Source organism: Pantherophis guttatus, chromosome 4 (genome assembly GCF_059756535.1).
Source record: "Pantherophis guttatus breed Tessera chromosome 4, ASM5975653v1, whole genome shotgun sequence".
Lineage (NCBI taxonomy): Eukaryota > Metazoa > Chordata > Lepidosauria > Squamata > Colubridae > Pantherophis > Pantherophis guttatus.
This window is the reverse complement of record NC_142066.1, coordinates 69,342,306-69,486,484: the sequence shown is the minus strand read 5'-3', so window position 1 is coordinate 69,486,484 and position 144,179 is coordinate 69,342,306. Positions and strand designations below refer to the sequence as shown.

The window sequence follows — 144,179 nt, the reverse complement described above, 5'->3', positions numbered from 1 at the left end:
TGACAAAGATTGGAGCTGTCGCCATAGGAGTGGTTTGCATCGCCAGGAGTTTCGTTTTCTGTTGAAACGACTCGGTTGCGGGCAAGAACGGTATGCGCCTTTTCATTCCCTTTCCGATTGGGACAGGGGAACTCAAGGGGATTCCTTCCGTGCTGGTCGGAAAGGGGGATCGCTTCGCTGACGAAACCGGGATTCCACGAGAGTTAACAGTCGCAGTGTTCTGTGGAGCCGTTCTTAAATTGCCTTTGTGTAATACCTTTACCCATTCTTTTCTTTTCTTTTCTTCTCTGAGGTTAGCACAGCACGGTGAATGTACGCTAAATACATAAATGATCGGGCTTGCCCAACGTTCTAGAATCTAGTCTGAAATATAGCTTGGCTTTCGTGTTCCAATTTTATCATAGGCGTGTACTCCAGAGGCCTGCCTTAATTTGGGTAACCCTGTCTGAATGAGCCACATTGAATAGAGTGCTTCTACAGCTTCATTTTAGTTCATAGGTGTATGATTTTCAGCAGAAGACAGAAGAGTTATTCATTGTATTCCAGCTATTCCTGCAATCCATATCATACTTGCAGATATGACTGTACAAGTAGTCCTCGAATTATCATCGCAATTGAGACCAGCATTTCTGTTGCTAAGTGAGACATTTGTTAAGTGAATTTTGGCCCATTTTAGGATCTTTCTTGCCACAGTTGTTAAGTGAATCATTGTGGTTGATAATTTAGTAACATGGTTGATAAGTGAGTCTGGATTCCCCATTGATTTTGCTTGTCCAAAGGTTTCAAAAGGTGATCACATGACCTGGGACAGAGCAAATGTCATAAGAATGAACCAATTGCCAAGCATCTGAATTTTGATCATGAGACCGTGGGTATGCTGCAATGGTTTTAAGTGTGAAAAACAGTCACTAGTCAACTTTTTTCAGTGCCGTTGTTAACTTCAAACAATCACTGAATGAACTGTTGTAACTCGAGAACTACCTGTACTTGATTGTGTAATTATGTGTAGGATTGCATTATAAAATGTTATTCCTTTCAAAATGATAATTCCTATAGTGAAACACTTCTTGTCTTAATGTGTGCATTTTTCTGCATCTAGGAATTTCCTTTTCAAAGTGAATGGTGTTTACGTGGACTAATGATTAACTAATATGGCCTGTAGAAGCGAAGGAACTCAAGAACAGCTTCTGTCTTCCATCATTTCAGCTATGAATTCTCATAAGTCTCCAGCATGTGCCAGTCAAGTTCATAGAATATGTATGGTGTCTGACTTTTTTTACCCAAACATGGGTGGAGTGGAAAGCCATATTTACCAGTTGTCGCAGTGCCTAATTGAAAGAGGACACAAAGTTATTGTAGTCACTCATGCTTATTATGATCGAAAAGGCATTCGATACCTCACCAATGGACTAAAAGTCTACTATTTACCGTTAAGAGTAATGTACAACCAATCTACAGCCACTACTCTTTTTCACAGTCTGCCTCTGCTCAGGTACATATTTATTCGAGAAAGAATCACAATTGTCCATGCACATAGTTCATTTTCTTCTATGGCTCATGATGCACTGTTTCATGCTAAGACAATGCAGCTACGGACAATTTTTACAGATCATTCACTTTTTGGATTTGCTGATGTCAGTTCGGTGCTTACAAATAAACTCTTGACTGTATCACTATGTGATACAAACCACATAATATGTGTTTCTTACACAAGCAAAGAGAATACTGTATTAAGAGCAGCACTTAATCCAGAAATAGTTTCTGTCATCCCTAATGCTGTTGATCCTACTGACTTCACTCCAGATGCATCTAAACGTGACAACAATACAATAACTATTGTTGTGGTTAGCAGACTTGTATATAGAAAAGGTAATAAGGTTTGAAGGGTAAGATGTATTTAAATGTTTTTTTTAAATGTGTATGGATCAGAAATTACTGGTTTTGCATATATAATTAAATCTTTTGCATGACATAAGGAGTAATATTTTAAAGCCCTAAGAAGTTTCTGTCTTATCTGAACTTGATTTTAGACCCATGACAGATGTAATTTAATTCTGGATTAATATGTAGTGTGACATGGATTGAATCTATAAATTGGATGGACTGTAACCAACTTGAGGGAGAGGGAGGGAGGAAAGAGATGGTGTTACTTTGCATGGTCTTTAAATTTTAAGCAAAGGTCTTAAATGTACCGTAATTTAAATGTAAGAAATTCTGGCAGCCTCTTGCTGAATTGTAAATTTGCAGTAATAGCTGTAAATTTCTGGATGTGGGCATTCTTGTACCAAAACGACAATAAGAAATAGATGTTTAATGATTTTTTTTTCTTAAAAAAGATTGTTTCAGTCAAAAATTTCTACAGGCATGTTTTTCAAGATTGGTATAACCAGGTTTTGAATGAATATCCTATTCTTTTGGAGATTTTAGTTTAGGACCAAGAAAATAGACCAAGTAATAAAATTCACTAGATAATCTTGTACCAATACCTTTGTCAAGCTAATGATTGAAAATTACAAGTTTGTGATTGAAAATTACAAGCTTGTGATTGAAAATAAATTGGTAGATGTATATGGCTGAATGTTCTTCAAGAATATACTCTTTTTTGATGTGCCAGTGTTACTTTCCAAAAATGGCTAGTGCTAGGTCAGAATATAATTGAATATAATAAAAATTAAGAGTAAATTAAATTAATTAAAAATGATGAAGAATTATTCCTTGTATAATATATTTTCCTTGTTATTGCATTAAAATTACAGTTTAGTGACAATGTTCAGGGGAGCTCTGGACACTGCATATAACAGTGATTACCTATGGTCCGTGAAGACTTGAAGAAATGTTATTTAAATCTTGAGTCAGAATGTTATTTAAAGGGAGTCTGTGGTAAAGAAAAGGTTGAGAACCACTGGCACATAATGTTTCACAATGTGCTGGACTGGGATTGGCAACATGACATCCCAAATAATTAAAAGGTAACCACTGACTTCCAAAATTAAAATGATCTCTTGCATGACATTCTTTTTTTATTTTTTTATAAAGGTATCAAATCAAGGCATGAACAGTGTGGCACCAGGGTGTCATACAGTCTAATACAAATAAAACTAATCAGATTAATCATAATCATTATATTCAATCCACTAATATATTTCTAATAATAATACACACTTGTATTAAGTCATAGTCTATCATTGTTCAATTATTTCACATGCTTTCATTTTATGATATAAAAATGTATACACTAATATTCCCCTTCTCTTATTTCTATCACTTATTCTAGCTTTTAATCATATCACCCTTTATTAAGAGACTTTTTCTTTCTTTCCTATCTAACTTCTAATCATGTTACCCATCTAAAAAAAAAAGAAAAAAAAGGAAAAGAGAGAGAAAGGGAAAAGCAATTCAGAACAACAAAAAAGAGAAATCATCCATCCATCATCTCTTGCCCACTTCAATACTTCAATTGCTATGCTTTAAAAGAAAGATAGGAAAAAGGAAAAGCATATCAAAACAACAACAAAAATCATCTATCCATCATCTCTTGCCTGCTTCAATATTTTGCTATGCTTTTTTTTTTTACTTGCCTCCCAAATTCCTCTCTTAAATCTCTGTCTCTGTCTCTGTCTGCTTCTTGGATGTTCAATATAGGTATTCCTCCTACCTCTACCCTCATCCACTGCCTAATTTCTAACATTTCTACCCATGCCTCTATCTTCCTTTCAGACATATCTTCCTACTCTCTTAATATATTTCCCCCCCTGGTTTAATTCACCAATCACTATTATTTTCATTGTTTCCTCTTTGTCTTCTTCCTTCTTCATTTCTTCTGTTGACTCCTCCCTTTCCTGGGGGTCTTGGTCCTTGCTCATCATCCCTTGTATGGTATTTTCCATTTTTTCCATAATCTCCTTTAATCCTTTCTATATGATGTCTTTTGTATTTTGAAAAAGTAAGTCCATCTCCTTCACAATTTCACTCATTTCTTCCTTCTTAAGTATCTTGTTTTATTTTTAAAAATTCAATTTGTATCCAGCAGTCCAAGAACTATTTATTCAGTCTTTAAGTTACCCTTCAAGGAGTGCACTACTCCCCATTCTTTATGTCCCATAGGTTAACAATCAGTTCCATTTAAGTAGTCCCAGAGATTATCAAAAGCCCTTTTATGTCTCCTTTACACATTCAATATTCTAGTATAACATTCAAGTATCTCTTCAATTGAATAGCTTCCTCATTTTCACATTTGGGTTTCAGTAGTCATAGGGTAGCTAAAGTAATCCAATGGGCATTTTCACTGTTCTTCATATAAGTATTCCCAGATTTGTAAATTTTTCCTTTCGTCAGCAGGTGGCACTCTCCACTTAAATTTCAATTTACTAATCCATTGTCCACCATCATTTTGGTTATAAAACAGTTATAAAAGTAGAATAAATTTTTTAAGTAAATTATTCCAGCATTTAAAATGCCTTCCCAGTACCACGTCTTCCAAATTTAGGAGTCCAATTTTCTATTTATTTCAAAATCTATTATTTTACTCTCCTGCACCTTCATTTCCGGTCATACCCAAAATGCTTAAATGCCGCTTTAACACATAGTTCTGAGCAAGTAGCTCTAGATTGTTTCTTGGGGTTAAATTTAGATCAAAAGAAAAATTCTCTCCCCCAGTTCCAATACCGTTCACCTACTTCTCTCCAGCACCAGTCTTAGTTATTCTTCAGTTGTCCCAGCTTCATGGCAACCATCTGTAGCTGCTGCTTCTTCTTGCCATGGCTGAGAGGGAAAAAGAACCCCGGGCCAGACAGGAAAGGTGCGACTGTCTTTGACCTCGCAGGATGCCCCTCTTTGCTTCACCCCCCCCCCACAAGGTGGCTTTAGCTCCCTCCAGAACCCACAAACAGGAAGAGACCTGCTCCCAGTGGTGGGATTCAACTACTTCACACCACTTCGGGAGAACCAGTTGTTAACTTTCTGAGCAGTTTGGCAAATTGGTTGTTGGAAGAAATCATTAGGGAGAGAACCGGTTGTTAAATTACTTGAATCCCACCATAGCCCGCACCATATGTCCAATCCCATCGCAATGTCAATCGGAAACCCCTCTTGCATGACATTCTTGATATTATGGTCATTTTAAGTGTTTAAATGGTAAATGCTTTCTTTCTTTTTAAATATAAAGTAGTACTTTTTACCTTAAAGATTGCCAGCCATTAATCTGGAGCTTTAGGGTTTTTATTTAATTCTAAATGAAATGAAGAGTATTATTGAAAATAATAGTTTTTTTTATAAAAAGAGTAGGTTGTATACCCTTGAGCTCAGAATTTTGCTCATACCTTGTTACAGTTCAGCGGGTCACTATGTTATGTGACTCAATTTTATGACTTTTTTTTACAATAGTTATAGAACAAACCATCTCGGTCATTAAGCAAATCATGTGGTCATTGAGCAAAATCAGCATATCTGATTAGCATTTTATGCCAGAAAACAAAGTTGCCATACTACACTTTCATGACACCAGGATATTGCAACTGGTCATAATTGCAAGTTGGTTGCCAAGCACTGAAAATGCAATCATAACTGCAAGGGGTGGTGGTGGTATGAGAATCAATTTTCAGAAAGGGTTGTAAGTAGCTTTTTCAAAAACCATGCAATATTATTATAATATGGGTTTAGTAAATTATTAAAGTGTCTAAAACTTGAAAAATTGTACTTTGGTTTTGAAATTCTGAAAACTAAGCAGTGGTGAAATGATTCATAAAAAGATTACTGCTTAATAAATCATTATATATAAAACTAAATAAATATTTTTCCTTTAGGTATTGATTTACTTAGTGGTATAATTCCTGAGCTATGTCAGAAGTATCCAGATTTACATTTCTTAGTTGGAGGAGAAGGACCAAAAAGAATTGTATTAGAAGAAGTGCGGGAAAGATATCAACTACATGAGAGGTATGTTTTCTGCATTGCATTTAATATAGCTAAATTAATTGAAGATTTAGCAGGGAAATGAAGAAAGGAATAGGATGATGATTTTACACAATGGATAATATTGTTTTGTTTACACATGCATACCTATCATCTTATTTAATCCATTTGAAAAGTGTAAAAAAGGTATAAGAACTAGTAAGTAAAAAAACTTAAAACATGGGACAGAAAAGAAATTATGGCTAAATCCAATTTATATCAGTTGCATTTACTGTATGCTTTTCTGTTATTTCATACTTAGCTTGGAAATATGTTTTAGTTTTCTGCAAAAATGCTGCTCTGAGATTATAACCTTGATTGTGGAAATTTTAAATAAGCTAGTAAAGAGTTTGATTATTTTATAAATTTATATTTCTTTGGAGATGTTGCAGTGTTTTCTGTGCATGAACCTTTGCTCGTTGGTGGCAGTATACATCAAGTCTTATTGGAAAAAGTAGAGAAATGAACTGTATCACCTGGCTTTGGTTATTCATAAGCTACTTTTTAATTGTTTTCTTATGATTATTTGGAACAGTTTATCATGCCATGTTTCTTTTTTTTAGATCATTATAAATTATCTTCGTGTTCAGGAGGATATCTTCTAAATACAGGTAGTCCTCGACTTACAACTGCCAAAACTTCTGTTGTTAAGTGAGACATTTGTTAAGTGAGTTTTGCCCCATTTTATTACCTTTCTTGCCACAATTAAGTGAATCACTGCAGTTGATAAGTTAGTAACCCAAATGTTACCAGTGAATCTTGCTCCGCCATTGTCTTTGATTGTCAGAAGATCACAAAAAGTGTTCACATGATCTTGGATACAGCATTGGTCATAAGTATGAACCAGTTGCCAACCGTCTGAATTTTGATCACATAATCATGGGGATGCTGCACAAGTCGTAGCTGTGAAAAACAGCCATAAGTCACATTTTCAGTGCTGTTGTAACTTTGAACCGTCACTAAATGAACTGTTGTAAGTCAAGGACTACTTGTATTTTCAGTGTGAAAATGCAGAGGGATATAGATCTAATACTGAAATAACTTCATAAATAACTCAGAAATAAAAATCATGAAGCATCAATAGAAATTATTTTAAATGAGAAAATTTGAAGGCTGTTTCTCCTGATCGTTTTTTATAATATTTATTACTTAGAAAATAAATCAAATATTATTGGTAAAAATATTAAGAACTGCAGTGACATAAGAGATAATGTTTGGATGAACTTAGAACTCACTATTTTGTTTCTCTGTAGACTATTGAATAGTTGCAATATAGCTAAATCAATATTTAGCATTTTAGCGTTCTTTGAAGTCAAGAGTTGAGAAAATTGAGAATTGATTTAGCTACATTCCTTATGAAATTAAAGAATTTGAAAATTCTTTGATACTAATAGCATTAGTAGTTTATTCATAATCCAATTCTATTGGTTTCAGGTTTAGTTGCAAGTATTGAATTTAGACTGTGATTTTCTCCATTGATAAGAATACTTCTATCAATATTTTCTTTACCTGTTTCCCAAAACTTTATAGAGTTCGTCTTCTAGGAGCTTTAGAACACCAGGAAGTTAGAAATGTCTTGGTTCAAGGTCATATTTTTCTTAACACCTCTCTCACAGAAGCATTTTGTATGGCAATTGTGGAAGCTGCCAGTTGTGGTTTACAGGTAAGCTTATTGTTATTCAAAGGAATAAAATGGACATTTTCTTAAGAATTTAATAAAACTGCAGTAATAAGAACAGAATCCACATAACACCTCTATGCTAAGAGCTGCATTATTTGCCGGTTAGCTTCTGGGCACAATTCAGAGTGCTGATTATCACCTTTAAAGACTTATCACTTTCTCCTAGTAACATCTGTTTGCTTGATATAAACCATATCAAAGTATGGCAGGCTTTTTACTTGTATCTTTGATTAGAAATTGCTATCTTTAGGGGCCAAAGAAGCATGCTTTCTTAGTTAACTCCTACTCCCCTCAACATGGCAGTTCTCTGTCATTTTCCTTCTGAAGAGGAAAATTGCTGTTGAGTGTTCCTTTCTCCATGTTAGCATTTATATTATTATTATAGTACATAATTTGTTTTAAAGTTAATATGTATTTTACATCTTTATTATGTGTTATGAAATTGTATACTTCTCAGTGTTAGCTGATTAGAGTGCCTGCAAATAGGTAAGCAAAATAAATTTAGCCCTCCATCAGTGGCGAAGTTTCCATCTACCATAGTTTGAAATAAAATAGTATATATTAAAAACGATTCTTAAGTAAAAAATGGCGAAGAGTAATATTTATAGTGTTTTCTATAGCATATATCTCTAAAATATAATAGTGAGATCTAATAACAAATTAAACATCCCTGAAGGAGTAGGAGATTGGTGGCCAGACATTGAATTCTAGCCAGTGGAGTTTTCTCTAGACAAGGAGAGATTCTGAGATTACTCACTTGCACTCCAGACAGCTGCTACTCATGAGGATACCGCAAGAATTGTGAGGTTGATTGACTGGAAGTCAAGGGATTTCAGCCATGCTCACAACTGCAATGCAGCCTTTAATGAACATTAGAGTTGCAAAAGCCTCATTCTCTTAACCACTATCAGATACAATCAATTTAAAGTTAAAGAGAGATCTTCCAAATGTCAGGATAAGGGAAAATCATTTGGTGAGTTTCTGATAAAAGTGAAAAAAGTAATGTAAAAGTAAAGCTTGTAAGAAGGTGTAAGAAAGTTTAAATGGATAAAAAGGACAGTAGTTTTGAAAGATTAATTTTGGCAAAAGTGCTTTTAAAACTATTGGAGCTAACTCAACATGCAGATTAGACTTTTGTAGAATGTTGTTTCTTTAATATTAAAGAAACAGTGAGTGGATTTGACAAAACGAAGATGAATATGAGACAGATTGTATGACTAATTATGGAGAGTCAATGAGACTTAAGTAGTAAGGATAAAGAAAGGCAAAACAAAAAGCAAATGGGAGAAGCCTGTAATTCAGATTAATTTAGTATGCTAGCAGGTTTTAAGATTAAGAATTCGCAGACAGAAATGCTTACAAAAATAAAGGATCAAACAGAAATCATGAAGAAAACTGGTTTTAAGATTGAGAAAAAAATAAAATATTTGTGTATCACTATTACAAATATTTATATATTATTGCAAAATAAGTATGTAGGACATGGAATGAAATTAAAAGGACATGAGAATATGGGAGAAAATAAATTTGTCATGATTGGGAAGAATCTCTATGATAAAAAGAAATGTTCTGCCTGGAATGTTAGTTTTATTTCAGATACTATTTGTTTTGACAACTGATAGACCATTTAAATAAGACCTAAAAGTTATCTCTAAATTTGCATGACAGGGAAAAAGCTAAGAGTTAAATATGTTATGAAAAGCAAAGAAAAGAAGAGGATTAGGTTTACCTAATCTGAAACTGTATTTTGCAGTTCATTGTTTTGCTTGGGTATTGTTGAAAATTAAAAACTAAATAAAAAAGTTAGAAGGACATGACCTGATATTTGGCTATATGGATATTTGTGCCAAAGTCAATGTAGATTTCAAAGATCATTATGTTAGATCCGCTTATAGAGAATGTGGAATAGGTACAAATCCAGGTTTTTCCTGAAAACAGCTTTATGGCTGTCAATATAAATATTTTATACAGAAGGAAAAATAGGCATTTATAACTGCTGTGAAGAAAATTGGAAGCAAAATCTTTACATTCTTCTTTATCTTTTTTCTACTTTTCTTCTACTAAAATATAAAAATTGTATTTAAAAAAATGAAATGGGAACACATGACAATTGTATTCTTTTCCATTTCTCTCTCTCTCTCTCTCTCTCTCTCTCTCTCTCTCTCTCTCTCTCTCTCTCTGTGTGTGTGTGTGTGTGTGTGTGTGTGTGTGTGTGTTTGTGTGTGTGTGCGCCTTCAAGTCAGGGTTGACTCCCGGCAACTGCCTGGACTAATCCTTGCACTTTACTTGGCTTTCCTCCCCCCCACCCCCAAATGGTTTACAGAGGAAGAGTGGATAAACAGATTAAGAATAAATATGATGCAGTCAAAACAATAAATAACAATACTACTAGGCAGAATTATTGAAATAAAGATTACTACAAACAAAATATTAAAATAGTGCTAGCTATAGTTAGGAAATAGTTCAAAAATGAGATAATGGTTTTATGAGTATATTAAAAAACTTGTATAGTATTCAGAAAAACAACAGACCTCTTTTATGAAACATAAACGGTTATATATTATATGTATAGTGTTTGTATTTTGGGGACACAAATTGCTTAGCAAGAGTATAATTTATCTGTTGTTTCAGGTGGTCAGTACAAGAGTTGGTGGGATTCCTGAAGTACTTCCAGATGATTTTATAATTTTGTGTGAACCTTCAGTGAAATCCCTCTGTAGTGGATTGGAAAAGGCTATTAGCCAACTGAAGTCAGGATCATTATTGTCTCCAGAAATTATGCATGACAAAGTTAGAACATTCTACACTTGGAGAAATGTTGCAAAAAGAACTGAAAAAGTGGGTGTTCTTTCTTGTTTGGAAACTCTACATTCATTTTTTTTTTTTTAATTTGATTTATATGCCGCCCTTCTCCGGAGACTCAGGGCGGCTTACAATGCGTTAAGCAATAGCCTTCATACTTTTGTATATTTATACAAAGTCAGCTTATTGCCCCCACAAACTGGGTCCTCATTTAACCTACCTTAGAAAGGATGGAAGGCTGAGTCAACCTTGAGCCTGGTAAGATTCGAACCTGCAGAAATTGCAGGCAGCTGTGTTAATAACAGGGTGCATTAAACCACTGTACTACCAAGGCTCTTGGTAGTAAAAACATCTTCATGTTTTCTAATAGTTTATCTCATTGTGGAAATTTAATTATATTGTTTCTTTATGCACTTAACTTGTGGCCAGCTAGGATCTTACATATAGGGAATTCGGTGTGCCAGAATAAGTATAGACAAGGGATTTACCTATTAATGGTGTATTAGCTCACATGGGAAATTTCTGCCAACAGCAGTTTGCAGATCCCTTCATATCCATCTGATACTTCAGTCTCATTTCTGTGGGTTACCTGTCCAGTATATCTTATTTATTTTAAAAGCTACTTGCTGTCCTATTAAGATTGGAGTTACTGCATATGAGTAGGAGAAATTTCTTCCACAATTCTTTGCTTTGGAAAAATAATCTTTGGAAGCCAATAATGTGGCACAAAACCATAACCAGTTGATGCTGCTGTGGTGAAAGTTATTTTTTATGGATTGTTCCTAACATCTGGTTTTATTTCCAGAGATTTGAGGAGACAGTTATGATGGTCTGATTAATTCATTATCCATATTCATTTGTAAATGTAATTATATTCTATAATTATATTTAATAATCATACATTTGTAATCATAATCCAGTTTGGATTACATGCCAAATCTTACCATATTATGGATAGGAAATATATAAAATTACTTGAATGACAAATTTTAGGAATCCGTAGATTATTCTAGGAAAACACCTGAAAAATTAGGGAAATAAAGAGTTCTTCTAGCTGACTCCTTTGGATATATCAAAGGATATTCCCTAGAGCATTCTAGTGTTACATTTATAATATATTTATGATTAAGAATGAGTGTCTTTAAGTTAATACAGTTTACATATTGCAAACAAACCCAATAACCTAATTTATGTATTTGTCTTCCTTCAGGTATACAACAGAGTGGCAAAGGAAACTGTATTGCCAATGGGCAAACGACTTGAGAGACTTATCACTCATTGTGGCCCAGTGACTGGTTGCATTTTTGCTCTTTTTGCTATGCTCAGCTTTCTTTTACTGATGTTTCTGAAATGGCTGATACCAGATGATTTTATTGATACTGCAATAGATGCCACGGGCCTAAATGGAGCATGGACTAGAAAATATTTCCACAATAAAAATAAAAAAGAAAACATTATAAACTCCTAAAGGTGCTAAAAGTGAAAAAAGTTTATTCCCTTACTTTTTTTTTCAGTACTATGCATTTTGCTGTTAAATTTACATTTATCAAGCAAAACTGCTTATGTCATTGGACAGCTTTCAGTAATGAATGGAAAGAAACTAAAACGAAGTTCTACCTCAGCATAAATCTGAATTGGTTTAGGAAAGACATTTTCCAAAGATATGCTGTGAAATCTGTTTACATTTATTTCAGCTTGAAATATCTTAATATTAATGAAAGAGATCATCTGAGGAAATAAAGGGAAAATAGGTGAGTAGGTAGATATTTTGTCTATTTTAGAGTTTTTTTCTGTTTTTCTCTTGCACCATCATAATATGCTTAAAAATTATATGGAAAAATAACTGTATATGTTCTGATCCAGTATAATACAACAAAAACCCTGACCTTTTAAGTATAGATCCCTGCTTGTTGAGATGTGTGATCAATTCAGTATGTTGATATGATCAACTAAAATTGAGAAATGCACAATTTGTGAAATTGGAAGAATATTCTTTTTGTTTAGGCATCTACGGGTAATCATCAAGTTATGACAGTTCACTTAGAGACCTTTTGAAGTGTCTTCATAATCCCCCCAAGTACTTATGAAACAGTCCTGAAGTTACAAATGTTGCAGCACCTTTACAAATGACTGCAGAGGCATTGTAATATTCGCCCTGTCTATCCCCCACCCCACCCCCCGGACCGGGTCTCCACAGTTACTGGACCTGTGGATACTCACCTTGCAAAGATCTAGTAAGCCTTTGGTTTCTTGGCTTGCTTTGGTGCTTCAGGCCTTCAGTGCATTCACAGAGAATGGAAGCCTAAAGTACCGAAGCCTTCCTTCCGTTTACAAAGCCTTTTGCCTTTGCAAAAAACATTTGCCACCAAAAACAGTCCAGGAGGGGCACACACATCCCTCCAGGCCTCCATTTACAACTGCAAAGGCCTTTCTTCAAGGCCTTTGCCACCGAGAATGGAGCCCCTCCCAGCCTTTGTTCTCAGCAGCAAAGGCTTTTTGCAAAGATGATGGAGCCTACAGGGACACAATCTCTCATCCCTGCAGGCTTTGGCAAGCCTTTGCTCAAGGCAAAACCGCAATGGAGAGGCTAGAGAGGAGATAGCTTCCTTGATCATCGAGATATAGGTAAGGTAAATGACCCGGTTGGGCAGGAAGTATGAGATATCTCCGTGGGTCAGGGCAGGCGTTGTGTGGTCAGAAACACTAGGCCCCCCCATGGCCTTCCCACCCAAGATACCTCGTTCCCCACCAACATAGGTTCCATTACATTTGTAACCCGATTAAACATTTTAATAGTTTGAAAACAAGTATAATTGACATATTCTGAATTCTTCTCTGCCAATACTTTTGAAGCTTTCAGAAGGTTCCAAGGTCTTCCAAGACCCAAGAGTAGGTCTTTTGAATCTACTTTTATAACTCATTTGAGACAATGAAAAAACTCTTTTTACATTTATAAGGCTCAGCATTGTGTTCATTTTTCTTTTCTTCTACTTCTATTTTTAAATAAAATTAAAATACCTTTAAAATAAAAATTCTCTTATAGGTATTAAAACTCATTCCAATCAATACTTCCATGACAAGATTGCCATATTTAAAGTAAAAACAGGTGCTTCAGTCTTTTCTTATGTGTGACGTTTGTCTGAACAATTCTGTTTATACTATTATATTTCTACTATTTCAAGCACCAGAAAACATGAAAATTACCCTATCGTAATTATTTTGAGAAGGAAAAATCACCCACACTGTATTAAAGCACTGATGAAGTATGTATAACTAAGATTTCTTTTTTTATTTTCGTTATTGTAAAAAAAAAGAGAAGTTAAACACTCCCATTTTGTAAATGAGAGAGTAATCTTTTTAGTTGAAATTTATAAAGATCTAAAAATATTTTGAGGAAGAAAATCTAGGAAAAATACAGTTTTCCAACACAAACTTGCCAATGCCAGTAGAGTATGCAGATAACATAAATACGATAGACATGCAGTAGAATTTGTGTCAATATTCTTGGACTTCCAACTAAACTACTGCAAGTAAACTTAACTGACACCATCTTTGGAAGAATATTAATCATAAACCTGAACTATTTGACAATTTATTTGGCATAATGTTAGTTTTAAAAAGAAGACTAACTTAGACAAGTAATTTGGATTGTTACTTCATAAATTGGCAAATGCAATGTCAGCCCTTTGCCATTTACCTAGGATTTATATTTCAATATTTTTCAGAAAATTTCTAAGCACTCTTCTATAAGTTCAATGTTACTATGGTCTCTATATCAGTCTTCTGTGTCTTCAGTTAATTTCTTTTCTTAAGAGAACAATATCTGTAGAGTAGGAATTTTTACAGCTTCTTATACCTATTCTTCCATTGGCTTAGCCCCAATATTATAGAAATAGATTTATTCTTGTGCAATATGACTTTACTCTGCAGATTTATTTAACCCTGTGGAATAATCTATATAAAGGGCTGCAAGAGAAGGACCAATTAGATTTGTTAAAGGTGCGTGTTCTTTTGGAAGAAGAATACTACTTCAAAGTCTATCCTATAAATTGTATATTTGATGATACTTTGGAACTTTTCTTGAAGGTTTAAATATCATAGCCTTACTCTGTTAAGTGATTTGCATTTCTCTACTTATGATATATCTCTTGCATCATACATAAATAATTTTTTTGGTCTGCCACTGCATATGAGCAACTCCTAATCCTGTAGATGATAGAACTAACTAAAATTATGTTATATTTGATAGTAAGAAAAACATTTATATGTTAAAAATAATGTTGACTGTATGCTTTGATTTGGTACGTGTTTCACAATAAATAGTAGTTCTTAATGTTCTATATTTGTTTCCATTTGTTATGGCTACATTCTGTATTTATGATTTTTTGAGCTGAAGCTATTGTAATCCAATGAGTGTGAAGCCATGGCTCCTTGGCTATTAAAAAAAACCTTCCATGAATATTTATAAAAATATTCATAAATTGAATAGTCAGTTCCTCAATCATGGCTAGTCAATTAAAATGTATCGCAGTAAAATTAATGCAACTTTTTCTATTACATATATTGTTACTTTAGAAAATTAGGTAATTTAAAAATCTTTGCAAGATAGAACTTCAATTCATTAATAGACTTTAAAACAATTATGGAATGTAGCAGTATTCTTGCTTACACCAAAGACTGCATTCTATGATGAGGAAAGGTAGTTTTACAATATAAAGTCAAAGATTCATATTTCTGTATTTATTTACAAATAAAACTGTTTTAATACTTGATATGATTGTAAATGGTTATTTTCAGATAATTTATCATGAAAAAGTAGGAAATTAGTTAGGCAATGCCCTTAAAGAACATTTTGAGTACTATTTCACTTTACAGGAAGTATTTAAGTATAAAAAAAACATTTTGAAATTGTGTACTAAGTGATGATATACAGATAGGAACTCTACCAATACAGACATTGCTCTACTTACAAATTTTTGAGTTGCAAACTTTCAGTGATATGAACAAATTGGTTCACAAGTCCATCCTAGAAGGTTCCAGAAGTCAGGAGAAGGTGAGAAAGAGTTAGTGTCTATCACACCGCATGCATATGCGGCCCACTGAAAATTAATATTTTCTCAGATTCCTTTCCTGCTTTCTCTCAATTTCTCCAATCTTCCTTTCATGTACTGTTCTCAGATCCACTCGGACACAGTTCAGTACTGTTACTGCTTAGTTGTATGTGGTGTTTGGCAACTGAATATCTGCAATGAAGCACCGGGGGTGGGGGTGGTGCACATAGTGCACAAAGAAACACCATTCTATCAAGATGGAAATGAATGTGGCTATGTGGGGGAGGTAAGAAATGATGAACATATCATGTTCCTTTTGTGTGAACCATTGCATAATTGGAGCAATCATTAAGAACAAAAACAAAATTATAGAACATGTGAAAAGTTCAGAGCCTATATTATCCATGATAACAGGCAAGAGAAAAGAAAAAGTGATTGTCAAAACCAGATCATGCCAAACAAATCTTATTTCATTCTTCAACAAAGTGACCAGATTAGTAGATCTGTGAAATGTTGTGGACATAGTACACTTAGATTTCAGTAAAGCATTTGATGAGATAGACCGCAACCTACTTCCTGGCAAGCTAATAAAACGTGGGATAGACAGCATCATCACCTTTAACTGGCTGGTAAGTCATACTTAATAGTCCTCAATGGAACTATATCCACATGGAGGGAAGTAAGCAGTGGGGTACCCCAAGGAGGTCTTGTTTTACGTCAAGTACTCTTCAATATCTTCATAAATGATCTAGACAAGGGAGTTGAAGGGGAACCCCTCAAATTTGCAGACGATACTAAGATGGGAGGAATAGCCAACACCCCAGAAGACGAGCTCAAGATCTAAAAAGATCTTGACAGACTTGAACACTAGGCCTAATCTAACAAAATGAAATTCAATGTAGATAAAAATAAGGTTTTACACTTAGGCAAGAAAAAGCAAATGTATAGGTGTAGACTAGATGAAACTTGACTTAATGCCAGTAACTGCAAGAGGGATTTTGGAGTCCTAGTGGACAATAATTTAAATATGGCCTAATAATATGTCGCGGCAGCCAAAAAAGTCAATGCAATCCTAGGCTACATTAGCAAGGGATAGAATCAAGATCATGTGAAGTTCTAGTACTGGTTTACAAAGCCTTAGTAAGACCACACTTTGAATGCTGTATCCAGTTTTGGTCATCACAATACAAAAAAGATGTTGAGACTTTGGAATGAGTGCAGCGAGCAGCAACAAAAATGATTAGGAGACCGAGGGCTAAAATATATGAAGAATGGTTACAGGAGTTGGGTATGTCTAGTTTAATGAACTTCTTTTCATTAAACTAGGGGAGACATGATAGCAGTGTTCCAATATTTGAGGGGCTCCTAAAAGGATGAAGATGTCAAACTATTTTCCAAAACACCAAAAGGCAGACAATAAACAATGGTTGAAAACTAACAGCGAGAGAACTAGAACTAAGGAGAAATTTCCTAATGGTAAGAGCACTCAACTAATGGAATAGCTTGCCTTGAGAAGTTGTGGGGGCTCCATCATTGGAAGCTTTCAAAGACACTGGACAATCATTTGTCTGAAATGGTATAGGGTCTCGTGCTTGAGCAGTGGGTTGAGCTAGAAGACCTCCAAGTCCCTTCCAGCTATTATTTTATGTTCTATTTTCTATGATAGAAAAGTTAGAGATGTTACTCAGCATGTCAATTGAATATCAACATCAGTGATATGCACAGTTTATCCTAATACTAATTCAGGAGAAGGCAAGGGCTTGCTTCATGACTTGCAACAGAAGGTTAGTGAAAGTACTGTTGAAGAGTAAATAATGAGTGGTTCCTAGGTTTTAAGGCTCATAAGAACCTTCCTAATGTGAAAATGAATGGAGAAATGAAAAGTGAGACCAGGATGCAGTTGAGTTCCAAAAACCTTCAAAGAGATCAAGGAAGGTGGTTATTTGCTCTAGTAAATATTCAGTATGGATGAAATGGGGCTAATTGGAAGAAAATGCCAGAAAGAATCTACAACAGCAAAAAGAGAAGACAACACCAGTCTTCAAAGCTGCAGAGGATAGGCTAACTGTGATGCTACCTGGCAATGCTTGTGGTGATGAACCTAAAACTACTAGTAATCAATGACTTCAAGAATCCACAAGCTCTTAGCATCTAAAAGAACTTACTTCCAATTATGTGGAAGGCTAACAAGAAAGCTTGGGTAACCCTTCTCACCTTTGAGGACTTGTTCTTCTAACATTTTGTCTTGGAAGTGGGAAGGTATTGTCCCAAGAAAAACGTTGTGTTCCAGATTTTGCTAATTTTGGATAGTGCCTCATGTCATCCACTTTACCTGAATGATTTCTTCCCAAATGTGAAGGTTGTGTATCTATCTATGTAACCACCTCCCTCCTACAGCTTATGGACCAGGAAATGATAGCAACCTTCAAAAAATATTTTCTTCACTGCACATTGAGGTAAACAACCAAAACAGATTCCCAAAGATCTTGTACCAGTTTTGGAAGTCCTACATCTAGTGACTGTCAAGAACAAGGATTCAGCCTGGTGCAAGGTTATCTCTGCCAACTTGAATGGGGTGTGAAAATATCTGTGAGGTCAATTATGATCTTTGAAGGTTTGAAATGGCAGAAGGTAGTTGCAGAGCATAGTTAGCAACTTGGTTGCCCTCAGCAGGGAGATTCAATTCGACCTGGAGATGAGCAATTAGTTGCACACATGGAGGAATTCTCCTATAAAGATCTCATGGAATTTGAGAGCTAGTAAAAACAAGAGGAAAAATTGCATCACCAAAGCAGTTCCAGGCTAAGCTGATAGCAGAGAGGGTTCAGCATGATAGACAAAGTGTTGTCATTGTCCAAAACACAAGACTCTATTGTCAAGCGCTTCACTAAAATGTCTGCAGCTGTCCATGATACAATCCACTTCTATAATCTCATCTATGAGGAAAAGAAGGATATTATCCAAAATTCACTGGATTGCTTTTTCTGAAAGATGGAGAAAAGAGCCATCTCATTTCTGGCGGGATAAGCCAATACCACCATCATCAGTTTTTACTGCAAGCTTGCAACTTATGTAAGGTAAGAATTCTACATGTTTGTGTTTTTACACTAGTTTGAATTTGTGAAAAAAATTGTGAACAGCTGCTCAGAATGTAACCTGTCCATAAGTATGGTAATGCCTATAGGTTTAATTTTGATTATCATAAATGACAATTCCAGGAACCAGGCTGTTCCATTGACCAAATGTTCTTAGTGTCAGGAAATTTCTCCTTAGTTTCAGGTTGGAGCTCCTGATGAGCAATATCATCCATTGTGTCTTGTCCAGCCATCAGTTGCTTTGGAGAATAAATCAACTCCCTCTTCTCCGTGACAGCCTTTCAAGTATTGGAAAATGGCTATCATGATACCCAAGCCTTCTCTTTAATAAACTTAACATAGCTAGTTCCATTAGCCCTCTACCATATGATTTAGCCTCCAGGCTCCTTATATACTTTCTTGCTCTTTGCATTCTTTCATTGAGCCACTGGGAGGGTGAAAACGGGCTCCCACAGGCTCCGGAGGCCGAAAACGGGCCTGTTTTTGGATTTCCGATAGGCCTGTTTTTTGCTCTCCCCAGGCTCTTAAGTGCCAATCTATCCATCTCAACACTTTCTAATTTTTTTTTTAAATTACATTTTCATCTGTCGGGACCTCATCATTTTTCCATTGTTGTGCAAACACTATTCTTGCTGCTGTTACTACAGCTCCCCCAGTACCTGGATGAAACGTCATATCTAGATCCGTTACAGTCGGGCTTCAGGCCTGGGTACAGCACGGAAATGGCATTGGTCGCGTTGGTGGATGATCTCTGGAGGGCTCGGGACAGGGGGTGCTCCTCTGTCCTGGTCCTGTTAGATCTCTCAGCGGCTTTTGATACCATCGACCATGGTATCATGCTGCACCGGTTGGAAGAGTTGGGGGTGGGAGGCACTGTACTACGGTGGTTCTCCTCCTTTCTCTCCGACCGGTCGCAGTCTGTGTTGACGGGGGCAGAGGTTGACCCTGAGGCCCCTTATATGTGGGGTGCCACAAGGATCAGTCCTCTCGCCCCTTTTGTTCAACATTTATGTAAAGCCGTTGGGCGAGATCATCCGTGGTTTTGGGGTGGAGTACCATTAGTATGTCCCTTTTTAGATCGGGACTCCTTACGCACGGTCACTCACGCCCTCGTCACTTCCCGTCTGGACTACTGTAACGCTCTCTACATGGGGCTCCCCTTGAGGAGCACTCGGAGGCTCCAATTCGCACAGAGTGCGGCTGCGCGGGTGGTGATGGGAGCGACGTGGCTCTCCCATGTAACACCTCTCCTGCGCGAGCTGCACTGGCTCCCAGTGGTCTTCTGAGTGCGCTTCAAGGTTTTGGTTATCACCTTTAGAGCGCTCCATGGCTTAGGACCTGGCTATTTATGGGACCGCCTGCTACCACCAATAGCCTCCCACCGACCAGTACGCTCCCATAGAGAGGGACTCCTCCGGGTGCCGTCGGCCAAACAATGTCGACTGGCGGCCCCCAGGGGGAGAGCCTTCTCTGTGGGGGCACCTACTATCTGGAACGAGCTCCCCCCGGAGATACGGAGGATCCCGGATCTGAGTACCTTCCGTCGCGTGCTCAAGACTTTCTTGTTTCAACAGGCTGGCCTGACCTAAGTCTTTCCCCTTTTTAAATGGAAATTTTAAATTTGGTTTTAAAGTATTGGGGTTTTAAATTTAGCCAAATTATTTAATTCGTTTTATTCTATTTTAAATTTTGTATTTATATTGTTTTATTTTATGGCTGTTCACCGCCCTGAGTCCTTCGGGAGTAGGGCGGTATACAAATTCAATAAAACTAAACTAAGCTAAACTATGTATTCCCTTTATTATACTGTTCTGGTAGTATCCCTAGCACAAATATTTTTGGTTTCAAATCTATGTGTTGTTTTATCATTTTTTCTAACCAAGTATATATTTTAGTCCAGTATTTTTTGCCTTTGGGCATGTCCACCATATATGATAATATGAACCTGGTGTCTGATTACACTTCCAACATTTATCTGATGAGTTTTAAAGCATCTTTGCTAACCAAATATTAATTTAATATTAAATTAAGATAAAACCATAATAAAATCACCAACAAGGACCTCATAGGCCGGATGGTAGTAGATGTGTGGGCACCAGTTGGGCAACGGATCAGGTCCCAATGTGGCCTGCGGGAATGTGCCCCAATAGGTGCCATGGGGCCCACTCCTATACAGGCCACCTTTGATGGGAATTCTGAAAGGGTAGCCCTATTTATGAGCCAAATTATCAGTTACATGGACCTCTACAGCAGGTTCTACCCATCCCAGTGGATGATGGTTGTAGCCATTACGGCCGTGCTGATGGGCGAGGCAGAGGACTGGGTGGCCAACTTCCACAGTGATCATGCCATGAACTGGCGAACCTCGACCTTTTTCTGGAGGCCCTCAGTATGTGGTTTGAGGACGAAGCCAGGACACAGGTAGCTGAAGGAGAGCTAAGCAACAAGGGAGACCGGCAAAAGACTATGTGAAAGAATTTCGCAAGATTGCAAAGAGGCTGAGAGCGTGGCCCGAATGCCTGCTAATACACCAATTTTATATGGAGAGCTCAGACAGTTCAGACAGGCGTGTATATATAGAGGCCTAGCTCCTTGCTTAGCTGATTGATTCAAAGCATCTGTGGACCTGGATGTTGGCTTGAGGCAGTGGTGAAATGTAAAATTTGTTATTAGTGGTTCTGTGGGCGTGGCTTGGTGGTGGGGGTAATATGACTGAGTGTGCATGGCCAACTTTTTTTTTTAACTTTTAAAACCATTTTTAAAAAAAATGCTTTTAAAGCCTCTGATGATCCCAGCTGACTTGCCTGATCGGCAGAGGCTTTTTTTTTTAAAGCCTCTGACAATCCCAGCTGACTTGCCTGCGGACAGTCTAGTGCAACCTGGAAATGGAAGGAGGTTACGCAATCCTGGGCACAGGTGATGGTGGTGGGGATAGTAGAGGAGGCTCACAGGTTTGGGTAGTGGGATTAGGATGGCCCTTGGGTGATAGAAAACAGGGCAGAACAGTGGCGCCAGTAGGACAAAGCTGCTGGAAGATCCCAGCTGGATCGACTCAGATTGAGGACATCAGCAGTACACGCTGGTAAATTGCGTGGTGGATTTGAATCGACCGCCGAACAGCTGGGAGACTACGAGAAGACACCCACCCACCAGGGGAGTAAGGCGGGGCTATAAGAGGGTGCTGAGAGGCAGAAGCTCTCAGCGCTGACTTTAAACCATTTGCGATCCGGCATCGACTAACAGCTACTGCCTAGCGGGCAATAAATCGGGTTTGATTCAAAGCTCAGCGTCTGGAAAATTTATTTTGCCTGGCGACCGCACAGGCAGCTTAGCGAGGCTATTAAATAATTTGTATGTAAAGTTGAAACTTGAAACTTAAAAACCGAAAAATATTTTGATTAACAGCTTTTCATGGCAATAATTATATTTGACTGAGGATTATCTTTTACAAAACAATTGCAATTGATTTTTCTCAGAATTGATGAATATAAAGCAAAAAAACTAAACAAAAGATCTGTGCATATATTGCTGTGGTGTTTACAGTCAATTTCCCAAATATTGAAAAATCTACCATATAAATACATATTGAGAGGGGGAACGATACATTTCCTGTCTTATTTCTGAAGAGTTTACAAAATAATGGCAACAAACAATAAATCAATAATTAAAACATGTCCTGTATAAAAAAACAAAATTTAAAAGCACAATTAAATGTATTTATGAATTATTCTTTCCCAAAAAGAAATGTTTTTGAAAATCCAACACATATTAATAAAGAAATGATTCAGGTTTCTTCCCTTCTTTTCTAGGGAGTTCCAAAATCTATGCAAAACTATCAACCTTCTTTGGGCTTAGCTCAGTTAGATATTTCTCAGGGATAGTTGAAGAAAGCAGATTGGCAAGAAGTATCTTGATAAGCATACAAATTGATATGAGATGAAAAAGTTGTTCAGTGTTTGACCATATCCTCAATGTGCAGAGTCCTAACAAAAAATTCTATGTAGTAAAATTTGTAGTATATTTCTCCTTCTAACCTAGAATTTGTGGACTACATTTGTTACTAAAATTCTTATTCTATACAAGCACCCTGGTGACATAGTGGAGCAAATATACTTCAAGTACAAATCGGCCTCCATGGATTCCAGATGGATTCGTGTAATTTTTACAGCTCTTGCAGCTTTCCAAGTTTGAAGCGCTAATATGTGGTGCCAAAATGACACATTTCATAATGTGTTCTGTTTTAATAAAACAATTTCCAATATTGGATTAACAAAAATGAATGTATTGTGAAAAACTATATAAGCTTTCCCACAAGAAATGAGCTGTATGAATGAATCTTTCCTCCTTCAACAATATTACCAATTATCATGATATACCATTTCAGGAAACAAACATTGCAAGAAATACTAGAACATTATTGATACAGGCTATAACAGGGGTGTAGAAGTCAATTTCATTGTGGGCCGCATCAGGGTTGTGCTTGACCTCGGGGGGGCTGGGATTGGCATGGCCAGCGTGGACATGGCCAGCTCGATGTCATTCATGTCAGGGGCACCTATGGTGGCCAAAGCGCTCTGCCAGCAAAAACGGGCTCTCGAGCTCAGTTTTCCGCTGCAACTATGTCCTGTAACCCTCTGCCAGCGGCCATTATGAGCTCCATTTTCACTGGTAAAGGCACCACAGGCCAGTCCTTTGGTGTTTCCAGGGCAGCCTCATGGGCCAGATCTAAACACTCTGCAGGCCAGATCCAGCCTTCGGACCTTGAGTTTGATATCCCTGGTCTATAATAACTGAACTGTGGCAGCCTGACAGTATTTTCTCTGTCTGAGGGACAGGGCAAATCTTTCCCATGTTTTCCTGTTTTCCCAGGCTAAGATCTTATTTAGTAATAGTTGCCATGTATTTTCTTCAAGACATCTTTATGCAGCTCTAAATCATAAGAGAAAGATCTCTGGTTATCTTTTCCAATTTGCAATTAACCATGCTACAAACATTGCCCAGCAGTATCTTTTTTGTAGAGAAGTTTGGAACAGTTTGTACCAGCATCCAAGGCCAGGCACCCTGAGAAAAAATGTGGATTATCCAAACATCTTCGCATTTTCAAAACATCTCAATGAGTTCAAATTGGCTGAAGATGGACTGGTCATGGGGGAAGACTGCAATAAGGGGAAACTTTTCTGTATCTTTTGGATGTGGGAAACCTAGATCTAGCCTGATTTTACTGCAGCCAACATCTTTTAGTAAAAGAACCTTTCACTTCAACCAAACAGAATCAAGGGTCCCTTTCTTTCCTAAGAGATCAGATTGGGGCAGGTTTGACAGCTTCCTTCTTTGTCATCCTTATCTGCAACTGTTTGTTGTTCGTAAATATCAGAATTTGAAATATTGAAAAACCCTACTTGTTATAGCTTGAAATAGACTGGATAACCTAACATCCATTTGTCTCATGAGCAGATCATATAGAAACATGGAACCTGTGATTTGTTATCTTTGTAAGGAAAGGATAAGTGAAACAAATCCTAAGTAAAATTCTAATTGTGGTTCACCTTACCTTGTGATTCAAAACTGTTTTTAAAAACTATATGACAGAGTCAAACTAAGAAGGGAGCCTACCGTCTTGTGCCAGCTATGCCATGTCTGCTGCAGTGCTGTGATTGACAGATGTTTTCCTGCTTGCTGGTAATATGCTGGAGAAGGAGGATAGCAAAACTGAAGGAATAGCCAGTCTCTTTGCTTATCACATGCTGCACATGTCGGAGATTTGAATTCAGCAGAAGGCCTTGCCAGAGAATATGCTCCTGAATATAAGCAGTGTACTAAAAAAAAAAAATAGAGTAATAAAGTAGTAGGACACTCTATTAGAAAATACTAACAATCAAAAGAATTACTGTAGTCCTGGATGCAGAGTATAGACTTACCTTAGCATCAGCAAATACTAATAGATATTAATTGTATTTCAAGTAAAAGCACTTTTTAAAAAGAAAAACATAAAGATACTTCCATCTTAAAGAAAGAGAAAACTGTGATATAATTGTAGAGAAGGAAAGAGAAAAACAGAAAATTTCTTCATAATTTACAGAATACAGAATAGCAGAGTTGGAAGGGACTTTGAGGTCTTCTAGTCCAACCGTCTGCTCAAGCAAGAGAACCTATACTATTCTGGACAAAAAGCTGTCCAATCTCTTCTTTAAATATAGAGACCCATTTAGCTAACAATAAACCAGTGAAAAATGGCTCATCTTATCAAAAGAGCTTTAAATTAAAATTGAGGGGGGGCAATCTTCAAAACCTTAAGAATCTAATTCTAAGCAAAAACAACTAGATAATCAATCACAAAAGAAAGGAGGGAGTAAAGAGAAAGAAAAAATAAAAAAGAAAAACATAATGAAGTAGAGAGTGATGGGAAGGATGGGAATCCCAGTTACAAAGTAGGAGATATAAGAAACAATACCCAAGACCCATAAAGGACACAAATGCCTATACACCAATGCTCAGTTTAGTGTAAGTTTAGGGAACAAACAGGGTGAACTTGAAGTATTAATACATGAAGGCAGATAAGACATAGTTACCATTACTAAAATTTGATGGGCTGAAATTCATGACTGAAATGTACATAAACTATTCAAAAGAAACAGACATAACAAAAGAGGAGGTGGAATTGCATTATATTTAAAACATCACTACATCTCTACAGAAATGCACAAAACCAAGGATGAAAATCTCCTAGAATCCATATGGGTCAACATAAAAGGAAAAAAGAATGACATTGCTATAGGCATATACTACAACAAAGCAGAAGAAATAAATGATCTCTTTGCTAATTAACTAACAAATGTATGTAGGAATCATACCACTGTAGTAATGGGAGATTTTAACTACCCTGATATTAACTGGGAGACAAACTATGCAGCAAGTGGGAGATTGAACAGATTCCTAACCAACCTAACTGATAACTTTGTCATCTAAAAGGTAGAGGAGAGAACTATAGGAAAAGCTTCACCCAATATACTTCACCTAATTTTTACTAATAGATAAGAAGTCATAGAGGGAGTTCAAGTCACTGGAACTTTGGGTGAGAGTGACCACATCATATTGGAATTCAGTATAATGCTAATTGTGTTAATAGAATATAATCCAAATCTTAAACTTTAAAAGAGCTGATTTTAACAAACTCAGAAAGAGCCTAAGAAAAATTCCATGGATGAAAATCCTAAAAGAAGCATAGGAAACACTGAAAAATATTATCATAAAAGTTCAATCCAACACCCCACCACTGAAAAAGAAAAACAAGAAATCCAAAAAGAAAACAGTATGACTACAAAGATCTCTCTGATCAACTGAAAGACAAAAAGAGTAAGCACAAAAATGGAAATAGAGACACATAACTAAGGCAGAATATCAACAGATAGCCCAAATCTGCAAATATGAAATCAAGAAAGCAAAGGCTCAGAATAAACAAAGACTTGCAATAAAAGTCAAATATAATAATAAAAAGTTTCTTTCAACATGTAAATAACAAGGAAACAGATTCCAATTCACTAAACAGAGAAGATGGCAAAGAAGTAACAGACAGTAGAGAGAAAGCAGAGCTGCTTAGCTCATTCTTTGCATCAGTCTTCACACATAAAGAAAATATAGCCATACTCAACAAGAAGTCCTTAATGGTACTACATCTATATGGCCACAGGGTTCTGCCTTAGGCCCATTACCAAGATATTGATCTTCACAAATGACTTAGATGAATGAGTAGGAGATCTCATGAAATTTGCAAATGACACTTAGCTGGCAGGAATAGCCAACACCCCAGAAGACAAGCTCAGGATCCAAAAAGATTTTGACAAACTTGAACAACATGATCCAACAACATGAAATATTATGTGGAGAAAAGTAAGGTTTTATATCTAGGCAAGAAAAAACCAAAGGTACAAATACAGATTAGGCGAAATTCAGTTCAAAAACAATAACTGTGAGAAAGACCTTGGAGTTCCAGTGGGTGATTACTTAAACATGAGCCAGCAGTATGCAACAGCAGTCAGGAAAACTAATACAATGCTTGGTTGTATAACAGAGGTATAGAATCAAAATCATGTGAAGTATTAGTATTACTTTATAAAGTCTTAGTAAGACCATACCTGGAATACTGCATCCTGTTTTGGTCACATTAGAAAATAGTTGTTGAAACTTTAGAAAAAGTGCAAAGAAGAGCAACTAAGATGATTAAAGGCCTGGAGATTAAAACATATGAAGAACAATTGCAGGATTTGGGTTTGGCTAGTCTAGAGAAAAGAAGGATTAGGGGTGACATGATAGCAGGATTCCAGTATTTGTGGGGCTGCCAGAAAGAAGAAGGGATCAATTTATTTTTGAAAGCAGCCAGACAGCAAGATAAGAAACAATGGATGGAAACTAATCAAGGTGAGAAGCAACCTGGAACTAAGGAGAAACTTCCTAACTGTGAGAACAATTAATCAATGTAACAGCTTGCCTTCAGAAGTTGTAGATGCTTCATCACTGGAGATTTTTAAGAAAAGACTGGACAACCACCTTCTGAAATGGTATGGGGTCTCTTGCTTGAACAGGGGACTGGACTAAAAGCAGGAGTGAAATCTAAATTTTTTTGCTACTGGTTCTGTGGGCGTGGCTTAATTAGTGGGTGGGGCTTGGTGGTAGGGTGATTGGGTGGGCATGGCCAAGTCAATGTCACTTCTTTGCCCTTTTTTAATCTACAAAACACAACACAACACAACTGGTTCACCCGCAATGTAAAAGCAGCTATGCTAGACCCAAAATGGCCCCTGCAACAAGCAGGAACCTCACACAGCCACAAAAAGCCCAAAAAACCAACTTTCACACTTTACACACGCAAAATTCCACATACAGCTTTGTGAGATTTTGTGTGTTTGTGTAGTTAGAGTGAAACACTACAGAAACACACTAAATCTCAGAAAGCTGCACAAATATTATTTTATTTTATTTTATTTTTATATAAAGCCAGCTAAATTTAAAACTTCCTAAACTTTAAATGACTAGGTCTAAAAAAAGAACAACTAAAAAAACCCCAATTAACTATTTTTTTAAAGCTCCCAAAGAGGAAAAAAACTTACCAATAGAACAGGGGTCTCCAACCTTGGCAACTTTAAGACTTGTGGACTTCAACTCCCAGAATTCCTCAGCCAGCTTTGCTGGGAGTTGAAGTCCACAAGTCTTAAAGTTGCCAAGACAGGCAGGCAGATAGAACTGCTCACCGATGAGCTTGATTGCAGGCAGGGAGATTCAGTTGCTTGGTGATGCAATGGATTGCAGGTATTACAGCAAGCGAAGCAAGGCAGGCGTTGCGACCAGCAGCTAAGGTAAGCAAGCTGGAGGCTGTGGGGGTGGGGGGGGGAGAGGGTTTTTTCTAGTTAGCAGGCAACTCAGCTGGGATCGTCAGAGCTTGGATCGTCAGAGCCATTTAAAGAGGAAAAAAAGGCTCTGATGATCACGCAGCTCAGCTGGGCATGGGGGGCGGGGACAGGGATTTTTGCTACCAGTTCTCTAAACTGCCTGCCGCCATCGCTACCTACTTGCCCGAGCAGGTCCGAACTGGGAGCATTTCACCCCTGACTAAAAGACCTCCAAGGTCCCCTCCAGCTTTATTCTGATTGATTGATTGAAGACCTTTTCCCATCTTCTGTCTAAAGCCATTTGCTCTATGTCTTTAGGTTTCAGTAACAAATGAAAAGAGATGCCCTAGTCCAGTCTCATCTACAGTCGACTTTGCCATCCTGTAAGTCTTGATGGTCAGCAGCTGCCTCATATAGGATCAAACCAGGCATATATAGTCAGCAGCAGTAGCAAGAAAATAATGAAGGCCGGCTAGTAGGGATGGGTTGAGGCATGCACAGGGCCCAAGATCTATATGGAGAGAGATAGGTGGATAGGAAAGTTAGCCCCTCTGGTTTTAAGTTTTGGTGTGTTGCCAAAGTTTCCAAATTTTAACCACATGTCCATGGGGGCACTGTAATAGTTGTAACTTCAGTGATTGGTTGTAAGCCATAACTCTTCAATGATCGTAAGTCCCTTTGTTTAACATCACCATAATTTTGAATGGGTGCTGATGCTGGTCATGACTTTATACACGCTCCCACTAGACTTTTAACTTTGGACATAACTAAATTAAAGGAAATTTGTATTTAACAAAATAAAAGTACTAGAAATCACTTTTTTAAAGATTGCATTGTGTCTGAGTTTGAAGAGCAAATCTCAATGCTAAAAGAAAAGTTTGAATCAATGGAACCCTGTTTACAATCACAAATTAGACAAAAGAAGATGAAAGTTATTTACAATAACTAGAGGTCTTCTCATTTTTTTCTTTAATGAAGAGGATTTTTATAAAGAGTGACTGAATAAGAAAAGTTTGAAGATCCTAATATCTACAGGTAATGCTTGCTTAACAATCTTTCACTCAGTGACCATTCGAAATTACGACAGTGCTGAACAAAGGGATTTATTACCAGAGGCCTCTCTGTCAAGCAGCACATTTGTGTCAAGGAGACTGTGTGAAAATAATCCCTCATGAAAGAATGTTTTCACCTAGCCTCTTTGAGAGCAAAAGTTCCACTAAATGGATTAATATCATTCTCCCACTCCCCACAAGGTGGAGTTTGTTGGTCAAACTGGTATTTTCTCAAGGAAGCTAACTGAAAATGTCCATCCCGAAATCCAAGCAAGATTTTGGCACAGCTGGCCACGAGAAATGAGAGGACTTCCTCTAATTTCTGGAGGCTGGCTCTAAATGTCCAATGCTGCAAATGCTCTATGAAATTCCTTTCTGTCCATAGAGCGGAGGGGAACACCAGCTCAGCACTGCAGTTTCCTTTTGCACATGAAAGGGAAGCTGACTGACTTCTTTGCAACACAACTCTTTCTTTTCATTCATTTAATGCTCTGCTCAGTTGCTTGATGACTGAGCTGGAATTGTTATTGTTGAATGTAGCGTTCATATGGGCATCTAACTTAATGACTATAATGCTTTACAACCTAAATCCCCTGGTCCCTTATAGTCATAAATTGAAGACTACCTCTAAATCAAACCCGTGGTTCCTTGAAAAAAAGAAACTTACATGCTATTTATACAAATGGGAAAAATCAAGCTTAGGTATTGTAGAACAAAACAGAAAGGATTAGAAAACTGGTTACTTACGATTCTAAAACTGAATATGAAACGGATAAGATAGATAGATAGATAGATAGATAGATAGATAGATAGATAGATAGATAGATAGATAGATATAGATGACAGAGATAATATGATATATAGATTAGACAGTGGTGGGATTCAAGTAATTTAACAACCAGTTCTCTGCCCTAATGATTTCTTCCAACAACCAGTTCACCAAACTACTCAGAAAGTTAATAACCAGTTCTCCCGAAGTGGTGCGAACTGGTGACTCCCACCACTGAGATTAGATACATAGATTATGATATAGATCATGTAACATAGTCAAGTCTGTAGCCAAATTACTTATAAATAAGTTTAGTGTCCAGAAATTAAAAGAGAGAGAAAAAAATTGAACATTGACTGCTTTTAAATGGATATAAAGAAAAATTGAAGGGCTCAATACTGCCAGCTTGACCATACCAGTTCTTATAGGATTAAGATCCCATACAAAGAACTGTTTAGGTTCTTTAACAATCTAATACCTACCAGTGGTTTTTCACAGTAACTCTGGGAGTTTCTCATAGCAATCTGTGTCTTTAAACCTCTCTCTATTTGAGGCTCTTAAGTTTACATACTCAGTTAACAAAGGAATAATGTAAGAATGCCACTCCAAAAAATGAAAAAGAGAGAGAGGAGACAGGGAGAAAAAGTAAATCTTCAAAAGCAAGAACTGAGACAATCCATGACCAATGACCAACATGTATTTTCAGAAACAATCAGGTATCATCAGAATGATACCAAAGACGGTGAAGTGAAAGCATCTAGCTACTAGAATTCTCTGGCAAAATTTTATTTTAACCTCTATATTGCCAAATTAATGTTTTATTAATTACTGATTTTTGTGCACAACTGTATATAATTAATTCCCAAACAAGCTGGGTGAGCTGTTTTTACTTTATTATCAAGAGAAGATTATAGCATGAGAAGGATGAAGAAATGACAATGAATGAACTTTAGCAGGGAAACATCATTTAAATCATCCGAGCAACAAAACATGGAATTTAAAAAGGCAGCTGAAGAAGATAATGTAATTACGACAGTACCATCATTAGCATTATTAATAAACCAAGACCTAGGTACAGTCCAAATAAATGTACTGTATTGAATTAGAACTCACAAAATTAAAGCATAGTGAGATACCCCACTTACCATAGCAGGCAACCAAATTCCCTGAGATCCTTAGACCCTTTCTTCTTCTGAAGCAGCTGTAGCATGCTCAGGTATAGTAATCATTATAAAAATCTGTCAAGAAAAAAAAAATCTAAAAAAATAAACTACAGATTTTGTACTAATGGTGCGGACTGTTTTATAAATTACAATTTTTTAATTACTTAACAGAAATGAGAGTGAAAGTAGATTCATTGAAAGAATCCCTTGACATCTTTAAACAGTCCTTTTTATAATAGATTAACTCAGGTTGCTAAATAAGAAAGCAAGAAGAAAAAAGTTTTTGGGTCCAAAAGCAATCAAGGCTCTGTAATTCAAAATAAAGTCTATAGTTGAATTTACTGAGAAAGGGAAACAATATCCAAAAACCCTGTCCTTCAACATTTGAGATGCAGAAAACTTGAAAATCAAAATCAGAACAATAGCATGTTGCAAACTAATCAGATTTACCTACAAATCACTCTTAACAGACTCAATAGTAGACAGTGGGATTCAAAGAAAGCAGTCTGTTATTCTCTAAGACAATTACTTCAGTGTCATCACTATGCAATTGACTTACACTAAGTGGAGTGGCTTCCTAGTAAGATGGACTGTAAGCAAATCCTACTGATATTCAGGCAGTCTATAATTCCAAGTATGCTTTTTAACTTGTATTTTTTATAATATTTCCATAGTTTTTATTTTGTGAGACACAGATCTCACATTTTGAATCACTACATCAAGATGCTGCCAAAAGGACAATCAAGGAATGGACTAGTGCTGCTGCCACTAGTTATAAAGATAATAAACCAACCCTATCCTTGGGAGAAGCTTATTCCGATACACAATTTCAGATAGAGAGAAGACAGATTACAGCTGAACCTCTGTAGGCAGAATTAACAGGCATCTTTGGAAACTTGTCAAGCTATGAACAGGAAAATTTACTGAAAAAGTTAGATGATCTTATTCAACTTTAATCACCATACGTAAGACAACTGCCTCACAAATTGACCTGATCTTTGTGCTCTGTACAGACTACAAAAGCAATACTAATATGGATTCCTCTTTAACACCCCTCAAAGATAGGCAACTAGAAAGACAATTAGTTTGTGTCACTGAAGATTTGAATACACCACCAGGGAACGCAAATTAAGTCACACAAATTTCAGAGATTGCAGATAAAAATTTATTGGATTCCATCTTCACTTAGAGGGCATTTGGATATCTACAGTAGGCTGTTCTACTGCAGCAGTGGGCAATCCAGGAGTGCCTGATATAAACCCTAATATTTCCCAAAAATGCCTACATCAAGACTTTTGTCTACCCAAACTGAATGATATTCAACTAATACTACTTCACTACCCTTAATTTCTCAGGACATAGTATGGTGGAAATCCAGAAGTGGAGATCCTTCATTTTTTGCGTATATCTGCAGCATAGGTTCCCCCCCCGCCCCCCCCAGGAAACATGATGGTTTTTACCTTTTTGTTACATTGCCACAGTATCTGATTAGTTTTGCTCCATTCATGCTAAATGGAAATATCAGCAACCAGCAATAATCACCAACTGTTAGAGGGGGACCGGCCAAGTCTCTTTATTCAGTAATAATGAATGAAAGAGAAGAATAAGGGCATTTGTATAATAAATTCCTAGGCTAGAAGCAGTTATCTGAAAGCTCAAACTGAAATTGTACTTGTTTTTTGTATTAGTGAGATTACCCTGATATTTAATAAAAATCTAGGTCCTATACATAGTATGAGATAGCATTCTGGTATTTCTCATCAAATTTAATCCTAAATATGATTCCCACCATGTTGAGTTTTATGACTAACAGCTGTGATGGTTTTATTCCCATGTAAAGGTTTTTTACCACCTAAATTGCATGTGGTTCTGCTGTAATTTAAATTGATACTCAATTTAATTTCTGCTGTGAAAATCTGTTCTGGTAGAACATAAAAGCCTCAATCTGGTCAAGAACATATGAACACAGTTGTATAAAATAGCTATGGATATAGCTATTCTATACTACTATGTTCTTATGTTCTTGGTCAAGAACATATGAACACAGTTGTATAAAATAGCTATGGATATAGCTATTCTATACTACTATGTTCTTATGTTCTTGACCAGCTTGAGGCTTTCTCAAATTGAAAAAGTTGAAGTTAGCAATTCTCCAATTTTCATCTTTCAATTTCTCTCAGCTATAATTATTAGTAATAATATGTTCACTCACATCAATCAATCTTAATTACAGTTATAGAACAGCATAAGAAAGATGGGATACAAACAATTTAAAAAACTTAAAAACATTAAAACAAAATTACACAAAATTAAAAACATAAAAAATACAAAGACTATTTTAGTATTTAATAGTAGAGAGTAGATACAAGCTACTTCATTCTAGTTTAATGTATTTCCATATGCACATGTGTGCATTTAAAATAAATATATAAAGGAATCATATGTTACTTTATCTTTACTGAGAAGTATGGAATAATAAAATACTGAAATTAAAAAAGAACAAACCCAATATTTTCCCAATATTTTAACCCCAGGATGCTTGCAAACAAACAAACAAATAAATAGTAGAGTCCTAGATTGTACAAATTTAGAGTCATTTAGGATACATTAATGTAAAATAACAAGACTAAACACATCCTGTCCATTAAAGGTTCAAAAATTAATGCAGGGTGTTCTCAGGTTAAGAACAAGATCTGTTCCTAAGTTTGTCTTTACATTGAATTTGTATGTGTCAGCCTTCCCAGATATACCAGACAAGAAACAGATCAGATGAGCAAATTCTACTTTATTGTAAGCCTATAGTTACAGAATCCTGCAACTACAGATTTCCTCTCCCTTTTACTGTTAATATTAGAGAGACTCCTTTCTGAGTTACTTCTCTGCTCATGCAGCTAGGTGCTATGCCCTCTCTTATCTGAAATTTCCTAAGCAGCATCTCTTCCTCCAGTCTCCCCACATAATTTCCAAATACCATTATATCACGTAAGTTAAAACTTGTAATTTTGAATGGATTGCCTACTATTAAAAATGGTGGTTGGCATTCTCTGTCCTTTCATGAACTGCTGAAAACAGGCTATATATTAACAATGAGTGGCTTTAGCAGTTCATGAAAATATTACATGACTTCAGCAGTTTGTTAGCTCGAAGAAGGAGAATGCTGTTTGCCATTTTTAGTAACATGCAGCCCATTCGTAAATATTTTTTGTAAATCAGATGTTCGTATCATGATTGCCTCTGTTTAATGACAACTCAACAAATCAATACAGATGACATTCAAGTCTTAAATTATTATCTACCTTTAATTTTTAATTGTACATAAAAGCATTCATAGTACATTTAGAATGATTATCCAAAGTATATACCAATGCAGACAATAATTCAGAAGCTTTATATGCTGCTCACGTATCTGGAACAAATTGCTAAATCAAAAAGTGTTTTAATAAAATATACTGCCATTTTGCAGTTGTAAATAATCTGTAATGAGCTGTGGGAATAATTTTGGAAGAACAAAACAGAAAAGCAGAGTTGGAAGGGATCTTGGAGGTCTTCTAGTCCAATCTCCTTCACAAGCAGAAGACTCTATACTTGTGATGGCGAATCTATGGCATGCATGCCACACGTAGCCATATCAGTGGGCACGCAAGCTCTGTTTTGGCATGCCTGCTAATTTTTGGGCCCACCAGAAGTAGGGAAACAGACTGTTTCCTGCCTCCAGAGGGCCTGGGTGGTGGTGGGGAAGGCCCGTTTTTCTCTCACACCTGGCTCCAGAGCCTCTCTATGAGTCCAGGAAGGGAGAAAATAGCCTTCCCCATCCCCCCCGGAGGCCCTCGGGAGGCCAGAAATGGCCCATTTCCCAACTTCAGTTGGGAAACGGGCCATTCTAACTTCTGGAGGGCCTCCGGGAGGGGTGGCTGTTTTCGCCCTCCCCAGAATCATAGAGAGGCTCTAGAGCCAGGTGAGAGAGAAAAACGGGCCTACTGGGCCATCATGTGTCAGGAGAGGGAGGGTCGCGCACACATGTGCGGGGCGCATAGAATTATGGGTATGCGCATGTGTGACCCCCCACACCCCCTTCCTGGCACCTGATGGCAAAAAAATAGCCATCACTACTTTATACAATTCTAGACAAATGGCTGTCCAGTCTCTTCTTAAAAGGTTCCAGTGATGGAGCACCCACAAATTCTGAAGTAAGCCATTCCATTGGTTAATAATTACCGTATTTTCCGGCGTATAAGATGACTTTTTAACACATGAAAATCTTCTCAAAAGTCGGGGGTCGTCTTATACGCTGGGTGTCGTTCTCCTGTAACCAGGCAGACCAGCCCGAAAGGCTCTGACGAGCCTTAAATGGCTCTGGCGATCCCAGCTCTGACAATCCCAGCTGAGTTCCCTGGAACTCAGCTGGGATCACCAGAAACCATGTAAAAGGAAAAAAGTTTTTTCCCTTTTACTCTGATGATCCAAGCTCTGACGATCCCAGCTGAGTTCCCTGCAACTCAGCTGGGATCGCCAGAACCATAGCTCTGACGATCCCAGCTCTGATGATCCCAGCTGAGTTCCCTGCAACTCAGCTGGGATCGCCAGAAACCATGTAAAAGGAAAAAAGTTTTTTCCCTTTTACTCTGATGATCCCAGCTCTGACGATCCCAGCTGAGTTCCCTGCAACTCAGCTGGGATCACCAGAAACCATGTAAAAGGAAAAAAGTTTTTTTCCCTTTTACTCTGACGATCCAAGCTCTAACGATCCCAGCTGAGTTCCCTGCAACTCAGCTGGGATGGCCAGAGCCATGTAAAAGGGAAAAAGTCCAGCTTGCTTACCTCAGCTGCTAGTCGCAATGCTTGCCTTGCTTCGCTTGCCTGAATCTATTCCATCAGCAACTCCCTGCCTGCAATCAAGCAAGCAGGGAGTTGTGGACTTCAACTCCCAGAATTCCTCAGCCAGCAAAGCAAAGCTGGCTGAGGAATTCTGGGAGTTGAAGTCTACAAGTCTTAAAGTTGCCAAGGTTGGAGACCCCTGTTCTATTGGATAAGTTTTTTCCCCCTTTGGGAGCTTTAAAAAAAATAGTCAATTGGGTTTTTTTTAGTTGTTCTTTTTTAGACCTAGCCATTTAAAGTTCAGGAAGTTTTAAATTTAGCTTTCATATAAAAATAAAAATAAAATAAAATAAAATAATATTTGTGCAGCTTTCTGAGATTTAGTGTGTTTCTGTAGTGATTCACTCTAACTACACAAACACACAAAATCTCACAAAGCTGTATGTGGAATTTTGTGTGTGTAAAGTGTGAAAGTTGGTTTTTTGGACTTTTTGTGGCTGTGTGAGGTTCCTGCTTGTTGCAGGGGCCATTTTGGGTCCAGCACAGCTGCTTTTACATTGTGGGTGAGCCAGTTGTGTTGTGTTGTGTGTGTTTAGAGTGTGAAAGTTTTTTGGGGGGGCTTTTTGTGGCTGTGTGAGGTTCCTGCTTGTTGCAGGGGCCATTTTGGGTCTAGCACAGCTGCTTTTACATTGTGAGTGAGCCAGTTGTGTTGTGTGTGTGTAGAGTGTGAAAGTTTTTTGGGGGGCTTTTTGTGGCTGTGGGAGGTTCTTGCTTGTTGCAGGGGCCATTTTGGGACTAGCACAGCTGCTTTTACATTGTAGGTGAGCCAGTTGATGTTTTTTAATTTTTATTTGGTGTGCATTGGAAGAGGGGTAGTCTTATATGGCGATTATAGCCCAAACCCTATATTTTAACAGGAAAAGTTGGGGGTCGTCTTATACGCCCAGTCGTCTTATACGCCGGAAAATACGGTATCACTATTAAGAAATTTCTGCTTAATCCCCAAATCCTGGACCGAAACCATTATTACACTCATCCCCAAAGAAGATTTGGACCCCACACAAGTTAAAAATTATAGGCCGATTTCATTGCTCAATGTGGACTATAAACTTTTTATGCTGGTTATAATGCAAAGACTGAAAATAATTATTCACAAATATATACATACAGATCAAAATGGTTTTGTCCCAAGAAGACAGATCAAAAATAACATAAGAACAATTATCAACGTCCTGGAATATTATGAGAAAAGAGTTGACAAACAAGTAGCCTTAATCTTCTTAGATGCACAAAAGGCATTTGATAATTTAAATTGGAATTTCCTCATATTACAACTAGAGGCCATTGATTTCGGTGACAAATTTCTATATATGATCAGAAAAGTATACTCTTTCCAAACGGCCAAAATTATGATTAATGGGGACATGACTGATAATCTGGATATACAAAAAGGTGTGAGACAGGGTTGCCCTTTATCTCCACTATTGTTTATAATCTCAAGACACTCGGGAAAAGGGAGGTTTAGGCCTACCAGACTGGGAGTTATACTACAAAGCAGCATCGCTAAATTGGATAAGAGATTGGATAGACCTCAAGAATAAAAGAATGCTACTACTGGAGGGCTTTGAATTACAACGCAGATGGCACGCCTTCCTGTGGGAGGGAAAGGACAAGCATCACGGATACTTCCAGCAACATATCATCAGAGAATCACTGTACAAACCATGGCAAGAGATTAGAAAGCACTACACTAAAATCCCATGATGGTTATCGACAATGGAAGCACTAATATATCCCAACGCCATGAATATAGAGAAAATGAGGAGTTATAAAGAATTATTGAACAGTGAAGAAGATCTACAACAAGACAAGAATTAAAAAATCAGGATATAGACATTAATTGGTGGCCATACATGCAAATAGAATCAAGATATAAAACAGATCGGGCACAATTCGGATTCCAAAATGAACCAAATGAATTGGATAAAATATTACAAAGTACAGATGAGAAAATGATTACCAAAATTTATAAGTATCTAATAAAATACAAACTAGAAGAGGAGGTGGTCAAAGAGAACATGATAACTTGGGCCAAAAATATAGGATATAATATTGAACTGGACAATTGGGAAAAATTGTGGAAGATAAATTATAAGATGACATTGTCTATACCCTATAAGGAAAACCTTTACAAAATGTTCTACCGATGGCACCTCCCACCGGCGTGCCTGGCCAAGATGTTCCCAAATACGTCTCCAATGTGCTGGAAATGTAAATCACAGAAAGGGACATATTATCATCTCTGGTGGTCATGACGAAAGGCAAAACAATACTGGCAAGAAATTAAGATAATGATCGAAGAAATCACAAAACAAAAACTGGAAATGAGGCCGGAAATCTTTTTATTGGAAATAATCACAGCACAATACACCAAAGAAATAAAATATCTGATCATCCATATCCTCACAGCAGCATACTTTTTGCCTAACACTGGAAATCTAGTGAGCAGTTACCTACAGAGGACAAAATAATCGCTAAAATTACAGAATGTGCAGAAATGGATAAGCTCACAAAAGAACTGCAAGAGAAAGACGATACTGATTACTATTTAGTATGGCAAAGATGGTACAGCTGGCTGGAGGCAAAAATAGGAATATAAAGATAATTTTTGACTATTCAATAGAAATGTATAGAATTAAACAGTCAACTATATATATATATATATATACAATCATGTAAACATGTGAATGTAGATATAGATGCGAATAGAGAAAAATAAGAGATATACGAAAATAACCCACCGATGTAGTAACTTCTAAGGGTCAGTCACGGGACTGAATTGATGTTTGTTTGTTTTGTATGTTGTCTTAATGTATTTATGTTTGTTTGTATTTTTTTTATTATTAATAAAAATCTATTAAAAAAAAGAAATTTCTGCTTAATTGTAGGTTGCTTCTCTCCTTGATTAATTTCCCTCCATTGTTTCTTGTCTTGCCTTCTAGTGCTTTGGAAAATTGGTTGACAGCCTTCTAATATCACAAAACTGCTATCATGCTACTCCTAGTCCTTCTTTTCACTAGAATAGACAAACTCAATTCTTACAACTGTTCTTCATATGTTTTAGCCTCCAGCCCCCTAATCATCTTTGCTAGTCTTTTCTGTAGTCTTTCCAGAGTCTTTTTTTATAATATGGTGACCAATACTAGATATAGTGTTCTAAGTGTGGTCTTACTAAGGCTTTACAAAGTGGTACTAATACTTCATGTGATCTTGATTCTATCCCTCAGTTAATGCAACCTAGGATTGTGTTGGCTTTTTTCGGGTGCTGCCACATACTGCTGATTTATATTTAGATAATCTGTATCTGTACATTTGTTTTTTCTTGCCTAAGTGTAAAACTTTACTTTTCTAAACACCGAATTTCATTTTGTTACATAGGACCCAATGTTCAAGAACAGGCTCACAGTCTAGGCTCATAGCCTAGACAACGATCTAAGAAATCTCTGAATCCTGAACAGGGATGGGTTCTACTTACCTTTGCTACTGGTTCGCAATGGGAGCACGTGTGCACTTGCTTTGCTCACGGCGCTTCTGTGCATGTGTAGAGCATCCGTGATGATGTCCAGGTGAGCGGGCGGAGCCTCCAGCCGCCATTACTACCGATTCGCAAGATCCAGACCGAACTGGTAGCAACCCACCACTGATCCAGAGAAGAGGTAAGGGTGGAGGAAGCATCTCAGAAAGGACATAGTACACCAGAAAATAAAGGTAGAGGGTGGGGGAAGTGCTTTCAGACTTGCGAAGTTTCTAGAGTAAACTTGTAATAAAAATGGTTCAAACTCTTCTTACAGTAATTCAGATGGTTTAAAAACATAATTGGCAATAAGCTGATCCAAAAGTATTAATACCTCGTGACTTCCAAAAAAGGGATTTATATGTACTCTTCCAGTTTGTAAATCTGTAATTTTAGCTCAGTGTCAAAATTCTGCTTTTTTTCCAAGAGCCTTGGTAGTACAGTGGTTTAAAGCACCCTGTTATTAACACAGCTGCCTGCAATTACTGCAGGTTCGAATCTTACCAGGCTCAAGGTTGACTCAGCCTTCCATCCTTTCTAAGGTAGGTTAAATGAAAACCCAGTTTGTGGGGGCAATAAGCTGACTTTGTATAAATATACAAAAGTATGAAGGCTATTGCTTAACGCATTGTAAGCCACCCTGAGTCTCTGGAGAAGGGCGGCATATAAATCAAAATTAAATATATATATATATATCTTTTGGTTATGTTATACAATCATTAATAACAGAATAGAACTATTGCTAAACCTGGAAACAAGCCACTGCCATGGTATGAGAGAGCTCACAACAAACCAATCATGCCTCCCATTTTAACATGGTTATTTGGATTTTTTCTTTTTTTCTATCTATCTATCTATCTATCTATCTATCTATCTATCTATCTATCATCTATCTATCTATCTATCTATCTATCTATCATCTATACATACGCACACACACAGAATAACAGTGAAAATCAGAAAATTAAAACTCTCATAATTGCAATTTAGTTGAAAAAAATTATGGGTTGATTCTTCCCATTTTTTAAAAATATCTATCTGCTTAAAATATCATAAACTGATTACAATTATAGGTTGTATGTATGTACAGGTTGTCCTTTGTTAATAACCATTTGTTCAGGGACTATTCAAAGTTATAACTACTGAACAAGGACATTTACAACTAATCCTCGAAATTGCGGCTATATTGTATTGTCCCTAAAGTCATGCGAACTGAATGTGGATGCTGGGTAAACAGTTCACATGATAATCACAATGTCCCATGATCACATGATCAATATATGTGACCTTCACTGCCAGGTTCCGACAAGCAATATCGATGACAAAATTGGCAGAAGGCTGCAAAGGACTGTCATGTGACATTGCTCTAACAATTGTGCAAGCTTAATGAAAAAACTAGAGTTAAAACTGCTGGAACTACTGTTGTCACATGACAGCACACTTTACAATTATGTTGCTTAACAATAGAGTTTCTGGTCCCTATTACTATTATTATTATAGTAATATAACCCTATTACTATTATTAACTTAGAACTAACTGTACAGCATTTTTTATTTACACACAGCATAAAGTATGATGAGGCAGGCAGCAAAGATTGAAGACCTGGCATGTAAACACGAATAGATATTCCAATTTTTAAGGCAAAGGAATGAGGTCCTTTATGTACGGTAAGAAATAGGCTGGGGGCTATTATCCAAATATTTATTGTTTAAGCCATTATTAAAATTTTCTCCCTTAAATCTAGTTATTGAAATGTTAAATAGTAAGGCACTTTGTATTTGCTTTACTAATCCTACAATATGTAGAATTTAATAAAGTGTTAGGCACAAAAAAATCAGGAACCAAGGTTATTCAAACAACTACATGTTTATTCCATGGTGATGACATGGTTGATCCCTCCCTCAGGCTCAGCCTGGTTATCTCCTACATAAGGTATAATTAAATAGCTTAAATATTCAGGGATAGCTTAACACCCATGCAATTGTAACTAGAGTAGTTCTGTGTCCTATTTTCCAAAGCACAAGACCTTCATTTGAAGAGTTCTTCAGTCTAAGTGTAGTTTAAAAATAAAGGAACAATTAAAGAAAAGGAGAGTGTGGTTATCATTGGCTATCAAAGCTCTGTGACAGTAAATTGTGTAGACACAAAGTACTTGATTACTCATTTCTGCTCTGCTGAGATGTATTTGGTCTTGAAATAATTATAGTAATTAATTTTAAAATTATGTCAACATATTAGCATATGTTGATATAATTAACATATACAAATCGAAATGAAATTATATTTGTTTTTTGAGATAGAGTGCTGTGATGTATTTCTCCTTTTCTCAGAAAAAAGAAAATAGAAAAAAACCACTTTAAGACTTGGCACAACAGAAAGGATATATTAATTTATGAATCCCACAAGATACCATATGTTACAAGATATTTTTGGGAAAGTGTCTCAAGGGAAGGATTGAAAGAAAGAGGAAAATGGAGATTACAAATCAATTTATTCCTCAACTAGTAATATTTGGGCTGCTTGAATTTTAGATTACATGCAGAATTCCTTTTTAAAAAGACACAAAACAATATGACATACTATCTGGACTCTTGATTTGAGCAATTCTCAAGAGATTGAACATAAATTTTTAATGAGATTCTGAAGTCAGTAAAATCTTATCTATTTATACAGATATTTTCACCTGAGGTTAGAAAAGCTGATGTAAGTAAGCTATATAACTAAGCCAGAATTATTTAGAGGTTATTTCAACCTCTGTAATGATTCTAAGCTGTTTACAACAAAATGTTATAATCCAAAAGAGTAGAGATATGCTTTTTTTTGTTTAAAAAAAACTGTCTCAAAATAAAGTTCTCTAGAATTTGTGAAAATGCAAACTCTAATAAGGCATTCATAATGTAAAACAGCCACACTGACAAAAGTCATATAAGCTCATATGATAACCAATTCAAGTTACTTAAAAAGCAAGCAAGGTGTAGCGATAAAGACACTGAAGTCAATGTAGAAAGATACTATGAGAACCATGTTCAGGTCTGTTCTCAGCTATGGAGACTCACTGCCAACCCGATCAACAGGCCTCATAGCCACTAGCTCCAGTACTTTGTTAGCTACCAATCAGTGTGCCAGGTATTTCTTTATTGCCTGCTATTATTTTTAATAAATTCTTAATTTATTATCAGTGTTGCTCTTTATTCTCTACAAGTTGTGCAGGGTTGCTCTATCCTTACACTTATTTATTATATCTCCATGGACATCATGCATGGATTGTTGGCAATTCAGTAGCCTGTTATATGTCAAAAGCTAGTAAGACTCGCCCTTTTGTCTCTTTCCATACATAATCATTAACTACATAATTTATTGACTGAGTAGTCCGGAGATAATACATTTTCTCTCTTCTAGCAAATAGCCTACTTCCTCTATTGAATACATCCTAGGAGGCCCAAATCAAACTCATCCAGAATAAAGGCTACATACATCATGCAATAAATGATAATGAAAAAGCACCATCCTGTTGATAAATGCTTTTCAGTGAAGCAAGTTCTGCAGCAATCTTGCCTCATCGCAGGATTCAAAATAAACTTCTGAAGTAAGCAATCATTTTAGCCAACCTTCCTTTGTGCATTAAATAATAAAAAAAACCTTCAATTTTATTAGAATTAAATTTCTTAAGATTCACCCTGCTCCATATTTTTCCTTTTCCCTTGGTTTTGAGGTTAACACAGAGAAGGAATGATGAATACCAGTGAGTAGCACAATAGTGGGGAGGCTTGCCCAGTTCTTAAATGTATTTTAGCAGTGTGAAACTGTAAAATAATATTGATTTGTGTAAGTATGCTGGGCTGCTCTTACTTACTCTGAGTTACTGCTGCTATGGAATAAGGATATAGCCCTGCAAGCATAGCTTAGATTTTTTACTTTATTTCTTAGTTCTTTATTTAAGAAATAGATGATTTCTCCTCAAAATCCTAAATTAATGTATTATCTCCACTATGTCTCATAGTGGCTTTTCTTAGGAAAAAAGTAAAGCTTGGAAATAAAGTATTGAATATGCTTTCACATGTGATTGAACTATGTCTCTGTCTCTCTCTCACACACAAAGACACACAAGCAGACACTGAGGTTGAGCCAAGAATAGTTGGGCTTCTGTTTTCAGGCCTGATAATTCATGATCTAAAATGATGAAAAGTTAACAAGAATAATAAAATCCCCCTCCTATTTCCTTTTATATGCTACAGCATTTTGTTATGATTAATTGGTGCTGTCAACTTGTACTCAGCCAGCTGTTATAAAATTGTCTGTGGGTGCTCTGTGCCAGCTCATTTACCCTGTGCACTGAAAGGCACCCGTTATGATAAATTGTGATGCTATCAGGAGTGTCTTGGCCACCTGCTTCATCTTAGCTACCCTGGCAAAAGTTTATCTTACCTGAGCTCCTGGAATTACTTAATAGCTAGGTAGACAGCAGTTTGTTCAAGACAGATAATGTTAAAGTGAATAAAATAAAACAGAGTTCCGTTGATCAAGAGGTGTTCTAAAAATATAGAGGAATGAAAAAAGCGGACAGAACGCAAAAAGGAAGAGAAGAGTGGCGGGTTTGGCCAGAGGGCGGGGAAAAGAAAGGCAAGAAAGGGGCATTTCACCGGCTACCCCCCTCGGAGGGCTGAGCTCTGGGAGGCCACCCTGGCCCCGTCCTTGCCGGTAGCATCAGGCTGCACTATCTTTTCCCTGGAGCGCCCGGGGATATCTCCTCCTCCTCCTCCTCCTCCTCCTCGAACCAGGCTGGGGAGGAGGGACGCAGGAAGCAATGGCACTCGAGCTGAGTTGGTGGTGGCGGCTGCTGCTGCTGCTGCTGCTGCTTATATGTCGGCGGAGGAAGGGGGAGGAGCAGGAGGGTTGGATTGTGCGAGGGAGATGCTTGGCAGCCCAAGTTCCCGCTCAGGACTTCATACGGTAGAGTGAAGGTCGGTTCTCTACTAGCGAGAGTGCCGAATAAAAGATCTGACCGAGGCTGCTCGAAAAGGGCCTCATGCGCTCTGCCTTTGGCTCAGACTGCCGGCTGTATTGCCTCGTGCTGCCGAAATATTCGGGATGGAGCGTCGTGCCTTGCGGTTGGCCCAACTTTTCCTCTTTGTGCTATGGGGTAAGTACCTATCGCTACGGTTCCCGGGTTATATCTATCGCATTGTCAAGGAGACGCTTGAAAGGGACATTTGGCTACGCTCGTGAATAGTATGCTCAAGGTATGCTTGAACGGCATGGTTTGCTTTGCAGTAAGTCCTTTAGGATGAAAAAAGAAAACAAAAAACCAAGCCGGAGTTTGTCAGATAACTCATTTTGCTTCTCCATAGACTGATTATATCTGAAATAGCAAATCAATAATATAGCTAAAAGTTTGATATGATTCAACAGCAGAGGAAAAAAAAGATTTTGAGGGAGAGAGAACCACTCTCCTAGCATCTTGCTTGAAGCCCCCTATTGGCAGTGTTTATACAGGGCCACAAGCCCAATTCTCAAAATGCTAGATTTATAGGTTGATAAACTCAGTATGGTTTTGCTCAGCCTGAAGATCTACTTTTTGGGTGTCCTTCATACTATGATTGATGTTGGGTTCCGGTCAAGAACAATCAGTAGATCTCATGAGTTTTCCAAAACCAGAGGTGTAAATTACTTTTGATGAGTAAGGACCCCATTCTAAATTCTTTCAGGACCTGAGAGCTGCAAAATGAATTTGGCCTCATTATACATGTTTCTGTGCTCAGATTATTTTGGTTTTCGTGGCTCCTTTTAAACATAATTTGTTTATTTTATGATTTGCAGTCTATTGAATGTGTTTTACTTAAAATGGCACTAAATGCTGCATTCGGTGTTTAACATTTGTGGTTGCAGCTGCTCCAAAGGCTGCAAAAGAGAAAAAAGGGGACATATGCAGCTCTAGGACCACAGATTTCCCACCCTTGCCCAAAGAGATCCAGCAGGATCACTTCAAAGGTTGTGGAAAGAAAGGATAAACTTCGTTTTGCCCCACTATATGCACTCTGCAGCAATTTTCTTAGCACGTAAAATTTCAATCCATTTCATCACATGAAAGGTATAAGTAGCATATTATTTTTAAGTATAATTGATTTACATACATGTTACAGTGAAGCTGTATATGTTATACATTGTTACATACTGTAATGACTGGCTCAATGAGATGAGTGTAAATCCAGCTGTTACCTGACCCCAGTAGTATATCTGCATTGGAACACTGTATGTGTGTGTGTGAGAGAGAGATGATTAACATTTCATTTCATAATAGCTGATGGAAACTAGTAAAATATTTTGTTCAACAAGAAATATTTCAAGTTTGAAAGAAGGGATTTTTAAAAACCGTCCATTCCCCCTTTTCTTGTGAGAGCAAACATCTGTTGCAAAAGCAATAATAATTTCCTGGCAAAGGAGACTTTGCTTAGTCCAGGTTTTCCCCTCTCCTTATCTTCTCCCTTACCCATTATTAGTTTGTTCCAGTGGGAGATTTTTGTTTTCACCTAAAAACTTGGTAATGTTGTAACTATTATGGAATGGGCTTCTCTGTCATATAGCAGATGTTGAAAAAAGCAAACCTGAAACATAATAAAATGAAAGATGAATTTAAATAAACTTGCAGATACTAGGATACATCTATAATAGGTTTAAGTACGTACTGAAGAACATAATCAACATTCTTTTTTAAAAAAAGATTATGTGTGATATGGAAATGACAGTTAAAATATCTAAACACAGGAAACTGCCCACAATATGGTAATTAAGACTAAAAGGTCACAAAGCAGAGTTTGGGTAATTGTTGGCTGAAATGTGAGCCATTTGAATGAATGAGTGAGTGAGTGAATGAATGAGTGAATGAATGAATGAATGAGTGAATGAAATATTGAGTGGGATAAGCATTGTTGTGCTTACAGCCATTGCTATATGAACATTTCCTCTCTGGAATCAGTTGCTGATAATCTTTATTTATAAATTTCATTTTATTTATTTAGAACAGGTAGCTTTAGTGGAAACATTTAAAATGAAGAGCTGGTCTTCAGCTCTTTATACTGCAGAAAAATTCTTCGAAGATAAAAATAGTAGGTAGGCAAAAAACAATGTTTTGTTATGAAATACAGCTACCAAAAAAGAAAAGCTCAAAGAAGGAATAGATGCTGCTGCCAGTCAGTGTGACATAGGAAGATTTTCATATAGTAGTCAGGCAAGCAGGGAGGACCCTGGATGACATGAAACAGTAAATATGAAGTGGTACCAAGGAAACAGGAATTTTGATGGGGAAGTCTGGGAGGCGATCTAGGATAAAGGAGGAGGATGCAGGTTTTAGAAAAACAATAAAATAATTCAGTGGAAGTATTAGAGAACATGGAGAAATGTGCATGAATGAGACAAGAGTTTTAATACTGGTTCCTGAATGTAATAATAGATAAAATGAACTGAGTGAGAGAGACTGAATTTGGGGAAGAGGAAAAAGGTGAAGGTCATATCTATAGATTCAATTTTTTTGTAATATTCATATGCTACCTTTCCTATATATTGAGTCATTTGGAGATTAGGTGACCTTACAAAGCCAATAAACAAATATATATTCAGGGATTTAGGTAAATTTGTTTTTTGTCTCCCTCCAACCTTTCATTTGGATTCCATTAAATTTTTTTGCAGTAGCTGAAGAAGTGTTGATGATTCTTCAGAAAATTATTTGACTTCAACCACACCATTATGCCTTTTTCTATGAAATTTGTGCTTTCTGACTAGATTTTACAGCTAGTCTAACAAATGTTTTATTGGTGATGTTATGTTACTTTCAAAAAGATAGATATTCCCAAACATTTTAGAAAATGCATCAATTAAGGAAATGAATTTAGAAACATGTAGAATGTATTGATCAGCTAATGGAGATCTAGAATTAACAATACTCCATTTGCACATTTTGCTCTGTTTTTTCAGTCCTTAATTTTGACCTGTTAATAGTCTATGTGCAGGGTGCAGTTACTTCCAGAGATATTCTGAACAAATAGGACTATAGGGTGGCTTCTGCCCTTTACTTTTTGTGTTGACATGCAGACAACAACACTTATGTATACCTGTCTTTTGTGTCCTGATCAGTGCACACTTGAGGCTTCATAGTAACATGACAGAATGGAATTAATGTTGCTAGTTGGACAAGATCTCTCTAGCTTGTACATGTTTTAATCTTGTATTTTATATTTTAAATTTTATGTCATATGACATAATATAATTCATATGCCTTTTTATTTTATTTTATTTTTATTTTTATTGTGATACTTCTGACACGAATAAACAAAAAAAAAAGAAAACCTTTTAAGTACAGACAGATCACGTATCATTATAAAATAATGAGACTTAACTAAAAAAACCTTACCTTCTCAGGAAAGTTATTGGCTAAGTTGGAAGTGATTTAGGACATTTAGCCACTGACAATAGCTGCCCCTACTTCGATTCCAGTCACCCACTTCAGCCGATGCACAGCAGCTTTTCTCCTCCACTGGACCTCCTGTGGTGGTTCTCAAAGGACAATGGCCCCCTGGCCCTCCAGCCCCAGCCCTTCATCCCAAGGGGCAGACAGGACTCTGGGCAAAAAGGGGACCAGGAGCCTAATGGGGACATCGCTGAGGAGATGGAGCCAATACTGCTGCATCAGATCACAGTGGATCCTGACTGCAATCTAAAGGTTGCTTCCATGCTGCCCCTCTCTTGGTTTTGTTGCTGTGGCTGCTATAGACAGTTTACAGAGCTGGGCTGGTGCCTTTCTCCTGTGGTGTAGTGACAGGAAATGGCAAAGGAAGGAGGGAACTGGTTGGCACCACCAATTTTTGATCCAGGAAGGCCTGGAGGCCCATTCTTCTCTAGAATGGTATGCAAGCGGCTAGCTGCACCATTGACTCTTTCCAGCAGGTGCATGGAGCTTGAGAAGGGGAAGGGGAGCCCCAAGTTGATTGCAGACAAAGATGCTTTGACAGATCCTGTGAAGCAGTAGTGAGGTAATTTTTAAGTGCAGGTGCCTCCTTCTTTTTCTTCTCCTCCATACTGGGTTTATAACTAGGTCTTGTTTTCAATGGCCTCCAAAGTCCTTCCTGACAATTTGCTTTGAAGAAAAACCAAACAAAACAGGGAGCAATCCAGTATTCTGGATGTATCCGGGATTGGAAGGAAACCTTGCTTTAGGACTAGATCAGGGATGCAAAACCCTGGAGCACTGCTAGAGCACACACAGCAGAGACTTCCTTCCATAGTGCATTGCTGAGATTTAGAGAGCCTCTGAATTGTTTCTGGGTAGAAAATTAGGCTGAAGCCGACCCTGCCTGCCTCAGGCTTTGCTCTCCCTCAGTAGCACAGGTGCCATATGGATCCCCAAATGCAGCAACAATGGCCCATTTTAAAGGTAGGAAAGCTCTCCTAACTGAGGCACCACCACCCCATGGCCCTTGCGATCACTTCTGCATGTCACTGCAACTGCTGCTAGTTGCCTGGTGCTCTCCCCACTATCCCCATGATCACTTCTGCATGCTGTCTCCACTGCCACCAGTTGCCCAGCCCCCCTCATGTCCCGTAATTGCTTCCACATGCCACTGCTGCCAATTGCCACTGCCCCCCACTATGGTGTATTGTTCCCCCACCACAGCCTATTGCTGATCACTTGCTGCCACCTGCAGCAGATTGACTGATGGCTTCTTGTCCCTTGCAGTGAAAGATCTGGATCAAACAATGCCTGCAGGAATAGGCTGGACTGAAGGATTGAAGGTAGAGGGTCATTGGTCGTGGAGAATCACCAGGGGAGGGCCAATGGAAGAGGAAAGCAGGCTGTGAATCAGCTGAGGTGGGTGGCTGGGGGTGAAGTGGTGTGGCCAATGATCAGAGCATAAATGTCCCATTCTGATTGGAAGTGGTGAGGATAATAATTGCTTCTTAATAGCAATTGTACTTAGTGTTATATACCACTTTACAGTGCTTTATAGCCCTCTCTAAGCAGTTTATAGAATCAGCAAACAATCTGGGTTCTCATTTTACTGACCTTAGAAGGATGAAATGCCTGTATTTGTCTGAACCCAGGTGAAGTGCACATTATAGAATATATAAGAGAAGCCAGTTATAGGAAAAAATTTTCCTTATTTGTAAGAATTCTCTCACTTTTCTTTAAAACCCGTACTCGCATTAGTTTAGAATGTAATCTGTCATGGTTTGTTCTTTTAATTTAATTACAAACTTTAAATATGATATAATTCATCAGATTTACCAGAAATCATTTCTGGGACCAGAATAGATGAAAGTGTTTTTTGGCAGCCATGGAGCAGTTTTCTTCACCACTTGAGTAATTACATAGTTTGCATACTAATTAAGCTTTACACTGAAAAACTATCATATCATAGGTTATTTCCATCTACATTTCAATCTTTTTCTCCCTAGTCATTTCTCCCTAATCATTAGAATAGGAACTCCCATATTAAAAGGACATATGTGATATGATTTGGTAGTTCATGCAAGCAAAGATTTCTTACAGAAAATACAATATAATTTGTTATACAAATAATCAAACTTGTTTTCTTTACTATAAGAAAGGTGAAAAGGTCTGTAAATGAACAGAATAATGTAATCCCTTAAATTTCCAGAAATGGTTAGAAATAGTGACAATTCTTTTTAAGTACTTACTAAGCAAGTTTATAAATACAGTATAACAAGTGATCAGTGATATGAATTTGAAGAATCAGTTCCAAATTTAGCATTTTTTATTATTTTAGTGAAATATGGAAATTTTCATTATAACTTCTTGAATGGAAAGGTCTGTAAGCATATATTAATAGATACATACTGATATTGATATAAATATTTGTTTTTACATATGATTATTGGAGAAAAATACAGCAAAATAATCTAAAATATCAAAATGATGTGGCTAATGACAAATGTAGGGAAAAATGACCTTCAAACTTGCAGAAATTTAAGAATAGAAGCTCAAGTATTACATTTTTATGGGCATGAAATATATATATATATATTAATTTTTGTCGGATTTTCTTAATCTTTTCTAAATATTTAGCACTTCAATATTTTCATTGTTATCATCGGCTTAAATGCAATTATGCGTTATGTATAGTTCTAGTTTTATCTAGCTGGTGCTTTAAAAATGAAAATATCTTCAAAAGGTATTTGCATATGCTTAGTCAAACCTAGATGTGTGCATGAAATGGAACATGTATTTTGTTTCAAACTTACAAACAAAAGTTACATTCCAAAATTTTGTCTGCTTATTTATAATAATTTATTTTATCAAAGTTCTATCAAAGCTTAAATCTAATAAGACTAAACCCATTTGGTAACAAATCTCCTAGAAGTTTATATATATAAAAAAACTATTGAAAAAGGATAGTTTTTACTTCCTTACCAAATGTTGACATGTTCTGTCTGTTTCAGGCTACCTTTGCTTTGATAAACACATAATGTTTTGGCTGTTTTGAAAAAGAGAAATAAGAGAATTTAGATAGCAAGAAGAAGATGCAGAAAACTAAGTCTTGTATAATTTAATGGTTAGCTGGATTTTGTAGTTCATGACTGATAATCTCAATTTAGCCTTCCTTGGACTAGCAGTCATTTGCCCTATTGACTGAACCAGCTAAACAATCTTCCTTCTCCTGGACAAAGCACCAAACATTGGCCCCAATTGAGGCTGATGCGCTTGAGACTGCCAGAAAAGTCCTGTATCAAGTTAGGGCCCTGGCTATTGCTGGATGAGCGCATATTAACAGGCTCAGTTTCGACTTCCTGGCTGTGGTGTTATCTTCTGGCCTCCATGTAGATCATCAGTATGTACAATCATCCCTTAACTTTGGATCATATAGACTGGCAAATAGAAATGCTTTCCTGCTCAGGAGTTTCAGCTGTTGCATGATTCCCGTGTGAAGTTGGGTGGCCAACGTTTTCCCATCTTCAGAGTCCAGTCTTTTCTGGAGTTCACCCAAGCTTTTCTTTTTCAATATAAGAAAAGAACTAACAGCAGGAGCTGGGTCAGTATCTCTCTCTCTCTCTCTCTCTCTGTATTTGAGAATTTAATTGCAAAAAGAATGACAAGTTTGCATTCCAGGGAGAGGGTAGGAGATAGTAGTAGTGAGGAGAAGTATGGCTAAGTGGCTTCACATGTTATGCTCAATATGTGTTATTCCAGAAGTTATTTAAACAATGTCATTTAAACAAGATGCAGTTTTACAGTTGGGGACATCCTGAAAAATCAGGTTTTAGATTAATTGGTACTTCATTTGTTGCTGATTCATTCATTTCATTTGGTGCTTCATTTGGTATTGATCTAGTCTTTCACATTCTGGTAGAAATAATCATATCTTATGACATTTCTCTGTGAAAGCTCTGGTAGCAATTTGCAGTTTGTTCAACTGAAATTTGTGCTGACCATCTCAAGGGCAAGATTATTGTACTCAGTCACATATGTTTTTTTTATAGCTGATGCCAATAAACTACACCTGAATGGGTACCATTCAATTATCAAGTCCACTTAGTTGTCCAGACATCTAGTCCTCAGTTACACAGTTGATAACAGCACTCCTGGCTTCAGTTGCATGAGTCATGTCAAGCTGGTATATCCAGGCCACCATATGGCCATATGCTGTGAACTCAGATTTAGAAGCAGCTAGCTACTTCTTCACTTCCTGAACACTATCTTAGCCCCTGGGTTGTTGGAACAAAGAAGACTGAATGCCTAAAGCATCCTCAGCTCTACATCTCTATATTTTGCCAGAGTGAAGATTTCCCCTCTAAATGCTGCACCCTTCCTCAACCCTCAGCCACCATGATGCCAGCTGATAGCCTTATTGATGATTCAGAAAGCAGGCAAGGCCTACCTCCCTTAAACAGTAAACTTTGACAATGCCTTCCTTTGATAAACTGGTCTTATTCTCACAATCATGACTTGCTCAGATGTGTGGGGATATGGTTTAAAGACTGTGCCTAGTTAGACACAACTGGAAGGAGAAGGAGAGTGGCCTGAAATTAAAAAGAAAAAGAATGCTTGCCTGTGTATCTATGAACAGGAAAATTGTTACTCCCAATATTTCAAAACTTGCTCTAGAAGAGGCCTTTCTTAAAGATTGCATCAGATTCAATGACAGGTATTTTTCAGGTTGAAAAATAGTTTTATTTTCAGCCAACCAATTTAGGATATGTTTTTAGCCAATATCTGTTTGAGCACTAGTGTCTGGGATTTTCTGTTTAAAAATTTCCTTTGCTTGGGAAGCCATTGAGAGTAGATGTGGGGAGAAAACCCTATGTTGTGAAATAACTTTGATTCCACTATGTGGGAATACATAATCTAAAAATTAGTGTCTAGGTTCATATACTGCACCAACCTAAATATGATTTGTTTGGTCTTAGTTTATAATAATACATGATTCCAACCACTTAGTTTGTAATTCATGATTTAACAAATGTGAACTGACACAATTATAATTTATTAAGAAACTTTGGTTACAGACACCAAAGTTTAATGCAATAGGTAAACCTGTCCAGATGACCTATTCAAGTTAATATGCTTTGGATAAGGTTATATATTTATAATCTCATAAGTAGCACGGCTTCCCTAGATAATTTATGTTTGATTTGTTACTTCCATAATGTGAGTGCGATATTAGCCATGGTTTTGATTCAAAATTTGATTTCAAAGTTAATTCATTAATTAAAAATTGAGGATCAAACAATATGTAAAACTGAATTTCATTTAGCTTTTCCAAGGTTTTTATATTCAGAACATGACCAAGAAGCTACCATCTGTGAATCAGATTCTTGTGTTGCAAGTTATTTCTTAACCTCTCCTTCATCTGCTTTTCATCTGGTAGAAAGCATGGGTAGTTTTTAATACATAAACTGAAGAACAAAAGGATGATGAAGTTTCGCTCTTTATGAATAATGGTTAACCTTCTCAGATGGCATTTTCTACAAATGGAGAGATTCTATTAACAGTGGCTAATTACTATCAATAGACCGATCTTCCATAAATGTCTGTAGTACGTATAACATAGCTCACTTGGCTTTTACAGAACTTGAATGCATTTCTGTTTCTGGCATTTCCAGTTGGGTTTTGTCTGAAACTTTTAGAGTCACTAGCAAACAGTGATAAGAATCCTGAGTGGACCAATGAAATAGGGCATCTTTCTATATACTGAGTGCTCCAGTATCTTGTCCTAATGGCACAACCTTGGAGTTTTTATGTTCTCCTTACTGCTAGCTATTGTTGGGAGACATTTTTGCTCAACCTAAACATTTCAGTGGGATTGTTTGGAAAAGAATTATATTCTTTTTTTTCATATCCTATAATTTTTATCAAATTATTTAATGTTTTCCTTTCTCTTCTACAGTTCCTCATGTGAACAGACTCTCTATAATTATTTTTTGTTAGTGCTAGCATTTCAGAGATTCTCTATATACCCTTTTCTGCTGCCTTAATAAAAATTAAAGGACTCATATAAAAAGTTGAGGTGAAAATAAAACTGACTATGGCAGAGAAAACCACAATCAAAGATGAAAGGTAGAGTGCCTGTACCAAAATAGCTTTTCAGTATTAAAATATTTTCTATGGACTACCTAAGTAAATTATGTTGTGTTTATTTTCCTTTTCCAATATCTTTAAAAGAGGTCTGAAGTGAATTTTTGGATCCTGGAGATAAAAGATAATGCAGAGTAGAAAGACTAACACTACCTTCCATAATTCTATTCTTATCTGTCCCACACCTATTTCACTGCGTCATTGAGTCAGATAATAGTCAGAGAATATTTGGCCAAACAAAGATGGAAAAATAGAAAACCAGTGGAGTTAATAATATAAGAACAATTTTCCAACAATTTCCAGCAGAGTTTAAGATTTAAAAAAATAGTATATGAAAAAACTGAATCACGTTGACATACAGTATATGCACTGCATGCATTCACCCCATCGTACGTACCCAATATAAATAATCCTCCTTATTGACTGCCCTGTTTAGTGACCAATGTTACTAAAAGGACAGCTTTATGATCGATCCTCACATTTATAACTATTACAGCCCCCTTCAATCAAGAATTGAACACTTCATGAATGCCCATGAATACATGGGCATTCATGACAACCTCAGCATCCCACGGTTGCATGACTACCATTTGCATGCTTCCTAGCTGGTTTCTGACAAGCAGAGTCAATAGAGAAACTAGCAGTAAAATTACAAGTTATAATCATATGATGTCTTGCTTAATGCCATATCTCTTAGTGATGGAATTGCTGATTCTAACTGAAGACTACCTGTACGTGCACCCCCAGATTCAAGGGCTAGATATAGCCCGTGATTTATATTTATACATTTAATATCAAGCCAAGTAAGTATGATGTATTGAATCAACTAGTGAATTTTTTGTGTGTGTTAGTTAATAAGTTATAATTTCATTACTGGAGATACTAAAAGTCTTTGTCAGATCTATTACTTACAGTAAATGAAAAGAACGGGCACATTTAACTGCAAAAATAAATCTTCATTAACTTGAACTCATGCCTCACTCTCATCTAAGGAATTTTAGCAATTTCTTTAATCTTACTCATCTATTCATTTTACTAATCAATATGTTTTCATAGCAGTCTATCCTATTCCTATCAGCCACTCTTAAGTGTAAAATAAACAGTTTAGTGGTATAATGCAAAGAAATATATTTCTTTGAAAGTGAGAAAAAGTGAGATGAATAGTACAGGTAGTCGTCAACTTAGAACAATTCATTTAGTGACCATTTGAAGTTACAACGACACTGAAAAAAGTGACCTATGACCATTTTTCACACTTATGACTGTTGTAGCATCCTCATGATCACATGATTTACATTTGGATGCTTGACAACTGCTTTATTTATTTATTTATTTATTTATTTATTTATTTATTTATTAAATTTATATACCGCCCTATTCCTAAGGGACTCAGGGCGGTGAACAGCGAACGATAAAAATACATTTAATACAAACGTTAATAAAAAACCAATTAAAATATACTAAACACTCTGGTCCTAGATAATTCAAGACATCCCAGTTTAAAATGAAATCAAAAAGCAATATAAAGGGAAAGTTAGGCCAGGCCGGCCTGCTGAAACAGGAATGTTTTGAGGGCACGGCGGAAAGTGTGCAGATCCGGAATCTTCTGTATCTCTGGGGGGAGCTCCTTCCAGATGGTGGGTGCCCTCACAGAGAAGGCTCTCCCCCTGGGGGCCGCCAGTCGACATTGTTTGGCTGACGGCACCCTGAGAAGCCCCTCTCTATGGGAGCGTACTGGGCGGTGAGAGGCTATTGGTAGCAGAAGGCGGTCTCGTAAGTACCCCGGTCCTAAGCCATGGAGCGCTCTAAAGGTGGTAACTAAGACCTTGAAGTGCACCCGGAAGACCACAGGGAGCCAGTGCAGCTCGCGCAGGAGGGGAGCCACATGGGAGCGCCATGCTGCTCCCATAACTACCCGCGCGGCCGCATTCTGGACCAGCTGGAGCCTCCGGGTGCTCCTCAAGGGGAGCCCCATGTAGAGAGCATTACAGTAGTCCAGGCGTGAAGTGACGAGGGCATGAGTGACCGTATTTAACGAGTCCCGATCCAGAAAGGGACGCAACTGGCGAATCAGGCGAACCTGATAAAAAGACCTCCCGGCCACAGCCATCAAGTGTTCTTCTAAAGACAGCCGTGAGTCCAAGAGGACGCCTAAGTTGCGAACCCTCTCCATGGGGGGCAATGACTCATCCCCAATAGTCAGTGATGGCACCAATTGACTATATCGGGACGTCGGAAACCACAGCCACTCGGTCTTGGATGGGTTGAGCCTGAGTCTGTTCCTCCCCATCCAGATCCGTACAGCCTCCAGGCACTGGGACATCACTTTAAGGGCATCATTGGGGTGGTCCGGGGTGGAGATGTATAGCTGAGTATCATCAGCATACTGATGATACTTCGCCCCAAAACCACGGATGATCTCACCCAGCGGCTTCACATAAATGTTGAACAGAAGGGGTGAGAGAACCGACCCCTGTGGCACCCCACATACAAGGAGCCTCGGGGTCGACCTCTGCCCCCCTGTCAACACAGACTGCGACCGATCAGAGAGAAAGGAGGAGAACCATCGCAACACGGTGCCCCCCACCCCTAACTCTTCCAACCGGTGCAGCATGATACCATGGTCGATGGTATCAAAAGCTGCTGAGAGGTCTAATAGGACCAGGATAGAGGAGCAACCCCTGTCCCGGGCCCTCCAGAGATCATCTACCAATGCGACCAATGCCGTTTCCGTGCTGTATCCAGGCCTGAAGCCCGACTGGAACGGATCTAGATAAGCCGATTCATCCAAGTACTGAGGAAGCTGTCGCGCTACCACATTCTCAACAACCTTCGCAACAAAGCGAAGGTTGGAGACTGGACGGTAATTAGCCAACACTGCTGGGTCCAGGGAAGGCTTCTTGAGGAGAGGCCTCACCACCGCCTCCTTCAAGGCGGCAGGGAAGACACCTTATAATGTGTACAGTGTCCGGAAGTCATGTGATCCCCTTTGCAACCTTCTGGCAAGCACAGTCAATGCAGAAGCCAGATTCACTTAACAACTGTATTACTAATTTAACAATTGCAATGATTTATCTAACAAATATGGCAAGAAAAGTTGTAAAATGGGATGAAACTCACTTAGCAACATAAGCTCATTTATCATGTAGCAACATAAATTCTGAGTTCCATTGTGGTCGTAAATCGAGGATTACCTGCATAAGATTATAATAAAAATAATATAATAAATAGTATAGTTTGTATCTGGATCTTTCTTAAATCAGTGACTGAAGTTTCATCCAAATAGGAAGACAAAAGGAAATGATGAGTTAGTCATAGAATCCTATACACAGATCTGTAATCAAGAGAGAGATATATGAAATGCTCAGTAATAGCTAATAGTTATGGCTTATTTGCAAGCAGTACTGAAAGAGATTAGGATATATAGACATAAATATTCAAAACAAGACATTTGTTTCCATTGTTGCCTAATAGTGCTGCTTGTGAAGTTCTGAAGTTGCCCTATTCTCCTGGACCTAGAGGAGGAGTAGATTCCAGCAAATCACTATCCTCATCATCTTTAGGAGAAATGGTCACCACCAGTGGTGGGTTGCTACCGGATCGCCCTGGATCGGGTGAACCAATAGTGGCGGCAGCAGAAGGCTCCACCCACCTGCCCGGATGCTTCTGCGCATTTGCAGAAGTGTGCACGTGCGTGAGAGCATGTGCGCCCATGAGTGAAATGGTAGCAACAGGTTTTGAAACTCGCCCCTGATCACCACACATTTCTAGATTGTTGGCTAGCTAACTGGTCTCTAAATTCTTTTTTTATTTTTATTTTATTTTTTTATTGAACATTTTTCTTCATTTTATATCACATTATCAATCCTTACAGTGCTCCAGTACCCATATCACTCATAAGTTCATATCAGTTATTTTCATTGTTTTTCCTTGATCTTTAAATAGATATCTGTTCTATATATTGTATCATTATTCGTAACTATATATTTTACCTTTTAACTTAACAATACTTCTTAAATTATCTTTATGTTCTTATTCTTTACTTCTATTCTCTAACTAATTATACCATATGTCCCAAATCAAATAATAATCCATTTATGGTCTCTAAATTCTTAAAAAATTTCAAATAACTTTAAAGGTCTCTTCCAGCTCTATTCTGATTGATTGATTGATTGAATTATTGTCATTAAGGATTCATGAAAGACAATCATGATACAGTTTCCTCTCATCCCAAATAATAGCAATAAAGATCTCTTTAGTTGTTCTAAAACTGGTGGTGGTCAGTATTATTGTGGTCATCAATTACTGAATCGAGGAAAAATATAATTTTGGCTGATTATGAATTGCTCAGGTTATCTTAGGCTGGAAGGTTCACAAATGCTTATTTAAATAAGAAAAATCATGCAGAGTTTTTATTGATCTTTATTCACCCTACTCCAAAGTGGGTTGTGGGTTGAAGTGAATTAGATGAAATCAGTTGTTTTTATTATTTTCTTCCAATATTTCTATCATAATCAAATAATGATTTTATAGAAGGATTTTGGATCTGATTAGGGACTATTTATGTGAAGCAAATGAAAATAAATGTTGATGCTACTCAGAGCATACAGCTCTATGATCAAGCTCTATTGCTTAAACCTTGGCAAAAGAATGAATATATTTTAATTTAGCCTACCTCAGCATTTTGATCAAGCACACACACACATACACAAGATTACAGTTGCAATTAAAAGCTGCATCTTCGATACAGCATTAATGTTTTTAATAACAGTGAAAAGACTTTCAGAAGAAAATTGCTCTAATGTTAGCCTCAGAACGGTATTTATCAGTAGTACATGTGTTGGCATCCTTAACTGAAACTGATCCAAAGCATGTCCCTTATCTGTTAAGAAATAAAATAAGCTTTTCAAATAAGATAAAGACAAACACACATTTTTAAAGTAAGCTAGATGGACTTTTTAAAATTTTGAGTGTGGTTATAATAGTTACTGCTACAGTGAACTGTTGTAAACATCACAGAAAATATTAATTAAATCACACACTTTCATTGTTTTTTTAAAAAATATTCTTCCTTGTGCACAATCAAAATAATCATTGTCAAATAGTGATTGGTTTGCATATGAGTAGACACTATTTATATTGAAGCAATTGAAAAAAAAAGTTGTTCATATTGTGGTACCTTGGTACTCAACTGCTTTAAAACTGATCAAATTTAGTGCTCCACATATGACACATATGACACATTTTTTCCTTGTATTCCTTGTTTGTTTGATACTCAATGCACAAACTAAAATTTGTTGGTGTCAGCTGCTTTGTGATTCACTACATTATTTCTTATGGGAAAAATTTGTTTGGTACTCATAATTTTTGGTACTCATTGTGCCTCCTGGAACCAATTAACGAAGAGTACCAAGGTAGTACAAGATAAGGAACAGTTACAGTTAATTTTATTTTTGACTATGAAGAACTAGAAGAAATTTGCAGCTGCAGAAAATATTTTGAGTTCAGTACTACTTTTTGATACTCGAGGTTACATTTCGATACTTGAGGTACATTTATGTTGAGGAACTCTTATTCATATTTAAGTGTAATCATTCTGGAAAGGAATGGCCTTGTTATAGCCATGCACATTATAGTAACATCCAGGTGGAAATTTATAATATAAATTATAAAGAAACCTCTTTCAATAGCTTTTGGAAATTTCACAATTATTGTTCAGAAAAGAGCAACCAAGTTATTGAGTATATTATACATCTACAAATATTTTTACTGACTCCAAGTTTGTTTCTGTATGTAATCCAAAAAGGCTGATGCTGATCTTCAAAGATATAAACAATTCAAATAATTGTAAATATAAAATTACTGACAGCATTCTTTAAGTTGTTTTCAGATCTCCTATCTTGTAGAGGATGGTTTTGGAAAAGGCTTTTAATTGCATACTGATTATGCAATTCCTTCCTAAAGGAGATCTGGTTAGAGTTTGTTATTTTTTAGAGCAGAGTTAGTTTAAAGGATTACACCTGGAGGGTCAGGTTAGCCTGTTCTTCTTGACTCATAGCCTAAGGAACAATATGAGCAGTATAGGAATTAGCACTTCTTCTCAATCTCTTTGCCAAAGTCTTATCCAGTACAGGTAGTCTGCAATTTATGGCCGCAGTTGAGCCCAAATTTATATTGCTAAGTGAGAAATTTGTTAAGTGAGTTTTTGCCCAAATTTATGACTTTTATCGCCATATTTCTTAAGTGAATTGCTGCAGTTGTTAAATTAGTAACACTGTTGTTAAGTGAATCTGGTTTCCCTTTGCTTGCCAGGAAGTTGCAAAAGGGGGCATGTGACACTGCCATTGTCATAAATATGAATGAATAGCCAAGCATCTGAATTTTGATCACGTATCCATGGGGATACTGCAACAGTCATAAGTGTGAAAAACGGTCATAAGTCATTTTTCTTCAGTGCCGTTGTAACTTTAAATGGTCACTAAGTGAACTGTTGTAAATCAAGGACTACCTGTAATGTAATGTGGCTTCTCAGCAGCCATCACTTTCCCAACTATTTATCTTGGGTTGGCCATCACTTTCCCAACTATTTATCTTGGGTTGGCATTGCCAATTGTTGATGTCATCTTATTTTTTTTAAAAAAAATATAATTATTGCTCTTGCAATAATTGCACTGTGTTTTTTCTCTTCAGCAAACTATCCCTTAAGTCTTCCTTGCAAAGTGGATTTGATTTAAATCAAGTCGATTTAAATCACGATTTAAATCACCAGTAAAAAGGCTTGATTTAAATCAACTCGATTTAAATCATAATTTTTAAAGAGCAACTGTCATCTCTGTCCTCCTCTGACCTGCTATTGACTCACTTTCAGTCCCATTCACTTTAATGGGATGGCTGGTGATACGGCAGTGACACAACAAGGTGAGGGATGTGGCAGGTAGCAGTGAATGGATGCCTGCTAACAGGCACTGCCATGAAGGATCTGAAATGACAGGTGCTCTTTAAATGTCAGGACTCATTCTTGCTGATAGTTAGAATCTTTAATATTATTATTTGCAAACAAAACGAAGGTTTCCTATTTAGCTTGCGGAGCTTGGATTCATTGAATGAGTTGTAAATTTTGCAGAATATACAGCATCATGCTATATAACTAAGCTCCATTTGATGCTGAATAAACTAAATTATTAATGTATCTTAAATAGAAAACTATTTTTAAATAGATTTTTACTCCAAAAGCATTTTATTAAAATAAATTTGATAAAAATAAAAAAAATCTGATTTAAATCAAAAATCCTTTTTGTTTTTTTTTAAATGTTGATTTTTATCCACTCTGTGTTCTGTTCTAACAATAACAACCTTGTCATACAAGTTCTTCAATAGGCATATGATGTGATATGCTTATTCTTTTGAGGTTATGTTCATCAATTTGCATTTATCTGCTCAATCAAAACTCTTTGTATAATTCACAAATTATAAAATCAACATGTTTTTAAAAAAAAAATCAAAAAGATGAACACTAGTCCTTCTCTTCATCAAACTAGCATACCCAGTTCCTGCAACCGTTCTTCATATGTTTTAGCCTCCAGTCCCCTAATCATCTTTGCTGCTCTTCTCTGCACTCTTTCTAGAGTCTCAACATCTTTTTTACATTGTGGCGACCAAAACTGAATACAATATTCCAAGTGTGGCCTTACCATTCTGTTAATGTAGCTTTACAATAAAGTTAAATTAAATTAAGTCTGCTCTACCTGGTAAGTTTGATATCAATCTTGGCACAGCATTCCTCTTCTCCCAGATATACTGTATTTTTCATACTATAAGACGCTCCGAATTATAGGATAGTTTTTGGGTAGGAAAACAAGAATTTTTTTTTGCCTCCTTGCAGCAAACAGCAAACAGCCTGGTTAGCTGCAGCACAGCCTGATTTAGCACCAGCAGCTAATTGGCGTTTGGATCTGCCTCCTGGAATACCACCTATTAGCTGTTCCAGGCTGTGAGGATCACCACTGCCCATCGCCACCATCGCTGCCCATTGCTGCCACTGCCAATCGCCGACTCCGCATGCCCTGTTTTTGGTCTCAGTGTGTCCTGTTTTTGGCCTCCGCATGCCCCATTTTTGGCCTCCATGCCAGAGGTGGGTTTCATCAGATTCTGACCAGTTCTGGAGAACCATTAGCAGAAGTTTTGAGTAGTTCGGAGAACCGGTAGTAAAAATTCTGAATGGCCCTGCCCCTATCTATTCTCTACCTCCCAAGTCCCAGCTGATCAGGAGGAAATAGAGTGGGGTGGGAATGGAGATTTTACAGTATCCTTCCCCTGCCATGCCCACCAAGCCATGCCACGCCCACCAAGCCACACCCACAGAACCGGTAGTAAAAAAAATTGAAACCCACCACTGCTCCACGCATCCCATTTTTGGTCTGTTCCAGGCACTGGGGATAGGTGATGACAGTGGCAATCCCCGCCATCTGGAATGTGCCGAAAATGGGGCATGCGGATGCTGAAAATGGGGTACACAGAGGTGGCGATAGGTGGCAGCGGCATAGACGGCAGCGTCGGTGGGTGGTGGTGATTCACGCAGCCTGGAACAGCTGATAGGCAGTATTCCGGGAGGCAGATCCAACCGCCAATCAGCTGCTTGTGCTAAATGAGGCTGTGCTGAAGCTGACCACGCTGTTTGCTATTTGCTGCAAAGAGGCAAATTGCTGGGAGGCAGAGGCCAAAGGATGGGGGCCGGCAGTAGTGCTTTGGCAACATTCATTGTATAAGACGCACAGACATTTCCACCCACTTGGGGGGGGAGTGCATCTTATACACTGAAAAATGGTCTTTATGGAGTATATATGGTAGTTATATAATTTTTTTATCCCTTTTAAATAAACAGTAATAAGGGTATATCTGATATCTTTTAATCCAGATTGATTTAATCCACTTTGAGTTATACTTTATTTATTCATTTATTAGATTTTAACCTGCCATTAACATGTTCATGCAGTTTTTTGGTGTCTTCATCTTACCTCATCTCACATTCAAAGCCCAATCCTCCTTAGCTTCCAAGACTAAATATAGTCAGTTAAGTGCTTGCTAGGTGCCCATAGACCAGTGACGGCTAACCTTTTCCGAACAAAGTGCCCAGAGTGCATGTGTGCACGTGCACTCCTAAACCAGCAAAGTGCAATGTATGCCCCTGTGCAAGCGCGCATGCCCCCACACGTGCCCTGTCCCCTCACACATACTCGCGCCCCCACGCACCCCGTCCCATACACATGCGCATGTACCCCCACATGCATGAGCACCCCTGCGCATATGCATGCAGACCCCCGCACGCCCCCCCCGCGCATTTACAGCAGAGACCCAATGTCCAGTTGGCCGGCAAGAGGCATGTGCGCATGTGTAGCAGAGCTGAACTAGGGTGATGGCTTGAGTGCCCACAGAGACAGCGCCACATGTGGCACACGTGCCATAAGTTCGCCATCACAGCCATAGACTCATAAAATGAGACAAGCTAACCCAGGATGAAAAGAATTGTTGTGAGAAGTTGTGATATTTGCACCCCTCCCATTTCTAGCAAAACAGTTATTTGAATTGCTTGATGAATCAGCAGATTCTGGCATCAAAACTCATTTGAATAGTTAATTAAGCTTTCAAAATAGCATAGCTTATGTGACAAATTTCTAATTATTTTCACATTTGTGAAAATTAGAATAGAGCAGTCTGTAAACTTATTCATTATGCTAATTAAATGAAAATAAGTTAGCTGCTTTCTTGAATATAACAAACCTGACTTAATTTCCTTTAGGCAACGTAAAACAATTTGTACGAATATTTTAATACTGTTGTATGTTGGACAAATAGGAAGGCAATTGAACATTGATTAGCAGCTAAAAAACCCTGATCTCGAGCCACATTGACAATGAACAACATGTTAGATTGGGGAAGGAACAAAAATTATTGGCCATACCAACAGTTGCCACACAGGTGAATTTATTGAAGCCTTGTATTCTACTAATGGAGCAATTAACAAGCATATTGATTTAGATCCAACATATGAATATGTAAGAATCCAGATCATTTGAATGACCAATCAACAAGAGAACCAATCAGCTGCTGAGAATTTAAATATAGCGCCAAACAAACAACCCTCACATAACCAATTGACCTCGCTGGCACACAAGATATATATAAGCTAAAGAGGAATAGAACAAGAAAATCCTGTTGATGATATTACTTAATCTGGTAACAAAATGTTCAGAAACTAATTGAAACAAGCTCGGAGAGCAAACTACTGTCAAAATGTAAAGCCTGAGCTACAAGACGGGGGGCTGGGGAAAGTGGTAAAAACCTGTGCTGACCAATTAACAGGGGTCCTGACAAGGATTTTTAACATCTCCCTGCAACTGGCTAGAGTCCCATCATGCTTGAAAGCAGCCACAATTATCCCAGTTCTGAAGGAAGCAGCCATAAATAGCCTGAATGACTATAGACCCATTGCACTGACGTCTATAGTGAAGAAGTGCTTTGAGACAGTGGGTTTCAAAAATTTTCACTACTGGTTAAGTGGGTGTGGCTAGGTAGGGGGGCATGTGACTGAGTGGGCATGGCCAACTTGATGTCACTTACATCCATGCCCACTCAGTCACATGACCCCCCCCACACACACGTAGCCATGTCCACAGGAAAAGATAGGAAATTTTTTGGAATTTCCACCTGTCTACCCCGCCCTCCCTCCGCCAGTCGCCCCCATTTCCTCTCCTTTAGAGGCCTCGGCCCTAGCCCTGCTTCCTCCCCCAGCATCGCCTCTTTGTTTGGGCTGCCCACTTTCCACGGCAGCTGGTCCAGAGTCCAGAAGGCAAGCTGACCGGAGTTTTCAGCGGCCCCCAGCCAGCTGCCACTGCTGAAAAGAGCCTTGGTACTACAGGGGTTTAAGGCACCCTGTTATTAAGCTTATTAAGACCAGCTGCCTGCAATTACTGCAGGGTTCAAATCTCGCCAAGGCTCAAGGTTGACTCAGCCTTCCATCCTTTCTAAGGTAGGTGAAATGAGGACCCAGTTTGTGGGGGCAATAAGCTGACTTTGTATAAATATACAAAAGGATGAAGGCTATTGCTGAGCACATTGTAAGCCGCCCTGAGTCTTCGGAGAAGGGCGGCATATAAATCAAATTAAAAAAAAAAAAAAAAAGCAGCTGGCAAAGAAGCCTCCCAGATTTTTCATGGGAGACTTCTTGAGAGCTGTTTTGCTGCTGAGGCGGCTGGCCACAGACCACCAAAAAGTACCAGAGGTCATGGAAAAAGCTGCTACTATCACTGCCATGTTCTTCATGCATGTGCATCCCAGTGGACTTGCAAGGCAATGGGATGTGCATGTGCGAAGAACATGGTGGCGACAAACACGGCAGGCGGGGCAAGCAAACAGTGACCGGGGGATCAATTTGGGGGCGTGGGCAGCCGGCCATCACTACCGGTTCGGCAACCTTGGCCAAATTTCATGTGAACTGGTGCAAATCGGCTGAATACCACCTCTGCTTTGAGAGACTGGTCCTTCAACACCTCAGGTCCTGTCTTCCACCAAATTTCGATCAATACCAGTTTGCTTTATAGAAGCAACAGATTGACAGGGGAAACCATTGCCACTGCTCTACATATTGCACTGAGGCATCTTGAGAAATCTGGGATTTATCTCAGAATGCTTTTTATAGACTATAGCACGGCCTTTAATACCATCTTACAAAGCATTCTCACTGAAAAGCTGACTAACCTAAATTTCCCTCCCCTCACTTGTGACTGGATCAAAGACTTCCTAACAGATCATCTACAAACAGTAAAGGCTGGGTCATTTACATCTTCCAACCTGAAACTCAGCAAAGGCTCCCCTCAGGGCTGTGTGCTCAGCCCCTACCTGTACTCACTGTATACACATAACTGCATATCCTCTGATCCATCTCATATCATAATAAAGTTTGCAGATGACAGAACGGTGCTGGGTCTTATAACTGGAGGGGATGGATCAGCATATAGGGAAGAAGTCCAGAAGGTATCCACATGGTGTTCAAAAAGCAATCTACTTCTAAATACTAGCAAGACAAAGGAGATGGTGCTGGATTTCCAGAAGCAAAGAGAGGAACCTGCACCTCTGTATATCAAGGGGAGCTGTGTGGAGAGGGTTTTCTCTTTTAAATTCTTGGGAGTACTCATTAGTCAAGACCTCACCTGATAAAACAACATGTCTCAGGTAGTTAGTAAGGCTCAACATAGACTTCATTTCCTTAAAATCCTATGAAAAAATCAGGTAGAACAGCTAATGACTTCTTTATATCGCTCCACGATAGAAAATGTCCTCACATGCTGTATAACAGTATGGTACTCTGGTTTAATAGTCATGGACAGGAAGACACTACAGAGAGTGATTAATTCAGCACAAGTAATCATTGGTTGCCTCCTAACACCACTGGATGATATCACCAGGTCTTGCTGTTTCAGCAGAGTAAAGAAGATACTTAGGGATGATTCACACCCTGGCTAGTGTCTCTTTTCACTTTTACCATCGAGCAGAAGACACAGAAGTATAGCCAGCCAGACAAATAGGTTTAAAAACAGCTTCTACCCATGGGCTGTCGGACTCCTAAACACAATATAGCACCAAAAAAAAATTAATATGACGAATTTCACTGGTGCCAGTGTAGTGTGTAAAATGTATATACCATGATATAAGATCATATACCAGAGTAATATACATGTTGCACAGAATGTGACATACATATTCAAAGTATGACTAGTTTTTCTCCCTAACTACTTGTATAAAGATTATTCTTTATATTATTCATGCTGTCTTATATTCTTGTATGGACTGCACTAGTAGAGGCCAATTTTGTGGTATACATGATGTACAATGACAATAAAGGTTTTGAAGTTTGAAAAGTATTTTCTATTATTTATTTTTAAATACCGTATAATATACAATGTACTGTATTTTTACTCACTTATCTCTTATATTTATTTTAGAAACCCTTTAGAACCAGAAAATAATTGTGAAAACTACTGCTCTGAAAATTAAGCATGGATGATTATGCTTGAGGTGAAAAGAATGTGTTTGAAGATTCTAGGATATAATAAACAGAATTCAAATTTCAGGTTCACTTAGTTAATGGCAAAATCATAGATAACATTTATTTTCCCCTACAAAAATGGAAAAAAAAACCTCTCTTCAATATCTTCCCCTCCTTCTTCAAATTTGAAAATCTTGCTAGAGTGCCAAATCCTTGCCTCTGCAGTCATGTTCTATGCTTGAAGCCAAAGAAAATGACAGCCTATTATAGCAAAACATTTAAATCTCCATCTGCAGTATTTTTGGAAAAACAGCTATTGTCTGTGGTACTTCTGTCAAACAGACAATATGGCACATTTAGTTATAGTTGTAATACAATAGAAATAGAAGCTGTTTTGTATTGGTCCAGATACAGTAACCTGTGAATATTTGATGCTTTGTTTATTCTCATTCTAAATGTTTAGTGGAAATTCTATATTAAACAACTTTAGCATAAACCAGACTACCAAATTTGAAACAACTACTATTCAGTTAAATACTACTAATTGTTTTCAGTAGAAATATTTCATTATTGTTAGTTTCAATCAAAACAGTTAAGAACATGCATTGTGAGTTTTTATATGTATAGTAATATGCCCTGTCTAGTTAATTTGACTTAAATATAATTTATAACCAGATTCTTCTGTTGTACAGTATTCATAAATAGTAGGTAGAAATATCTTCATCTTGTATCCCCTGTTAAATGGTTTTTGGAGATATGCTATATCCAACCAGAGCTGAGTCTTAAAACTAATATCCTTGCTATATCTTTTGTTAGAAAAAATATCCTGTCCTTTAAAGCTGTTCAAGTTAGAAGCTATTGCCCCTTAGTCCCAGAGTTTTGAGAAAATAGGGGAAACCTCAGTAAGTGTAAGACTCCCAGCAATACATACCGTTTTTACCACCACAAGGATTAAAAATGAAATGCTAAGATCCGTAGATGTATGTGCTTTCCAGATACTTCACTTTCTATCCTGTAATGAACTGAGGTATATACAGTTGCCTTGTATGTGGATTATTGGTTTACATCATCAGATTTATTTTCTTTACTGTTCCATTTCATTTTGCCTCATTGTTTCTTGCATGACTTACTTCCTATTACGCATATATTTGTGCAAATTACATTGTTCATTACAATATATTAAAAATGGCTTTTGTTTATACCAGCATCCTTGTTTTATCACATGTTAGTTATTCTACTTTGTGAATTTCATTTGTTTTGTTTCTTTTGCCTTATCATACTACATTAGGATTGTTCTCCCGACTGTTTTCACAACAAGCTGATTTGCTTTCAAAAGTCAAATAATATCAGAGTATTAGTTAATGAACAAAACAAGCCTTTTAAACAGAACAGAATTATTTTTATTTTTAAATAAATGAGTGCATTGTTTTATTATATTGAAATAATTACCTTTGTATATTTTTAAAAATAAATGGAAGTTGTTTGTTTTCTTTTTATTACTGGAACATGAGTGAACAATTTACAATTAAGATACACAGTTTATGAAGTATGAAGCAATAGTTGCTTCCCAGGCAATTTTTCAAAGATCAGGAATGTATGGATGCATAAATCATTATTGGCACTTTCTTCTGCCTTATGTCTAAAATTATTTGGTGAATCTAGCTTTTCTTCATGTATCTCTGACAACTGTGAGAGCAAATCCAGCACCAAAGGGCTAAACAATGTGACACATAAAATACATATTGAACATTTTGCCTTTAGAGTTTTTATTTTTTACTGTAAAAAGTGAGCATGTTAATTTTGATCTGAAAAAGACCTTCCTTTGTCAGGAGAAACAAACTTAATTTCTTCTGTCCTAACCTGTTCGATTGCTCATATTTATCTTCTTTGCAGGAATATATTTAAAGAAATAATTTCATACACATTTGATCAGAAAATAATATCTTACATATTAAAACATGTTTAATTTGATTGCTGAATTAACTAATTTTTCCAGGATTGCAAAATGCAGCAGTTGCAAAAAAATAATAATCAATGCATAAAGTGGCTTTGGATGACACAACATATTAAGCTACAGAAAATGAATAAAATTTAACTTTAATGAAGGTACATTCATGCAGTCCTTTGGAGACTGCTCCTTCAAATTCCATGAACCTTGAAGAAAGGTGCTTCCAAACTTCATGAGCTGGCTCTGTTCTTGTAGTCCTTAGGATTCAAATTGCACGAGTAATTTATTTAATATATAAATTGATTTCTTTCCATGCTTTTTCTTATTTGTTAGATATATATCAATGGTGGGTTCCTCGCGGTTCGGTCCGGTTCGGCTGAGCCGGTAGCGGTGACGATACGACGTCACCGAACTGGTTCGCCCCCCCTGCCCCCCCACGTTATTCTTACCTTTTATTTGGTCCCACCCCCAATCTATTGCTGCCTCCTGAGTCCCAGCTGATGACTAGAGGGAAAAAAACTGTTTAAACTCTTGCCATGGGGCTTCAAAGGGCCGTCCTACAGCTGATCAGTGTTAAAAGCAAACAAATGAGTCGGGTCGTAAGTGTGAGGACTGGTCGTAAGTGCGAGGACCTTCCAGAAATGATTCTGACCAGCTAGCCATGCCCACCTAGTCACATGACCTCCAAGTCACACCCACAAAATAAGCCATGCCCACAGAACCGGTAGTAAAAAAATTTAGAAACCACTCCTGATATATATTTCTAGTTATGAAGTTGCTTAATACAGGATTATTGGCCTTCTGTGCCAATATTGCTCTTTTGACTAGCAAAGGCTTTTGTTTTTTCCCCTCAAAACCTGCTGTCATTTTCTGTTTCAAGCATATCTAAATAAATCCTTAGCTAGAAAAATTGTTACCTTATAATTCTAAAATCCTAATGAACAGTTAATTTTTTGCTGATTTCCTATTTAAATGTGGTTTTGCTGTCTTATCTATTCTGTCATGTCATCCATTATGTTTTGAAGAATGTCATTTAATGCAGGAAGAAAATGGCATAAAATATTGTTTAACATGAAGTGATATGTGGTTCCTTTGTATTTAGTAAATGTTAAGATTTTTCCTCTGAATTATAAATGTAGCCATCTGATAGAAAATAGGTTTAAAGGAAGCTTGATAAATTGTGCCGGTTTCCAAAGGTGTCAAGGGACTTTTGTCAGCTCTGACTCAAAAGGCTAATATGCATCTCAATCGCAGTTCCACCCTCTGATGTATAACCAGTAGCATTCTTATACTGTCCTCTACACATGATGCATACCCATTAAGGTAATGTTAATAGGAATCCTGCTAGCTTAAAGTTCTTATCTCTGTAGAGGGTACTCTTGTTTATTTGTGGTTATACTAATTTCATTTTTGTTAGGTTATTTGGCATTGGGCTAGATATCATATTCTTCCAACCCATTTCACTAGTTTGATGCCATAGATATTTTTTGGGTTGGAACCAGCTGGTTGCACATAGTTCTCCTTAAAATCTGTATGATTTAGACTTAAGATGATGTCATCAGGTTATTATTAGTTTAATGGATTTTAGAATAATAGCACTCTAATAGATACTTCCTTTATTTTTTTCAGCTAATAGCTTAATAACAATTGGATTAGCAGGTAAGAAGCTTGGTATTTTCTATCTGTATTCTTTTTCATTGTTTCTCTTTAAAAAAAGGCAGCCCTTCAAAGATTGATTTCTGATAACCTTTATTCAAAGTATATATCTTACACACAACTAGAATGAAATATAGAAAACATGTTGCTTCTGGAAACTAAATTTCAATATTTAAAAGGACTGCCTCATATATAACTATTTGGAGAAAGCAAGACTCTGAGAAAAATCAACACAATTATACAAGTTGGAGTCACTGTTTCATTTTTCTTCGAATATTTAGCTTAAGAAATTGGTACTGTATTTCCATAAGGAAAATATATTCAGCAGCAATATTTTAAATGAATAGTGGTCCATTTTCTTCATGCAGATCTTATATTTCCTTGACTGAAGTGTAAATAAATAAATAAATAAAAGTCTGAAGTGATAGAAGTAGCCTTGTCGAAGATCTATCTCAGACTGGCCAAGAAGATGCTTTTGTTATAGGCACGCAGCAAGTATTTCTCAGCAAATCCCATCTCAGGTCCTGGTATCTGCTGTTCCTATGAGAAAATAGAAAGCTGCTGTACTTTAGCAAAAAGGAGAAGAAAAAAAGCAGCACTGGATGCTACCATGTTTTCTCAAAAATAAGACCTAACCAGAAAATAAAAAGTCAGTAAGTGTGCAATTAAACTTAGTTTCTTTATATTTATACATATACTTGTCTAAGTTCAAAGTTATCTTACTACAATAAGAATAGAATACAATAGAATACAATAGAATATGATAGAATTTTATTGGCCAAGTGTGATTGGACACACAAAGAATTTGTCTTGGTGCAAATGCTCTCAGGGTACATAAAAGAAATGTTCGTCAAGAATCATACGGTACAACACTTAATGATAGTCATAGGGTACAAATAAGGAATTTGTATGGCCATAGTCATGTTTCTTTGGGCCATAGTCATGTTTCTTTGCTGACTTGATCAGAACTTTTATGTTTTCTAGGTGCACAACAGCAGATCATCTGCAATGAATCCTTTATGCTACAGAACTTGCCAGTGTGTGGAAAATCCTTCGAAGAGATGATGCACAAAGTGGATTCTACAAAATGGTGCAATCTGACAGAATTTATACTGTAAGCTTCTGACTAAATTTATACAGTAAGCTTTATAAATGATTATTATACAGCATTAATTGCACAAAGCATAAGCTATTAAAATGTGTGGAACTTCTTGTTACAGTAGCAATAGCAATAGCTCTTAGATTTATATAAGTGCAGATTACAGAGTCAGCATATTTCCACCAACAATCTTGGTCCTCATTTTACTGACCTCGGAAGGATGGAAGACTGAGTCAACCTTGAGCCGGTCAGGATCAAACTCCAGGCTATGGGCAGAATTAGCCTGCAATATTGCATTCTAATTACTGTACTACCACAGCTCTATAGAATAGAATAGAATTCTTTATTGGCCAAGTGTGATTGGACACACAAGGAATAAATAAAATATATTTGTCAAGAATCATAAGATACATCACTTAGTGATAGTCATAGGATACTAATAAGCAATCAAATCATACTAGGAAACAATAAAAAAAAAGAAGTTGTAAAATATCCAAGCAACTTGGGTATAGCAATAAGTGCATGTCTGCTCAGAGATAAGCCCCTTTTATTGTAGCTGTAGGAACTATTGTAGGAACTATAGCATTAGCTCTGGCATATCTGCTAAACAGTATTCTATTCAGCTGTTCCCCTTTTTCTGATTTATGAACTTACAGCAAAACCTCTCCATTATGTACAACCATTCTATATTATATTTTGGGTTTTGGTTAAACTTAACAAGAAGTGGTATCTGCCAATACTTTAAGGAACAATAGCAAATACCAGAATTTTCAGAATAAAGAATAGCCTGAATAAATAGTTGGAAACTATCTTACCATTGCATATGGATCTGATTTATCCAAGTTTATCCTGACTTCAGCTACAATCAGAGGGACTTACCTCTGAATAGACATATGGTAGATCAGAGTTCCCCAATCTTTCTGGCTCTGCAGACTGGCAGGGGGACAGGGGGGAGGCAGATAGTTCCATGCAAATGGTGGGCAAGTGTGCCTGTGTGCGCAGCTACATTTGTGTGAGCGACAGACACGCTCATCCACTGCTTACACAAGTGGAGTGTGTGTGCATGCACTTGTCCACTGCTAGTGCAAGTGAGGATACGCACATGCATGCTCATCCACTGCTTCCGCGGCCCAGTTCCAAATAGCTCATGGCCTAGTAGTGGAATGCAGCCCGGGTGTTGGGGACTCCTGCAGTTGATAGAGGCATGTCCAAGACTGATTTTTTCCCCCTTGTATGCTTGTGTACAGAGGATTAGAACTTGGACATAGTTTTTTTGTGCTATTTATAAGGAACAAATCCAAAACCTTTAATGACAATAGTGATCAAGAAGAACTTCATTAGGCTTCTAGAGATCTTCAATGGATTAATTGTAAGTAGGAAGCAAAAAGATTCCAACTGACCAACTTTTGGTACTGATAAGAATTGGAAAAATGAGATTGAACACCAAGCACAATAAAAGGGACAGTAAAGCAAAATATGTGCTACAGCCTCAACAGCAGTCTACTAAAAGAATATTATTAAATCAATGTCAAGGTGGGGAACTAAATCTTACACTATGTATGGCAGAATATCATTTATAAAGGTTCTTGAAATAGTAGTGGGAAATTTATTATCCTGTATATCCAAATCAAGGACTCTTGTTTAATTTTTTGAAGCATTCTATGAAAGTTGAGTAGTATTTGAAAACAGATTAAGGCAGAGGTGGGCAACTATGGCCCTTTTATGACTTGTGGACTTCAATTCCCAGAATTCCTGAGCTAACGTGGCTGGCTCAGGAATTCTTGGAGTTGAAGTCCACAAGTCATAAAAGGGCCATAGTTGCCCACCCCTGGATTAAGGTCATAGAAAAAAGATGTTTTTCCAAGAGGAAATGATTTATATGTTAAAGAGAGTTGAGCCAGGGACTTTCCTCCAGGTTTTCTCTCAACAAAAATTTATATAGCCAATTATAAACTGAGTACAAAGGGGTACTAGCCAAAATAGCAACCAAGAAAATGCATTCAGGATAGAGCCGTGATGACAAACCTATGGCACACATGGCCAAAGTGGCATGCAAAGCCATGTCTCCCGGCACGCAGCCTTCCCTGTTTGCCTTCTGGATTTCTGGCATGCATGCATGTGTGACGATCAGCTGTCCTTTGCACACATGGCAGTGCCAAAAACTGGTGAGTGCATGTGCACTAGCCAGCTGATTGTTGGGTGTGCATGCATGCTACAACCCGGAAGTTTGGTTTTTCTGGAGCGCGGCCCCGATGAACGTGGGCTTGCATGTGAGACATTTCTGCGCAGCCTCACTGGTCTAGATGAAATGCTGCTGAATAAATCTTTTCACGTTTTCAGCAAACATAACTGGCTTTTAATAAGGTGCCTTATGAACCAATAGAGATGGTTCATAGAAATCTAGGGTACACTGGGAATCTGCACAACACTGTTATAGTATGTGTCATGTTGACATCATAGAGTAATACAGACACCTGTGACAGGATTGCATTTAAGGATAAAATAGAAATTAATATTTAATTTTGGAGATAGAGCACATTTTTTCAAATGTAACAAAACCATATCAGAGCAAATACTTGAAGAAAATGGTAATACAAAGAATTCAATATTTAAATTTCATGGAGTCAATCTATCAGTATGGTTGCTAGAATTAATAATTTGATGGCACATAATAATCAACTATTTTTAAGCATCTTCCTGAGTCCAAATAGTCACATATATTAAGTCAATGATGCCTAACCTTTTCCGGACCGAGTGCCCAAAGTGCTGAGTGCCCGAACTTCCAAAATGGAATCTGTGTGCAGCCCCTGCATACCCTCATGTATGTGTGCGAGGCATCCCTGTATGCATCTTGCCCCCCCGCGTGCATGGCAGAGACCTGAAGACCAGCGGCGGAAGGTGCGAGTGCATGTGTGGCGGAGCTAAACTGGGGTGATGGCTCGCGTGCCCATAGAGAGGATGCTGCATGCCACCTCTGGTACGCGTGCCATAGGTTTGCCATCATGGATCTAGACATTTCTCCTCCAGCTCTTTCTGTTCACTAATCTTTAATAATTTTAGACGATAGCTTTTTTAGGTCTGCTCTGCTATAATAGAACTGAGTCTTATGAGGCTTACAGTGGGTAATAGTGCACAAAAGCAGATCTTCCGGTTGATGTCGTAGCGAGATCGGACATGGTCTCTGTGTATCTATGCCGAATTCTCCGTGTTGGAGGGGCAGTGAATCAAAGAGGGACACCCTGTGGGTCTCGGAGAATCGTAGCTCTCCTGCCTGACCTGGGGCTTATTTTTCCTCTCAGCCACAATGAGGAGAAGAGGCAGCCTAAATTGGCTGCCACGAAGCTGGGACAGCTGATGACCATCTAAGCTTTAAGCTGGAGTGGATTTTGGTGAATAGTGTGGAACTGGGTGAGAAGATTTTTTTTTAACCTGAAAGTTAACCCCGAAAAAGAAATTTAGGATTTACTCAGAATTATCTGTTAAAGTGGTGATCAAACACTTTGAGAAAACTACCAGACTGGAAGGAAAGTATTAAAGAGAGAGAGAAAAAATCTTCAAAAACGTAGGAAATTGGACTGTTAAATTGGGAAGATGTGATATTGGGAAGGCAATTTAAAATGCTGGAATTACGGATTTAAAAAATTAACACTGCTTCTATAATTGAATTACAATTTAAAATAATTAAAACCAGATTTTTTTAGTAATAATATTGAAAATTAACCTGACCACAACAGCCAGCAGTGTGCAGCAACAGCCAAAAAAGCTAATAGAATCCTTGATTATAACAGAGGCATAGAATCAAAATCACATGAAATATTAGGACCATTTTATAAAGTCTTAGACCATACCTAGAATACTGTATTTAGTTTTGGTCACCACATTACAAAAAAGATGTTGACATTTTGGAAAAAGAGCAAAGAAGAGCAACTAAGATGATTAAAGGCCTGAAGACCAAAACATACGAAGAATAGTTGCAGGATTTGGGTTTGGCTAGGGGTGACATGATAGCAATATTCCAGTATTTGAAAGGTTGCCACAAAGAGGAGGGAGGTCAACTTATTTTCCAAAGCACCAGAGGGTAGGACAAGAAACAATAGATAGAAACTAATTAAGGAGAGAAGAAAACCTGGAGTTAAGGAAAAACTTCCTAACAGTGAGAATAATTAACCATAGCAACAGCTTGCCTTCAGAACTTGTGATGCTTCATCACTGGAGGTTTTTAAGAAGAGACTGGATAGTTACTTGTCTGAAATGATATAGGGTGTCCTGCTGCAGCAGGGGGTTGGACTAAAAAACCTTGAAGGTCCCTTCCAGCTCTATTGTAATTGGTTGATTGACTGAAAATTCAAATTTGATAATTTTATCTGATAAATCATGTTTATTTAGTCACAGATATCACTTGTTGCAGCTGAATTTAGTGTACTGTTTGCAACCAAACTAGAGGCCACAGCTGGGTAATTGCTTAAACTATTGTCCCACTGCTGAGCCTTATTTTACCACATAAACAAAGCCTTCCTTTTATCCTTAGAATCATTTGTTTGTATCCCATTTTTATTATTTTTAAAAATAACTCAAGTCAGCAAACAAATCCAACACACCTTCCTCCTATTTTCCCCACAAGTTGGACTGGGAGTAACTGGCCTAAGGTGACCAGCTGGCTTTTATGGCTAAGGCAGAACTAGAACTCACAATCTCCAGCTTTTTAGCCTGGTGTCTTAATTGGCTCTTTAATTTAATTTGGAAAAGGTTAAGAAAAGTGATTAGTGGATTTCCCCAGTTTTGTTATCCTCCTACTGGTGGAAAAACAATCACCAATTTTGCTCATATGTGCTACGTTTGGGGCAGGTGTCTGGAAAACTGCGTGTCTTGGAAGACTGCTGCAAGTTATCCAACTACAAGGATGCCCAGAGTCCTTCCTTGCAGTGCCTAGCGTCTCTCCTTGAGGGAAATGGGTATATAGAAACCCAAAATATAAACAAACAAGCAAACAAATAAATAATGTAGGCATATAAGTGAAAAACAACTAATAACTGAGTTCCATTTTGAAGGGCTGCAACGAGTGACTCCAGTTGTATCTCAACAGACAGAAACACCCAGAATGATAACCATAGAGCAAGAATACAGTAGACAAAATAAAGTTATCCTCCCCCCAGTATTAAAACTAATAAAAATACAAATACATGCAAAAAGCTTGTTAGCAGCAGCAGTAAAAAAATTATAATATACTCAGTGGTGACAGAAACTAACATGCACACAGCTGGCAATACCTGGCTCTCTTCTCCAATTTAAATCAAGCATTTTATGCTCCAGAATAATTGCTCTCAAGATAGGATTAGTCCTGCTGTGTAAACACAAATTTAATGATTTTTCAAAATGGCACTAAACCTATTTTTATGACAAATCATGGAGGCCAGTTCCCAGTAACCGGAAAGAAAAGGGCATTCTTCTAGTGGCACAAAGTGGCTAATTGCTGTTGAGTGAAGTTGTAAGTATATTGTTAATAAAGCCTGCTAGATTGTATCTATTGCCAGATTGTATTAAACATACTTTAGGTTGATATAGGCTAGGGGTGAACCAGTGGCAATATCATGAGAACCTAGTGCAAAGAAAATGTTACCAGATTATGTTTGTTGCATTGAGAAAATATAAGATGAGCCCTATACTAGTAAGCATTGCTTTAAAAATTCATTAGCCAAACACTTCTTAAATGAATAAAATGCTAATGCCCCCCTCCCTCTAGCGGTTAAACATTTCTGCAGAAAGATACAGCATTTTGGCATATTCATATTATTGCCCCTCAATAGTCTAGATTACATTTGGAATCCATTAATGTTATTTTATACTTTCATTACTTTATAATTATGAAAAATATGTGATATATTTTTATTTATATGTATAAATAATTATTTCTTTATCAGAGAAATATAAATTTGATATACAAATGATATACATTTGATATACAAATATAAATGTGTGTGTGTGTGTGTGTGTGTGTATGTTATATATGCATGGGCAAAAGATAAGTCTTTTAGATACCAAAGAATTATTCAGCTGAATGGCTGCTTTTTTTCTGATCATTTGATATTATCTAAGAAAACAAGGAAATGATAAGTATTTTCCAGGTGGCTGTTCTCAATCTTTAGAAGTACTGAAAGGCCATTCAATCAAGGAAAATGACAAATTTGCTGAAGTGAAATAGAGTGGTTTTACAGGCCATCCCAACGATGCCCTTGAAGTGATGTCCTGGTGCCTGGAGGCCGTGCGGATCTTGATGGGGAGTAACAGGCTTCAACTCAACCCTTCCAAGACCAAGTGTCTGTGGCTTCCAGCATCCCGATATAGCCAGCTGGTGCCATTGCTGGCTATTGGGGGCGAGTTATTGGCCCCCACGGATAGGGCTCGCAACTTGGGCGTCCTCCTGGATGCACGGCTGTCTTTAGAAGAGCATATGACGGCCGTGGCCAGGGGGGCTTTTTATCAGGTCTGCCTGATTCACCAGTTGCGTCCCTTTCGGGATCGAAACTCCTTACGCACAGTCACTCAGGCACTCGTCACTTCCCGCCTGGACTACTGCAATGCTCTCTACATGGGGCTTCCCTTGAGGAGCACCCGGAGGCTCCAACTGGCGCAGAGTGCGGCCGCGCGGGTGGTAATGGGAGCGTCATGGCGCTCCCATGTGACACCTCTCCTGCGCGAGCTGCACTGGCTCCCGGTGGTCTTCCGGGTGCGCTTCAAGGTTTTGGTTACCACCTTTAAAGCGCTCCATGGCATAGGACCTGGGTATTTGCAGGACTTCTGCCGCTGATAGCTTCCCACCGACCAGTACGCGTCCACAGAGAGGGACTCCTCAGGGTGCCGTTAGCCAGGCAATGTCGGCTGGCGACCCCCAGGGGGAGGGCCTTCTCTGTGGCAGCTCCTGCCCTTTGGAACGATTTGTCCCCAGAGGTACGAAGGATATCGGATCTCCGGGTCTTTCGCCGTGCCCTGAAAACTTTTCTTTTCCATCAAGCAGGGCTGGCGTGAACCCCCTCCCCCTTTTTTAGTCTTTTTAGTTTTTTAGTTTTAAATTGTCATTGGGTTTTAAATTGAATTGTTTTAAATTGAGCCAGTTATGTAATTCTTTTAACAATTTTAAATTTTGTATTGGCATGTGTTTTAGTTCTGGCTGTTCATCGCCCTGAGTCCACTAGGAGAAGGGCGGTATACAAATTGAAATAAATAAATAAATAAATAAATAAATAAATAAAATATAGGAACTTTGAGTGGGGTCATATTTTTGGACATTTCAGTTCAATTCTCTTTGCACTAAAGGGAAAAAATAGCCAAAGTTTCAAACCATTTTCCTAACAAAATTGGAATAAACTGCTATTTTTATTATTTGCCAGATACTTTATTTTGTACAGGGGTGAAATGATATATTAACTTTTGTTTTATTATGTTTTAGAAGAATATATTTGTACCATACATTAAGAAAATTTAGCACCAGATAAGGGGAAATCAGAGTTTGGAGTGTTCCTTTAGGGACATACCTTTCCTTTAACAGTTTTAATTGGTGTTTGCTTTAACTTTTAACTTCCACTGTAAGTATATTTAAAGTTCTTTAAATTGAAAGAAATTTATTGAAAGAATTCAATGAAAATCAAACTATGTAATATCTTTTAGAAAATAAACAATGGCATTTTACTGATGTCTAAGAATAAATTCTGCCCAGAGGAACCTATTGCCAAATAAATATAATTGTGAAATGTTGGTGAAATTCATTCTGTAAGTAATCTGTTAAATACTGCATTTTCTTACCATGCTGTATAGTTAACATTAAAAATTGTTTGTAGTATGTGTGGATTAAGAGCTATATGGAAATTGAGCTATGTTATTGAATTAATATTATTCTATATGAAATTTTGTTAGTTTTGGTATTCAAATTTTCAGGAATAATTTGGTTTTTATTAATGGAGTATTATTCTCTATTAATTATTAATTGAGTATTATTAATGGAGAAGTTGCTCATGTCTTTTGTCTTATATGAATCCTAAGTATACTAGATTAATTTAATCCATATCACAAAAGGAGGAAAGAAATATAATTTGAATTACTTAAGGACAGAATGATTGGGAATTAATGTTTTAAATAAAAATATAAAAGTTTTTTTAAATAAAAAGATTTGTAAAATAATTTCATGGTCTTAAACTTCTGGGTAGTTTAAAAATGATTGGGTTTCATTTTCAAAATGTAGGACTCTTATTTCTAGAACACTGAAAATAAAAATATTTAGTTATATTATGTTGATTTGCAGGATGTTATATTTTATTCCATGAAAAAAGAAATCAGCCAAACATTGTATATTAAATTCCATTTTGTCGCAGTTGGTAAAATTCTTCCGTAATGTGGAAAATTATCTAGGATGTTGATTGACTGTAATGATAAGTACTGCAAGCTGGAAACTAGAATAAATATTTGAGTCTAATTAGACAATTGTGAATTGTAAAGTACAATTATAAATAGATAAGAAACTATCATTCTTCTTCTTAGGTCTAAAATTGCAGCTGTTTTTGGCTTTTCTCCTGAGTAATTTTGAATGTCTAAGCATTTCTCTAAGCACAAGAAACAGTGTATTTTCCACACCCATTGCACCTTCATTAAGTGCTTTAAAATTCTTTACATTCTCTTGGTTAAAACATTATATTTCTTTCTACCTGATTTGCATAGCTAATATATGGCAATATAGCACATACGGTATATATGATAATACCTACGAATGTTCTTTAAAACCCACCCTTTTAAAAAAATATTATTTTCCCTTCTAGACTTAGAAACTGGAAGCCAAATTCATTTATTCCCATTTTTTAAAGAAGTTTATGCATTTTCTCAGTAGCAATGGTTTCTACTGCTTCTGGGAATTTAGTGCCCTTTATCATTATGGACCTTTCTCTATTCTCTGGCTAACAGCCAGCTGCCATATCCTGTTAATTTTTTTCTGCCTTTCTTTAGGAAGTGCCTACTCTTGAGAAAACACATCACATAGGAAAGCACATTGCTCTTTTAATGTCCTTTTTCACATCATGGTTAGGAATTGTGAGACTTAAAAATATAGTCAGACTGTCTCAGTCCAATTCCAAAGGGGATAATCATAGGCATGAATTGGAAGAAACTAAAATAGCTTATATACTTGATAATGTTCCCTTTGGATTTTCAGTTGTAATAGATTTTTTATCAATTCATCTTTAAAGTGAAGTGGATAATGAGACATGCTCATGCTTGAATAAAGCTAGTAAGCTTGCCCTACTTTTGGAATTATTTTTAGGTGCTACAATTAATAATGATACTTCTTTCTTAAAAGATGTAACTGATTGAATTAAACATTGATTTGTTATAGCACAAATAAGCCAATTGTTGTTTTATTTAGGACTGTTATAGTGCTGAATATATAAATAAAGAGCTCCAAGTTACCTGGATAAGAGGTGGCTTGTTTGTGATGGAGAGTAAATATTCAGATACAAGACAGAATTCTTTCAGTCCTTATTGGAATAATTTGCCTATTTTTCTATCTTCGAAATATCACATTACAAATAGTTTTTAAACCTTTCTTATATCCTGCTGGTTTTAACATATTAGAACATATGTTGAGCAGTCAAACATTAGCCTTCAATATCTGTGTATTTGGCTTATTTTAACATAATTTAAAATATATTCCCTCTATGAGACTTGTAAGAAAAAACTTACTTTGATTTCATTTTATATATCTCCACAAATATTCCAAATTAGCAAATATATAAAAAGTGGAGTCACACCACTAGTTCCCTTTTTAATTTTCCAGATATTTTACTTCGTCTATCTTTTTTTTTTGTCTGCCTGCCTGCTTATCTGTCTGTCTAATATCCATTATTTTGTTCTCACACACACACACACACACACACACACACACACACACTCGCACACTGAGAGAGGGAGAAAGAATTACAACAATTCAACAATAATTTTATATTTTTAAAATATAAAATAATTAGCTTATAATTTTATTTATTTATTTATTTATTTTCAATTTATATACCGCCCTTCTCCCTGAGGACTCAGGGCGGTGCACAGCCAGAATTAAAAACATGAAATACAAATATTAAAAACAATTAAAATCTATATAAATTTGGCCCAAAATTTAAAAAAACCACAAACCAATTAAACATTTAAAAAATTTTTAAAAAATTCTTCCTAAGCCAGCCCGGCTTGCTGGAAAAAGTGGGTTTTAAGGGCACGGCGGAAGGCACTGAGGTCTTGGATTCTCCTTATCTCTGGGGGCAGCTGATTCCAGAGGGTAGGTGCCCCCACAGAGAAGGCTCTCCCCCTGGGGGTCACCAGCCTACATTGTTTGGCTGATGGCACCCTGAGGAGGCCCTCTCTGTGGGAGCGCACGGGTCGCTGGGAGGTCGTCGGTAGCAGCAGGCGGTCTCGAAGATAGCTAGGCCCTATGCCATGGAGCGCTTTAAAGGTGATAACCAACACCTTGAAGCGCACCCGGAAGACCACCGGGAGCCAGTGCAGCTCGCGCAGGAGCGGTGTTACATGGGAGCGCCATGCTGCTCCCATCACTACCTGCGCTGCTGTGTTCTGGACCAGCTGGAGCCTCCGGGTGCCCCTCAAGGGGAGCCCCATTTAGAGAGCATTGCAGTAGTCAAGGCGAGAGGTGACGAGGGCGTGAGTGACTGTGCACAGGGAATCCTGATCAAGAAAGGGCCGCAACTGGCGAATCAGGCGAACCTAATAAAAGGTCCCCCTGGTTACAGCCATCAGATGTTCCTCCAAGGACAGCTGCATATCCAGGACGACTCCCAGATTGCGAGCCCTTTCTGTGGGGGCCAAGGACTCGCCCCCAATAGTCAGTGATGGAGTCAACTGACTATATCGGGATGCCGGGAGCCACAGCCACTCAGTCTTGGAAGGGTTGAGCTTGAGCCTGTTCCTCCCCATCCAGATCCGCACAGCCTCCAGGCACTGAGACATCACTTCAAGGGCATCGTTGGGGTGGCCTGGGGTGGAGATGTACAGCTGGGTGTCATCAGCGTACTGATGGTATCTCACCCCGAAGCCACGGATGATCTCGCCCAGCGGCTTCATAATTGAAGCCAATATCATATAACTCACTTTGGGTGAGTTATAGCAGTTCTTTTCTTTAATGTTTAATTTAATGTATTATGCTTATGTTTATTCTAAGTAGAAATTAACAGTTATGATTTTTTTCAATTCTTTATTTTCAATACTTTAAACTATCTGAGTAATAGAATGTTGATAATCTTAAGATATCTGAGTAATAGAATGTTGATAATCTTTAATTATATGGAGATCGTGTATCTCCATACGAAATGCTATCTCTCGGACCCAGATAGCAGCTGACACAGGCAACATTAAGGGGATGTATGCTGGCATCAAGCAGGCCTTAGGTCCAACACACAAGAAATCTGCCCCTCTGAAGTCTGCTACAGGTGAGGTTATCCAGGACCAAGCACAGCACATGGCACGTTGGGTGCAACACTACTCTGAGTTATATTCCAGAGAAAATGTGGTAATTGAAGAAGCATTAAATAACATTGAGTGCTTGCCTGTCTTGGAGGAGCTTGACAGTGAACCAACTTTAGAAGAACTAAAAGCGGCCCTGGACTCCCTTGCCTCTGGCAAGGCACCCGGGAAAGATAACATTCCTGCCGAAGTTCTGAAGTGCTGCAAAGAGAACATCTCCACTGAACTGCATGAAATCTTCTGTCTTTGATGGAGGGAAGATGGAGTACCACAGGACATGAAGGATGCAAATATTGTCACACTGTACAAGAACAAAGGTGACAGGGTTGACTGTAACAACTACCGTGGGATCTTTCTTCTTAGTGTTGTAGGGAAGCTACTTGCCTGTGTCATACTGAAGAGGCTCCAGGTGCTTGCAAAGAGTCTATCCAGAATCACAGTGTGGATTTCGAGCCAACAGGTCCACTACCGACATGGTATTTTCCCTTAGACAGTTGCAGGAGAAATGAGGGAACAAAGACAGCCACTTTTCGGAGCCTTCATAGATCTTACAAAGGCGTTTAACTTGGTTAGTAGGGATGGCCTATATAAAATTCTCCCCAAGATTGTATGTCCACCTCAGCTCCTCAACTTCATCAGGTCCTTTCATGAGGAAATGAAGTTTTTGATGGCTTGACTTCAGATTCCTTTGATATTCAAAGTGGAGTGAAGCAGGGCTGTGTCCTCGCGCCAACTTTATTCGGGATCTTTTTTGCTGTCATGCTGAAACATGCTTTTGGAACTGCAACAGAAGGTATTTACTCCGGACCAGATCAGACGGAAAACTCTTTAATCTCTCTAGATTGAGAGCAAAGTCTAAAGTCCAGCTGAAATGCTTACACGATTTCCTCTTCGCTGATGATGCTGCCGTCACTGCTCACTCTGCTGAAGACCTTCAACAACTTATGGACAGTTTTAGCAAGGCCTGCCAAGACTTTGGACTAACAATCAGCCTGAAAAAAACACAAGTCATGGGTCAGGACATGGATTCACCTCCCTGCATTACAATCTCTGCATAAGAACTGGAGATTGTCCATGACTTTTGTGTACCTCGGCTCAACTATCTCTAACACTCTCTCTTTAGATACTGAGCTGAATAAACATGTTGGTAAAACAGCCACCACATTTTCCAGACTTACAAAGAGAGTATGGCTTAATAAGAAGCTGACGGAACATACAAAGATCCAGGTCTATAGAGCCTGCATCCTGAGCACACTCTTGTACTGCAGTGAGTCTTGGACTCTTTATGCCCGGCAGGAGAGAAAGTTGAACACCTTTCATATGCGCTGTATCCGACGAATTCTTGGCATCACCTGGCAGGACAAAGTTCCAAATAGCGCAGTCTTGGAACGTGCTGGAATTTTTAGCATGTATACACTATTGAAACAGCAACTTCTACACTGGCTGCGGCATGTCATGAGAATGGCTGATGGTCGGATTCCGAAAGATCTCCTGTATGGAGAATTAGTACAGAGAAAGTACCTCAGAGACCACAGCTGTGATATAAGGATATCTGCAAGAGGGACCTAAAGGCCCTGGGAGTGGACATTAACAACTAGGAAACCTTACCTCCGATGGTTCAGCTTAGAGGCTAAAGATGCAGCATGGCCTTCTCCAATTCGAAGAGACACTTGTTCAGCAGGCTGAGGCAAAGAGGCAATCCCGGAACCAGCGAAATCTGGGGGCTGGGCAGGGGACAGAATATATCTGCGCTTAGTGTGAAAGGGATTGCCACTCACAAATTGGCCTTTTTAGTCACACTAGATGCTGTTTTAGGACCTCTTTCCAGAGCACGATACCATAGTCTCTTGAGATTGAAGGATGCCAATGATGGAGATTGTATACATATCATTGTACCGAAACAAAGAAAGTTCATTCCTATTATAGTATTTTTAAAATTATTTCTCTACCGATGGCAACTTTTCTGTTTCCCTTTCTGCTCCCAGAAGAGAATGATTATGTTTTTTTCTATTTGTGAGTCCATAGGCTTGACTTGAAAATTCATTCTTTTTTTCAATTTGGATTCTGAGAATAAACTTCCATATGTGCTCTTGAAGAAAGAATCAGATTTTTAACTGGAAAAAAAATTAATTCTTCATATTTCTCCAGCTAACTATGGACCAGAACATTAAGATAAGTGTCATAGGTACTTTTACATTTTGTTGTCCAGGTCTCTTCTTGAGTCTATGAAGAAGCTTGTTCATGCTGATAAATCATGTACATCTTTAAGTCTTTTATTATAGAGTTGTCTATTTCTCAACCTTTTCCATATTTTCTGTAATTTCTGTTATTCTTCATATGCATAAACATGCTGTCACAGAGATTATATCTACATCTGTACTTTATTATTGATTATATGCCATCAAATTACTGTCAGTTCTTATCGACCACATAGATTTTCCTTACGATAAGAATTATAATGATAAAAATGATAATTTTAAAAATGTATATACTGTCTTATCTGTCCTTAATCTGTCCCTTCAATATACCCATTGCTACAATACCCATCCATCTTGCTCTAGTCATTCTCTTCTCTTTCCTCCTTCAGTAGAGGCTTATCCAGATTCCTGTCCTTGTCCTGTCCTATCCCTTTTCTGGTTTTCTTATACACAGCATTCCATTCTGCATGTTTCTTTCAGAATTTACCAGTTTTTGGTCCTTAGGTCAATCCCAGCAATTTTCGTTTAAAAGGAATATTTTCTATAGTTTGTATCATCGGTTTAATGCAATCACTTCCTTGCCTAGTTCATAGCCAAATGTACTATTAGACCTGCAAGGCATATTACCTAAGACAGGCTTAAATAATATGCCTTGGAGATATAATAGTACTAACAAAAATCTCCCTTGATTTTTTAAAAAAATCTTTCTACAAGTTACACATAATCTTCTAAACTTTGTGCCTTGATGTAGTATTCCTTACTAGAGGAGAGAGAAGAAAGTTATGAAGAAAAAGAGCAATGAATAAGTGATGACAGCTAAAAGAACATCAATATCACCAGTTAAAAGGATATTAGATGTTGTAAAAGAAGGAATGTAAAGGATTAAAAAAATAGAATTTCTGTACTAACTTTTAAGTTCCTACTGCCCTTTTTTATCATATGGCATACCTTCTGGGATACACATAGAAAACTTTTTATTCTTGAATTAAGAAACAGATATGGATGCAGAGAAGCTAAACAAATCTGCAAAAGAATAAGAAATAGATCAAGACAACACAACAGCAAGATGAGAAAGTATAAATGAAGGAGAGAAAAAAAGGTCAAGGTAGGCTAGGTATTAAGATATGAAACAGAGGTTTCACCAACCCTCAAAATTCACCGAATCTCTAAATAAGAACGCTCATTAGAGGAAAGATTGTAAAGGAACAAAACAAGGCTGCTGTACAAGTAGGAAATCATAGCTAAGGGTGGTGGAATAAAAAGTCAATAGATGGAGGAGGTAATTTGATGGAAGCTTCAAATCTGATAAATGGATCAGATCTGAGAAAAATCTTTAGAGACTCATATCACCTTCACTGTACTGCATGGTTCCTGTTGATCAAGAGCAGACTATTTCTCCTGCTTTAATTATCATCCTCTGAGAAATTTTAAAATAAACTTAATAAATATACATATTTTTCAAATGATTTTTTGTACTACAAATAAGTATGCATCGTGATTTCATTTGATATGTAAATTTTTTACATATAATGAAAGTAAATATATGGAGATGCATGTAGGAATAACAAACAGGTGCATAGACTTAAGTATTATAGAGAAAATTGTAGTGATCTGAGAGCTATCTTACATATTGGGGCTTGAATAATGTGCTTTATTTCAGTCTTAACATTTATGTGAATTTTCAAAATACAAAAAACACTTGTTAGTTTTTTAAAAAAAACCTTGTTATTTTCTTCCAGTTGGAATTTAATAAGTTTCTGATACTATTAACTGAAGACAAACAAATGGTGCTGAAGTATTTTATATTCTAGTTAGTATCATATATTGTACTTGAAAACCACCTGTAAGTTTTGAAACATAGCCTGAGTTTTTGTTTTTGTACCTACAACTTAATGTGCTATTTATAATAATAATGGTTTGTAAAACATACAATTAATTAAGAGAAAAAACTAAATGACTGCATGAATCAAAATCTAAACATTTAAATGAAAGTATTGTTGGTGTAAGAGTACGCTTCCTTTTTTATTTTACTAAAAAGTTTACCTATTGTCATCATATACATATAATAAAAATGTACCTTTTAAAAATATTTATATGGTTACCAGAATAACAGACCTGGAAGGGACCTTGGAGGTCTTCTAGTCAAGCAGAACACTCTATGCCAGGGGCTGGCACTGTTCTGTGGCGCAAGTGAGCAGAGCCCCATCCGTGCAAGTGCAGGATCCAGGCAGCATGTGAAGCACACCATCCCTAGTCCTTGGAAATACTACTCTTCACAGAATCAGTCACTCATACCCAAAAGATTGAGGACCACTGCCTTTATAATTTTAGATAAATCTCTTCTTAAAAATCTCCAGTGATGGAGTACCACAATTTCTGGAGACAAGTTGTTCCACTGATTAATTATTCTAACTGTCAAGAAATTGCTCCTTATTTCTGGGTTGGTTCTCTCCTTGATTAGTTTCCATCCATTGTTTCTTGTCTCGCCTTCAAGTGCTTTGGAAAAGAGGTTGACCCTCTCTTCTTTGTGATAGCTCCTTGATATTGGAAGATTGCTATGATGCCATCTCTATTCCTTCTTTTCATTAAACTAGACATACCCAATTCCTGCAACTATTTTTCATATGTTCTAGCTTCCAGTCCCCTAGTCATCTTTGCTACTCTTTTCTGCATTCTTTCTAGAGTCTCAACATCTTTTTTACATCTGTGGTGACTAAAATTGGATGCAATATTCCAAGTTTGGTCTTACCGAGGCATTATGAAGTGATATTAACATTTAACTTAATCTTGTTTCTATCCTTCTGTTAAATGCAGCCTAGGACTATATTAGGTTCTTTGGCAGCTGCGACACATTGCTGGCTATTGTTCTTTGAGCTAATTAGGATTTTGCAGATTTGTAATGATTATTAAAAGAATACTTTACAGTAATTCTTCATGTCAATACTTATTTAAACAATATAAGCTGAGAATATATATATCTTATAAGCATCGGTCACTTTTCAGGCATTTTACATTTTATGCTAGATCCATCATAAAAATGAATAAATAAAACATTATTATTAAGCTATTGAAATGTCTACAAAATAATAAGAAAGTATATTAAAATATAGTCATGGATACAGACTGTTGTTGAATTCATAAGCAAATAGCAGTTCCAATTTCTTATAGATGGCTTTATCATTCTTTGATCTATTTTTTACTCTTGCTACAGAGCTATTAGATACATTGGCCTGTTGCTTTTCTAAAACAGTATCTGTTAAGAATGCAGATAAGTTACTGTAATTACTGTTAAGATAGTACTGTTATAGTTATTAGCTTGTATGCTAAGATTTACTAGTGATTTCCCTTTGGCTTTGCTTTATTTGCATTGTTATCCTGACATGGCACTGTCTTTTCAATAAAATAAATAAATAAAAAAGAATGTAGATAAGTTCTACATTTAAGAGAGTATATATTTCTCTCCATTATCTGTCCTAGATAGCAAAGTGGTTTAGGTGGAGGAGGAAGGAAATCGAGATATGGACAAATTTACAGGTGTGTAGAGCATTAAGAATTGAGACATTTATATAACTCTGGCTTTTATTTTGAGATAAAGGACAAGAGTATTGACTAATATATTAATTTTGTATCTGTTCCTAGAAGAAAGCCTAAATGTGATTGGTTTCGACTCTAACAATTTATAGGCTTCATTACATTACTATAGCGGTCCTTCAGACTTCATTTGGGCTCAGACTGGGTGGTGCCAACAGCCTCCTGCTTGCTGTTGGCTGGGTGGTTTGCTTCAGGGATTGGGGCATGGCAGCCAATCAACTCGGAGCTTGTTTAATTTGTCTCATTGGGCTTAAATTCAAGTTCCAAATTGATTGGCTGCCGACCCTGCCTTCACACCCCAATCCCTGATAAAAGTGGATACTGTATAGCCAGTGTTGGTGAACCAGAAACCAGAAGACCAGTTTTTGGCATCAAATGCTGAAACGGGAGCGTGTGTGCATGCCGGAATTCAGAAGAGCAGCCACCTGATGCGCATGTGCGCACCGGGCATCTGCTCTTCCAGTTCTGGTGTACACATGCTCACTGGCCACCTGGTCTTCCAGTTTCTGGCGTGCATTTGTGTGCAAAGACCAGCTGACTGGCGCACATGCGTGTGCTGTAAACCGGAAGATCATCTTCCTGGCGCACGAATGTGCACTAGATGGCTGCTCTTTCGGTTTCTGGTGCTCCTGTGCATATGAAGACCAGGTGGCTGGTGCGCCGGAATCCAGAACAGCTTACGTGCCCAGAGAGATGGCTCTGCATGCCACTTCCAGCACATGTGCCATAGGTTCGCCATCATGGGTATATCCAGATGTAAAGGATTTTCACATCCCCAAAATTATAATACTTCACAGCAAAGTATTTTTTATCTTGTTTAGATTCAGCTTATTCCTACAATGGATATCATGTTATTTCCTGAGGAAGTAGTAAAAGAAATGTATCACTAGCGTATTGACACAACTCATCATTAAACCTCTTTATGATACTTCTGAGTAGTAAATGTAAATTTTAAAAAGCATTTGAGATTTTAGGAACTATTGCAAAGATTTCTGGAACATGCATTTGAGTAAGCGTAATAAACACAAGTTCTTACAAGTTTAGTTTTATCATTTAAATGCAAATTTGGATTCCTCATTGTGGTTGAAAGAAATTGGAGAAGGATAGCATGTTGATTGGCCAAAACCTAGAGAAGTCTGGGTAGGGTTTCTAATATCTGAAAATGGACCTTTAACCATATTTGCCATTTCTTTAATGGCAATCATTTAATAAATCTCTTGATTATCTACCATCAATCTTCTTTGCTTTTACTTTTTTCCTCTTTTTTTCTCTAAATTATGTGAAAATTTGAGCAGACATTATGAAATATCAGTGAACCCTGAGGAAGCTCTAAATTGCATTTGCTCACTTCCTATTTCAGTTGTGATGGCAGTAGAGGTACCATTTTCTTCTTCCATTGTCAGCATGAATTAAAATATTGGGCCAAGCAGCCATCTGGCACTGCAAAAATTGCCCATGCCTTCTATTTAATGTTACTCCCCACAAAAAATAGAAAAAAGGGAAAAGATTTTAAAAGCACCACGAAATAAAGTATCATTACCATGAAAGGGTATCATCACCACCTCAGTCTGCTTCTTCCCTGCATAAAAGCAATTGCAGTAAGAGTACTGTGAGCCAGGGATGAGAAATTTATCTGTCCCATTTTAAAAAATTAGTCTTTTTAAATACTGCATACTTTTTTTTAAAAAAAACACATTTTTACCACAATTTTACTTTATTGCCAGAAGGGGAAATTTAGATAGCCTAACTTAAGAAAATATATAAATGAAAGTTTCTCATACATCAAACAAATGGCTGTTGATCCCTTGGGATCTTGGTGGTTTATGTTTCATACATCTCATCAGATAGCTACACTGAGCCAAAATAGTTTCAGCTCTCTGTTCTCCAAAGATACTCAATTGCTATCATATTCTTCAGTTTAACTTAATGTTAAGATTAAATATTCCTCTCTCTATTGCAGGCGTCCCCAACCCCGGACTGGGCTGTGGCCTATTTGGAATTGAGCCATGTGAGTGGCTGATCAGAGCGTGCTATGCACATCACTTGCATGAGTGGTGGGCTGGCGGACATTCACGTGCACACATCAGCCTACTACTTGTGCCAGGCGAGCTGCACACATATGTGCTGGTCTACCACTTGCGCAAGGCTGTGTGTGCATGTGCATCAGCCTGTTGCTTGCGCAGCCCAGTTCCCCTCTCCCACCCAGCTGGGCTGCCAAACTGCAAAGTTGGGGACCGCTGCTCTATTGTATTTCTTTTCATATCTTTATTACAGAAAACATGAAATAGCTTATTTTTAAAGAGGCAACTTAACATGGGAAAGAAGAGACACTCAGTAGACAAGTGTTGCTTATCTCCTATGCATTTTCAAACTAAAATAAAGCTGCTCAGGTGATAACATTAGAGAGGCATAATGGCTGTCTCCATGGGAGCAGGTCAGAGGACAGAATAAGATGTTGTGATGCTGAAATGAATTGAAGTATCTCAGCAACAGAAGTAAAAAGAGGGATGACTTGTGCCTTTCTTTCATTCTCCTTTCTTTCTCTACCATTGTAACACAAATTATCATTGTACCACAGCCTTCCTGGCAATATTTTTGGTGCTCCCCATCCATTTTTAAAAAAATCCTCAGAGCTAGTCTGGTACAGTAGTTAAGTCACCAGACCAGAAGTCAGGAGACTAAATTCTTGTCTCCCTCTTAAATACAAAGCTCACTGGATAACTTTGAGCCAGTCGTTCTTTGTTAGTCCTGGAAAGCAGGCAATGGCATAATGGAATCTTGTTTAAAAAAACTGCAGGGCAGACAGGTGCCAGAAGTCAACACTGACTTGATATGCACACACATGCACATGTGCACACACACATATTGTGTGTGTGTGTGTTTGTGTGTGTGTGTGTACACACACATCTTATAATGATAATGATCAGCCCAAAGATACCCTGTGGCTAAGTAAAATCCTAAAACTAGGACTGCCTCATAAATTACCATATTTTGAGAATAAATTATAGTAGTACACATGATTTGGGAACAAACTAATAAAGACACAGAAATGATTAGGACTGGGGCAGGGCTAAAAGCAACGAATTGGCTTCCATGCGACTAGCCATGTACATCATGTGTGCCTAGGGACTAAGGAAAGCCTATTAATTTAAAGCACTTAATCTGTATAAAATCTGAGAGATGACGCTAGTTGAACACATTTTTAAGTTGCAATTAACAATCTTGTTTCCTAAGGAGTATTTGGTTATCTCATTTTCTTTTTCCTTATTTCATAGCACTTAACAAGACTCTGGCATGAAGACAATACAGTAAAATTACCATGCAGTTATTAATACAGACGAATATTGTAGCTCACCATAATTTTCTAAAACAATTTTTGTATTACATGATTATGTATAACTCCCACATAAAACTAATTCTTCAGCCAGAAGTAATCTCAGTGATAAACAATGTAGGCTGGGTTTTTAAGAGGAAATCCCAGAGGAAAAATAAAACCCTTCTGAAAATATGTTGTTTTCAAGTACAGTTAAATCACTTCTGCTTCCAAGGATGTCCAGATTCTAAGTTGCTCTTTTATACAGAACAATTTAATTCTGCTATAACAGCTAATGCAATCCAGTTTCAAGGAAGTGAATCCTTTTAAATTGGTTTCTAAAGTGTTTACATATTAACATTAAACAACAGAGTAATTTTTGCAAAAATGGAAGGACAAGGTATTCTGTAAGAGAGAGGTTTGTCAGCTCAGGAAAGTGTTAACACCTAAAAAAAAAGAAAGCTAGTGCTAATTTCCATACTACAGGTTTTTTTCTTTTCTTTATGAAATCCTTTGGAAGCCTAGCTCTCTTTAAGAGCAAATACTATGATCTTGCTGTGCATGCTTTGAAATTTATTTGGAAGGAATGCATCAACAATTTGCAAAAGTGCAGCCCTTTTCTAAAACAGATGTATTTTCAGATTTCCATGCCTGTAGAAAAATGAAGCTGCTTTGTGTCAAATGCTTAAGGTGTTAATGTGACACTTAAAGTAACCACTATTGCTTTTAAGACTCTTGCCTTGATATTAAAATCAGATAGGAAAATAAGTGTCTCCATAGCCAGCCACATCTGAGCAGCAAACCTGGCTGACCACTAGTGTGTAGCAAAGAATTTTTTTTGTACCCCAGGTAATGTGGCAAACTAATTTCTCACATTTTTTAAAGTTTGAAAATTATTACAGTATATTTAAAACTGTATTTTTTTGGAGACAGTATGTCTCCAAAAAACTAGAAGAGATTAACTGATTTCTTCCATTTATTTTCCTGTGGCAGAGATTACACTAGTAAAAGCTAACTAAGGTCACAATTGAGCATCCTACCAGTATTCTTAGCTAGTCTACAGGTAGTCCTCAACTTATAACCACAATTGGGACAAGAATTTCCGTTGTGAAGCAAGATGGTTGTTAAGTGAGTTGTGCAATTTTTTTGACTTTTGCCATGGTTGTTAATCAAATCACTACAGTTGTTAAGTGAATCAAACAAGTGACTCTGGTTTCCTCCTTTGACTTTGCTTGCTGGAAGATAACTGGGAAGATCACAAATGGCAATCATGACCCTGGGATGCTGCAATAATTATAAATACATGTTGGTTATCAAGTGCTTGAATTCTGATTATATAATCATGGGGAAGCTATGACAATTTTAAGTATGAGGACCATTTGTAAGTCACTTTTTCAGTGTCATTGTAATTTTGAACTAAGACTAAACAAATGCTTGTAAGTCAAGGACTACGTATTCTATTTCTCAAAAGCTGTTTCATTTCAAGTGAGTATTCATTATTGAATATAAACTTTATATCTTGTGTTTCATTTTACAAATATATAGTGCAATAATTAAAAGTATTAATACATTATCATAAGTAACATAAATTCTGATATGGGTAGAACAAGAATAAAGAAAATACAGAGAAACAAGCTGTGGTTAGACGTGGCTTGCAAAATAATTTTTCTCTGGCCCGCCTCACCATTTGGTAGCTGTGCTTTGTAGCAGTTTTTATATTTGAATCTCAGCAAAAATGACTTGTTTATTTTTTGTTTTTGTTATTGTTCTTTTCAGTTGTGTCTGATTCTCAGAGACTTCCTGGACAAGTTGTTTTCTTAGCAAGTTCTTGTGAAAAAGTCCCTCCCCTCCCCCAAAGCAGTTTACATTTCTCCTTTCTAGGGCTGAGAGAAAGAGACCAGTCCAAAGTCACCCAGCTGACTTTATGCCTAAAGCAGGATTAGAATTCCCACTGTCCCTGTTTCTAGTCTGATACCTTAATCACTACACCATGACTTGATTATTCGCCTGCCCAATTTCCCATTCGGCATACATTGAGCCTGGTTAGGAAATAGATTTCATGTTACGTTTTTTGCCCACAAGGAGAAAACAATTTTTGCAGGAAGGGGGGAAAATCATGCATTTTCATTCTTGATTTAAAGTTGGAAATATAGATATAAATATTCTTACATCATCCCAAATACATGTAGAGCAGTATCACTGAAAATCTGTTTTTGAAAAAGTGATTTGCAAAACAATTATTATTAGACCTTTGTTAGAAATACATCTGCTTTGTTCACTATTCTGTACAAACAGATGTTAACAATACAGATATTTGTAACAAAAGAAAAGTATTTGACAATCTGCTGATGATAATTCTGTCAACAGAATTACAATAAGTAAGGTTTTAAGATTTTTGAACAATCCAATGTTAACATTTTTATTGTCTCAGTATATCCTTCCTGACTTACACCTGCAAGGATACAAGGAGTGTAAACATTTTGTCAAAAAGAAAAAGTATTAAGTACATCTTCTGTTGAGTTTTATGACAAGTTTGTGGTGAATAGGTAGAGATTAAAGGCATATCTGTGACAACATTGCAAAACTATTTTTGCAATGATCACACTGTTTTATCCATCAACAATTAACTACAACAGTGTCCTGTTCTAATATACCAATGAGCTTAATTAAGCCACAAACAGTACAGGGGAATAATATAAAATTAATTAGATAGCAAAAATATGGAAGCCCAAGGGCAAGTTTGTAAACTACTCTAAATAAGGAGGGAATAAAAGAATAAACAATTACTGATCTACCAACTTTTGGACAAATCTACCATACTTTCTGAAGGAGCTGATTTTCTTCCAGCTGAAACAATCTAAGACTTTTTCCAAGAATATATATATATGTATATGTATATGTATATGTATATGTATATGTATATGTATATGTATATGTATATGTATATGTTTATGTAAGTTTTCACGGGTATGTATGTGTGTATAGTTAATATTTCGGGTTTCTTCCCGTGTAATTGTGGATATATCCCTAAAAGGGTAGAAGCGACGTTTCGGCAGAATCCCATCTGCCATCATCAGGCTTATGTCAGCAGTCATTTTGCACTAACTGACGTTGGTATTTCAGACCTGGTGCTGGTATTCTGGGATGGCTCCACCTTTTCATTCTGATTGGTTGGGAGTCCCAGTATGTGTTTATTGGCTTGGCTTCGGGTGTATGGTCGGTTTTTCTCCACTAGGTGGCAGGGCTTCATCTTTGTGGCTGGTTTGAATATGATTTGGTTGGGATTTTTTTGTGTAATGTTTGGTTTATGTTTTATATATGGTGTTAAGATTCGTCTATCTATGAGAGCAGGTTTCCAAATAGTAGGCAGACGTGAAGTGTCATCCCGTTTATTCATGCAATATGGTCTCCTTTCTATTTCAAAAAACACAAAAAAATCCCAACCAAATCATATTCAAACCAGCCACAAAGATGAAGATGATCACTTATTGAGTAACCATTTGAAGTTATGATGATTCTGAAAAAATAACTCTGAGCCCATTTATGGCCATTTATTAGCCATAAATGGCATTATAAGCATTCCTCAATCATGTGTTTCCATTATAGTTAGCATACATTATCCTGATTTGGGGTACCTCCTTTTCCCCATTCCTTGAAAAGCAGAAAGATAGGAGAGAAGGGGATTACAAGAGAGGACTCTGTTTGCTCTCCTACACATTGAATGTTACACAGGGAGCCTGGGCATGGAAGCCAAGTTCATACTTTTGCAAACAGTTTACAGTTCTGTCTTGAAATTCCTAGTCCAATCCTGCTTTGCAGGAGTGAGGGAAGTGTCTGGCAAAGGAGAGGTTGCCTAGGGAAATTAATTGTTTTTTTCTCCCCCCCACTCCACCCCCAGAGTAGAGAGATTGCAGAAGGATTTCAAGAGAGTGAGCTGTTTGCTTTTCTACACGTGGAAAGCAATGTGATTGCACTGGCAGTGGGAAAGTGTCAGACACAGGAAAGATTAATTGCTTTTTTTCTGTCCCCACCCCCCCTCCCACCCCAGAGCAAAGAGATTGGAAAGGAAGATATTTTAAGAGAGTACTATAAGCCACTTTACAGGTGGCTGTTACCTATAAACTGGGTTGACAAAATCAGAAATGAGGAGGTGATAAGCCGCCTGGGAAAGCCAAAGCAAATAATCAAAACCATTAAAAAGCAAAAGTTAGAATATTTCGGACATGTGATGCGACACCTGGAAAAGTATGGCATACTTCACGTAATTTTCCAGAGAAAGATTGAAGGCAAACGAAGTCCAGACAGAAGAAGAACATGGCTTCAAAATCTAAGGGACTGGTTTGGACAAAACTCAGCAGCACTTTTTAGTGCGGCTGTTGATAAAAATAGGATTGCCAATGTCCAATGACGGATATGGCACAAGAAGAAGAATAATACCCTTGCAATTCCCAATCCAATTACATCATATTGATTGTAATGGTGATCATGTGACTGAGGGATGCTGAAAAGGTGTGAAATTGACTACTATTATCTCTTTCCAGACAGAGAGAACACTTGCAGTATGACTTCCCACTTAGTGATTGCTTTGCTTAGCAGTTCCTATTAGGGTCATTATTCAAGGACTACTACTAAAAATTACTGCATCTTTTTAGGGTCATTTATCGAGGACCACCTCTAAAAAGCTACTGCAATTTATATTTTAGAAGCAGAATCTTTGATGTTAAAACTTGTTGAACTAGCTGTACATTAAATTAGAAGGAAAGAAAAAAATAATTTTCAGCAGTGTTTTGAGAATGTATTTCTTATTTTCATATTATTTCTTTTTCAGGTATTACAACAATTTTATTCTATGTACAGAACACAAGGTTTCAACAGCAAAGTGCTTCTGGCCTAACCCGCTGGCTGAAGGCTTCATCACTGGAATCCATAGACAATTCTTTACAAACTGTACCTCAGATAAAGTGCACTGGGAAGATCCTCCAGATAAAATTCTGGTTTCTTTGATTTTCATTCCAATTCTTCTGACAGTTGCCATGGTTGGTTTAGTGGTATGGTGTAGCAAAAGAAGTGATATTTTGGTATAACTCAGCATTCATCGCCATATTGTTCTTTCTTTTATTGAGAATGGAATAGAAACCTTATATGTACTGTATATCTACATGTACATGTGTGTATGCATATGCGTGTGTGTGTGTGTGTATACACATACAGATAGACACATACATTTAAAGACACATAGATATAAAGACAATTTTGGCAAACAGAACTACATTCTTCTTTAGCTACACATATCTACTATAAACGTTACTTCTCCAGCAGTATAAACATTGTTCTGATAAAAATTATGGCTCATGACCATAACTCTGTAATGAATAGAAACTGAAAACAATATCAGAATGTGCTATATACAATGGAAGTTTGTGGCTTTTAAACTTACGAATGAACCTCAGATGTTCAACTTTTTAAAAAGATGATTCTATATGTGGACTGTAGATTTGAAATGTAAGCACATGTATACTGAACAATCATGTTTATGGTAGGGGCTGTTTTGGAATTAAATGTGAAAATTGATATTTAAGTATGAACTTTAGGACTTAAATAGACTGTCCTTGCCAAAGATATATAACATGCATATATACATGTGCAGCAAAAGAAAGTGAAACACTGTGAATAATGAATGATCAGAGAATTGTCACGATTATGCTGGCTCTTCTATGAATTAGTAAACAAGAAACATGTCCTTGAATGTTTGCATCCTGGACTGGAAATCTACAGAATGGTCTCTTGAAAGGATATAGTTTTCTTTTGCAAAGCTACAAAGAGAATGAGAGGAAATTGGTCAACTAGAAATGTATTCAAGTGTCAAATAAACTGTTATATTTGTCTCATTCTGTGTTTTTAAACTGGTAATTTTAAGATAATTTTCCTTCCTTCTTCCATAGCCTTTTTTTATTTCTAATGTGCTTTAAATGGTCAGATTTCATAGGAAGAAAATATGGCAATCATATTAATACTGATGCATTTCAGATTTTGCATATTGAAATACAATTTATCTGTTAGATGTTTGAAATTCCACAGACTTGCATATATAGAAGAAATGAGTTCAGGTTAGCAAACATCTTTGACTTTTTCAGAAGCTATACCTCCAGTCAAATGAACAGGATAAATAATTTATAGAAAACCTCAGATTTGCTAATCAGAAGTCTTCTGTAACATCAAAATTACATTATATAACAGTGTTAACATCTTCAATTAGAAATATTTTATTTGTTACCTGAATAATTAATACTAGAACAGTTTACCAATAATCTGATATTCATAAAAAATATCCACTATTTTGGGGACCAAGGATTTGAATTGGATGTTATTAATATACCACCTGATTCTTTTTTATTACCGTAGCTGCTTTATTTAAAAAATGAGATGGGGTACAGGTCACCAACTGTTACCCTTGCAATCTATCTTTAGTGAGATTTATATATGCTTTTAAAAATATGTCTTCAGAAATTTCCTATCAATCAGAGGACTTCTTGAATTAAAAAGAAAGAAATTGAGGCAGGAACCGAATCAAACTATTCACCTTATCTAAAAGATCCAAGAAACCTAGAACCACACTGTAATTTATTACTTATAAATGCAGTGTAGAACCAAACAATATGGTTTTATGGATATAAAGCATGTAAATTTACCAGTTGTGATATTATTATATATATTTAATACCTTATTAAAATCACATTATTTTGATTATTTTGTTAAAATGTTGAAAACCTGAACAAATTTATACTTATAAATATTGTATTGTTGTAATGCAACTTTACATTTTAAAAAAATTGAAGTGAATGTATTGTTAAGCTAATCTTTCTTCATAAACATTTCATTTAAATTTTAACTGTAACTAAAGGAAGCAACAGACAAGAACTATGACATTTTAAAAAATATATCAGGTGGATCAATGAATCTAAGACTAACGGTGGCCGTCAAATATGATATATCTGGCAAGAAGACATTGTGATTCTGATCAACAAATGTAGGAGTCCATATCTCCCCCATAGACATTTGCTTATTATGAAACAGAACCAAAATCCGATTCTGTGGAGTTTTTAAATTCTTAATGCAGGTATAAATTGCATCATGCTTTTAATTATTTTGCATTGTTTTGTCCTGTAACTTCTGTAATTAGCAAAAAATTATTCACTGAGTGATAATACTTTAAGAAAGGAAATAGGAAGTTTAAATGCATTATATTTGTTCTTCCCATGCTTATTTCTGATTCTTAAAAGAAGTGAACATTCAGATTTGGGAAATCCAATCAGTTGCATGGGGAAGAAATCCTGTTAATTTACATTTTTTTCTCTTTAGATTTAAAGTCATTCTGAATCTATGCAGAATTAAACATGAAGAAAGCAGTTTTGATATAATTCCATAGTTTCATAAGTTTGTCCTGTGGCAAATCCATCTAATGTGAGATAAGGGATGAAATAATACATGTTAATAATGTTAGGCTAGTAATGATTATATAGTCTTATTTTCTCAGTTCAAATCATACAGAACACAAGGAAGGAATTCTGACACATGATTATAAACTTGTCAAATTAGAATAGCTGAACTGTTACCAATCAGCTGGTAAATCCTCTGAAATGCAGGCTTACTATTATCTCCTTTTCCAACTCAAATGGTTCTTCTGATATATTTAACCTTAGACTGCACTTCATTAATTTAAAACAATGTTGGGAGACAAATTTTATTATATACCTAGAAGTTCCACAACCTACATATCCAGACCCATCTTGTTTGTTGAGTATGTCTTGTGAACTAGAAATTCTGGCTCAGTTTAAGAGATAAATCAGACACTGTGGTTCTTATGAATGACAAACTATGGATGGAGGTCTTCGTAGCCTGTTAGTCATGTTTTCATTCATTTGTTGGAGTAGCCAGATGATATTTGGGCTGCTGTCAGCTTTCAGTAATATTAAAACTATATTAAAATTATGATACAAGAAGATAGTAAAATCTGCTTCCGCACAGATGTTTTCATTTGTTTGATAATTCTTATTGTCCTCAGTGGACATCATGATATTGGCTGCATAATAAATATTTCCACCTAGTTGTGGAAATAATTTTTGTTCTTGAGTTAACAAGCTGTTTAAGAAATGTTGTACTGAATCATCCAAAAGTTATAATAAAACAGAGATTAGACCAAGTGAATTTTAAAGGTCTATAATCACTTTGTATTTTTCTCATATTAAAACATACTTTGACAAATCATATCAAACATGGAATTTACCTCTTCCACAAATATCAGATTAGGGATTCTGATTTGCTCTTCTGAATAAAGCAGAGCTCCAAGTTCACATGATTTTCTCAATGAGCAAGTAGGTGCTTTTGATAATCTAGATTCTGGAATACTTGGCATATATTGTAATAAAATTAAGTGATATGACATAATATACAATAGATCCTTTCAGAAAGAATTACTCAATCCATGTGATGGATATGCCTTTCATTTTTCTGGTTATTCTGTAACAGCATATTTTAAGAGTTAAAATTCTTTAGAGGTCTTGTGTAGAACTTCAACTCTATATAATACTGTATCTCCCAATAGAATCATTATGAAACTCTGTTACAAAAATATATGATGAAGAAATTGTTTTTACCCTATTAGATGCATCCAGAATAAAATCTAGCTTCACTGCAGTCTATAGAACTCAAATAAATTACATCTAACAACTCTTCCTGATTTGAGTGTATTAACTCTCAATATTAATGCCAAAATTACATATAAAAAACAATTTAGAAGTGACCGTCAATCTTTTTTCACATAATTTATTTTGTTTCTCTTTGTCATTATGAGAGGTAAGCATTTGTATAGGCTCTGAACATCCTTCCTTGATCACTGATATTTAATTCATTAATTTGTTTTGAAATATACTTTACCTGGTTAAGCCATCAATAATTCCCACTGTCTGGACTTTGGCTTTAACACTGAAAAGATGATACTGTCCTAAAAGTTGTGATGACTTCATTGGGTTCAGAAGAATGGGACTAGAAGCAAAACATTGCAATAGGAATATACTTGTTCTTTGTTCAAACCAGCAGTATGTTATTACTGAATGATCAGTTCTATTACTCTCACACCATCATTGAGCAACTTGTAACTTGAGCATGCTCAATCCTTATAGCACTCATTTCAAAGTTTTCCTATATATCCTTTGATAGCCTCTTTTTCCTTTGTGGGTCTCTTTTGTGTTTCTGTCAATATTTCTGTCAATGCTATTAATTAATTCTGTATGGAAGTGTTGGTTTCCATAATAAAAGAGAACTTTGGGTGATTTGATTGAAAACTAAAAAGAAATTTTCAGGAATACAACATAGCAGCAGCATTTTAAATGAAGGGTTTTTGAGATGTCCAAAGAAGAGACATTCTGCAGACAAAGGCTCACTGAGTTATCATATATTGAAACATATATGTAATGACTACTGTGGGAGTCACTATAATGATTACATAATCATACATATCAAATCCGGCACCAGTTAACAACGGTATCCCCCAAGGCAGCATTTTAGGACCCACACTCTTTCTGCTTCACATAAATGATCTTTGCAATCATATTATAAAAGAGCTGTGCCCTCTTTGCTGATGACATAAAACTATTTAACACCACCGACAATACTGCTGCCCTACCAAGAGACCTTGACTATGTGTCAGAATGGTCGCGCAATTGACAACTCCAAATCTCAATTAACAAATGCTCTGATTTACACATTGGCAACAAAAATCAGAACACCAAATACAAGCTGGGCAGATATGGCCTCGTAGATGACCCTCACTCTGTCAAGAAGTATTCATCTCAAACGATCTAAGCCCCAGAACTTTCTGTAACAGCATTGCTGTTATTAAGAGTTGTTAACCTACTGGTAATTTTGCGAAGCTTCTCCAGTAACATTATACTGCTAACTAGGGCATATAAAACCTTTGCTAGACCAATTCTTGAATACAGCTTGTCTGCTTGGAATCCACACTGTATATCGGACATTAATACAATTGAGCGGGTCCAGAGCAGTGGTGGGTTGGCCCCGGTTCGGATCAGTTCGCAAGAACTGGTAGTAAAACCTGGGCATCATCATAGGTGATCTGTACATGCGCAGAAGAGCGTGCATGATGCAAACTGGTACTAAAGGTAAATAGAACCCATCCCTGGTCCAGAGGTATTTCACAAGAAGAGTACTCCACTCCTCTGCTCACAATAGAATCCCTTATGCCACCAGGCTCGAAATTTTGGACCTGGACAACCTGGAAGTACACTGCCTACAATTTGACCTAAGTATAGTCCACAAAATTGTCTGCTACAATGTCCTACCCATCAATGACTACTTCAGCTTCAACCTTAATAATACTCCGGCAAACAAGGTAAACTGTTCCAAACTCGATTGCAAAAATACAACTTCAGCAACAGAGTGGTCAACGCTTGGAATGCTCTACCTGACTCCATTGTTACATCTTCAAACCCCCACAGCTCCAACCTTAAACTGTCTACTGTAGACCTCACCCGTCCTAAGAGGTCCGTAAAGGGGGCATGCGTAAGCGCACCAGCGTGCCTATCGTCCCTGTCCTACTGTCCCCATTTATTTGTATTCATTTCCTATGTTCATGTCCATATTTATACTTTTAGCTGTTATCTTGTACATGTTTGACAGATAAATAAATAATAATAAATAATAAAATAATAATTTTTTTATACATGGTCTGGAAAACCATGTTTTCTAGAATCCATATTAAAATGACTTCCACAATATTGGCTTGTCTGGACTACTTTGTAAAACATTCTAATGGTGTCACAGATTACTTTATGAACTAATCATCAATATATATCATAATCCTGATTATCAGTACAGGAGTTTCTTCTGCAAAAATGTTAAAATAATTAACTGTTGGTGCATACCAACTGGGATAATTTCTACTGGTTGAATGAAAAAATAATCTGTTCCCAAATGCATATGCACATATTCCTAATATGAAATTCCTAATTCCTAATATGAAATCATATTTCAAGGACCATTAAAAAGCCTCTTGTCTGGCAACATAAAAGGCCTGACTTTACTCCGCCTTGTAGAAGCAGGACAGTGGAAGCTAAGTGTACTCTCTGACACTAGGATGATGGATAGGCACCCATTTGCGTACAGCTGTTGACGTCAATGACAGAAACAGAAAATGCATCAGCAGAGAAATCCTGTTTCAGCTACAGGATGAAATTATATTTAAATGATAAAATCTTTAAACAAGATTATTGTTTTACATATCTTTTTCAGACACTAGGAATCTATGCAATCATACAGGATTTTAAACAACTGTAATGTCTTTATGCCTAACCAATAGACATTACATTTTTTAGCAGGAATTCAGATTAGATAATCTTACAAGGTAAATGATAATTTATATTCTTGCATATGCAAACCAAGTTATAACTAAAGGACATTTAGGTTGTGGCAATTATTTGTTAATTTTAATGATAATGATAAGAATAGAAAGTGCAGAAAACAAAAAGAAAGAAAAATGTTTTAACAGTCTTGATCTTTATAATCCTTTAGATAATGTCCTAGAATTTGATTTTTTCTATTTTTTATTTGTGTCTTTTCACAAAATACTTCAAAGCTTAAACAAGCATGATTTGAAAATCCAATATAGGAATATTATTCAGGTTACTTTCTTGGTTTGTTATTTGTATATCCCTTATTAAGATAAATGATTTTTTTTTGTATGCCCAGTGTGGCATCATTTTCCATATCATAGCATGTCATTTTTAAATGCAGTTTTAGATAAATGTCAATCTTGTCAGGAAAAATTACCATTTCATAATCTCTTTCAAGTGTACCATCTATCTAATTTATGGGTTTGCTGTTCAAAAATATCCTTCAATATGTCCACTATTAAGATATTTTGCTTCATGCTGTATTAGTAAATCAGATGTAAGTGTTCTTTAATAGAAATCTTTAGTTCCTTATGGTTTCTTGCAGTGTTCTACCCTCAAAGTCTTATCCTACCATATTTTTAAGAGAATTTAAAACAAAAGCATATGACAATGGAAAGGATTCTTACATAATTCCAAAATATTATTTCAAATTCATGTGGATCCTTAGCTCATTTGTAACTTTCCAAAGACAAGGTTGTAATCACTCTTTTGCTGTTTATTCTAAAAGAAATTTGTTGAGATCCTTAAAATTTACTTTGCTAAGGATTCAAGGAAACTCACCTTGTGCTTTATAACATTGATTCAAAGGTTCCCAATGGCTGAAAAACAATTAATAACCAATTTCGAAAAGTTATAGGAAAAGTATGTACACAAACCCAGCATCCTTTTGAAGGCACTGACTTTCAAAAGGTTGAGCAAGATAGCTTTTCCTCATCTAGATTTCTATAAATCTTTAGTTCCTTTTAGTGGGATCCCTCCTCAGATTCTATATGTGAAGCAGGGTGATTGCTAAATAACATTTCACTTCACCATTTTTTCTTTGGACACCAAAGATCCCAGTGGGGAAAGTGGGGCGGGGTGGGGGGGAAGTGCTGTGTCATGTGAAAGCAAGATCTAGATTGTTGCTTTTTGGATTGAAGAGTTCCTTGTTTCTTAAACTATGCTCTATTTGAGAGCTTCCGCTATGACTCTCATACAATTGATGGAAGGATACAATGACAGGAAGTTATGTCCTAAATTTTTAACAACTGTGGCTGAAATATAGCAGCATAGTCAGTGTGCACTCCAGAGATAACAATACAAAAAATAAGATTTACCAAGCACTTATGTTCCTAATCTAGAAGCATTTATTTTGGCATGGACTCATTATGATATCACATCCATTGTAAAAAAAAAAAGATTGATGAGTATTCTCTTGCTAATACTTTGTTATCCTCCACTTTTCATTCCTAAAAGCTGAAGATGAAAAGTACCTCATGATTATTTCCCTATAATTCCTGCAAATGCAGGTAAAGTAGCTTTGATTTCTAATATAAAAAAAAATGCTTTGCAGCCATAATGAATTGAGAGGGTGAATTATTGCCTGGGATCAAAGAAATTCTTCTTAATATTTCAATCCACTAAATTAACACTTCAGTTAGTATAGGAAAAGAGAAATGTATCTTCTGTTTTCATACAATGATTTCTACATATTTGAGAAATAACCTGCATGTGGATAGAGGTAAGGTTACTATATGTATTAATCTAATGTATTAATCTAAATCCTGCCTATTTCCTAAATAAACTGTGGATTATGAAAACACAGTAAATCATCAGGGCTGTCTCCTGAAAAGGAAATACAACTTTGAAAGGGGTACCTTGGAAGTCAGTATTGCTCAAGGGAAATAGAGGTTATGAACCTGAACTGGAGACAATGACATTTTAAATAATACAGGAACCTTCCACAAATAGTATTTTCAGAAAACACAGTTAAAACTTAGTGTAATCTATATTTCTGCATTTATCTCCAAACCTTATTCCATAAGGCCTGCTTTTAACTCCTATCAAGCATAATGGATAAAGACAAGGTCTGATATTTATATACAGCCTGGAAACTGTGGGTTGGAAGGTTATCACTTCCCACTAATCCACAGTAAGCATTAAAATGTGCCTCTGCTCTTCAGTTGGTGTGTAGCCAAAATTTTATGGCGTTCAGAGGAATTTTACCTCTGTAACTGAACCTTACATTTGTACTTTTTATAACTTTCTGTTGAAAGCATTGTGGTCATACTATACAGGTGGAGAAACCCACTCATGAATTGAATGAGAACATTTGAGTATATTTCTGTTCCTAATCACAGACCCTGTCATGTAACACAGTGGTCCCCCGACATTTGAGCATCAGGGACCGGTCCCATGGAAAAATTGTAAGGGAAGGGGAAATCTTAATAAACTTCATTTTATCTTTCAAATCCTAGCATAGGCAATTAGTAAATCATTATATTTGATTCCCAGGATCAGTGACTGCAAATTAGGAGGAAAGCGTGACTGAAAAAAATAAATATTTTTAGCAGTTTGTAGATGTTATTATAATGACTCAGATGCTCAGTGATAGTTTCAACAGTCTCAATGTCACTTGGATGCAGTTAACTTTTAAAATAGGCTGCTTATCACTAATTTTGCTTCCAATCGTTGCCTTTCATGATTATTAAGAAATTTCTTTCTGATGAGATTTTACATGCATATATTTATTTGTGTAAAATGCTATGGAGAAACCATACAGGAACTTAGAATTACATGGCACTGCAAAAAAACAAAAAAGAATGAAAGAGTTTGACTTATCTTCTTGTCACTATTTTCAACATGCTTTTCTTTGTTGACACTGTTGTCTTGGAAGCTAAGGGCAGAAATGATAGGAATATCTTTCAGATTAATTTACATTTTTATGTTGATCATTTTCTTTCTTGAACTTTTGAATGTTGGTAAGTGCAACTTCTCATACAGCTGAAAGAAAAATGAAATAAACTCTCAATACAAATATTAAAAATATTGAAATGCTATGCCTTTTCACATTTAATCTGCTTTCTTTATGTTTCCATTTTTATATAGAGTAAAGGAAGCAATGACGGTATGAATAAGAATCCTTCAATCACAGCAGAATATAGTTGCATTATGACAAGATCATTGTGACAAGTGAGGAACATTAACTAGAAATTATTAATATAATAAATAATTTAAATAAGAGAAAGTTACTCTAGCCAAGAGAGTAAATGTCAAAATTATACTCTAGAGCTTTTTCAAAAGACATCTGGATGGTTTTTTCCTTGAGGAAGAAGAACAAAACATTTCATTTCAAACTTCATCGGTTATAATGGTGGGATTGTAATTTTTTGGGCTTTTTTGGGGCCATTTTTGGCCCGAAAAATGGCCTGAAAAATGGCCAAAAATGTGTTTGGGCTGGCCAGCTAGTCTTTGGGTTTCTGGCACTTTGGTGCGTGCACATGCACACACGTTCCGGTTTGGGAACTTGGTGCCAAAAAGGTTTGCCATCACTGCCCTACACCATTTCAGACAAGTGCATGTCCAGTCCCTTTCAATCATTCTGAATAATTGCAAAAAAATAAATTTCTTTCACTACATTTATGTTTGTAATCATTTCATCACAGTATATTCCCGTGATGGCGAACCTATAGCATGTGTGCCACGGTGGCACGCCGAGCCATATTGGTGCGCACATGAGCTTTGCCCTAGCTCAGCTCCAGCACACATGCGTGTGCTGGCCAGCTGATTTTCGGGCCTTCTGGGCCCACTGGAAGTCGGCAAACAGGTTGTTTCCAGCCTCTGGAGGGCCTCCGGGGAGGTGGGGAAGGCTGTTTTTGCCCTCCCCAGGCTCCTAGAAAGCCAGAGGCCTCTGGAACCTGGGGAGGGCAAAAAATGGGCCTAACGGGCCCACTGTGCCATCACATGCCAAAAGTGAGGGGAGCATTGGGGGGGTCACGCACGCATGCGTGGGCGGGCAGGGCACATAGAATTATGGGTGTGGGCATATGTGCACATGACCACCCTGCACTTCCCCAGCTTTTGGTACGTGATGGCAAAAAAGTTCGCCATCACTGGTATATTCTAGGAGATATGTGAAAATCACTCACTCAAGCTTTGTGTTGTATGAAGGTCAGAATAACACAATGAGTACATTTTGTCTCCTAAATTAAGATGGCATTTGAATCTGCATACAAATTGATCATTGTATTTGTTCACTGAAAATTTTTTATTTTGTTTAATGTTTCTTGAATTATGTGGTTTTAATTGTTATATGTTTGTAGGCCACCCAGGATAATATTTTATGTGATGAGCAGCTATATAAATTTGCTAAACAAATAAATAAACATTTGTCAACTATTTTACAGGAAAAATATATGATGAAGTAAATGAGATCTATTATAACTGTGTTTATGTATGTGGCTTTTAATAAATATATCATTTTAATAATATTGCATTTATTCCACCATATATTATCTTCCTCTTTTATAAGTAAGTAGAAAATTCAGAGAAGTTAGGAAATAGTGAATTTTTCTGTCATTAAAATCAAATTAGCTGTCTATAATTAAAATCAGTTCTAGGCAATAATACATACAACAATAAATATTGAAAAGAGTCTTTCTAGACAGCTTCAGTATTATATCATTGTTAATCTAACTATGAATGTTGCATCAAGGGCAGCTGGAAATTACACCTATTCTGGTACTATAAAACAAGATATTAAAACAGCACAAAATTGCAGAAATTAAACCTGTACAAGACTATGATAACAGCTGAAATACACTAAATGACATAGCAGTATGATTTCAATCAAAATCCTTGACAAAGTGATATGTTTTAGCTGAAACTTGTCTTGAAACCTAAACTTGAAAACTATTCAAATTTTGGGATATCTGGAGAGAAAGGGAGTTCAGTATTCTCTTCTTTACAGTTAAGAATATTAATTTGGAGCATCTGAACAAGAATATTTCCTTTCCCACAAATTTGATTTCTTTTTTTTTCTTTTCTTTTCTTTTCTTTTTAGGTTATTGAATAACATAGTAGTACAATTCAACATTATCAGTTTGGCTACGTTCAACCATATTATATACTTATATAAGTAGTATCTAATGATTACATAAATATTTTAAGATTAAGATATGAAGTACTTATGAGTTATACTATGTAAATTATAATGTAGATTATTACTTAAGATACATAGATTACATAAATGGTTTGATACTACCCCCCTTAATTCAAATTAACATTTACGTTTATTTTCCAACCACCTATACCACATTTGCCATACCGTGTAAAATTCCGAGTCCTCATTCTCATTTAACACATGTGTTAACCTGCACATTTCTGCGCATTCTAATATTTTACTAATTATCTGCTCTTCCGTTGGGCGTCCTTTTTCTTTCCAAAGCTTTGCATATATTAATCTAGCGGCTGTGATGATGTGCGTGATTAAATATTTCTTTTTCTTCCCATATGCCCTTTTTGGTACTCCCAGGAGAAAAGTCTCTGGGGCCAGATTAATATTTTCCTCTATTACTTCTTTTTTTTTATTTTGAATATAGTTAATCCATCTTCTCCATTCCAATATATATCTTCATTTGAGTGATCCTTCAAATATGCTAAAATTTTAGCCATCTCCGCTAAATTCACTACTTTTAATGTCCATTCTTCAATAGTAGGTAGATCTTCCTTCTTCCAGTATTGCACCACCAAAAGTCTGGCTGCGGTTATTAAGTTCAAAATCAAATTAGTCTCTATAACCGTACAATCTGTAATTATACCCAATAAGAACAACTGTGGGGTAAACTTTATCTTCTTTTTAAGAATATTTTGCATAATCCACCAAATTTTAATCCAAAATGCCTTGATTTTTTTACATGTCCACCATATATGATAACACGTGGCATCATCACACTTACATCTCCAACACTTGGATTGTAAACCTGGATACATACAAGCTAACTTTTTAGGATCTAGATGCCATCTATAAAACATTTTATAAAAGTTTTCTCTCAAGTTTTGGGCTTGCGTAAATTTTACGTTTCTAACCCATATTTTTTCCCACGTTTCCATCATTATTGGTTCCTCAATATTTTGTGTCCATTTTATCATACAGTCTTTGACTAACTCCTGTATTACTTTTTGAATCTATCTTTGTATTGTTCTCCAAAATTTCGTTGCTTCAGGACACGTCCACCACATATGGTAGAAGGTACCTTGACAGTGGCCACACTTCCAACACTTTGGGCTTGCGTTCGGGTATATTTTTGCTATCCTGGATGGCGCTAAGTGCCCCCTATACAGCATTTTATATTGGTTCTCCTTATATGTTACTGCTCTTGTCAACTTGAGGTTGCTATTCCAGATTGCTTCCCAATCGTCTAAATTTATGTTATGTCCGATATTTTTCCCCCAAGCAATCATCTGATCTTTAACTATTTCTCCTTCCCTATCATATTCAAGCAGATACGAATATAGTTTGGCTAATAATTTATTCTCTACTCCCATCCATATCTTGTCAAATCCATTAGTCCCCATTTCTATACCACATTCCTCCTTATCCTTTTTGTATCGTGATTTAATTTGTAGATAGGGCCACCAGTCAATGTGGATCCCTTGCTCCTTCAAGGCCTTGTTCGTTTTAAGATTATCACAAATTTGATTTCTATCTCACATTACTAGTTGTAGATATATGCAATATGCCATATTTAATTATTTGTTTGTTTGTTTGTTTATTTCTGGTATTTCTATACAACCACAATTACACAGCTCTAGATACAAATTAAAATAAATTAAATAACTAATCAAGCCATAGAAGTATAATTCATGAATATAATTCTTTAAAAATCAGCAAAATTTATCATAGTTTACCCAACTGAATAGGGTAAGTGTAAATTTCCAAAGGCCTCTCAGAAAAGCAATTTTTTCAGCACTTTCCAAAAGAGATGAATTTGTTTGGTCTTGCAGGGGATTTATTCCACAATGAGTGGGAACAAAAGGGAAACATTACTTCTCTTCCTAAAAATGAAGAACATCAGAATATCTCCCCCTGAGATAATTCTAGACCAGCCAGAATTATCTTGGAGGAAACAGTTTCATAAGTACTCTTTAATACTGATGAAGTACTGCGCTCCTTATCAGTTGGGCTTTTTAAATTAAAACCAGCATTTTAACTTTATTCAGAAGACAAGGTAGAACCTGCAAAATAAGTTTAAATAAGCTTGCATCTTTCAGAAAGTGGCTGCTATATTTCATATCTATTGGAATTTCTAAATATAGGCTTATGCAAAATATATTGCTATAATATAATATATCTCGGAGTGACTATTGTTGAGCCTCCCGCATTAAAAGGGCTGGTATGGAATATAAGCCAAAGTTGGAGATAGGTATCTCTAGCCATCGCTTCTGCCAGTGGTCTTAGTGGAATCATACATTCAGAACTATAAAGGAAGCTAAATGGCCAAATAACTTCTCATTAGATTCGATTTCAACTTGTTTTGTCTTATCCAGATCCTTATTATCCTGTTCCCTAAATGAAGACATGTTCTGAGGTACAGCAGCCTGATACTGTGGAACCAAGTTCTGCCTTCAAAAGTCTTCCAGCTAAGGACTTCTCGAATAATGCAAACCATAAAATTAGACCACCAAGACCTTGTGAAAAATGTGGATGCCAGAAGGCTGCACAGAGCAGAAGTGTCAGGTGATCTCAGACATCTTTATGTTCTGGCAAGAAAACAGAATAAAATGTTGCAAGAGGATTGATAATTCTCAGCTATGTGATGGGAGATGATAGCCAAATCTGGCCCTAGGCTCATGCCTCAGCATTCACAGATCCAATAAAACTAACTGAGAAAGGAAGATCATTTTATTACAATTTATTCTGATAAAAAGAATTCCTCTCATTCAAATTGGGACTATGAACTCAGCTTCTATTCTCTTTTACAGTTAATACATCAAAGGAAAGTACAAAAGAAAAGTTGATTGGATAGGACAAAAACATTCTCCCCTTTGCATAGTAAATCAGTTACATGAATCAATCAGAACAGAGCTGGATGGAATCTTGGGGGTCTTGCTCAAAGAGGAACCCTATAACATTTCAGACAAGTAACTGTTTAGTCTCTTCTTAAAAAAATCTAGTGATGAAGCACCCACAGTTTCTAAAGCAAGCTGGTTAATTTTCCTGAGGAAGTTTCTCCTTGATTAGTTTCTATCCATTGTTTCTTGTCCTGCCCTCTGGTGCTTTGGAAAATAAATTGACCCCCTCCTCTTTGTGGCAACCTCTCAGAATAATGCTATCATGTCTCCACTAAACCTTCTTTTCTCTAGATTAGTTAAACCCAAATCCTGCAACCATTCTTCATATTTTTAGTCTCCAAGCCTTTAATCATCTTAGTTCTTCTTCTTTGTACTTTTTCCAAAGTCTCATCATCTTTTTTGTAAAACTGGATGCAATATTCCAGTTGTGGCCTTACGAAGGCTGCCTTAGTTATATTTCCTTCTTTCCATTTTTTATACTTTTTCTTTTTATCTTTCAGTTTATCAGAGAGATCTTTGTGCAGCTATACTGGTTTCTTCTTGGATTTCTTGTTTTTCTTTTTCAGTGGTATTGTTTTGGACTTGGCTCTTATGATGATATTTTTCAGAGTTTCCCATGCTTCTTGAGTTGTTTTCCCCCTTTAGGACTTTCATTCTGCACTTTTTCTTAAGCTTTCTCTAAATTTGTTAAAATCAGCTCTTTTAAAGTTTAAGACACTGTCTGGATTATGTTCAATTGCTTGTGTTTGCATTATATTGAATTCCAATATGATGTGGTTACTCTCAACCAAGGTTCTGGCATCTTCAACTACCTCTATCACTTTTTCTCTATTAGTAAGAATTAGGTCCACTATAGCTTTTCCTCTAATTCTCTCTTCTATCTTTTGGATGACAAAGTTGTCAGTGAGTTTGGTTAAGAATCTGTTTGATCTCCCACTTGCTGCAGAATTTGTTTCCCAGTTGATATCAGGGTAGTTGAAGTCTCCCATTACTACTGTGGTATGTTTTCTACATATATTTGTTAGTTGTTTAGCAAAAAGTTCATATATTTCTTCTGCTTGGTTGGGTGGCCTGTAGTATACACCTATAGCAATGTCATTCTTTTTTCCTTGTATATTGACCCATATGGATTCTAGGAGGTTGTTATCCTTATTATCCTTCATCTGTAGAGACGAAGTAACCTTATATATATATATATCTCCTCCACCTTCTTTTTTGTTAGGTCTGTTTCTTTTGAATTTTGAAATTTCAGTTTTGAATTTTGAACTTCAATTTCTTTTGAAATTATACATGTTATATATTTGCAAATATATGCTCATTTAAATAAGCCCTAAAGAATCTGTGGGCATAAAGAACCTGTAGAATGTTAATGAGGAAAAAAACTTCATAAGGTTTCTTGAGTCCACAAAGAGACAAACCAGAAATCAATCAACACTAAAGAGTTCTCTATCTTATCAGAAGACACACCATAGACATCCTATTAAGACAAACATGCTCCAAATCTACTATGACCTGGAGAGCAAAGGTAATTTACCTTGCCGTTTGCAAATGTTATAAAGTATCAATCAATCCACCTGTCAGTTACAATATAAAAAGCTTTCTACCTTTCAGTCTGCAATGTTTTGATAAACCATTAAGATCATTTTAAAAAATAAATCAAATTAAAACCCATGCTATTTATCAAGTATAACAATGATACAAAATCCATGTTGTTAGTACTACAAATTACATATTGTATGGTCTTCAGAGGAGACTCATCAGGGAATACTTAAACTTTCCTTTATCTAATAAAAGATAATATCACAATTTGAACTGTAGAGTTTTTGGTGTTCTCTAGGTCTGATTATTGGCAAATATTTCATTACCTGACTAGCAGTGATGGGTTGCTACCGATTCGCCCGGATCGGGTCAACCAGTAGCGGCGGCGGGAGGCTCCGCCCATCCGCCTCGACGTCTCTGTGCAGGTGCAGAATCTTCTGCACTTGCGCGCAAGTGCTCATGCGCCCACGAGCGTACCAGTAGCGACAGGATTTGAAACCCTGCTGACTAGGTAATATTATTGTTGCTAGTGCGGTTTGCTCTCTTTTTGTAAAGCAAGCCACTGTTAATTAATAAAAACAAACAAGCTCAGTGAGCACCAAGGACTCTACCTTTCTTTATATTTGTTAAGCCTTTGAAAGCAAATTTTCTGCTATAACTTATTTCACTTTTATCTGTCAGTTTCCTGATAAATAAACTGACAGAAGATAGGCTCAAGATCCATCTGGATCTTGACAGACTAGAACACGGGGCCCTATCTAATAAAATGAAATTCAGTGGTGAAAAAAATAAGGTTTTACAGATGGGCAAGAAAAAGCAAATATAGAGACACAGAATAGGTGAAACCTGACTCAATGGCAATAACTGTGAGAGGGATCTTGGAGTTCTACTGGAAAATGGCTTAAATATGAGCCAGCTGTGTGCTGCAGCTACCAAAAAAGCAATGCAATCCTAGGTTGCAATAACAGAAGGATAGAATCAAGATCATATGAAGTGTTAATACCACTTTATAATGCTTTGGTAAGATCTTATTTGGGATACTGTATCCAGTTTTGATCACCACAATATAAAAAAGATGTTGAGATTCTGGAAAGAATGCAGAGAAGAGCAACAAAGATGATTAGGGGACAGAAGGCTAAAACATATGAAGAACCATTGCAAGAATTTGGTATGTCTACTCTAGTGAAAAGAAGGACTAGTGGTGACATGATAGCAGTGTTCCAATTTTGAGGGCTGCCACAAATAGAGGCCAACCTCTTTTTTTGAGCACCAGAAGGCAAGACAAGAAGCAATGGATGGTAATTAATCAAGGAGAGAAGCAACTTAGAACCAAGGAGAAATTTCCTGACAATGAGAACAATTAACCAGTGCAATGACTTGCCTTCAGAAGTTGTGTATGTTCCATCACTGGAGATTGGACAACCATTTGTATGGAATGGCATAGACTCTCCTGCTCCAAGGGCTTTCTTTGTATTTTTACTCTATTATTCTGTTAAATACTTGCTCTATTGTTTGACCATGTTTCTGGCATTCCCTTCAAGTTGAAACCAACTAACAAAAGACAACAAGGTCACCTGCACTGGCTATGAGTCAAAGGAACATCTCTGTAAGTGTCCAAAACTACACTAGGAGGCTTTATGAATATTTCAGGATGTCATAGATGCAGCATTCTGTAAAAATGTTGTTCCCATTTCTCTGTAAATTTTAGTATGTGATGATGGGAAAAAATGCAATGGAATTAAGTTTCAGTGACAGTTATTAGGAATGTGCAATATTAGTTTCAGTCCATGAAAATATCATTAGTTTTGAAAATAAAAAAAATTAACAAAATACTAAATATTGCAATAAGTATTCATATAATTAATCTAATAAATAAGTAAACACATCAAACAAACAAACAAACAAACAAATAAGATGTAGCATTGTTCCATTCAGCAAATCAACAGTGCTCCCTTTCAGAATGCAGTATTCCAGTTTTCCAATCCTCTTTTCCAATTTTGTTTTTTCTCTAAAGTTTGATATCTCAGAAATATCTTTATCTTTATCTTTCTTTATCTTTATTCAAATTTCTATACCGCCCTTCTCCTTTCGGACTCAGGGCAATGAACAGCCAAAAAATAAAACATTTTATATACAAAAGTTAAAATAAATTTAAAATAATTAAATAAATTTGGCCCATAATTTAAAACATTCCAATTAAAACCATATCAAAATTATTTAAAACCAATCATAAAATCAGGACAGCCCGGCTAACTGAAAAAAAATAGGTTTTAAGAGCCCGACGAAAAGTCCGGAGGTCTGGGATCACTCGTATCTCTGGGGGTAGATTGTTCCAGAGGGTGGGTGCTACCACAGAGAAGGCTGTCCCCCTGGAGGTCGCCAGCCGACATTGCCTGGCCGACGGCACCCTGAGGAGGCCCTCTCTGTGGGAGCGAAATGGCCGGTGGGAGGCAATTGGTGGCAGGAGGCGGTCCCGTAGATACCCCGGCCCTAAGCCATGGAGCGCTTTAAAGGTGATCACCAACACCTTGAAGTGCACCCGGAAGTCCACTGGGAGCCAATGTAGCTCGCGCAGGAGAGGAGTCACATGGGAGCGCCCCGTCGCTCCCATAATCCCCCGCGCGGCCTCATTCTGCACCAGTTGGAGCCTCCGGGTGCACCCCGAGGGGAGCCCCATGTAGAGAGCGTTACAATAGTCCAGACGAGAGGTGTCGAGTGCCTGAGTGACTGTGCGTAGGGAGTCCCGATCCAGAAAGGGGCACAACTGGCGTATCAGGTGGACCTGATAGAAGGCCCCCCTGGCCACGGCCATCGTATGCCCTTCTAAAGACAGCCGTGCGTCCAGGAGGACCCCCAAGTTGCGAGCCCTGAATATGCTCATTCACTGCTGGGTAAATGTAAAACATCTCTTGAACCAAACTCCAATTCAAAGAGATGAACATATAATTAAAACTGACCTAAACTGAATATTATTTAACACCAAATCAAAGTCTAAATATTGTTTAGTCTTTCTCATAGGCATCTTTCTCATAGGTATTTGCTGGATTGTTATCCATAATGAGAAAAATACATTAAATTAAATTATGACAATGTTAGAGAGTATACTAATGAAATCATTTGGAGCTTACACTATAAAATCCAAAATTAAATTAATAAGTTGACTGTTTCTATACCCTTATAGTGTGAAAAACATACAAAAAAGTATGTATATATTCTATGTGAAACATCTTGTATAATAATTATTACACATTAGGCAATGGAGGATGTGGATTAGACAAATTTAGGAATAATGGGTTGATAAGACTTTATTTCAGGGGTGTCAAACTTGCGACGTCATGGCGGCATCACGTGACATATTGGGACTTTCCCCTCCTGCTAAACCAGGCATGGGCATGGCCTATATGTGATATATTTGGCTTGCAGGCCGTGAGTTTGACAGCCCTGCTTTACTTCATTGTAGAATTGTAAGAGCAAATTGATACTGAGTTCCACTGCATATAATATTATATGAAAAAACTGATGGCTATAGTTGGAATGTGTGTGTGTGTGTATACATACATACATACATACATACATACATACATACATACATATATATGTATGTATCCACATTAAAGCAATCTAAAGGGATGGACATCCAGATAGATATATATTGGGAAGCTCAACCCAGAACTCTTTACCAGATCATGACAATGATGAGCAACCTGGCGATGGCTCTTTTTCCATTCGGTTTCCTCGTTTTGCAATGTTTTCTTTGTGACACTTCAGTATTTTGTACACTTTGATATTAAAATCCATTGCATAATGTGGAATGTATTAGTACTGGTTATGTTATATAATACAGCTGAGACAGTTTGCTTGAAACTCTTGCATGCTCAATCCAGTTATCTAATAAAAATTAACATTTAGATTAGAACCAAATAATAAATTATTTGTAGGATGTAAAAGCTGTCATCAAAATGCTGCCAAGTGACATTTACAAGCACATAAAGAAATAAATTATAAGTGAACCTTCAGTCCTAAATATAATGTTGTGTAGGAAATTCCCACTCAAATTAGCAGTTTTCTTCTTAGTTATGCAGGTAGGATGGAATGCTTTAAAAATTACTTGACTTATTTTTGTGTTTTTCACATGCACCAGTGTTCCAGAACAACAACAACTAAAAACCTCCTCACATATGAGAAGCATATCTAACAGATCAGGATATTAAAGAAAAAAAGACGGACCAATAAACATCACATATAATGCCAGTTTTGTCTTCAGGTGCAATTTACTCATTGGTATTTGTGAAAATTTAGCCTAAATGGTGGTCACAAAATGAAATTCAGTAACATTACTATAATTGAGGCCAAAAGCAGAACCACCTGTATTTTAAAATAAAAATTGCATATCACTTTAGCTGTAGAAATGTTCTTATTTAGCTTTGAATTTATTATAAATGAAATTCACAGGTATTCTAAGTATTCAATGTCATGGTAATAAAACCACTTGGCTTTCTTGCACTTTCTTTGAAGAACTCATTTTGTTCCTTATTACATCGTTTCAGCTCAGGAAAGAACAATCCAACTGGGTCTCATTTTTGAGATTGCTTTTCTAATAGCACTATTCATATTGGTTGGAATAATACATTGGACATATGGGACTGAAGTGCCTTTGGCTAAATGGAGGCTTGTGATGTGTCTCAGTTTTCTGGGTTCAGAAGAATAATCTGTTACAAAATGAATGGTAATAGAACAGAAACAATTACTACAGGCACAAAATGGTCAGTGAAAAGTTGTCTTCCTTTCAGTCCTAGATTTGAGGATTTGAGAAATTTGAAGAAATTCACAAGTGAAGCTTATTATACTAATTGAAAAATCTTACTCCTCCACTATTGGAAAAAGGAAGAAAAGAAAACAAGCAGAAGTTCATGGGAACTAGGTAGATAATTTTAGTGATTTCTATAGCTCTCAGTTACATATATTATATCTCTTCCTAGGAAACTTTTATTTTCATTCTCTCTCTCCTTTTTCCCTACAATATAAGTCTACTGGTATACTCAGATTAGGTCTATTGATTGAAGACTCAGCTACCACTATGTGAATTGGATCTAATTTTATTTGATTACTTTGGGATTTTTACTTATCTAGGCCATGGCTGTCAAACTCATGGCATCTCATTGCCATCACGTGACATTTCATGACGTTTTTCCCTTCGCAGAGCTGGGGTAGGTGTTGCCTGCACGTGGCACATCTGGCCCATGGGCCACCCTTTTGACACACCTGATCTAAGCCCAGATTTCAAAAAAATGGAAAGAGGAGAGGCAGAAGGAAAGGGGCAGAGGAATGAAGAAATATTACAAATAAACCATTTTCATATAAAAATCTGGCTGTAGTTTTGGGGTGGGCAATGTGTGGTATAAAAGTATGATACATTCTCCAACCCAAGATAATTGATTTTGACATCTGCAAGTTTTAGATCAATTTAGTTCAATTTTTAGATCAAAGAAAAAGGCTGATGCTATAGCTGCCAAAGTTACAAAAAAAAATTCTCCTAAAACTCCTAATCTAAATTATTTAGTTTTGTTTATGGTCCAAGAAAATTACAAATAGATATCAATATTATAAATAATAATTAAAAAATCTGCAGAGTTAATAATGTAAGGAAGACCCCAAATGAATTATATAAACCATAGCTATAGGTAGAAATTTTGCAACCTTCTTGCAGGTACCTAGAATTGGGTCAAATAAAAGGAAAGTGTTAAACTCTTGATCATGATAACAACTGAATTTTCTGACAATTGGTGTATGCTTATGTGCTTGTGTATGCTTTGATAAGAAAATAGAATCAGCATCATGTGTTGTTAAAGTGCTCATTGTACACTTAAAGATGAACAGATCTCATAACATCAATCATTCAGTCTATCAATCATTCAGTCCATTTTCAGAGCCTCTTAGTGTGGTGAAAGATTTTAAGGTTCCCTTTCAGAAGACATTCTAAAGAAATAAAAGAAGATAAGCTTATTTAACAGGAATATATCAAACTAACCTGATATTGTATCATGAAAGATATTTTTGAACAGCCAAAATTGTATGCACATAATTCATCATTGGCTGTCAAAATAATCTACTAAGTAAACAAAAAGAATGTAAGTCCTACTCCTGTGGGGCATGTAGTCAGCCCCACAATGGATTCCAAGGAAGGAGGAGAGGCAAAAAGTGTGTCTTGGAGGCTACATCTTCCCTACCCAAACCATTTTCTTTGGTATCAGACACTCCTCAGAGTAGGTCATGTTTTTATTTGCTTTTCTTTTTAAGGGGCCAAACTGATGCTTCAAACTACAGATATTAAGGGATTCATTTCATCTTCTAAAATTCCCTAAAGCTCTCCCCAGAATGGGCCATGAATGATGCACTTTATTTTGGGAGTGCAGTCCTCCAATGTGTCATTCAAAACCTGATATGGCTTTCAAGCTAGTGCACAATCTCTTTCATATGTCATATCATACAGTATATCATATATCATATCAGTAAGGGTTATGCAATTTTCTTATCACTGCCAATTGTTGTGCCCAGTGGTAGGATTCAAGTAATTTAACAACTGGTTCTCTGCCCTAATGATTTCTTCCAACAACCAGTTTGCCAAACTGTTCAGAAAGTTAACAATCAGTTCTCCCGAAGTGGTGCGAACTGGCTGAATCCCACACTGATTGTACCCTCCTCATTCCATCCAATTTGTGTTACTGCCCTAAACAGAACACAAACAAATATAATTGCTCTTTCACCTATTCTGTATTTCCACAGGTTAAATAGTTGAAAAAAACCCAGGTGAACAAATAGTGACTGTAAAGAAGAAAAGTAGCAGATCCGGTAGAATGACCGTACACTGAATTTCCTAAACAGTTGTGGTCCCCAGACATTGCCAGTAGGTCAAACCTATTCTCATACCATGACTTGCTCATCATTTCCCTGGGGAATTAGAATGGTAGGTTAGATTGCCCATGCCACTTTGCAGCAATACAGCTATTTGAATATTTCCATTTCAATTATTTTTGTCCTCAGGGATTTTGGGCTGAGTGGTGATATGGTATCATCACTTCTTTATTTTATAAACTTCAAAGCCTTGAATGTATGTTAATACATTCATCTATAGAAAACTGCACAAAAATATATTTGGTAAAAGGAATAGAACTGTGATTCCCTAGAGATACTGCCCTGAAATATGTATCTCCCATGAATGATGTTTCAGTAGAAAACAAAACAAAAGCTTCATGAGCTGGTTAAATTATGCAGTGTTGTACTACAGGAGAAAAACCTCTATTTGCAACAAAGATATATATATATCTTTGTCATGAAGTTACTAAACTGTTTACTTAGTTTAGCTGACTATGAGATATTTTTCAACATTATTTCATGACTCCTGAACAAACATAAAATGATTTGTGCGATTATTTTTTCTACTTAATAAATTACATATATCCAACAGCAGTGGACTACTACGTATGTGATGGTGAATTCACTCTTGTTGGACGGGTGTTTCTGGCTCCTTTTAAAGGGGCACAGGTTGTCGCTTTCTCAAGAAGCTATCACTGGATCCTACCATTCTGGACAATTTTTGTCCAGTCTTCACCTTTCTTTTTTATCTGGACCCTTTTCAATCAGGTTTCAGGCCTAGATATGGGACAGAAATAACATTGGTTGTGTTCATGGATGATCTTTGGCAGAAGAGGGGTGGAGACTTCTGTTCAGCCTTGTGTTATGTGCCAGTTATGCCCTTTCCTGAGTAGGGCAGATCAATTTTTTCAACTTTCAATTTCCAAATATTAGGGGTGCTCAAATGTTGTGACATGCCTTGAGGATTGTAAAGATATTTTGGTCACCACCTTTTATCCTTGAACTAAAGGGAGCATTCATGTGTTGGACCTGTACAACAAACATATGCACTTAATATGTTTTTGTCTTATTCAATAACTTTTTGTCTTACCTGAAAAGAACTGTTTAGCCACATATCAGGTCTGATGCCAATGTCAGCACATTTACTTTTGCTATCTTATGAAGTGTTTACAGATAATACCCAACAGTTTGTGGGCTACCTTGCTTCAACATTTTTCTAGTCTTGTGCCATTAAACACATGCTCTTCTGTACCTCTTCCTGCTATTTCTGAGGCTAATGGGAAGATAGAATATAATTTGGATCAATTTACATATGCTGCTATGACTCGTAAGTAGTCAAGGAGGTGAGTTTTCTACCCAGGGAGGTTTCTCTATACCAATGGGCCCTGTAGCTGGCTGAGGCCCCATGGCTCATAGTATATTTTTCACCCTATGTGTTATTGCCACATTCCATTTAATGGCCCATGCAATTGCTTAATGACAGCAAGTGGATTGCAGTTGTTGAGCAACTGTGGTTCAAGTGAGATGTGACATCTCACTTAATGATCACTTCAATCACCCATCAAAGATTCCAGTCTAAATTGTGGTCATAAGTCAACAACTATCTGTAAACTATCATTTCTTCTGAATCCTGCATTAAAAACCCTCTAGGAAAGAATACGATGTGCATAAAATGTACAGCAAAATAACACACCCCACATATTTTAATCCTATATGGGGCTGAATAGTGACATCAAAATCTGGAACAATGGTGTGATACCAACTGTTTTTTCAGATGGAATGAGAAAACAAACTGAGAATTTGGAATATATTAAAACTTGGCGTTATGCAGAAATTTTGGACATGCAAGGTACATTGTAACATTTGATATTGTAGGTCTTCTTTAGAGAGAAACCTTTTGATATAATTGGCTCGTTCAATAAATGTTTCCTTCATCTACAAAAAAACTATTTCCATAATTCTGAGAAAAACCCTGAGAATACTACAGCAGCAGCTGAAAATGAGAGGAGAGAAACAACTCATGCTTTGGATTATTATGCTACATCTCAGGAAACTAAATGACTTAATATTTTTTTAAAAAAAAATCTGAATATTATTAAAACTGTCAAATAAAAATTACCTTAATGATATTGTATGGCAGTCGTCTACTTCTTACTGTGCTGGAGGAAGGTGATTTACTCTAAATGGTAATTTATTCAGTCTTTCAGATACAAGAGCAAAGAATGTATGATTATTCCATTTTAAATAAGGTTGGACTGAATTACATATGGTGAAAGAAAAGCAAGATGTTAGTCAGACTGAAAAGAAATATAATAGCATTCCATACAGTTTCAAGCCCTTAGTTTGTGACCTCTTGAAATTAAACATATTGTCCCCTACTTATTTAGGTTAGTATGGGTGGTCTCAGCAAAACAGAAAGATCTGTACAAAGTCCAATGTTCACAGTTGCTTTTTTTTTTTCATTACACATTCATTCAGAAGTATGAAACCCCTACATACTTCTTATTACTGGAGAAAGGCAATTTGTGGCATCCCCCTGCATGTAATTAGCCTATCTCCTGGCTAGGGTACCTTGTTCAGGAGAACAGAGAGACAGGATATCCAATATCACACCTCTCCTAGTCAACATAAATTATGGATGGGGAGATATCTCTAACAATTATTATTTCAAAATTAATATGAAATTAGTGGGAGATATCAACTATTAACTATTATCAATATGCTGGTAATATTTCAGATATAAATATGTCCATCCTGGACTGGGCCATGGGTGTGAATTCACTTGGTATCTGGAGTTGTGAAGAATTGGATGGAAAAGAAGCAAGTTGCAACTGAATTCCTCAAATATGGAGCTGCTTTTTGATCTAAGCTATTTAATCTTTTATCTACTACCACTGTGATTCTGAAGAGATTACCCTGTCTGAAGGATTGACTTGATGGTCCTCCTATATTTACAGCTATTGTTAGATAGGCAATAGATCTACTAGCTAGGTGGCTTTATTACTCCTTTAGCTGATGCATCAGTTGCCCTGCCTGGAACAGAAAAGCCTGACACCAGTCACTGATGCCCTTATCATCATTCTACATGGCCCTGCTTAGAAGCTGCAATTGGTACAGAATGTAGCAGCTGACTTTCTAACAATGAAAAGGTGCCAAATTATCAGTTCTGTGAACACTTTATTGATTGGGCAATTCAAAGTGCTGGTCCTTATACATAAAAGCATTCACAGCTTTATGCAAAATTTTCTTCAGGACTGTTTATTTAAACAGAACCAGTCTGTTCACTATGTATGTCCTGCAAAGAAATGTTTTGGATCACTTCCATGTGAGAAAGAGATTAGATTGCTCAGTATTTACTTCATCCCTCTGAAATAGTTTTCCCATAGAACCCCAAATGGTATGCTCTCTTATAGCCTTTACAAAACTGTGAAAAATGACTAAATTAAGAGATCTTTTAATCTGCAAGGATCTTGGAAAATGTTTACCTGGGAAAATTTGCATTATAGTTTTAATATAATGTTTTATAGATGTTGTAAATTGGTGGGAGCCCACATGGAACCAATGTTTTGGTAAAATAAACAAACAAATAAATAAACAAACAAACACAGAAAATTAACCATGAACAGTTCTATTTTTCTGCATCCAATCAACTGACAATGAATGAGAGACAGGGAAAAAACTGGACTTCTTTGATCTTGGGTTTCAAAAACAGGTTGATCTGTTTTCACAGCATGGAGAGATAACATTGCTTAATAATGTCTGTATATCAAGAAAGAAAGCTGCAGAGTGTAGCTGAAACACCAGCAGCTTAAATCAGCAGTTGCCAATAAATTTCTATTCTCTGCTTTCTTCCTGGTTGCAAGAGTTTCAGTGCTATTTCCCTTTGACAATTAATTCATGTTTTTGGATGCTGTCATCACCATCTTATCTTTCCTGCTTCCTTTTAGAGATCACAGAAGACATAGGTAGATGGTTACTAAACTGCAGTTGTCAGATTCATCATGTGTGTGAATAACTCTCTAGCAGGAAGGTAGACAGTCTTTCTACCCATGAAATATTAATTTTATTTTTGTTCTTATCTCACTGTGTACAACATAATTCATTTTGCATAGTCCACTGCACTCGCTGCTTTCATCCAAATCCTGGTTTAGACAATCGTGCTTGTCCAGTTTACATCTGACAACCCTGATCAATTAAAACTTTTGCAAACAGTTAAAAGGGCCAACAAATTGGACTTAATCTTTCAGGATAGTGTGGGTCCTGTGCACATGTATATATCAGTCCAAATCAGTCTACAGTGAGGAAAAGCCATCTTAATTGAAAGCCATGAACTGTAATCTTCCACGTTGGTCCAGTGCAGGTTAATAGAGGTTTTTGACTTTTCAGTCTAGAGTGCGTGGGAGGTAAAATTAATAAGCAGCTTCTTTATTTTAAAGCAGCATAGGAACAATAAAATTGAAATAGGGACAACTCTTCTCCGCCCCAAGTTTTTTAATTTTTTATTTTTTTTACACACATATCTATGTGTGAACAGTGTGTGGCACCTGGGTATTATGCATTCTAATACAAATAGAATTAGTAAAATTAATCATAGTTATTACATTCAATTAACTTATATATTTATAATAATAATACACATTTATATTAAGTTACAATCTATCATTATTCAATTATTCCATATTTTCTCTTGTTATTGCTTTTATTTTATTATATAAACATGTATACACTAATATTCCCCCCTCTTATTTCTATCTCTTATTCTAACTTCTTTTCTTTTTTTGAAAAAAGTTTTTTTTTTAAAAAAAAACCACAAACATAAAATACATCTTTTCCAAAACGAAGCATTGATCCGGTCACAAATTAGTACAAATCACTAACAAATCTTAACTTCCAATTAACACAACTTAATATTTTAGTCAGTTATTTCCCTAAATTCTATCAATTTAACTATGCCATTATCCCAAAAACCCGTTACTTATATCTTAAATCCTAACCAAATATCATTACATTTTTCTCTTCCTTTTTGCTTAGATGGATATATTTTAACAATATTAATCATTACAGTTATTATAAACAATTAAAAATATTTTAACTATTACTCCCAATATAATCATCTTCATTACTTTACTATTAATCCCAACACAATCATTTCATTTTTCCTCTTCCCAACATAACCATTTTTATTTTTTGGCTGTTAATTCCAACATAATCATTTTGTTTTACTGTTGAACTCTGCATTATCATCTTTATTTCTGTTGTTAAATCCAATTTATACATCTCATTTTTACTGTTAATCTCAACATACTTCTCCCTATTTTTGCTGTTTTACCCAGCATAATAATTTTTATTTTTGGCTGTTAATCCCAGCATAGTCATTTTATTTTTACTATTAAACCTAACATCTTTATCTTTGTCTTTGTTGTTAAACCCAACATAATCATTTCATTTTTGTTGTTACTTCCAGCAAAATCCTCTTTATTTTGTTGACCTACCCAACATAATCATTTTTGTTTTTTGGCTGTTAAACACAGTATAATCATTTTTGTTTTTTGGCTGTTAAATACAGCATAATCATTTTTGTTTTTTGGCTGTAAAACACAGCATAGCATTTTTATTTTTTGGCTGTTAAACACAACATATTCTTTTTTGTTTTTTGGCTGTTAATCACAGCATAATCATAGTTAGCTTTACTATTAATCCCAGCATCCTCCTTTTTTTTGTCGTTTCCATCCATCTATACATTGCTTATTTCAGTTAATCATATTTATCATTATCCTTTTTTATGCCGAATTTAACATTGAAACATGGTTCTTGCTTAAAACATACCTTTGTATATATTTAAAGATCTCTTAACATAGTTAATTTCCCTTATATTCTAATTTCCATCAATATTTCAATTTTATATATTTATGTCATATTCTTCTCATATTCTTATACATCCATAATTATCTTATAAGAACCTCCTTTTTATTATTACTGCCACCTATACATTATTTCATTTTTAAACACATTGTTTTAATCTTCTTTTTTCTTTTCCCAGCCGTGTCTACCTCATTTTTTTACTTTCTCGCCTGCTAGCATATATTTCCTTCCATTTTCAAAGTCTTCAAATTTTGTCCTCCATATGTCCTATTAAGTCTTTTTCTTATTTTTAATCCGGATAAAATGCATCAAGTTCCCTTCTCTTGGGCCTGCGCTAGATCCTTCTTTTGTTCCTGCGCCAGTTTTTTAAATTGTTATTATTCCAATTATAGGAGTTCCATTGTAGTTTCCTTTTCTTTTCACCAAAGTCAAACTGCCTGCAGACGAGAAAAAAAAAACCTCCTCCACAAAATCACATGACTCTTATCTGTAAAGTTCAAAATTTTCCATAACAAAGACGAGTTACAATGTTCCATTTTAGACCAGAAGGTGTCCCTCTACAATCCACATTTACCATTAGTCAAGCAAGTATCCATTTTGTTACAATTATATAACCATCCAATTTAATTACTTTTCTTCCTTTGATTTTAAAAGTATCGAATCTTCTTCTTCTTCTTAAAGGCCTGATTATTTTTGTTATTTTTTTTCCTTTCCTATCCTAATTAGAAAAATAGAATAACAGGGTTGGAAGGAATATTGGAGGTCTTCTGGTCCAAACTCCTGTTCAAACAGGAGACTCTATACCATTTCAGACAAATGGCTGTCCAGTCTCTTCTTAAATACTTCCACTGATCGAGTACTGACAACTTCTAAAAGACAAGCACTTTATTCTCGTTATTCTAGTGAATCAGAGACATGAATGTCTGAGCTAATTCAGAATGTTATCTTTAAAACAATAAATGTTTCTTCCCTTTTGCCTACATAATGATTCCTGCACAATTTTGTCAAGACCACTTTCCTTACCTTCTACAGAGCAATTCCTAACAAAGCCAAGAGACAGAAGAATATGTAAATGTTCTAATATTTATAAGAGAGACCTAAAAGGTCAAATCATCTGGTGAACTATGCCTTTCTCACTATTTCTTTCTTCAGTGTCATATTAACATGAAAATAGTAGGTGTTGCCAAATTTCAACAGCATTAAGGCAGAAAATCCCATATGGGAAATGTGATGAAATGAAAAGAAGGACTAAATGGCCTAATCTTAAATCAGAACTCTTATTAAGAAATCAATCCTTCTCTGATTTGATAAAGATGGCTGAGCTGGTTATTCATATCTTTCTTTTTTGCTCTTCCCATTTTTCCCCCAACTAGCTTTTGTAAGATGTGTTTACTAGCAAACTAATCAGCAGAATGTTTCCCCCTCTTTCTCTGTTTACTCTTTGTGTTCATCATTGTCACTGAGCATCATTGTCACTGTCATCATCTTATTATTGTGTAGGTGTCAACTATCCAGTTGGTGAATTCAGAAAAACAAACTCCTTGGACATTATTTTACCAAGAGTATAAAACTTTACTGAATAAACCACATTGGCATAGAAGAAGTGAAACCAGCTCTGTGTTTCCCATGCAAAAGTAAGTGTAATTAATGCACCCTTTTCCCTATGGGCCACCCACAGTCCAATAGGTCCACCAATCATTTTTGTTCGTTTTGTTATAGGAACCAGCCAGCCATACCGGGACATCTGCTCAGTGTGTCCTTGAGTGCCAACAATGTCTCATGGAAGCTGATGGATGCTTGAATACCATTCTCCCACTCTTGCATTCCATCTACCCCCCCTCCCTGTTATTGTCACACTGTGAGCAAAGTAAAATGTAGGTGAAAGCATGAGTCAGTCTTGACAATAGGAATCTGAAAATGTAATGTCATTGTTCACTTGTTTTTTTTAATATTTATATAAGTACTTATAAATAATAATAAATTAAAGTATATGAATTTTCTGTAATTTTGTAAAATGATTATTAAATATGAAAACTTTTTAAGTTTTCATATGTAAATGCTGGTAGAAAAACTGTAGATAGTATGGTTACTAACCTGTGGTTAGTAATGAATATTGTTGAAAGAAGAAAATGATATGTAACGGCATGTTTTATATTAGTGTTTTAAATAAATGATAATAGGGTATGTTAGGAGAAAAATAAAAATAAATTGAAAACTTACTTGAATAGATATGGGTCACTTAAAAATGTGTGCAATAAAACAAAAGAAGATGGGACAATGGATGTGAATGAATATGGATGGAACAGACAAATAAGTGAGCCTAAAAAAATATTGTGAGTTGGTTTAATGAAATATCCAAAGGGTAAAATACCAAAACAAATATATTAAAGAAGAACGAATGTATTTAAAATAAGGATAAATTTGAAAAAGTTATAAAAGCAATAGTTTATTGTTGATTAGCCACTAGCCCATATCATAATACAGAATATACAACATAAAACATTAATAAGGTTCAGTGGTGGATTGCTACCAGGTCCCACCAGATCAGGTGGCGGCGGGAGGTGGCGGCGGGAGGCTCCGCCCACCCATCCGGACACTTCTGCACATCTGCAGAAACTTCTGCACATGCACAGAAGCATGTGTGTATGCGCGCATGCGCGCACATGAATGAACCAATAGCGATGGGATTTGGAACCCGCTCCTGATAAGGTTGTATATAAAAACAGAGTAAAAGAAACAATTTATATTAAAAAAGAATAAGACTAAGGAATGGAAACCATATTTCTGTTTTACCCCAATAATTTATCATACATGCAGATCTCAACTGAGCCATTTTGTTCAAATAGAAGGCCATATTATATGTAATTTTTGAATTCTGATCATACATGGAATATATTGTTTTAATATAAGAATCTTAATAGATCATTCTTAGATACTGTCACTCAAATAATATGTGTGCTATGACTTCTATCTCTGGTGCTCCGCAAATACAAGTATGTTCATTATAAGGGACTTGTTAAATCTTCAAACTTAACCATTTCAGCTACTCAAATTTTGCTTGAGTAAATGCTACCCTGTTTAAACATTTCTGTATTCAAACTCTTGGCAATTTGGAAGATACACTTATAGGAACTCATGCATTTCAAAGTGCCAAACTTATTGAGGTTATTTTATCTTTCTGTACTTCTATATCCAAATTTTTTCGTGCCTCAATCTTTTTAGCTTGTTCTCCAATTGTACAGGAGACAGGGAGACCACTACTCCTAGTATAAATTAAAGTGCTCTTGTACTTTGAATTCAAACAGATAGGCACTTGCCATATAATATCTCAGACATAACAATGTCAGTAAGAAAGACAAATAATTCTGGATAGTGGATATAGCATTACCCAAAGATAACAGAAGAGAAGAGAAAGAACTGGAGACAATAACAAATTATAAAGATCTGCAAGTAGAAACAGAATGACTGTGACAAAAGCAAGCAAAGTTAGTACCAATAACAACAGGCACTTTGGGTGCATTCCCAAAACAACAGAAGCAATACTTGAACACCATTGGCATTGAGAAAATCACGATTAGCCATTTGCCAAAAACAACTTTGCTCAGAACAACTTAAATCCTACAACAATGCCTTTAAGATCAGAAATCCACACAGCAGTATGTAGACTGAGAACTACCAGAAGTGCAGGCAGGATTTCGAAGAGACAGAGGAACTAGAGATCAAATTGCCAACATACGCTGGATCATGGAGAAAGCTAGGGAGTTCCAGAAAAACACCTACTTCTGCTTCATTGACTATGCCAGGGGTGGGCAAATGTTGCTCTTTTACAACCTGTGGACTTCAATTCCCAGAATTCTTGAGCCAGCTTGGCTGTTTCAGGAATTCTGGCAGTTGAAGACCACAGGTTGTAAAAGAGCCACATTTGCCCACTCCTGGACTATGCTAAAGCCTTTGATTGTGTGAATCACAACAAATTGTGGCAAGTTCTCAAAGAGATGGGAGTACCAGGCCATCTTATTTGTCTCTTGAGAAACATATATGCAGGTCAAGAAGCAACAGTGAGAACTGGACATGGAACCACTGATTGGTTCAAAATTGAGAAAGGAGTTCGGCAAGGCTGAATACAGATGCCCTGCCTATTTAACTTACATGCAGAGCACATCATGAGAAAGGTGGTGCTAGATGAATCACAAGTAGGAATTCAGATTGCTGGGAGAAATATCAATAGCCTCAGATGTGCAGATGATACCACTCTAATGACAGAAAGTGAAGAGGAACTAAAGAGACTTCTGATGCGGGTGAAGGAGGAGAGTGCAAAAGTTGGCTTGAAACGCAACATTAAGAAAACTAAGATAATGGCATTCAGCCCTCTCAATTCCTGGCAAATAGATGGGGAAGAAATGGAGGTAGTGACAGATTTTATTTTCCTGGCTCCAAGATCACTGCAGATGGGGACTGCAGTGCATTTGCAAGAAATTAAAAGACGCTTGCTCCTGGGAAGGGAAGCTATGGCAAAGTTAGACAACGTACTAAAAAGCAGAGACATCACCCTGCCAACAAAAGTGTGTATAGTCAAGACTATGGTTTTCCCAGTTGCAATGTATGGTTGTGAAAGTTGGACCAGAAGGAAGGCTGAGCATCAAATAATTGAGGCCTTTGAATTATGGTGCTGGAGAAGACTCCTGCAAACCCCTTGGACTGCAAGGCGATCAAACCAGTCAATCCTAGAGGAGATCAACCCTGACTACGCTTTAGAAGGCCAGATCCTGAAGATAAAACTGAAATACTTTGGTCACTTAATGAGAAGGAAGGACTCACTGGAGAAGAACCTAATGCTGGGAATGATTGAGGGCAAAAGAAGAAGGGGATGGCAGAGAATGAGGTGGCTGAATGGAGTCACGGAAGCAGTAGGTGTGAGTTTAAATGGTCTTCAGGGGATGGTAGAGGACAGGAAGGCCTGGAGGAAAGTTGTCCATGGGGTCATGAGGGTCAGACATGACTTCGCAACTAAGAACAACAATGGGAAGAAAGTCAAAAAAATAATAAGAATTAAAGTATTGATGCGGACAAGAGATGATGGATAGAAGGTGGATAGGAAAAAGAAGAAAGAAAAATATTTCTTTTCTTTTTCTTTTTCTTTTTTTATAATTGTGGCAGGAGAAATTAGAACAGAGGTAGGAATGTGTTCAATAATAGATTGAGGAATTACTTGTATATATACCTTTACATGATGAAACAAAAATAATAATAAAATGGGAAAATTAGAGATTGAATGATGGTATTACTAAGAAAGCTTAAATAACATTGTGATCGGTAAACATTGAGCAATTAAATAATATAATTTTAATATAAACATTGTATTAATACTAAATTATATAGATTGGATGAAAGCAAAGAATATGAATAAAGTTATTTTGTATATTTAAATAATATTGTGATTGGCATTAGAATAGTATATTGAAACATTGAATAATGACACAATGAAGGATAGTATTTTAATATAAATAGATTCGAATAATGAAATATGGGAAATATGAATAAGAACTAAGTATTAAAAATGGGGAAATTAGAAATTGAATAATGGTATTATTGAATATGTTTAAATAATATTATGATTTGCAGTGGAATAATAAGGTGAAATAATGAGTAATAAAATGATGAAAGAACATATTTTAATACAAACAGGTGTATTAATAGGAATCATATAGATTGAAAGAATGTAAAGAATATGAATATAATTAATTTGCATGTTTAAATAATGCTGTGATTGAAGTTAGAACTGTATATTTAAATATTGAACAATGAAATAATGAAGGATAGTATTGTAATACAAAGGGAACGCCTTTTAATATAATGGTGACATGAATAAAAGTTAGAATAAAGACAGAAATAAGAGAAAGGGGGAATATTAGTATACACATTTTTATAAAATAAGACAAGTGCAATGATAAGAGAGAGGTTTAGAAACTGAACGGTGGTAGTATTATGTATGTTTAAACAATATGAAATAATGAAAGATTATAATTTGATATAAATGTGTGTTACTACTAGAAATATATAAGCTTGATGAATGTGATAACTATCGTACCGAGTATAAGATGCACATTTTTCCCCAAAAAAAGAGAGTGAAAATCTGGGTTTATCTTATACTCTGAATGTAGCCCCGCCCAGCCTCCCAAATGGAGATTTCAGAGGCTGAAAGAAGCGTCTGAAAGAAGCTTCAGAAAAAAAGCCTCAGAAAGGCTTTTATCTAAAATAATATGGCAAGCAACAAAAGAAGAATCAGTAAAGGTTCTAACCAAACTATGCTAACAAATCTGGAGAATAACACAATAACCAACAGATCGGAAGAGGTTAATCTACATACTAATATCAAAGAAAGGAGATTGAACAGAGTACAGATAGTACTTCAGAATAAAAGCCTCTGAAAGAAGCTTCAGAGAAAAAGCCTCCAAACAGAGCTTCAGAAAAAAAGCCTCCAACCAGAGCTTCAGAAAAAAAGGCTTTTTTTCTGAAGCTCTGTTTCGGTGGCTTTCAGAGGCAGAATTTTTTTTTTTTCAGAAGTTTCAGAGGCAGAAAAAAAAGCAAGGTGCAGAGCTCACAACCAATGAACCTGTTGCTAAAATTCACCACTGGGAACAGCTAATTGGGAGTATTCCGGGAGGCCGATCCATCCACCAATCAGCTTTTTTAAAAATTTTCCTCCCCAAAAACTAAGGTGCATATATATATATATATATATATATATATATAAAAATTCCAAAGTCATTATTTTGGGAATGACGTAGCTGAATTTAGTGTCCTGGTTTTATATTCGTTTCCTTTAGAATCTCATATTGAAACTATGTATAATCTTTATTGTTGAACATGCAGTATATGCGCAGAATTAAACAGCAGGTTCTTGAGTTTCAAAACTATTTTCCATGCTTAGTAATCATCTGTCTGAGAAATTCACTTTACTTATGCAGTTAGTCAGCTATGCTATTCTCTGGATTATGCCTTTTTAAATTGATATTTTTAAAGTGCACATAGAATAGCCTTGGATGAAAGAAAATGCAACTTCATGCAACTTCAGTTCATATTAATTAAATGTAATACATTAGGCCTTTTTTGTTTTGGAGGCTAGCTTTTGATGCAGCCTTCAAAAGAATATAGAGATTTTCAATTGCCTCTCCTCTCCAACAGAGAAAGTAGTGTACAAAGAACATAACAATAGTTCCTGTGATGATATTGGATGAATTTAAAAAACATAAAATTGTTTTATCCTTCTTCATGTGAATATTTCATTCACAGAAAACAAATTAACATTTCAAAGTAGCTTTTCAGCAGTTCAGCATCAGTATCATTAATGCTGTAACCCATGCAGCAATCTGTAAAGTCCAGAACAAATTCATGCAGTCTCATCTATTGTGTCAATATAATTTCCAATTTACTTGCAAAAGCTATGGAATCCTCATGAAGTAAATCGCAGTTACATAATTAGTATCATGAAATACAACTATGTTAGCATTATCCCCATTTCAGAGCATTATTGCCTTCACTCTTACTATTAACATCCACATGAAAATACTGGCAGAGGTTATTTCTGGGGTAAAGTATAATTACTATGGTTGCAATGCCCAGTTATATATTCCCATCCTGGGCTGGAGATGCTGTGAAAACCTCAACCTGATCCTTGAAGCCTGTGAATTAATCTAATAACAAATTGCTTTTTCATATACCCCAGGTATTTTGTCAGTTTGCTCCAGTCGTAATTCTAACTGGGATAGTGCTCACTCTGAAGGAAAGTCTATGACTTGGAAGTTCTCCTGGATCAGGACTGCTGCTTGGATGTAAAGGCTGTAGCCAGGTGTCCCTTGCCCAGCTATCACTGGTGCACCAATTGTAGCCCTACCTGAATCAGGATGTCCTGACAATATTGTGTGATGGCCTCATCACTTTTAAATTCTTATAATCCTACATGTAATGAGATTTATAATACAAATAAATCAGCAGATGACAATTGCTTCAGCCATCTACACTGATACTGCAGGGATTACATTGCTTGCCACAGGGTACAATATACAATTCTAGATATAGCTTTAAGATAAAATCCCACATGGTTGATCTCTTAGGTATCTTCAGAATTGAAGATGGGCTACTCTCATCTAGAGATGATTTACATTCCTTACAGTAGTGGGTTTCAATTTTCTTCGCTACCAGTTTGCTATTTGGAGAACACAGCGCTTCTGCACATACACAGAGCATTTTTGATAACATCCACTGCCGCTACCAGTTCGCCTGAACTGGGTCGAACTGGTAGCAACCCATCACTGGTTCCTTACCTTCACAAGGTAAGAAGTATGGAACTCCCATCCTATGGGACATCTTATCAGCACTTATCCTGGAAGTATTCTTTAAGCTCCTAATAATGTCTGTAGGCCTTTGGAAATTAATGCTGCCTTGGTTAAATGGGGTTGATTCTAATGGATGCCTGCTTGATTTTGTTTTTATTGTTTTTTATATTTTATAATTACTTAATTATAACTACAATGAATTATTTAAATAATAGCAAAAATCATTCTCAACAATGGATTGTGCTTTTGAGGAATAACCCCTTTAAAATTTGATCTCTTGCTATATTTTTTTCCCTTTGCTGTTCCTCAGATATGTCAACAGAAATCATTCAGACATAGGTATGTTTAAACAAAGACAAAAAAACGTTGCCAGGAAATAATTTCATCTTCTGAGATCTGCTTTGGCTTTTGAACTGAGATCACAACAAAAATTAAAGCATAAAATTAAAGACCTTGATATGTTATTTTGAGAACTAAATAGATCTTGCCATATATCCACTTCAATAACTACTGCTGCTCCTTACTCTTGTGATCTTTATTATTTCAGTACTATATGCATATTGGAGGGCAGGGAAATTATTTTATTATTTTATTGTTAATTATATGGAAATTGAAAACCACTGCAATCAACAAGAATTCTACAAATAGTTTTTGTACTAAGAACTTAAATGATTTCATAATTTGCATATTTTAATATAATTTTCCTTCATTAGCCTATCTTCCTCATATAAAGTTGTGTCGCTCATTAATACATACATATGTAATATGCTGTCCAGGAAAACCATGCTTAGTAGCAGAATAAAGTTCTGTATGCAAGAAGATTCTAAATTTGCGTTCTGGTGTTTTTAGTTTAAAATATTAGGAAGTAATAGGAAAACTCTATCTGAAACTCTGGAGAAATTGTGTCAGAGTAGACAATAATGGGCAAAATGACAATAGCCTTGGTATAGCCATTACAGAAGTTCGCTTTTACACAATGCCATCATCTTATTTGGATGGAAGATATAGAGAGCTACTAACTGCACTACATTTATTCATCTGTAATGACTTACAGGTAAAAGATCTGAGCCATTACTAACTGTATTGCAAATTGTCAGAAACCCAGAACTAGATTTATTATGCCCTTGTTAATCCAGTTGAATCAATCTAGTTTAGAAGAAAAATGCTGTCTGATGAAGACACTTATGTATCAAAATAGGTTGCATTGTTTTCAATGGCAGCAAGAAAGATATGTAGAAGCAGTACTCTTAATATTAGAAGGAATCTACAACCAATATAATTGCTGTATTTTATATGTGTATTTTGCTAAAACATGGTTACAAATAAATATTTTTTTTACTTACTTTAATATTCTGAGGTGGAGAAGAATATGAAACAATTCGTGAAAACAGATGAGAAATTATCTAGAACTTTTTTTTTAATAATGGGAATGATGTTGAAGAAATGCTATATTGCCATCAATTTGAGGCATCTACAGAGATATTTGTGACATGAACTATCCAGTTCATTACTTAGAAGAGCAACAAAATCATGTAACTCCTAACACTTCCACAAAACATGAATTAGTTTTCACATAGTAGTATAAAAAAAGGCTGTTATAGATAGCTTTAGGGGGGAATATTTTCATATTTTTGACTGATATTTTAAATTGTCTTTGTTTCCTATGTTCCATCTTCTTTTTGGAAAAACAAAGATTTCTTTTCTCGCACATTATCACTTCTGAGAAAATAATCTTCCCTGCAGTTATAGCAACAGATAGGTTCTTCTCTCAAACACTTTCATGCAACAGATAAAATGTTTATTTTGTTTTATTTCAGTACAGCACCTTCTGTATCTCAAATCTCCCAACTCTCTCTATTGTTTCCCTCTTGTATTGGCAATGTTAACAGGTCCGGTAAACCATTTTCTTTCATCCACAGCCAGTTCAAGGGTAAGTCCAGATAAACACTTTTCTTGTCTTTTGTTAACTCTGATAATTTGCTATAAATCATGAGTTGTGCACTTTTATTATCTGTTGTTCAGTTTAGAACATTCTGAAATTTCTCTATTAAATTCTGCCAGAATTTAATAGAATTTACTCCCAGAAGGCAGTAAGAAAATTAACCCCATTTATCTTGCTGTGAAGTTTTCCTCCAGCCTTTTGAAATGAATCCTACACTGCCTTCAGTTAGAAACAGTTGTGCAAGACTCATTTGGAGGAAAATAAAGAGAAGCAAGGAAAAAGTACGGTGGGCTTAAAGAATAATCATATTATGCTTAAATACGTAATAAAAAGTTGCTTAAATCTACTAACTGGTACAATATTTTGTATGAATACATCTGTCTGTAAAATCCGCTACAGGTTAGCACAGTCTGTGATGCTACTCATAAACTGTAGATAATATGAAGCTGTCAGATGTAAATGCCTTATTCTCCAATGTGTAAATAATGTATATATGGAACATCAGAGGTTAACTTATTCTTTGGACTTTAATGTATTCATAACTTACCACTCCCATTCCTAGCTCCACCCCTTGTATATATAAGGAGCCACCCTCACCATTCTCGTTGCTTCTACCTTGAATATTCAGTGAATATAGAATGCCTATCATAATTAAAAAGAAATATATTTAAAGCTTTAACTCCTATTATCTTTATTGAGTCTGATCCAGAAAATATTGCAACAAGCTGGTAGCAGAGGATGGTTAATTGACTCAATAAGTAATTAAAAATGTCCAAGAAAGATAGGCCCAACACCAGGGCCTACAGCAAAGAAATAGAAACTGATCAAGAGATGATCAACGAATCCACCAATGCGATTTCGAGAGAATCCGAAGAATACACCACTGAAGAAGAAGAACTAATGAGTGAAAATAATGACCAGAAAGAAATCGAAATAGAAAATAACGAACTCAGGTCAGAGATATTAAAGATACTAAAAAGCCAAAAGAATGATGAAAGTCTCATCGCGGACCTCCAGGAGATGCTGAAGAACAGCGGAGCAGCGAGAGAGAAAAACGTCATTAAAGAAAAACCCAAAGATCAAAAAATCGTAAGTGAGATGACTACTGAGAAAATAGTTGTTAAAAAGAAAAGATGTGATCCCGCGCGAAATTTTGAATGGCAGCCATCTTGGTTTCAACGAACTTCAAAAGAGAATGGAGCAGAGCCAATCAAAACGCTCAGTTCAAAATTTCTGGCGCGAAAAACACTATCAGACGAAGAAAGTGAGAAAGAAGTCTCAAACTCTTCAGATGATCCAAAATCAGAAAGTGAAGACGATTTAACAAAATCTCAAGTAAAATCAGCAATGAAAACGCTTTTTGCTGCTTTTGGGCCAAGACTGAAAATTACCAAGACATCTACGAAGAAGCAAGAAATCAAACCGGCGACTCAAGACCTGCACGCTCCCATCCTGACTTCGAAAGCGACGACGCCCGAGCCCAGAGAGCCATGCCGATTTCGCCCTACACCACAGACAAAATCGAATACCAACGCACACAAAAAGAAGAAAAGAACCGTCACCACCACCAGAACCCCAAAAACCGAGCCAGAGACCGACTCATCTGAGGAGGAGCGGATCGAGAGAGCTGAAAGGGAGAGAACCTTCCACGACGCCACCAAAGAAGAAATGAGCAACGCGCATGTGCGAAACTACGTAGACGACCCAGAAGGACTTGAACTGGCCAGAGAACCGCGCAGACTCATTGCAAGCATCCCAATGCCGTTCTGTAATTTCCTGCACTTGAGAGATCACGGACTGCCCCAGGTTGTAAGTAATGGACAGAATAATGTAGGTAACTTACCCAGTGACTTCCCAAAACTTAGAATTGATGGCATTAATTTACAAGAGTGGTATCAACAGCTTCAGGTTATTTTCATGAAAGAAAATTTACTATTCTTTATAACTAGCCCTCCAAGAAGACCTTGGACTTTAAAAATAGATTGTTTACATCATAGAGCATTTTTCATAATAATATCTAGCGTGTCTCCTGCAATGTATCATAGCATCAAACCAAACCTAACTGTATCAGAAATAATTCAATGCATGTTTAATCTATTTCACAGCGATAGCGTAGCTACAACCACAAGAATGTCTAAGGATTTCTTTTCCTCTAGAGTAAAACCAGGGGTTTCTATAAGTGAGCATTTGATAAATCTAAACAAAATAAGAGCTGAGCTACAATTGAGGGGGGAAGTGATTTCAGATCAAACAATGAAAAGTGTTATTATCAATTCACTTGATCCATCATGGGATAGCTTTATGTCACACTTAGATACCATTAATTTGGGATATTTATCCATAGAAAGTCTATCTAACAAATTGATAGCAGAAGACAATTCAAGAAAAAATCGATCCAGTAACCAAACAGACCACAAACCTTTTAGGAAAGTAGTCTTTCAAGATAAACATAATGAGGCCTTTAGATGCTACAATTGTGGATCCAGGGAACATAGTAGAAGAGACTGCCCCAAAGTCTCAAGAGAGAGACATAGACCAGAATATAGGAGCAAATATAATTACAGACAATCTTCCACAGATAGACACAAATATAGAAGCCCACCAAATTACAAAGAAGGTAGAGGGGGTAGAGAAAATTCAAAAGAGAGGAAATCTGGGTCACTGAATGGGCTAAATAAACAAGACAGCACCAGAACACAGCAGGATGAGAATAACAATTGGCTTATTGATTCTGGTGCAACAAATCACACCACCAACAACAAAAGTATATTATCTTCATTTATAGAAGATAAGTTTGTGATAAAGGTAGCTAATCAAGATAAGGTTCAAGTACTAGGCAAAGGAAATGTGACCTTGCCTGGTCTAGGGAAAATAGAGGGGGTATTATTAATCCCAGAAATACCTCACAACATACTAAGTGCCATAAAATTAAGCAGAGAATCTGATATCAATATAGTTTTCTCAAAGGGGAAAGCAACTATAGAAAAGAACAAAACAAATGTAGGTACTGTAATGATAAAAGGAGGTCTACCCTATCTGATAACTAAAGAAAGATGTTTACATAACATTGATTCAAATATGGAAGATTGTATTGAAGCAGATGATGAAAATGTCAGTAACAGTGACAATGATGAGTGTAGAATAACTCATGATCACAAAAATACATACAAGGAAAAGAAACCAAAAATAGGTAAACCAATTCATGATGAGTGTGCTCACATCTTACACAGGAAGTTAGGACATGCAAGCTTTCCTGTAGTACAAAAAATGACTGAACACGCAGAAGGTGTCAAAATAAAAAATTGTGAAAATTATTTGGAATGCTCAGTATGTAAGTCCACCAAACTAAAAACCAGTCCCAGACCAAAAAAATCTAACAGATCAACTAACAATATTTTTGATTTGGTACATATGGACTTAGTTGGTCCATTAAGTCCCTCAATTACCTATAGAAAACGTTACTTCCTAACAATAGTGGATGACTACAGCCGATATGGTTTTGTTTACACATTAAAGCACAAGGATGAAACATTTCAGAAATTTAAGGAATTCTACAAACGTATAGAAACACAACATAATATCAGAATAAAGCAAATTATGACAGATAGGGGATGTGAGTTCATGTCTAAAGAATTCTCCCAATGGTTAAAGAATAGAGGAATGTTACATTTCACGTCCAATCCTTTTTCTGCATTTCAAAATGGAGTTGCAGAGAGGAAAAATTCCACACTACAAACCATGATTAGGTGCACATTAGAGGATGCTGGTTTAGGCAAACAATTTTGGTCAGAGGCATTACATTATTCGAATTACACTCAAAATAGAACCTGGTCCAGTATTGTGAATAAGACACCATATGAGGTGATGTACAATAGAAAACCCAAATTATCACACATGCACATATTTGGAGTCACTGCAGACGTACACATACCTAAACAATTGAGGAGAAAGGGAGAAAACGTATCCAGGAGATTAAGATTCATGGGATACGAAACTGGAACCAAAGGGTACAGATTTATTGATAGTAATAACAAATTTATAGTATCCAGAACAGCTGTGTTCCATGAACAGGCCAATTGGTCAAAATTGCACCTTAATGAAATATTTCCTAATAAATGTAAAGATACGATATCTTGCGAGGAAGGAACAACAGAAAATCAAAATATTAACAAAAGTAAGAACAAAACCAAAACTTGGACTAATAGTCAGCATAAAATAAAGACAGACACATTAACAAAAAAGGAAGCTAGATATTTGCATGATAACCATAGCAAGCCTGAAAGAACTATTAGAAACAATAGAAACCAAATACCAAATAAATACAAAGATTACATAATGCATATGAATGGAGAACAAATAACACCTAATACATATGAAGAAGTATTGAAACTTCCACATGAAGAAAGAGAAAAATGGGAACTAGCTATGGAAAAAGAGATGGAAAGTTTACAAGGATTAAATGTATTCACACCTGCGATCGCACCTAAGGATAAAACAATTATAGGTACCAGGTGGATTTATAAAATTAAGAACTTAGAAGGAGGCAATACCTTATACAAGGCTAGACTAGTTGCACAAGGCTATGCACAAAAATATCCAGAAGACTATACTGATACATATTCACCCACAGTGAGAACAGAGAGTGTCAAAACAGCCCTTGTAGTAGCATCTGCACTCAATCTGGACGTATTCCAATATGACATACAGACCGCATACTTACATGCAAAATTAGATAAGGAAATATATGTAAGAGCACCACACAGTCAATACACTAATAAGAACGAAATTTGGTTATTAAATAAGAGTCTGTACGGATTAAAGCAATCCGGCAAAAGATGGTACGATTGCTTGGTAAAAGTACTTAAGGCCATGGATTTCAACGCCACCACTGCTGATAACTGTTTCTTTGTAAAAAAGAGTAATGATCATATTGAATTTGTATTAATTTACGTGGACGATATTTTATACATTGGAAAGCATAAAGAGAGCAGGGAAATCTTTGTAAATAAGTTAAATGAACACTTCTCACTGAAATCTCTGGGTAAAGTGAATAAATACCTTGGTGTGCAAATTAACAAAACTAAAAGGGGATTCAAACTTACACAGAAAGATAAAATCATCGAACTCCTAAACAAATGTAACTTAAATAATGCTAAAACCTGTGACACCCCTATGCAAACTGATTTTCTTAGAAACACTGATGAATCTTCCCCTGAGTTTAAAGACAACACATTTTACAGATCAGTTATAGGTTCACTCCTTTATATATCTAATTGGACTAGGCCAGATATTGCATTACCTCTCAATCTATTGTCAAGATATGTTAGTAAACCAACCTTGTATCATTGGGAAGCTGTCAAAAGAATTCTAAGATATCTGAAGGGTACATTAGATTTTTGTTTAATGTTGGAACCCAATAATGACAGAGAACCAAAAATTACTTGTTATGCTGATGCAGATTGGGCTGGTGATACATCATGCAGAAAGAGTACTTCTGGTTATGTTTTTCTATTGAATGATTGTCCAGTTTACTGGTATACTGGTAAACAAGAACTAGTAGCCACTTCTACTACAGAAGCGGAATATGTTTGTTTGTCCAAAGCTGCAAATAACCTTGTATGGTTCAATGATCTGATCACTGATGTTTGGAAGAAACCCACCTTACCATTTATTATGCATGAAGACAATAAAGCGGCCATTGAAATATCCAGATCCGATGCAATTGGACAAAGGTCCAGGCATATTGATATAAAGTTTAAGCATGTGAGACAACTGTCTCAAGACGGATTCATTAAAGCAATACATTGCGATACTTCTGAACAATTAGCTGACATATTAACAAAACCCTTACCTTCTAAACAACACAAATATTTAACTTCTAAATTATATGTATTATATTGTCCTGAATCAGAATGTAATTGGTGTTGTGTAACGAACCGGCATTTAGAGGGGGATTTGTCAGATGTAAATGCCTTATTCTCCAATGTGTAAATAATGTATATATGGAACATCAGAGGTTAACTTATTCTTTGGACTTTAATGTATTCATAACTTACCACTCCCATTCCTAGCTCCACCCCTTGTATATATAAGGAGCCACCCTCACCATTCTCGTTGCTTCTACCTTGAATATTCAGTGAATATAGAATGCCTATCATAATTAAAAAGAAATATATTTAAAGCTTTAACTCCTATTATCTTTATTGAGTCTGATCCAGAAAATATTGCAACAGAAGCTGTTTTCCACGAATCCCATAAAGATATGTTTTATTTCAGGGTTTACTAGAAAAAAATTAGTGTTGTTTTTTTTTAAATCTATCTTCCATTTCTCATCCTTTTTCTCTTTCTTAATGCCATTGACATGTATTCCATTCTAAATTGTATTTATTAAACAACAATTTCTGTCTCATCCATTAGTTTTGTTATTTAAACATGTTAACTGTATTAATTTTTTTTTTAAACAAAAAGAAGGGTGTTTTTATGTCGGTACATGATTGTTTATTCCTTTCCACTCCAGCCGGATTATATTTTCACTAGAAATACACTGAATATTATGCTTTGATTGCTATTTTGTTGTTCAGCACTAAAAGCAAGCAAAATCTAGATACTATATTTCTTCTTTATCTACCTGCATCACCTCATTTGGATAATTTCTTTGAAAATTTCCAGCTATTTTCAATGATCTTTTCCTTCCCAGCCATCCTTCAATATTGGCCTGAAATGCATGAAATGCAATTTACTTCTACATAATTGCGGATATTTCAAAATAAATTTCAAAGCTGCTTAGTTTTGAACTTGGAAATGTTTTAATTTATTTATTCTGAGTTATAAACCTGTGTTCTGGTAGTTATATTCTAGTGCAGAAGAAAACTTAATTATTTTGAAAAGTATCTCAAAAGTTCGTGGCTGTTCTAAGAAATGTGATTAGATTTTTGCTTTCTGCTTAAATGGTGTTTTTTAAAATTACAGTTAAAAATACTGTAATGCTGCTTGCTAGGTGAGTTTTCTGTATGTATTTATGCACTCTGAATGTATCCATTTGTTTGTTTGTTTATTTATTTATTGCCAAGTGTGATTGGACACACAAGGAATTTGAACATTGGACACACAAGGATGAACATTTTGTTTATCTTGGGCTTCAGAGTGTATTTACAAATAGGAAGAGTTCTATGTAGATTTGCTTGAGTTAAACATTCACTCTGGCATGCACTTAAATTTTAGATATTGAAATTTTAGTGTAAATTTCTGAATGAAAATTATATAGTTGAGGTTGGGAATATTGAGATTTCACAGTGCATTTTTGTTTTAGAATATGGTAATTAAAATGCAATAATAATGATGATTATGTTACAATACCATGTCAAATGGTCAGGCAGACTGCTAATGGCATTCCATGCTAAACTGCTATTTCCCATCAAGATATAGAAAGATTAGACAAAAGGATGAATGCATCCAGTTATTGAACCCTTATTTATCAGAAGGCAAACAAATTCCTAGAAACTTTTCTTGTCCTTCAGGATGCTACACCAACCCAACTTAGCTTTTTCTTGCTTCTCAGGAAGCATGACAAATGTTTCTACTGTAAATTTTAACCAGTGAATCTTAAATGAGTCAAATTTTATTCTCTCTGCTTTTTATAAGCACTTAAGTTAGTAGAAGGCAAACAGTCTTTCAAGAAAGAAATCTTTTAAAAGTTCTTGCGTGTATCCACATATATGTGTACTTTGATGTCCTAACTTTTTTCATATAAATGTAATGTTACTTTGTATAAATATTCTCTTATACATACATATATATTACACACATATAAAAATGGTATATTCCTACTCACAGGAA

At 36.5% G+C, this 144,179-nt stretch overlaps 2 protein-coding genes across 3 annotated transcripts in view; both read left to right on the top strand.

Moving 5' to 3' along the window:
• Positions 1 to 15,204, top strand: part of PIGA (phosphatidylinositol glycan anchor biosynthesis class A) — a 15,401-nt gene extending 197 nt beyond the window's left edge. Inside the window, exons 1-6 of one of the 2 annotated variants that reach the window (XM_034416454.3) lie at positions 1 to 90; positions 1,100 to 1,869; positions 5,802 to 5,934; positions 7,480 to 7,612; positions 10,262 to 10,468; positions 11,643 to 15,204. The exon at positions 1 to 90 is cut by the window's left edge and continues 197 nt beyond it. In XM_034416454.3, coding sequence (XP_034272345.1) covers positions 1,152 to 1,869; positions 5,802 to 5,934; positions 7,480 to 7,612; positions 10,262 to 10,468; positions 11,643 to 11,900 — 1,449 coding nt within the window. In that variant the 5' untranslated portion in view covers positions 1 to 90; positions 1,100 to 1,151 and the 3' untranslated portion in view covers positions 11,901 to 15,204. The remainder of the gene's footprint in view (positions 91 to 1,099; positions 1,870 to 5,801; positions 5,935 to 7,479; positions 7,613 to 10,261; positions 10,469 to 11,642) is intronic. The other variant, XM_034416456.3, reaches the window with a different exon arrangement.
• Positions 15,205 to 43,986: 28,782 nt separating this feature from the next.
• RAMP3 (receptor activity modifying protein 3) lies at positions 43,987 to 98,159 on the top strand. The gene is made up of 4 exons (XM_034416452.3): positions 43,987 to 44,475; positions 70,539 to 70,568; positions 71,550 to 71,679; positions 97,100 to 98,159. The coding sequence occupies exons 1-4, from the start codon at positions 44,424 to 44,426 to the stop codon at positions 97,353 to 97,355; spliced, it is 468 nt and encodes a 155-aa protein (XP_034272343.1). The 5' UTR covers positions 43,987 to 44,423; the 3' UTR covers positions 97,356 to 98,159.
• Positions 98,160 to 144,179: the final 46,020 nt, after the last annotated feature.

Bases quoted from the DNA above. Each gene is read 5' to 3' on its own strand.
- RAMP3 (XM_034416452.3), top strand. From the start codon at position 44,424: ATGGAGCGTCGTGCCTTGCGGTTGGCCCAACTTTTCCTCTTTGTGCTA. The intron at 44,476-70,538 runs GTAAGTACCTAT...TATTTTTTTCAG, and splicing joins TTTCCTCTTTGTGCTATGGG to CTAATAGCTTAATAACAATT. The intron at 71,680-97,099 runs GTAAGCTTCTGA...TTTCTTTTTCAG, and splicing joins AATCTGACAGAATTTATACT to GTATTACAACAATTTTATTC.